The sequence below is a fragment of the Sceloporus occidentalis genome, unplaced genomic scaffold (genome assembly GCF_023333645.1).
Source record: "Sceloporus occidentalis isolate IW3139 unplaced genomic scaffold, rSceOcc1.0.p SCAF_7, whole genome shotgun sequence".
Classification (NCBI taxonomy): Eukaryota; Metazoa; Chordata; class Lepidosauria; order Squamata; family Phrynosomatidae; genus Sceloporus; species Sceloporus occidentalis.
The window spans coordinates 43,536,858-43,657,263 of NW_028316987.1; the positions used below are offsets into that span (position 1 = coordinate 43,536,858).

Here is a 120,406-nt window from a genome sequence, read left to right on the forward strand (position 1 = left end):
AAGAGGTAACAGAAGTAGTAATGTTTGTGTGTTTGTGCAGGGGAGTCACCTTAAGTTGTGTGAGAAAGACATGTCTCTGGTGAAAGAAAGGGAGGAGTATCTGGGGTCAATTCTTGGAAAAAAATCTTTTGCCTTAGAACAGCTTCTGTAGTTAAAATCTCTTCCTTTCCCAGTCCATGCCAGTCTCCAATCCAGGGCATGTGGCCTATGTAAATCTTCAACCCACTAGCTGTAGCCCTCTGCACCACAACAAAGAAAGATGGAGAGTTCTTCCTTGCCAGGGAGAAGCTTCTCCCTTTCCACCTGGTCACCTTGGGAGCAACAACCAAGTCCCTTACTGACCAGCAACCAAGTGGCTTCTCGGTAAGAGGTTTCTCGGCTGCTGCACACAGTTGCTGTTCCCAGGGTGACCAGGTACAAAATGACAGAGGCTGGTAATTTTAAATTTGCAGTAGAATAGTAGACCTAATATCAAGAAATATGCATTGGAGGGTGCTAGGGTTGGCACCCAAGTTGAAAGGGGGAGGTAGCCAGAAAAAGTGCTCTAATAGCTTCTGATGATACTATTGCCCTCTCAAGCTTCGGGAAGGCAGGCAGGGCATTAGAATGTAATGCAAATACAAGCATCATAACCAGATAGCTTTGCAAGCACACTCTGTTTTGTTGTTGGAAACAATTATAACACTAGCTGTCCTGAAACAGGTCTTCCATTTTTCATTTAAAAAAAAAAAAAAGACTCATTAACAATGCGCTGCAGCCTGAAATTATATTTGACTTTTTTCTTTACCTAACAACAATTATGTGCATTTTAGAGTATAATAATGAGCACACTGATAACAGATACCTCTTATTTATGCAAACTGCACATTAAATGTAAAGATGGCAACAGAGAGGGAGTGAGGAGAACATGGTATGAGGATACATGTGGAGATGTGGATGCCCCAGAGCACATATTAGGATTGACACTTCATAGAGCTGGACCAACCACTTTCTTGGTGTGGTATTTGCCACAGTAGGACAATTGGCTTGTGTTCACTGTCTTTATGTTCACTATAAAGTTGAGGTCATGACATGACATTTCAATTTCCTCTTTTAAACTCCCCCTCCCCGGCAGCATAGTCTCACGGACCTCATAAAAGCAAGTAAGTTCCTTAAACTCATTCAGAAAAACACATTAGAAGCCAGTGCTGTATTTTGCAAATTGTGTAAGAGTAAGGCCCAGGAAGCATCATGAACCAGACAGCTGGTAAGTATATGAGAACATATTTTGAACTGTTTTCTTCCTTTTGTGCTTTTATTGGATTCCCCCTAGCAGGTGCCATAAGTTGGAAACAACTTGAAGGAAGACCAATAACAAGGTGAAAAGACACAGAACTGCACTCTGCCAAAGGGTTCAGACAAATGAAATTCTGAGGGATCTATAATGTACTGTTTTCTGATGTTTAATATTGCTTCTTGTCAGTTACCCTTCCAAACAATGCTATATTTTCCACAACTTTTTTTTAAGTCTCAGTAGTGGGGTTCCTAATGTAACTCAGTTTGGTTCATTGGCTCTCTGGTGATGTGGTGACATGGAGTGGGAACTAAGCTATGAATGTACCTAATCCTCAGAAATGACTTGAAGGCACACAAGAACAACAACAACAACTGGCTGAACTTTCTATATCCAGTTGTCTCTCTACTTTGGAACCTTCACATTTGCCTTCTCTTCTTAAAGTTCATCTAGTATTTTATTTTTATACTCTCTATACTGTTGAAATGCTGAAATGATCTTGGTAGTCATTGTAATGATCATTCTGCTTCAGCTTGTCCCAATATCTATTCCCACTCATACGCCTTCATTTGACTTTGGCCTTATCTGCACTGCAGGAATAATGCAGTTTGCCACCCTTTTAACTGTCATGGCTCAATGCTATGGAATTCTGAGATTTGTGAGAGAGAACCAGTGTGGTGTAGTGATTTGAGGATTGGACAACAACTCTGGAAACCAGGGTGTGATTAGGCCAAGGAAACCCACTAGGTCACCTTAGGCAAGTCACACCCTCTCAGTCTCATAGGATGGAAATGGCAAAGCCTCCTGAAGAAACTTGCCAAGAAAACCCCGTGATAGTTTCACCAGAGGGTGGCCACAAGTCAGAAATGACTTGAAGGCACACAACAACAACAACAACTTCTGAGAGATATTTAGCCTGTTGTCAGAGAGCTCTGGCACCACAACAAGCTACCAATCCCAAGATTCCATAGTACAAAGCTATGGCACTTAAAGCAGTGTCAAACTGCATTATTTCTATAGTGCAGATGAAGTCTTTGTTACAACTCCAGGCTTTCGTTTCCCTCCCTCCCTTCCCCTCTCCAAACTAGATCATCTCCTGTGCCCTTTTGATGCATTGTATTGTTTTACTGTTTCAGCTTGATGAGCTAGCATTAATATATATGAGGGTTTTTAAAAACTAAAATTAAAAGCAATAGAAGGAATTCCAGAGTATCCGTTTTTCACAAGAGGTTGCTGATTGCTTTGTAGAAATAACTGTAAAGACTACCTGGGGCCCATGGACTGTGTCATTCCCACCTGTGATCTAGGGCTTTCAAATGGGATCAAAAATGAAAGGGCAGCCAGTTCAGTTCTTTTTAAAAATGACAAGACATGGTCCACATACATAGCATGCCATTCTGATAGCTGTGTTATCTATTAATTGAAATACCTGAACATTTTGAAAGGCAGATCTGTATGCCATGCTTTGTAATTGGTAAATGTAGATACAAATGATGTCCAGACACAACCCTCCACCAACTTGACCCCTAGTTTTGCTCCAATCCCAATCCTGGCTGCATCACACAGAATAAAAAAATCCCAAAAATATAAAAAAATTCTCACCAAAACCACAGACTAGGGTTTAAATTGCCTCCAGCATATTATTTCAACTTGGACTGGAAAGAGTGTAGTGTGTCATACCAGGATTGAGATCCAGATAAGGCTGCATTATTGTTGCTATGTATATTCAGCCCTGGTTTAGCAACTTAAGTTATGTCACAAAGTTAGAGGATAAGAATTTTCTCTCCCATTTGTATAGTGTATGTAGTTATACACTTCTAAGTGTGACTAGAGCTTGGCTTTAGAATTCTCAGACCATTATGCTGAATGAGTGGGAATCCACTTTCCTTTAACCTAAAAGCCAAAGACAAGTGCAAATTTTTATTTGTTCTCATTTCCAGAGAGTCCTCTGAAGACCACTGGAGTTAATTTCCTCATAGAAGAGAACACCCGTCTTCATCACACCAATGACTATGAGAATGGACACTTGATTGTGCGACGGGGGCAGGATTTTAAGATGAAGGTGACTTTTAACAGGGAGCTGAATAATAATGATGAAGTCACTCTGAAACTCAGGATTGGTAAGGAAACATATAATTATTTATTTTTTTTGTCAAAATATCTCTAAGGTTATATAAGTAGAGCCAGTGTGGACTGAGCATTGTACTACAGCTCTGGAGATCAGGGATGGATTCTCTGTTCAGCCATAGAAGCCCACTGGGTGACTCATGCCGTTGGGTGACTCATTGGATAAGTCACACACTCTCAGCCTTAGGGTCACCATAAGTCAGAAACAACTTGAGGCCCACAATAACATAAAAGTAGTACCAGTCTGTGTCTTTCAGAGCATCAGTACTCATAAAACGCATATATTGTCTTTCTTAAATTTATTGTGGAAGTTCAACAAAATTAATAGAGATTGTTGGACTTTCCTAATTGACTTTAATTTATAATTTACTGTAAATTTGCAGGAATGGGAATATTGTGTCGACACTAGGATTATAAAATCTGTAGAAAAAATGGGAACTAGGAAGGAGGAGAGAATGGAAATAAACGGGAACTAGGAAGGAGGAGAAAATGGAAATTGATGCACCAATTTGTGTTTTAAATTTCCATGTAATCTCCAGCTGAAACACTGATCAGGCTGAGGTTCACCTTCAATAATGTAACAATATTTTAATAGCACAGGTTTCTATATCAAGAAGCAGAAAGGCATATTACAATCATATATAGGGTAAACATATAGAATTAGTATTCTCAGAGCCTTGTTTGCATTACAAAAGAAAGACAAGAGGCAGTGAAATAGAAGCAGCTTTCTGCTTACCTTCCTGCATGCCCACAAAGCACTTCTGCCGGTCATAAAATTGTGCCTTTTGTCCTGCTGAAAAAAATCTGTTTGAAAAAAGCTATGCTTTTATGACTGGCTCCTTCTGAAAGGAGAACTGAAATACTACACCTACAGTGTCATGTGAGAAGGTAAGCAGAAAGCCGCTTCTATCTCACTGCCTCTCGTCTCTCTTTTGTAATGTGATAAGGCCCTCAATTCTAATAAATAGAACTATACAAATCAAATGCATAAAGTTTAACCTTTAAACCACAGCATACTACAAATATACTGATGTTGTTAACTGGACAATAGTAGTGGCGTCCTCAGCTCAGCAAATGGTGGTTACTAGTCTCTGGTCCTGAAGCAGTTATCAAGGTTTCTGTCTCTTTCTCTTAAAAAAGAGTTTGCTGTGTTTTCTGTGATTCCACCCACCCTGCATCCCCCATCTTTTTTGTCATAACAATCTTTTCTCTTTCTCTACACTGACCTCAGTGTATAACTGTCACAGTTGAAGGATTGATCTTTCCAGTTTGGATGAGCTCATGGTGCATGTGGCTATTTCTTCTGTGGCCATTTTAACATGATAGTTCATATGTCAAAATGTGAAGCGTAGGATGGAAAATCATACAAGAGGGTAATTTACTTTGCCTCCTCCCCAGTTAACATCACCCTTTTTTAAATTTGAATTTTTTCCAGGTGAAAAGGAAAAGGAAGATGAATCCAGTGGGACTTACTTATATTTAAACATAAGGCCACAGAGGAATGATGAACCATGGCATGCCAAGATCTGTGCAACGACTGGAAAGGAGGTATGTCCATTTCGAATGTGCTACATTAAAATGTTTAGTTAGAAAGAAAAGACACTATCACAGGAAATTGCAAGATCTGTGGTTAAGTGTGCTCCTAAGATCATGTCTTCCTTGTTTGAGAAAAGACACAATCCTACTCCAAAAAGCCTTCAGGGCATGTAGTTCTCCTTGCCACTAAGGCAGGTATGCACTTTGTTTTAGATATTTTTTGAGAAACCAGAATTGATCTTTTGGAAATGGCTGGTGTGGACCATAGTTTTCTTGCAGTGATTAAAAATGGCTCCCAGCCCTCCAAGATGATCTCCCCACATTTAAATTATGAGCCTCTCTGAGTCCCAATTTTTTTGGGGGGTGGGGGTGGGGGTGGGGGTGGGGGGAGGACTGGGATCAGGGACGTAGCCAAGGGGGGGTTCTTGGGGTCCGGACCCCCCCTTCCATTAGAAAAATGAATGGTGTGTGCTGCTGCGCCGCTGCACCCAAGCCCCAATATAATGGTGGCACTTAGTCTGGACCCCCCCCCCTTCCTAAAATCCTGGCTACATCCCTGCTGGGATGATGATAATGATGTAGCAGAAAGCGGAAATAGTTTCCTCCACTATCTGGCTTTGAACTTCTCTCCAACAGCAATCTCCAGTGGTGGGTGCTGGCTAAAATAGAGACACAAGAGAGAGGTACTAATGTGCTCATCATCGCATGGCTTCTTAAACTTTTAAACAGGATTATTTACCTGTTGGGGGCCAAATACCTAGTAGGGACTATAAGATATGTTACAACACTATGTCACAGGATCCAGGACATAAGACTATTCAGGTTTGAAAGAGCCAGCCAGTCAGAGCTCTTAGAATGCTATGAAGGATGTCAAAGGTATAAAAGGAGATGTGCGACTGCTTAATGGTCAGACAACGCTGGCTCTTTGCCTTAGAAATGGAAATGAGCACCAATAGTCAGTTACGACTAGACATTCACATCAAGGGACTTTTGGAAAAGATCTGTGAAAGTGACTAGAACTTCTTGCTCGCAACTAATTTAAAATCCCATTCATTTCAATGGATCTCTTCTAATTAGGACTAAAACTTTATTTATCCAGTTGATTGTAATTGCTTTATTCTATTTAACTGTAAGTTACTTTGAGGAAATTAATGTTTTGGAATATATATATATATATATATATATATATATATATATATATATTCTGGAATTATTATAAATAAATAAATAAAGCAGAAGCAAAAACTGTCTCATATATTGAAACAGAGGAAGAGACAGAATAATTTTTAGTAAATTCCTATATAGTCCAAGCATATGCAAAGTTGTTTTCATGATCTAAAGAAAATTAAGTGGGAAATGGAGGCAAAAGCAATGATAATGCAGGGAGTAAAGACAGATAATCATAGAGACTTAGTACATTGGTCTGAGAGAATAAAAACAATTTATAAAACAACTTATCTCTAGAAAGCAGATTTTTTTTTAAAGTGGAAAAATATCAAAGTGTAAAAAAAATACAGAATATTCCAAAGTGTGACAAGTAATATACACATTAACAGCCAGAAATGAGCTGAAAAACATAGATAATGTGTGAAAATTTGAATGATAGGCTGAGGGGGATAAATATGGCTTTCTCTGAACAGTAGGACTGGTGTGTGCGTGTGCGCACATGCACATGTGTGCACATTGTTTTTGTGTAGAAAAAAGTAGGAAAATATAAAAGATAGAGTAGGATGTAGTGGTTTAATGAAGGAGTAAGACTCCAAGAGACCAGGGTTCAAATCCCTATTCAGCCCTTAGGCTGACATTGGTCAATTCACACTCTCTCAGCTTTGGAAGATGGCAATGTCCAACCCACTCTGAGCAAATCTTGCTAGAAAGTCCTATAACAGGGTTGCTTATTGAAGGCACATAACCATAACAGATTCCAACATGTGCATGTAACAAACAGGACAGATGTGGAAAACAAAGAAAAATAGATTTATTATGGAAGAATAAATAAAGTGTTTTCAGCATGAAGTTTGTTGACATGGGCTTAACTCTTCTGGTTCTAGTGCCTCATCGTGGTGTCCAGTCCAGCAGATGCAATTATTGGAAAATACCTTCTGAATGTGATGACAGGGAATGATATTGATATACTCAGACAAAACATATTCTACATCTTGTTCAACCCATGGTGCAAAGGTAGTTATCATCATCATCATCACCATCATAACAGGTTTAATTTCTGACACTACTTTATAAGAAATATGCTTTTTAGCTACTTTCTCCTTAAAACACTGAGACTGATTATCCAGTAAGTTTCCATAAAAATATTTAACATGATATGCTTGGCCTTGAAAGTCTGTCACCTGTATTGACTATTTAGACTCATAACTGAAGTTTAAGCAACAATTACAGAAAGCCTTGACTGTAATGCAATTACTATATAATGAGACAAGAAGATATCGTCCAGTTAGTCTGACATCTATACCAGGAAAGATTCTAGAGCAGATCATTAAACAGAGAGTCTGTGAACATCTAGAAAGCAATGCCATAATCACAAAAAGTCAACATGGTTTTCAGAGAAAGAAGTCATGCCAGACAAACCTGATCTCTTTTTTTTTTTTGATAAAATTACCAGCTTGTTAGATGAAGGGAATGCTGTGGATATAGTATATCTTGATTTCAGTAAGGCCTTTGACAAAGTTCCCCATGACATTCTTGCAAACAAGCTAGTGAAATGTGGGCTAGATAAAGTAACAGTGACATGGATTTTTAATTGGTTGACTGGCCGAACCGAAAGGGTGCTCAACAATGGCTCCTTTTCATCCAGGAGAGAAGTGACCAGTGGGTTCCCAGAGGGCTCTGCCCAGTGCTATTCAACATCTTTATAAATGACTTGGAGGACAAAATTGGGAGCATACTTATCAAATTTGCAGATTACACCAAACTAAGAGGAGTAGCTAATACTCCAGAGGACAGGATCAAGATTCAAAATGACCTGAAAAGACTAGAAAACTGGGCCAAAGCTAACAAAATGAAATTCAGCACAGAGAAATGTAAGATATTGCACTTAGGGCGGAAATGCAGATATAGGATGGGTGACACCTGGCTGAATGAAACTACGTGTGAAAGGGATCTAGGAATCCAAGTAGACCACAAGTTGAACATGAGTCAACAGTGTGATGCGGCAGCTAAAAAGGCCAATGTGATTCTAGGCTGCATCAATAAAAGTATAGTGTCTAGATCAAGAGAAGTAATAGTGCCACTCTGTTCTGCTCTGGTCAGGACCCATCTGGAATATTGTGTCCAGTTCTGGGCACCAAATTCAAAATTAGAGATAGTAGAGGAACACCTTGTTAATCTAAATGAATTTAAGTCTCCGGGACCAGATGAACTCCATCCAAGGGTATTAAAAGAACTGGCAAAAGTAATATCGGAGCCATTGGCAATCATATTTGAAAACTCCTGGAGAACAGGAGAGATCCCAGCAGACTGGCGAAGGGCAAACGTTGTCCCCATCTTCAAAAAGGGGAAAAAAGAGGATCCCAACAATTATCGTCCAGTTAGTCTGACATCAGTTCTAGGAAAGATTCTGGAGCAGATCATTAAACAGAGAGTCTGTGAACATCTAGAAGGCAATGCCATAATCACAAAAAGTAAACATGGGTTTCAGAGAAACAAGTCACGCCAGACAAATCTAATCTCTTTCTTTGATAAAATTACCAACTTGGTAGATGAAGGGAATGCTGTGGATATAGTATATCTTGATTTCAGTAAGGCCTTTGACAAGGTTTCCCATGACATTCTTGCAAACAAGCTTGTAAAATGTGGGCTAGACAAAGGAACTGTTAAATGGATCTGTAATTGGTTGACCGGCCGAACCCAAAGGGTGCTCAACAATGGCTCCTTTTCATCCTGGAGAGAAGTGACCAGTGGGGTCCCACAGGGCTCTGTCCTGGGCCCAGTGCTATTCAACATCTTTATCAATGACCTGGATGACAGAATTGGGAGCATACTTATCAAATTTGCAGATGACACCAAATTAGGAGGAATAGCTAATACCCCAGAGGACAGGATCAAGATTCAAAATGACCTGAATAGACTAGAAAGCTGGGCCAAAGCTAACAAAATGAAATTCAACACAGAGAAATGTAAGGTATTGCACTTAGGGCGGAAAAATAAAATGCACAGATATAGGATGGGTGACACCTGGCTGAATGAAACTACGTGTGAAAGGGATCTAGGAGTCCAAGTAGACCACAAGTTGAACATGAGTGAACAGTGTGATGCGGCAGCTAAAAAGGCCAATGCTATTTTAGGCTGCATCAATAGAAGTATAGTGTCTAGATCAAGAGAAGTAATAGTGCCACTGTATTCTGCTTTGGTCAGGCCCCACCTAGAATATTGTGTCCAGTTCTGGGCGGCACAATTCAGAAAGGACATTGAGAAACTGGAGCGTGTCCAAAGGAGGGCGACAAAAATGGTGAAGGGTCTGGAAACCATGCTCTATTTTACAAGAGCAAATAAAAATTCCAAAGGTAACCTGGTGATCTATTCATGGAAACAACATTCAGAATCTATCACTTCTGTATTAGGATCACTAAAATGTCACAAATGTGGCCAGGTTTATGACATTGTAAAGATCTTAATAAAGATATGCTGAATTTAGTTTATGACAGTGGATTCATACCAGCTGTCTTACCTGTATTTCTTTTAAATCTCTTGATTTTGACTGACAAAAGTCCATTGTTTGCTCCACCCTAAAAACAATTGTAATGAGCCAGGCTTTCTGACAGATGACCTGAACAATCAAATAATGTACTTGTGTGTTTTCTCTAGCGGATTCTGTTTTCATGCCTGAGGAGGACAAAAAGGCTGAGTATGTGCTCAGTGACAATGGATATCTATATACCTTAGGAAATAAAAATGGAATTTACCAAAGACCTTGGCTTTATGGGCAGGTAAAAGATAATGTATTACCCTCTTTCTCTCTGTTGTTTGGACACAAGTAGACACTGCTCTTTTGGATACTTAAATGCAAGTGTAAATAGCATGATGGGTATGAAACTACTGAAGAGATACATTGAGCTACATGAAAGCTGACAAAATAGAAGGCAGCTCTGTTGAGCCACTCCTCTTTCAGCAGAGCTGGGAGCCAATTTCATTGCAGTGCATAATTCTTTCAGCTCACACTTGGGTTCAGGTTTCAGCAGTGCCATGGCTGGAAGGTGCGGGGTGTGTGCCCCGGACCAGGTGCGGCTGTGCCCCTCCTGTCTACACTGTGGCAGAAGAGACCTCATCACAAGGAGGTCTCTGCCACGGCGGCAAAGGAGAGGTCCAAGCACTCCTCTCCCGGCTTCCTCATGGCTGCAGAGGCCCCCTCATGAGGAGATCTCCACCACAGTGGAGAAAGAGAAAACTAAGCATGTCTTTCCCAGCTTTGCTGCTGTAGCTGAGGCCTTCTCACAAGACCTCCATGGCGGCAGTGAAGGAGAGGGCTGAACATGCCCTTTTAGCTGCCATTGCCCTGCTCTAGAAACTGGTTTTCAAATCCCCTCTAGGTTATGAAAACCCACTGGGTGGCCTTAGGAAAGACACTGTCTCTCAATATGGAGTTTCTCACATGCTATTTAAAGTGACGTACCCCATTCACATTTAATTTTGAAGCTGGATCTTATCACACAAGCTGGGGGGGGGGAGGGCAAGTTCAACCCAGTTGCAGCCCAGTTGCACTTATCCGGCATCTTTTCAAAAAACGGTAGACTCTCAGTTTTGAAAAGATGCCAGATAAGCATAGCTGGGACCCTGGCTGCAGCCAGGTTGCACTTCCCCAGCCCCCAGCCCATGTGATAAGATCTGGCTTCAAAATTAAAGCCGAATGGTGTAAGTTGCTTTAAACGGCATGCAATAAACTCCATTGTACTAGGGTTCTTTGACGTTGCTCAGAATAGTTTACAAGATTGTGTCACTATTTTATCTTTGAAAGCCTCAGCATACTTGAAAATCAAGTTATAATCAGCTTTATAATGCATTACATAAAGAAAAGGGTAGTTTTCAATAATGAAATAGCTTAAGAATGACTAAATCTGACTTTCCAACAGTATGAGAAAGACATTTTGGATTGCTGCATGTTCCTTCTGGATGAGAGCCAGCTCAAGCTGAATGACAGAAGAGATCCTGTGAAAATCTCAAGAGCTATGTCAGGTTTGGTATGTCCTTTAATAAAAATTTTCAGATACATCAGATTATTTTAGAATATAGAAAAGAAAACAGGCCCCCTGCTTTCTGATTATTGAAAAGTTGGTGTGAACTCTCCTGAAACTAAAGGACACTAAAATTGTGGAAACAACCAGCCAGACGAGATTTGTCAGCTTAAGACATGATCTGAGTTTAAATCATCAGTAAATCTAGTCTTTTCTGGATGGCCTATATAGATTATTTTTAAAATTATGGTTTTAAAAGTATTTTTGATGGATTTTAGTGTTATTAGTTCTATATTCTTGTGCTATGTTGCGTTATTTATTGTTGCTCCCCACCTCATGCCACATCAGGAAGAGGCATGGAAATGCAAGTAGATAAATAGGTAACACATTGGTGGAAAGGTAACAGCATTCGGTGCAGTCATGCTGGCCACATGATCATCAGAGCAGTCTTCGGACAACACTGACTCTTCGGCTTAGTAACTAAGATGAGCACCACCTCCTACAGTTAGTTACAACAAGACATTCAATGTCAAGGGACTAGCTTTACCTTTTTAAATAAAATATTTAAGAGAAGAGAAGCTCCTCTGTCATTTTATCTTATATGTTTTCCTAAATGTGGAGGAAACACAAAAAGGCCAAGCTCTTCTGATCATGTGTTCATACAATTGGAACGAATCTGTTCGGTGTCGGTTGTGTACAGAGAGCTGGACTTTCTGCTGTCCTCATGTATAGAGGACAGCTCCAATATAGAGGGAAAGCTCAGAATGGAGGGAATGGTAAGGCACAAGTTGTTGCCCGAAATTGTTACTTGTTAAGGTGGAGGAGAAGCAGGAGGGAAGGATGGATGTCAAGAGTTAATCTAGTAAGTCTCTAAATCATGATCCATGGTTTTGGAATCAGTCACCTAGTATGATCACATGTTTTTTATAAGTCCTCTAGCATTGGTGCTTAAGATTAAAAACTTTAACTCAGGGGTAGGCAACCTTTTTGAGCCGGGGGCCGGGTTGCTGTCCCTCAGACAACTGGGGGGCTGAAGCCAAAAAATAAATAATTAAATAATTTTAAAAGAATTTAAATAAATAAACTGGGACAAATGTAGGACAACATTTTCAAATGGTGGACACTTTTTTAAAAAAGCGGAGGACACGCAAAAATTTTTGCTGATTTAAAAAAAATGTTAATATAAATGCATGTTTCTGTGGCGTCTATAGACAATTGCCCCCCTTGCCCCTGCGCGCGAGAGGCCAAAGGCCCCGGCGGCAATCGGCGGCAGGACCGGGCTGGGGCCGGTCCCAAGGCCTCGCTGGGCTGCATCCGGCCCGTGGGCCGCAGGTTGCTTACCCCTGCTTTAACTCTTCATATCCAAAAATAATGACATCTTCTTCTCCAGAGGTTGAAAGATCAGTGATTTCTCCTTTGGTGGTAGTGTCCATCAGGCGAAATATCTAACATGATAAAGTTGCGGGGATCTTGAAAGAAAAGAAAGGAGTTCTCCTATAAGATTTTGCTTTCTTCATTGTTTGCTTAGATTAATATGGAGGAGGACAATGGAGTGCTCCACGGAAAATGGGGAACATCATATGAAGGTGGCACTCATCCTTTGGAATGGACAGGAAGTGTCTTAATGTTGCAGACATATTACAGAACAAAAAGAACTGTCTCATATGCCCAGAGCTGGGTTTTCTCTGGTGTCCTTACTACAGGTAGGACTATGACTATGCATGCCATCTAATGCATCCTACATGTCCACTGGTTGTTCATTTTGAAATATCAGGTGTTAGGAATACTCTAGCAGAGAAGAGGGTTCCTGTTCAGCTCCTGTTAGTAAGCTGCCATAGATATCTGCATGATCACTATTGAAAACCTTTTACAGTGGACCCTTGTTATACGCTGGGGTTTGGTTCCAAGATCCCCCGTGTATAACAAAATCCGTGTATGCTCAAGTCCCATTAAATATAATGACATAGCAAAATGGTGTCCCTTAGAAAAAATGGAAAATCAAGGTAAATTTATACTTTTTTGGAACATTTTCAAACCGTTTATGCTTGAATCCGTGTACTGTATAAAAAATCCGTGTATAAGAAGGGCCGGCTGTATTTGATCTAGCTGGCCTCTCTTTCTAAAGCTGAAATATAAGAGGATTGACAAAGTTTTATCTCATCTTCATTTGCACTAGAATCATATACTGAAGATAAAATATATCCCATCCCATTAGAAGAGTGGAAAGTGAACATCACTGAGTAACCAAACTGAAGCCTCACATGACCTAACATCTTTCTCTGTATTCCAGTTATGCGCTGTTTGGGGATTCCTACCAGAAGTGTGACCACCTATCATTGTGCACATGATACCCAGGATAACATAACCATTGATGTATACTACGATGAAAAGGGGGAAAGAATGAAACATTCAGACTTCATTTGGTAATTTCTGCAATGCATTAGTCCATTTGCATGATAACATTTGATGAACGGAGCTGGTCTCTAGAGTTTGACCTTCTCAGCATTTTCTTCCTGGTACAATACTAATATGGATTGGACCCAGAGACTAATCATAACTAGATATTTCTGCTTTCAGAAGATTTTTCTTTTTCTTCTTTGTACATAAACATTATAATCTCCTCTTTCTCCTCTTCCTCACTCTATGGTACTCACTGTGGAAGCATAAGAATAAAAGCAAAGATTGTAACACATTGAAAGCTAGCATTCCCAGAGCTATGGCACCACTAAATAAAATAGCTCTCTTATATGTTGATCTGATGGGTGACTTCATAAAAAGCCTTTTCTTCCTTCATGATGCCCATGAACACAGCATGTAACATTGTCTATGGCTTCCACTTAAGTCAATACACACATATAGCAGATTCTTCTCAGAAATTTCTTTAAAATCAGTACATGTATCTATACATACATACTGTATACTGGATTAAGTTGATTCTCCTTCATCATTATTAAACTCAGAAACTAAATGTCAAATGTTTAGAAAATTTCATGATATATGTGCAGGGTAATAATTAATAAGGACAGAATATAAGAAGGGTAAATGTAAATGTAAAGAAATAACCAACACTGAAGTGGAAGGAAGTCAAAAGTGATTTAATAATTTGTAGAAGATTACAACAAAAGTATGAAAGAGTTATGATTTAAATAGTATAACATTAACCTTGGTTGTATACTAGTAATACACATACATTTTAAAGTATTTTGAGAAAATATTTACACAGAGGGAGGGGGTGCTATTTTCTGCTTTCTTTTATATTTTAATTAAAAAAATTAAAAAGGAAATTTCTATAAAATCAGGTCCAAGAATTAAGATTAATTTTTGTTTTCAAATCTAAATCCTAACTGTCTTCAGGAACTTCCATCTTTGGAATGAAGTCTGGATGAAAAGACCAGATTTGCCAGAAGGCTATGATGGCTGGCAGGTGATTGATGGCACACCTCCGGAAAAGAGCAAAGGTAAAACTTAAGCAAAGGCATAAATGCAGAGATAAATTAAAAGATGGAAGTCTATTATATTAAAATGCGATTAAATCCTTCTTCAATGAGCTCACCTTGTATGTCCTGTAAAAACAAATTTAATATTCTGGATAATTTGTTCATGTTTTACTACTGTAATTTGTATTTCTTTGTGCTGTTAGGTCTAATTAGATAAAACCACATAACACATAGTAAGATAGGAACTAGGAAATGGGTGCGGGGGGTGGGATGTGTTATACAACATGTAAATGTCTTTGAAAGGATCTCTTCCCCCCCCCCCCCAACTGTTTAGATCAAGGGTGACTATTTTTAATAGGGATGTACACTGCAGAATTGCAATACCCAGCATAGTTCATAATTGGCTGTGCTGGATAGGACTGGAAGGAGCTGCGGTCTAAGAATGTCTAGAGAGCCATAGACCCTATCGACAATTTAGAAAATACTGTCTAAAATAAGCACTATTAATTTAGAGAGTTTTTTCCCCTCGCCCAAAAAAAAGTATTTGAATTTAACAGGAAATATGAAGCTGGATTCACAATATATTTATTGAGCACAGAATGCTACAACATTTTTAAAAGATGGAATGAATGCTTCCCATTTAGCTACTGATAAAATACAGTGTTATGGTCTCTTTCCCCAACCATTTGGTTATATCGGAGCTGAGTCAAAAATCTACTCATTGCTGTAGCTGTCCCCCAACCCATACACACTGAGTAGGATTTCTCAGTCACCTTCATCTGAGTGCAGTGTGTGTCTCTCTGTATGTATCAACATGGCTGAGAGAGTAAGCCTTTCCCATGATGGAACTGTGTAAGTACACATACTTCAATCTCCCCAAAGATATTTTTCGGTGAACAGACCCAAAGTTTCACTGTAGGACAGCTCCTGATATGTACCTGATGTACATCACAGAAAAAGAGACTGTCCTTGTGATAAATAAGAAAAATGAACAAAACCAGTGTGCTGTAAGGAAAATGAAAGGAAGCAATGTTGACAAATCTTAATGGTGAATCTGTTCTGAAGCTTCCCCAGTCTTATCTGCTCTCTGTATTAAATTTTAAGGCTGCAAAATATTCCACATGATAATGTGCCTTTGGTAGGGAGATGTGAAATACGACTGAATGTGTCTTGAGTAAACCCTTTCTAAAAGAGAAGCCTTCTGGTGCACTCCCACATGATTTTGGTAAACAGAGAAATGGTTGAGTGAAATGTTGGCAGAAATGTTGCATGAATTATAGTTTTTCAGTGGACTCTGTTGAAATATCAGAACATTATTTGTCTTCAGAAAGAATGTTATGGAGCTGACCTGAGTACATTTTGGTATAGAAAGGTATGATAGCATTAATTTTTCACTTTGATTTCATGACATTATAACACATAATTTATGAGATTATAATATAAAGTACTTTTGTTACTGGAGCCACCATGTAGTCATTGCTGTTATTGTCCTGTAGCTGCAATTTAGCTGCCCCTTAAGGAATAGAGGAATGGTGGGTCCACGGGTTCTTAGTGCAAACAGGGGGGAAAACTACTCTCTCTCTCTCTCTCTCTCTCTTTCTCTTTCTCTCTTTATAGGAATTGTTCAGTGTGGCCCTGCTTCAGTAAAAGCCATAAAACAGGGGAAAGTTGACCATCGCTACGACACCATGTTTGTCTTTTCTGAAGTGAATGCGGACCAGGTCTCTTGGCGTATGAATGAGGTAAATGGAGAGAAAAAATTCATAAAGTACAACACAGATACCAGGTCCATAGGAAGGAATATCAGCACCAAAGCTGTTGGAAAGGACACACGTGAGGACATCACTGATCAATACAAATTTCCAGAAGGTAATTGATACATTAAGGATTTTTATAGGAGCAAAACCACTATAGCATGTTTACTGGTAGCATGGAGTGCCCTTTAGAGTAGAAGTTTACATAGTCATATATGCTTATTCAGAAACAAGTTCCAGTGAATTCAGAAGGGCTTACTCTGAGCTAAATGTGCATAGAATTGGTTGCTGCTAGTTTGGGAAGCTATTTGTAACAAAGTACAGTGCGCCTGCATCATATGTGGGCACACCATATGCTGCTTTTAGCTTACACTGAAAGCCATGCGCTGGAAGAGGTAATGCACAAGCCCCATTGTTTTCAATGACGCTTGACCATATGCAGTATTTCCCTTACACGGGGGGGAGTGTGGATCCCCCATGTAAGGGAAGGGCCCATTGTATTTGGTTGGATCTCTGCTTGGTCAAACATATTGTTATTATTTGTGTATTTCTTCCTATTATTGGTTGCTGTTTAGCTATGGTTCTCAGAGTAGTGGGCAATTTAAAACCTAAAGAAAAGATGAGATAATAGTAAAATAAACGTAACAACTATCAAACTAAAGTATCTAACTATAATCATAGCTTTTCTTTAGGTTTAGCATTTACTTTTCACTAAATCTATTTAAGCAGGCATTTAAAACCAGCTAAAAAGTATGTATCAGTGAGTCCTACTGAATCAGCTTGGCTTTCTCTTCTTGCTAAGTGCCATGAAGTTGGTTTCAATTTTAAAAAGCTGGTTTGTGCATACAGTTGATAATTGGAATGGTTTCTAATGCCCTCTGAATTGATTCCTGCTTCTCTTTTCCTGATTTTCAGGTTCTCGAGAGGAAAGAGATGCTATGAAAACTGCTTTGTCTTATGTGAAGTCTCCTACTGATACAGAGGCATTTTATCCTAGTTCTTTCAAAGCAGACTTTGAGCTAGGAGTTCAAGAACAAAAACCTTTGTGGCCAGGGCAGCCCATTGATCTGAATATTGTTGTTCAAAGCAAATCTTCAGGTGCATGGACAGTCGACCTCTATGCTTCCTGCCATCTGGAGTCATACACTGGGAGATTAGAAACCAAGCTTGCAACTGTCCATCAGACTGTCCAAGCAGCAGGCAAGACGGGTGAGTGTACAAAAACCTGATACAAGCCTTCTTGTGGCTACTTCCAAACTGACAAATATGAGAAATAGTACTAGTGCTCTGATGCACAGCATTTAAATCAGCAAGGCAGTAACTGTGCCACCTTCTCACACACAGGGCCTAGTAGAGAAACAAAGTTAGTCTTCTTTATAAAACATATAAAAGTAGCTTTACATACAAGTTATTTGTGCACAATCAAATACATGCTCTAACGCAGTGGTTCCCCACAATTTGGTCCTCTATTTGTTTTGGACTTCAGCTCCCGGAAACCCGAGCCAGTTTGGCTAACATTACATCATGTTTTCACTGCTTTTCATAAAAAAGCACAAAAATTAAAAACTGAAAAAAAGTAATATTTTATGCAAAAAGAACCCCTATGCTTTGAGTGAAATAAATATTTTCAGCACATTTCAAAGTTTTTTACAAAAACTCTTGCAATTAGAAAAACCATTGAAAATGTGAGAAATACCATCTCACAGGAAGGGTAGAAAACTTTTTAAATGTCTCATAATTCTTTCTCTAACAAAATATGTAAAGATGGCCATTTTTAGTGGAGATAGGAAATCATGGGCCTCAACAGAGAGGCCAAAATAAAGCTGCTTCGGGTCACTTTGGAGGTATGTTGTTTAAAATACACACACATCCCTCTCCTTAGGACTGGAACATGGCTTTGGTGCGGCATCCAGCCTCTTGGGACGCATACATCATTTAAACAGCATACCTCCAAAGTGACCCGAAGCAGCTTTAATTTGGCCTGGCTGTTTGGGCTCCATAAAAGATTAAGAGACTGGTACCTCAATTCTATAACTGTGTAATTACATTTTATTATTGTACATTGTTTGTATTTTGTACCGGTTTTAATCTTATCATGCGATGCTTTCAGTCACAGTCCTGAAAGAAAAGTGGAATCTAAACAACTCCCATGCAGCTCCATTCTGCTGATGGCTGTCCATCTATAGTGAAGGAGTACCTCACTCTTTCTCCCAGTGACTTCACTCTGTTAGGAACCCAGTGACTAGGGTTATATGCCAGCTTTCCAATATACTTTTCACATCATGTAGGAGACATAGGGGGTGGTTCAAGAAGGGCTAGGAAGAATCCACAGTCTTCTTCTCCCCACCCCTTTCTGTTGCAAGCTGTTAAAAACCCAGCATAGTGTAGTGATTTGAGCATTGTACAATGACTCTGGATAGCAGGTTTCACATCTGTGTTTGGTCATGTAAACCCCACTAGGTGACCTTGGACAAGTCACATTCTGTCAGCCTTAGAAGATGGCAATGGCATACCCCCTCTGAAGAAATTTTCCAAGAAAACCCCACGATAGGTTTGCCTTAGAGTCACCATAAGTTGGAAACTGGTTAAAGGCAAACACCAATAACAATAAAAGCCATACATCCAGTCTTACTCCAGTGTTGCTATTATCCCTCTCTCAAGCTCAGTCTTCTTTGTATTGATGCAGCTGTTCTGATCCCCCTGAAAGTAGCTGCTGATGTTTACATGAACAAACTGACTTCTACAGAGGATGAGCTTCTGATAAAAGTCAATATTTTTGCTGATGTTAAAGAAACTAGTCAAAACCTTGCTAAACAGGTGGCCTTGATCTTCCAGACCCCACCTCTTGAACTGAAGGTAAGAAATTATAATAGGCTGGTGCTGAGCTGGGATTTTGAAAACTCAAGAGTTGAAATATTGGAAATGTTGAATAAAAGAAGTAAATGGAAAAGAACTCCAGAAGCAGAGAATGAGGTCTTCACTGGTTCTTTGAAGAGAGGAGGGGGGGAATACATGGATTTGGCAGATTGCAAGCAATCTTTGCCTATATTTCTGGGTTTCTGGGATAGTATTAGACACCCTGGAATCTCCTTGATAAGAACATGGCTGAGAAAGGATACTAGCTACTCCTTGAAGTCTCTAAGAATGGGGATGATATTCCTGAGGGCTTGTGATAATATTCACCGTGATGTTGTCTAGAGGACTGATAATCAGCTACTCAGAAAGCTGATTGATCTAATCTCAAGTATCATTGGCATATGGTCTAAGAATGGAGCCACTGTTGCCAAAACACCCAACTGTGATGGCACCAACGGGGTAGACAATTTTCCTGCATTGTGTGCTTTGGGCAGAAGGTAAAGATGGTTGATTGTGGCTCCTTAGATGTGTTCTTGTAGATTTGGTCCTTCAGACCGGTAGAGTGAGTTTTTAATCTGCTTGTATAGTTTTCAGCATTTTCCTTCATGATAAGATCATGTAAAATGTGGTGTGAGAGAGTAATCGTTCCTCTATGAAGTTTACTTGCATATGTACACAGTGTAAATGTATACATTTTAAAATATTCCTTGCATAGCTAAATCTGTTATTTGCTAACCTTCCTTCGTGATACAGATGCCAGAAACAGCAAAGATTCATGAAAATTTTACCTGTGAAGTGATTTTCAAGAATATCCTGTCAATTCCCCTGGAAAACTGCAAACTGTGTGTAGAAGGCCTTGGCATTTTTCCAGTGAGAACCTTTAACCACAGGTATGGTTACGCTAGTTATGAGGGCCTGCCATATCCACAGTGTGGATTCTGTTGTGTCATTCATAACTTGGAGCATTTGTATGATAGAAATTGATTCATTCTGTCCTACCTGAGATATGTGATTATATAAACCTGTCTTAATACACAAGGTGTTGTCCATCTAGCCCCAAGGTGCTTGCCCTAAGTGGCAGCAGCTATTGAGAGCAGACAGCACTTTCCCAATCCCAACCTTGCCACAAAAGAACTATAACGAAAGCTCACATGAAAGGACAAAAAACCAGGTGTGATTTAAATGGTAGCAGTAAGAAAGTGTGCATTAAATGGTGGGGTCTTTCTCCACAGTATATTAGATTTTGGCCCTCACCAACAATAGCACCTCTTAAATTAACATATTGCCGGCATGGAAAAAATAAACAAGGCACTCTGATATTCTCAGACAGAAATCATGGCTCTGTGATCATGCAGCTATATGTGTATTTATATGCAACTAAAACCTCTAGGAGTAATCCCTTGCATCTCCAGTTACAAATTTCATTGTTTATCTAGAGCAGGAGTAGGCAACTAGCTGCATGGGCCTCTCAAGGCTATTTTGGGGGCCCAATTCAGTGTCCACTTCAGTGTCCCTTGCTCTAAATAGACTTCTTTAGGAGCTGTGATTTTACATTAAAACAAGGAACAAAGGTCCCCTTGTATAGGTTTTTCTGTATAGGCTTGAATGGATTTTATGAAATCCAAGGTGGACTTCCGACCACATCTGCCTTTGATTTTTCCATTTTTCTTCATTCTGGGGCTGATGTGGGTCTTGAAGGGGAGAAACTGACCTCCAGCTGCCTGATTATTCCTTCTTTTCCCCATGATTTGAGATTATGATTTTCAGTCTGGGTATCAGAAGCCCCGAAATGAAATTCCACACAAATGCTGTAGCTATATCTAGGGAACCCACAGAAAACATGCAGGGATAGCTGTGTTGGCCATTTAACAAATATAAATGAAATTCCATCAGTGATACCTTTATTGGCCAAACAAAATGCACAATATGCTTGTTGCAAGTTTTTGAAGCTCCATGGGCTTCTTCATCAGGCAAGATGTTACAAACCAAACAAGATTTTGAAAAACAATTGGAGATGTTAGATGCCTGCATGTTGTTTCAGTCCTTAGTAAAGATGTTATGCTGGGGAGGATATCTTTTGCAGGCATGGTCCTCCTCCTTCTGGCCAAGCAACAATAGGGAGATTTTCAAAGTCCAGGAAATTTAAAGTTTCCTTCAAAACAGGGACCCCTCTTTTGCAATCCAATCTATCTCCATTGCAGTGAGGTCACAGGCCTCTATGTAGGAAGAGAACAATGGATTCCTCAAGAAGTGATTTGTATTAATGTATTTTTCATTATTCACTTTTTAGGCTTGTACCACCTGGTGGAATCATAACATCCAAAATACAATGTGCAGCAAGGAAGACTGGCGATAAAGCAGTCGTGGCCAAACTGAACTCCACCCAAGTCAAAGGAATAAATGAAGTGAAGTCTATTAAGATCACTGCATAGGGCCATTCCCAAATGGCATTAGGCAGTGTTAGAAGATCTGTGCATTTAAATACGCATTTTTTAAAACAAGCTTGCAGCTTTAATGATGGGGCAAAAAAGAGACACCTGATGAATGAAGTGGCTTAACGGTAGTGCTGATAGGAATTTAATGGGAATTGTTGAATTTTTCTCTTCAATGTGCTACTTATGATGAATATCTTCTGTGGAATTGGCTTTGCAGAAAAGAAACCCTTGGTTTGGAGAAAAGACAGCTCTGTTTTCTTCTTGTATGTTTCATCTTCTCTTTTTCTTTTGGCCTGATAGCAGGATTTACGTTCACTGTTAATTCTGCCATTTCCTCACTGTTAGTGATATGCAAACCTATGTGCAGTATCTTAGAGACATGTAACATATTACAGAGATATAGCATATAGTCTGTTTTCTTTCATACAGAAAAATATTTAGTAACTTTGCTGTATAGTTTTAACCAGGAGTCTGTGTGTCTTCAAATACAAACAAGCACAGAGTTTGAAATTACGCGCAATCTGGAGCATCTTCAACATGGAATTAAAAGAGGAAAGACAAGGCTAGGATCCATTCTTATATCCACTTGTTTGGCTTAGATCAGTGATACTCAAACTTTTTACTCTTGGGACCACCCTTTACATCTTTACATCTACAAGCTGATGTGGTGCCCCCCCCCCACAACACAGTATATGAATAAAAATGTTCTGTTTATTGAGTGTGTATTTTCATTCTCACATTAACATTTTATAAGGAAATAACATTGTTCAATTTAGAACAGTTTTATTTAAGTGAATTCAGTATTCAACTCATCCCATCTGTAAAAGTTTGGAAGAAGGAGTCTTGAACCCCCTTTGAGCAACTCTTGTGCCCCCCAGGGATCCAACTCCACTGTTTGAGAATCATTGACTTAGATGAATGTGTAGTGCATCCCAGAAGTCCTTCATTGCTTGCTATGGGAGACTGATCCAGCTCCATATGCAGAGATGCTGTTTCTTCTGGGTATTTGCACTTCCAGGAAGATGCATTGTATTCTAGAAATCTAGGACTTTTGTCTATATGCAAAAGAGTGAGCAACATGTGGTGACTTCTCAAAATCTAGAGACAAGGTTGAATAGATTTGGAATAATATGAGAAAAGCCTCTGATAGTATACACATTCCCACACTTCCCCATGTTTAGTTTTTTAAAAGGTGTATTTCTTTAATATTTACAAGTTATGGAATTCTGCCTTTGTTTTAAGGGAATTTTCTTAATTTTATAAATTGCAATATATACGGTACATATGGATCCATGTTTCCCCCAATAACTTCAAGTGTTCCTTCATGTTAATCTCCTTTCTTAGGAGTTGTCATTGAATGAAAACTGTGCAGCAAATATTTTTCTGTTACCTTTTTGCATGACAATAAAAATTGCCAACAACTATATGGTTTACTTTTGTTTCAGTTCTGAAATATAATTAGTGATTTTTTAAAATAAATTCTGAACAGTATTAACTAATTCATAGCCTGGATAAATATCATTGTGTCTGAACATGAGAATAGGAAAGCACAGAAAGGGAAGACTCTAAGAATTGTTGATGGTTATTAATTCTTTAATTCATAAAAAGACTACAAACTAAAGGTTAGTAATTCAGCCCTTTCACTCGAAGCTTGTTCAGTGAAAGGGCTGAATTAGTAAGATTTGTGGAACAGGAGATTTATTCAGACGGTTTAGTCTGATTGATTTCCAGATCCCTGTTGCTGCTTGGTCCACATTATTTATAACACAATGATATGAGTTATGAAAGAAAATATTAAGTTTATACATATTGAAATCTCACTGTAAATGAGAGTTATGTCATATAGTGATATAAAAGATAAATGGAATGGAACTAATTTTCTGTGGTTAGAGCATCTCTGAATTACTAGAATTTTGGAGGAAATAAGAGAAATTATCTGAGGAAAAAGCTTAAGAAAAATATTGGAAGTGCAAAACACATAACAAATTCTACCAGAGGACATCTAGTTTCTTCTACATTATGGTCTGAATCCATTGGTGATCTTGCCTTGGAGGAAAACACTTTTGCTCACATGAGGGGATGCAACTGATTATCAGTTTATTCCCCTACCAACTGCAGCTCCCCTTCCAATATTTCACTCTGTTCCCTCAGGCATCAAGTATATAATTTCTTTAATTTTAATTTTATTTTATTAAACAGTCAGACACATTACATAAATACAGACAATCTAACGCATTACATAAACATAGATACAATCCTTCAGGTCTACACATATAATGAATCCTAAAGCCACACATTAATACCTACTCAAGTGACTTCAGCCATTGGTCAATGACTCTTTCCTTTCCCGACTCGGACTAAGAAACCTGTCAACCAAGGGTCTAAACCTGATGAACTTGCAGAAATAAATTTGCTAATATTACAAAATAAGGTATTAGAAACATTTTGTGTGTGTGTGCTGGTGTATTAATGACGTTATTTGGTGCTGAAATCCTAAACCCACAAATTACTACTAAGGAGATGTGATAAATTTACATTATTTGGTTTAGAAATTGGTTTGTAATTTCCTGTGCAGTGTGCATTATTTGAATATTTGACAGTAACAAGTACTGCAGGGTAGCTGTAGATAGTTTACATTTTATCTCTTTTGCTTGCCTTAGTAAGCAAAATTTTAGATTGTACAAAATTAGGAATTTAGAAGAATTACATAGTCAGGTAGTTCTTATGAAGCAAAACGTGGTATTTGTTTTGCCCCTTTACTTATCATTTTTATCTCAACTGTGGTTTCTTGCGTGTGCTTCATTCATACTCATTGCTACAGATTAATTGTCCCATATGCCCACAAATCTCTCTCCAAACTTTGTCTCTGCCCCACGTGTGGTAAATCTCTATGCGATTATTATTGTGTAATGGAATAATTTACTTGGAAGCAAAGTGCAGTTGAATGGGTTGCTTTTCTTCCTTTTTTGTGTTCTTCACTTGCTCTGTCTTCACTTACCTTGAACTGAGTTAAGAAAACTGTCGTTAGCTGGTTTAAACTTGCTGAACCCTTAAGAGGTTTCAGAAGTATGATTTCTAAACCCTTTCCTGGTCATTGGGGTTTGTGCTTATGAAGTGAAGAAGTACTATAGTTTTTTATGGGTTTTTCGGCTATGTGGCCATGTTCTAGAAGAGTTTATTCCTGACGTTTTGCCAGCATCTGTGGCTGGCATCTTCTGAGAATGCATTCTCTGAAGATGCCAGCCACAGATGCTGGCGAAATGTCAGGAACAAACTCTTCTAGAACATGGCCACATAGCCTGAAAAACCCATAAAAAACTATGAATGCCAGCCATGAAAGCCTTCAACTTCACATTGAAGAAGTACTCTCCTTGGCAGCAGCCACACATAGACATGCATGTATACAGAAATAAAACACTTTTATTCTGTTTAAATTCAGAAACGTTACATGGTCTTTGAACAGCATGTCTCAGTTTTGCTGTCAGAAGGCGCACTCCTAGCCAGAGGAAGCTAAAAGAAAAAATAAATGAACTGTTTCAAAGGTGAAAAACTGCAGGGAAATGTCCAAATAATTTGTAAGCCACTCTGACAGGCTTTTGGCTGAAGAGCGGGGTATAAGTAATAAATTATTATCATCATCATCATCATCATCATCATCATTATCATTATTATTATTAGAACATTTAAGTCACATTTTCAATATAAACTTTTTCATTTTTTGATAAAGCTTACCTTTTTTCCAGGCTGTTTCAGCTGTCCAATACCTCTTGGTTTAATGTCACCCTGAAGAAAAGAAGTGTATTTCTATCTTGCTCAGAGCCCCATTTTGCTGTCAGACTCCAACTGTGTATCCCTAATAAATATAATAAATAAAACATTTATTTATATCCTGCTTTTTGTTACAACAATTTGATACAGCAATATATACACACACCCCTAGTGAGAAGCCAGAAAGAGAAAGGGGAAGGAGAAATAGCTGGACTCTTGTTTGTTCTCTTGTCCTATGTTTTCTAATAATAAATTCATCTGTATTTATTAACCAACCTGTTCATCCAGTCTTTTAAGCCACTAAATCAATTGTGTAGAAATATTTTTATTATCAATTTTGGGTCAGAAACATGGACAGCCAGATAAAAATCACATTAATTGTGGAACAGGGGTGCACCCTTGGTAGATATCCTTTATCATTTTGATACAATCAGAAAGTTCCCCAGAGTGATCAATATTGATTTTCCATGAGATGTGAGTATAAAGAGAAGGCATACAGTTCAAGAGATGATTTGTTGCAAGTTCACATGTTCTTCCAAGTTGAATACAAACCTGTAAGATCTATTAACGCAAAATATACAGTTTGAGTACACAGTAGTAGTAACTAATAATGTAAAAGTTACCTTGCTCTCAGGTTATTACAGCTTTAGGAGCTTATCGCTTGGTTTATTAATTTGGCTTATCTGTCCTGGTTTAAATTTCAGTTTGGGCTGTATCCTGATCTTATCAGAAGGTTTTACCACAGAATTTGCCAGCTCAGTACAGCCCGGGTGAATCCTCCCTTCCAGGAGCACTCTGGTGGCCATTTTCTTAAGCTGGAAAACTTCCAGATCTGAAAAGAGCCACATAATAATAAATAAAAATGTTATTTCTATACCGCCCTTCTATATAATCAGGGCGGTGTACAGCATTATAAAAACATCCATAACAAAATAACAGTGCACATACAATTAAAATTAAAATTACAACAAAAACAGTCTAACCAGCTTGCCACTGCTGGCATGGGGGGGGGGGGAGAACTAATTGGGGCGTTCCTGGAAGCGGGGATGCACCTGGGCTGTATTCAGGTGTCAAATTTGGAGTCAAAAACCTTTTGATAAGATCAGGATGCAGCCTGAATTGAAATTTAAACTGGGAGAGATAAGCTGAATTAATAAACCAAACAATAAGCTTCTTAGTTATTAGTTATTTTTCTGTTTGAATTGAAAATGTTTCTTCTCACGTTTAGCTAATGGCAATCAAGACTGACACTTTTTATTCAGTTGGAACTTTTTCTGAAACCTCAGAATAAAACCTATATGATGTTCACCAGACTTTTGAAAGCGTAAGAGTTGGCCACATTACTTTTTTTAAAAACCCTTAGTGACTTGCTTTTATTACAGCTGTCAGTTTGCAAGCAGACTCTAGCAATAAAGCGGATGACTCAATGGATTCAAGATCATGCTGCTCATAATTCTTGTAATATGACAGGTTCCTTGAGAATAACCTTCCCTAACAATCACCAGCTTCCAGGATTTTGAAGAATCCTGAATCTCAATGCTTGTATCAACTCCATCCGATTTTCTTTAATGAAAACTTACATTTTATCATTTTGCTCTGATGATAACATTAACATAGGTATTTTATGATGATAATAATAACGTAAGTACTTTACAGCCTTTTGACAGAGAGGACCCTGCTCTAGATTCTGTAACAGACTGGGCTATTCCAAAGTTTGAACTAATTAACCAATTAGTTAATTGGTTAGCCAATTTTAATGTCACCCTGTATTATCACTAAAAACATTTTACAGAAGTTAAGCAACCATTCCACAAAGTAATCTGGAAACAGTCATTGCTTAGAAGAAACAAAGGTTGTTGGGGTTTTTTCTTTTGTCATCAGGCTTTGGTGTGATGGAAATCTATTTGAAAATGTATTCCTATTGAATCAGGGAAGTGAGCTGCCTTAAAATGGCCATTTCTATGTGAAAAAACAAAGTTACAGTATAACTGTGTAGAAAATATTGCCATATGTGGCTGGAATTCTTTGTCATCTACTTAGCTACCTAAGCTACCTTAACTATCATAGTTACATAGTTGAATAGTGTCACCCACTTTGACCCAGCAACCTAGTACCCACTTACTGGGCAGCAGCCACTGTAAGCAGCAGGGGTCTGTTCCCCGTCCCATTTGAGAAGCATCTGAGTGACATTTGCACCCCCTGCCATGACTGATTTCTGGTGTGACAGCCAAAAGCAGGTTCCCTTGCTGGAGAATGGTGACAACATCAGCCAGCTGCTTCCTGATCAACAGGGGAATAGATCCCTGTTGCTCAGGATTTAAAGAGCTTTCACTGCATAGAGAAACATACTACACCATTCCCATTGAAAGCAAGGCTTCTTAGCACTGAGGAGGCAACCATTTCATCTGAGGCAATAAAAACGGGATTTAAAGATCTTTCACTGCACACACCCCACTGCCAAAGACAAGTCTTTTACTGATTAATCTCGGATAGCTAACAAGTAAATGGAACGGCAGTGCGATAAAATCTATAGCCAACCTGTTATCAATTTGCAATTGCATGGTAATATGATAAGAATCATTGCTGTTTCAGGTGTTTAAAAAACCCAACAGCATCAGGAGAGAAGCTTTGTGCAATAATCTCCTATGTTGGGTGTGGCATAAAGTGAAATTGCACCCACAACCATTAGAAAGCAAAATAACACTCGGGATTCTGTTTTGTCCCCCATGTTATTTAATATCTACATGAAAGAACTGGAAGAGGTCATCCGGAGTTTTGGGGTGCAATGTCACCAATGTGCTGATGGGACCCAACTCTGTCTCTCCTTTCCATCTGATTCCAAGGAAGCTGTCCCTGTGCTGAACCAGTGTCTGCTGTCAGTAATAGACTGGATGAAGGCAAACAAATTGAAACTTAATCCAGATAAGACAGAGGTGCTCCTGGCCAGTCATAAGGCAGATCAGAGAATAGGGACTTTGCCTGTGCTGGGTGGGGTTACACTTCCCCAGAAATCTCAAACTAGCAGGTCAGGTGTGCTCCTGGACTCAACTCTGAGCCTGTAAGAAGAATCCAAAGAATTTTCAACATAGTATGTTTCTAATGATTTTTTTATTTTTAACTTGTTATATTAATGTGATGTTTTTAATTGCGTTTTTAAAACTGTACTTTTTTAAAAACCTCTTTTGTGAGCCACCCTGGGTCTAATTTATGAGAAAAGGAGCATGTAAAATAAAAATAAAAAGAGTAAATAAATTTAAAAAAACCTTTTAAGTTTTACAAAATGGCACAATGCTGGGGGGGGGGGGAGGAGGTCTTGACCTATGGAAATTACCCATTCCTGATGCAATGCTACCATTTCTTTTTATTTCTGCTACTTTATTTTCTGCTTACTATCAAATAAAAAATAAAAACAACTTCAACATATTCTAGGGGGTATTTTTGAACTTCATGGTACTCCAAGATATATCATATTTTTGCATTAACAAACAGAAGATTTTACTATCTTACGCCCCATACAGACAGGCCAAAATAAAGCTGCTTCGGGTCACTTTGGAGGTATGCTGTTTAAATGATGCATGCGTCCTAGGAGTCCGGAAGCCACGCCAAAACCACATTCCTGGAGCGTGGTTTTGGTGCGGCCTCCGGACTCTTAGGACGCATGCATCATTTAAACAGCATACCACCAAAGTGACCCAAAGCAGCTTTATTTTGGCCTGTCTGTGTGGAGTGATAGGTCTAGCTTCTCCATTACTATGCTACATCTTTGTTTGAAAGGAATATGGAGTATGGTTTAGAAAGGTCCTAAATACCCCAAAGGCACCAGATCCTGTCTAATCTTAGAAGCTAAGCAAAGTCAGCCCTGTTAGTACTTGGATGGCAGACTGATAACAAATGCAAGCTGCTGTAGGCTATATTTCAGAGGAAGGAACTGGCAAAAATCACCTTTCATTATTGCTTGCTTTGAAAATTCTATGAAATTCATAGGGTCTTCTTGAAGGCATATACATACACATATCACTCAGAAACAACATTCCCCACTTGAGTTTGCATTAGTATAGATTCCTCTAAAAAATTAGTGTTTTGAAACTGGGCCTTTGAACAGGAGTGGGTTGAAGGGGCTAGAAAGATTACTTCAATTTGGTCAAACTGCTGGCCAAGATCTGCCCAGACATATCCCACAGATGATGTGTTTTTAGTAGGACCCAATTGTTAAACATTTTCTTCTAGATAGAGGTTTATTCTGGGAAGTTTTAAATGAGATAAACCAATCAAGAATGGAATGGAAAACATGTCTCTCTGACTTCTGATATGAATGATATAATCAAGGTATTTGTGTCTCACTGGCACTTGGTTGGGATGGACAAAGACACAATGATAGAGTAGAGCTTAGTTTCTATAAATATTGGATGCCTCTCTTTGCAGTTCCCACATCAGAGTAGTGGATACTGCTGTCTTTTGGACATTTTAAGCTGTGCCACCACCACCTACCGTGCTGAAATTCACACACATGTGAGTAATGTTTCTCCAGACTTAAGTTATTAAATATTATTAATTGATTAAACTAGGCACAGTGCTAAAATGCGACCCCAAAGCCAATGAGCTGTTCTTTGAAAGAAGTGTGAGTTCATTCAATACAGTTCCTCAGGTTTTACTGGTTGTTGTCTCCTCTTAGTCCAATCTTTCTTTGGGCTGTTTGTAGCAAAAAAAAAGTTTTTTGGGATTTGGGCCCTGCTAAAGGTTTTCTTTTAAAATCTTGGTGTGGTTTGCTAAGGAGGTCCTATGGCCTAAAAAGCAAACTTTCTCCTTTATTTTTAACTTTTTTTTCTGACTCAGAGTTATAGGATTATGTAAAAGTGTCATTTCACTGACACATAATACACTATAACTCTTTTTTAAAAGATGAAGAAAAAGATACTTTTATTCTGATATATCTTGGAATTTAAAAGAAACCCACTCCAGGGTGGAAAGAAAACGTTGCAACTGGCTCTGGGAATTGCCAGAAAAACATCTGGGACAACAAAAACGTCATTAGGATATATATATATATATATATATATATATATATATATATATAGAACTAGGGTAGCAAATATTGCAGCCTACTGACGTATTTGCCTCATTCAGAGATGCTCAAAACTTAGCCTTGGAGGAAGGAGAAAACATGTGTTTGAAATTTCAAATTTAACCAAAGCCTCATTTTCTGGGATTTTTTGGTAAAGTGCTTCCCACTTTCTTTCTTTCTTTCTTTCTTTCTTTCGTTTGTTCATTTGTTTGTTCTTTAGGGTTGGAGAATTACAAGCCTTAGGCTCAACCTTTTACAAAAGAATAGATGAGTTGCCTAAGGCTTTAGATTACAGGATTCAACATTTTTTCTAAGGAATAACTTGCCTCAGATGAACTGGCCTGAGGTTTTTTTTTTTTGAGGTTAGCAGTCTCAGTCACTTCTACAGAAAAAGAGGTCTGTCTTCCTCCCATCCCCATTAGAAGCTAACTATCCCAGAGTTCAAAGCTTTAGATAGAATTCATTTTCCAGGTCTTGGAATCTAAGTACAAAATGCCCACCACCACAGAGTAAAATCAAGGATCAGATTTTTTTTTAACCTTCATTCTGGAAAAGATTTTTAATTTTAATTGTTAAAACATCCCTTTTCTGGCATAAACATAATCAAATCAGATTACATTAACAATTGAATTACTGTGTTAACCCTTAACCCTTTAATAATTAGCATAGTAATTATTAAGTATTAATTAAATTTATTTGAAAATAAATTTCTTTTGCCATCAATGTAGAATTATTTTAAGGAAAGTTTATTAAAAATTAATTAAATTTAAAAACACATTTTAATTTATTTTAAGGAATTGTTTTAAAATAATTATTTCAAGGAAAGTTTACTAAAGTGTAATTTAATTTAAAAATACATTTTAATTTATTTTAAGGATTTAAAAAATTATTATTTTAAGGAAAGTTTATTAAAATTTAATTTAATTTAAAAATACATTTAATTATACGTTTAAATTTAATGGAACATTAAATTCAATAAAATTTATTAGCTTTATTTCCCTTTTCGGTGAAAACACAAAAATACGCATACAACGTCTTTTTGATTTCATATAGGCTACCTGTCAAAATTTTATTTGCTGTGATTCTAATCTTGCTTAATATAAGAATTGTTTTCCTTGCATCAATATAATTCTACATTCCTTGTAAAGTTAACTTGATTCTATTTTGTTTCAACTTCCTCTTCCAAAACAGGAAAAGGGTGTGCACCCTGTCACCTCAAAAAATCTGTTAAAAGCAGGGTTGTTCCTTCAGCCTACTCACAAAATTCAGCCACACAGAGCAGCTAACTTCACAAATCTTGGAGAAGCAAAGCCCAGGAAGCATCATGAGCAAGACAACTGGTATGTACATGAGAAAAAGGCTCATACTATTTTATTTGATTTCTTCCTCGCTGATTTTATTTGATACCTCAGAGTGAAAAAGAGAGACTGCCAACCAATACTAGGTACTGTGGGCTATATATCAGAGGAAGAAACTGGCAAGACCACATCTAAGTGTTTGTTGGCTTAAAAAACCTTATGAAATTAATGGGCTCTCTATGTGTCAAGAGGTAACTTGAACACACATTTGTGCATGCACACACCATACTAACAATCAGTATGAAGTCGAACACTTTCATGGCCGGCATCCATAGTTTTTTGTGGGTTTTTCGGGCCATGTGGCTATGTTCTAGAAGAGTTTCTTCCTGATGTTTCACCAGCATCTGTGGCTGGCATCTTCAGAGAATGCTGCCAGCCACAGATGCTGGTGAAACGTCAGGAAGAAGCTCTTTTAGAACATAGCCACATGGCCCGAAAAACCCACAAAAAACTAACAATCAGTACTTTGAACTAAGATTAGAAATGAATATGTAGTATATTTCAGGTCAGACAATACTTTCAAAGAATCACCCCAACTGATGAAATAGCCATAGCTGGCAAAGCACTCTGAACCACAGGTGCAACTTCAGTGTCTAGTGACAAAAGCAGAACCAGGAGAAAACCCAAGCTGTAAATTGGCTTTCTCAGGAGAAGTGCAATGCTCTCCAGAATACCAACAGTTTGGGCATCCACAACTCCTCCTTACTCTCAGGATTCAATGCAGTTCATATATCCTTGGTGTAGCTAGAGACATTGTGCATATTGTTTTAAAATGTACTTCTTTAAAATTCCTTTAAAATATTGCTAGTTGAAACTGCAATGGTCAAAAGGAAAATGGCACAGAAGAATGAAGAGTTAACTTGTTTTGAGAGGCTGGTCAGACAAAACAAAGAAGTTACAAAGTGCGAGAACAAGAATATTTATTCTAACTTATGCTATTGACACAAACATGAAGTTTTCAAAATTTAGCCAGAGCTTGTCTTTTAACTCTCAAAGCCATCCTTTCATTTACATAGAACAAATGAAAACTTGAACAGAAGGGTGAATAGATGTTTGCTGTCATTTCCAGGATGTCTTCTGAAGGCTGTTGGAGTTGATTTCCTCAGAAAGGAGAATACCCGTCTCCACCATACTGATAAGTTTAAGAATGATAGTCTGATTGTTCGACGTGGACAGAAGTTCAGTTTGAAGGTGACATTTAGCAGGGAGCTGAAAGCCAATGATGAAATCATCCTGAAGCTCAGCATCGGTAAGCAAATGTATCTTTATATGGTCCATTAAAATAAGTCTAAGAATATATGTTGTAGTACCTTTCAGAAATTACTTATTCTGGAATCAGAAAAGACAAAGGGTTTCAGTTAGAACATATCGTACAAGTTCAAGGCCCCATACAGACAGGTCAAAATAAAGCTGCTTCGGCTCACTTTGGAGGTATGCTGTTTAAATGATGCATGCATACTAAGAGTCTGGAAGCCGCATTAAAGCCACGACCCAGTGCTAAGGACTGGAGTGCTGCTTTGGTGCAGCTTCTGGACTCTTAGGACACATGCATCATTTAAATAGCATACCTCCAAAGTGACCCAAAGCAGCTTTATTTTGGCCTGTCTGTATGGGGCCCAAGAATATTCAGGGGAAATGTTCTTGTTTTCAGAATTTTAATTTCAAATTCAATGAAATTTAACTGGAAAATGGACATATTGACAGGAACAAGATGATGACCAATGGAGGGGAAATGGCTCACTAAGAAGTGAAGGAATGGACAATATGTGTTTTATACTGGTCTTTCCAGATAGCCTCTCATTCAAATACTCAGTTACCTTTAATAATGTAACAATATTGTTAAGAGCTCAGCATTCTATATCTTGGATGATATAGAATGGCAGATTGTAGTCATTCAAGATACAAACACTCACATGGACACATTTAGTTAACATTAGGAATCGTTTGTTTGTTCGTTTGTTTGTATCCCACCCTCTTCCCAGTTCAGGGCTCAAAGTTGTTTGCAACAGATTAAAAAAACATATATTTTTAAAAACCACAAAATACAAAAGTGAAAAGGAAATTAAACAATAAAAAATTAAAACCAGTCGAAACATCAACTATTTAAAACAGACACATCGGCACATACTTGAACAACAAATAGTAAAATGTAGCATGTTGTTTAAGTCGGATGGGCCTTAAACAATCAGTCATCAAATGCCTGTTAAAACAGAAAAGCCTTTGCTTGCAAAAAATAAAATAGATAAGGTTCCAGTCTAGTGTCTCTAGGAAGGGAGTTCTAGAAACTGGTGGCAGCCACTGAGAAGACCCTCAACTGCATTTCCACCAGATGTACCTATGAAAGTGTTGGGACAGATGGAAGCGCTTCCCCAGCAGATCTCAAAACACAGGGAGGTGCATAAGGAAGAATATGGCCCTTCAAATCATGTGGGTGTGACATATATGGGCTTTATGGTTGAAACCAGCACTGTGAATTGTACCTAGAAATAGACCAGCAGCCACTACAACTGTTGCCACAAGAGATTTGTGTGCTCCTTTTAGCCAGCTCGGGATAGCAATCTGGGTGCAGCTCTTTGGACCAGTCGAACTTTTCAAAGGCAGACCATCTTCAGGGCATTAAAGTAATTAAACTGGGCTGCAACTAAGGAATGTGTCACTGTGGCCAGATCTCACATCTCAAGAAATGGGCACAGTTTAAACTATGCAAGTGGCTCCTAGTCACCGCTGAATCTTGAGCTTCCAGGCTCAGGGTTGAAACTAGGGTACACCTAGTTTGCAAGATGTGGACCTGAGTCTTCAGGGAGAGTGTAAACCCATACAGCACAGGCTGAATCCTTATTTCTTGATCTGCCTTTTGATGAAAAAACATGATAAAATTACAAAGTCAGTGCCACTGTTAATGAGATAGTGGCAGTTGTGTCTGCAGTTCCACAGACATTTGCAACTGGATTCTCTTCCTGAGTCAATCCAACTGGTTAAAGCTCCTCTGTCTCTTCCTCTTTATCTTTCCCATACTGTGGATCAGTAGAGGCTGGTGGTTTCCTTGTTATTGGGGTGAGTCTGGACTTTAAGGAAGCTATCCAGCTTATTTGAGGGATATGGTTCAAGACAGCTTCCCAAATCCAGAGTGGATTCACTAATGCTCTGACTTGGAAGGAGCCAGCTGCCACTGCTCCAGACTTTCCTGGATTTCAGTATCCCTCCTGCACTCTGCTAGTGCTTCTTGTTTTTCTCCTCGGCTGCTCCACTCCTCCTCTTCTCCAACCACACATTTTTTCTCCTCATTCTTCCTCAACACCAACACTTGTTTAAAAAGCAAACAAAAACCACACAACTCTCACATTGGTCTCTTTCCCCTCTATTTGTTGTCCCCTCCATTTCACATTGCTCAGTGCCAAAGGCCCTGAGGAGAAGGAGTTGCACATCATGTTCTATCCAACCATTCTGCTCCTTCAAGAGGAAACAACACATACTGGACATTTTAAAAAATCTTTTCCTCACTGCAAGGGCTTTTGCCAATCTACTGAATTTTATCTTGTGCCTTTGTAATGCTTTCATAATTTATGTTTTAATTATATATATAGTTTAACCATATTTTAACAATAACATCTAGTATGTCTTTACTCAGGTGTTCATTTACTCATGTGCTTGTATTGGTTTTAATTTAAATTTCAGTGGGCGAAGGCAAGAGATAAGTGGACAAATTGTAGCCTTTTAATTGTAGCATTTTAACAACAGCAGCAAGTTTAAAATTCATTTATATTAAGTGAATCTGACTAGTATTCTCAAAGGAAATGTCTGAAAAGAAATGCTGTTATTTTATTTTCACTTAACATTTGTTAATATTGCACTTTATGAATTTATAACAGGTAAAACACCTTTGCAATCTGATGGGACACTTTTATCCTTGAACACGAAGTCCGAGAGGAATGACCAGGGATGGCATGCTAAGATCGGTCAAACAAATGGGAAGGAGGTACATACATTTGGGTTGTCCTACACTGAAGTGTCTGGAAAACCTGTTGATTTATATTTTATTGCTGTCATAAAAAAGGTGCTTTTTCTTGCTGGACATAATAGGTGTCCATTGTACTGAGTCTTTCCATGTTTTCTCTCTTGTGACACCTTAATTGTGCCAAGAACGGAATTTGTACCTGAGGGACCTGGGAGACAATGAAGAGTTGCTGTCAATTTTCTCCTCTTTCCCCAAAACATTCCAGGTTACCTAACATCCCGTGTCACAAAACATGTTTAAAAAGAACTAATTCTGAAACTAAAAATATCTTTAATAATCCCAACTGGAGTATACCTGCTAAAATTAAAAGGATTTATGCAAAAGATACCTAGTAGGTCCTATTCATTTCAATGGATCTACTCTTTTGGGATTAACATTAAATCTAGCTCAGTATGTCCAAGGGGTGTGTGTGTGTGTGTGTGTGTGTGTGTGTGTGTATAAACACATGCATAGTATAACTGGAAAACAATGTTTAAAAATAAGTGTATTACAGAACGGAAACATTTTCTCTATTTTTCCCCACTGAGGAATTTCAAGACTTCTGTTTGGGCAAAGCTACTGTTGAAGTACAACTCCCCAAATCCCCTACCAGCCTGATCATAGGCCACATTAACTGGGGGATACTGGGATTAATAGCCCTAAAAGGTAACTGTCGGAAAACACTGAATTTAATAAGCAGACGAATCAGCTGTGTACTAACATCAAACAAGCTGGGGGCTCAGATTTGCATTAGTGATAATGAAATAGCATCCCAAAGTAAGACACTGTTTCCTCTCTTGAACAACCTTTTTTCTGGACAAATGTAGAGGAAATGGTGCATCCCCTGGATAACTATATATTCACATATATACAGAGCAGTGATTAATTATGACACATCCTCTTCTGTTATAGCATGTATTTTCCCATGTTTTTCTTAGTGTCTCATTTCTGTGGTGAGCCCAGCAGATGCAATTATTGGGAAATACGTTCTGGAAGTAGTAACGGGACCTAATGTTTGTGACCTTGGAAAGAGGTTTTTCTATGTATTGTTCAATCCTTGGTGTGAAGGTAATTAACACAGTTTTATAAGGTTTAATTTCTACCAGTGATGTATAAGATATCTCTGCTTTAGCCATTTTTTCCTAAAAACGGCATGACTGTGCTAACCAGTAATTAACTATAAAAATGTTTAGCAACATCATTGGGTTGTGACTACTCACAGGGGTATCTTAACGTCACAAAGGCCGTTTAAACAAAAAGACAGACACGGCAAAAACAAAGTGTCTCAAATACAACTCTACTAGTAAGATTTGGGTTCTTCAGCTGCAGGAAGAAACTGGCCAAACCAGCCATGAGTATTCCTTGGCTTAAAAAAAACACTATAAAATTCATGGGGTTGCTATAAGTTGATGGGTGACTTGAAGGTACAGTGGACCCTTGTTATACGCTGGGGTTTGGTTCCAAGATCTCCCGTGTATAACAAAATCCGTGTATGCTCAAGTCCCATTACATATAATGACATAGCAAAATGGTGTCCCTTATAAAAAATGGAAAATCAAGGTAAATTTATACTTTTTTGATACATTTTCAAACCGTGTATGCTTAAATCTGTGTATAAAAAATCCGTATATAAGAAGGGCCGACTGTACATACACACATTCCCTAGTATATCTCATCATATTTAGCAATCTGGAGGAGCCCTCTGTTATTTTATTTGCATGCATTGGCTATGAAATCTCTTGGTTTCTGACAGCTGTGCTGCTTGCCCCTCTCTGAAAGTATTTTTTTCTAGGCTAACTTTCTGACAATTGACTAAGCAAAAAAAGTAATGTATTTCTGTGTTTGTTTTAAGCGGATTCTGTTTTCATGCCTGATGTGGCTCCAAAAGCTGAGTATGTCCTCAATGATACTGGATGTCTGTATTCAGAGACAGAAGAAGGTAACGTGGATCCAATAAATTGGAAATACGGGCAGGTAAGAAAAGAAACATATTTATTTCATTCTATTTGTCTTGTATATACAGTGGACCCTTATAATCCACTGTGGTATGGTTCCAGGACGCCCTGTCAATACTAAAATCTGTGGGTGCTCAAGTCCCATTATATACAATGGCATAGTACAATGGTGCCCCTTATATTAAAGGACAAAATTGAGGCTTCCTTTTTGGAATTTATATATTTTTTGAATATTTTCAAACCATTGATGGCTGAAGCTATTGGAGGGCTGACTGTAATAAGCAGGCACTGTCATTTCACTTGCTGAAGGGTGCATGTAAAATAACATGGTGAAAATAAAAGTGGGGAAGGATATGTGCATGACTGCATGAATGCTCACTGGAAAAACTGAATATAGATTTTTCCAGCTGCTCCTCTTCTGCTGAACTGGGAGCCCATGTGATTGACAGGCCCAATTCCATCAAGTCTAAATGTGAATTATGTACTCACATCACTCTCTTTTATCTTATTGTATTTTATTTTTATTTTATTTTATTGTATTCTCTGTATTTTTATTGCTGTATAAATTGCCAAATTCCTTGTGATTGGGCAGGCTATACATTATTATTATTATTATTATTATTATTATTATTATTATTATTATTATTGAGGTAAGCTTGGACCAGGGTTCAGAGTCAAATAATCATGGAATTGGCTTCGGACATCAGTCTCTCAGGTTGTACTCTTCTGCATGAAACATGAATTAAAGTGGCATGGTATAGCCCACATCAAGGACAACTACTGGGCAGGCCCTGCTATGCAGTACTATGAGGGGTATTAGATAAGTGCATGAAATGGTGTCTGAATAGTGCAGCTTTGGTAGAGGCAGCTCTATGTCTTGGACTGCCTCTGTCTTTCCTATGTATGTATATATCTTGATTACCATCATCTCCCTGCATAGCAAAATGTTTTGTAAATTCAGGTGGGTGGTACAGTTGTGTTTACAGCTGCATCTACACTGCATAAATAAACTGATTTGACACCATCTTAATTGCCATGGCTCAATGCTATGGGATTCTGGGGTTTGTAGCTTGGCGAGATATTTACCCTTCTCTGTCAGAGAACTCTGGTGCCACAGCAAACTACCCTTCCCAGAACTCCATAGCATGGACCCCTGGCAGTTCAAGTGGTGTCAAACCAGGTTATTTCTGTAGTGCAGGTGCAGCTTGAGAGGAAAAAATGGAAGGCAGACATTTCATTAAGTAGGTTTGTGGAATGTAATAGGTCTATACTTCCTCTAAGTTGCTCAAAGCAATTTACATGGAGAAGAATTACCAAAATACAGCCAGTGGGTAGGAACCCTCTCACCTCCTGTTTTGTCTTCCTGGGAGGATTTTCTAGTTAGGGGTTAAGCGTGATTGCCATGGGGAACTGTAAGTTATGGGGGATGTTTAACTTGACCACGGTGTGGTCAGGCATGGAGGGTGCCAAACTGCTTGGACCTCTTCCGAGAAAGCTTCAGAAGAAGTGTGCTTCTTCCAACCAGCATGCTAGTTTCACTCCCTTTCTTTTGTGCCTGTATTTTATATGCCTTTTTTGCTGGCTAGGTAGTCCATAGCACTTTCATGTTCACTGTCTCTTCAACAAGGCTGATCAACAATAATTCCTACTTCTGAGTTAGCCTTGGCCTGGCAGTCTTTGCTAGAAGTTTGACACCTTTGAAACCCTCTCTCATGCCATTCACCTGGATCACGTGTGTTTCAAATGAGGGGGGGACTCACCACAAAAATTGCTGCATATATATCTCATCAATAGTAACTTATTGTAAGAATGTATCGTGTGCTGTGCTATTCTGTTTCATTGATAGGTGAGGATTTAATAATTAATTTCACTTCCCCTATATAGGCAATCTGTAGAAGCAGCACACAAATAGTGATACAGGATGGTTCTAGAGAGAGGGTTGTCTATATATCATGCCTAAGTCTTTATAAAATACATTTTGCCACATACCCTCCAACCATCCTGATTTAACAGCAAACATTTCCAATTAATCCTCTGTCATCCCACTGATTCAGTTGTTTTTAAAGTATCCTGGCTTCTCTTTCCTTCTCTCACTTTTCACCTTTGCCCTCAGCATACTTCAGTTGCTGCAAACAGAGCTAAAAGGGCAAAAATAGTTTGCACTCAGCAGCAGGGAAAGAAAGAGGCTGAACGTCACCTTTTCTAGTAGGCTTACTCAAAAGGAAACTGCTGTAGGCTCTTCTGGTTTGTGTGTTCTTCCTTATTAAAAACTTTTTCCATCTTGACCCTTTGAAAAATTTGGAGGATATAAATCCATGTTACTTTATGAATGGAGAGATTACTAGTGATTTGTAGCAGATATATTTCTACAAAACCCCTTGTGTAGGTAGCTGCATTGGTCTCAGAGCAAGCAATGAACTCTACCAAAAAAAAGACCTCAGGGAAGGCAGACAGTTCTGTATTTACTATGAGTCTTAGGAAGCAGTTTAAACTCTAGTTCAACAGAGCTTTATGTTGTGTTTAGTAAATGAAAGCAAGGTTTTGAGGAGTGAATTGTTTCCGAGTGACCAAACTTTGCTCTCTGCCACAAATACAGTTTGAGGAAGACATCTTGGATTGCTGCATATATCTTTTGGATAAGAGCCAACTTGAGCCAAATGACAAGAGAGATCCTGTGAAGATCACCAGAGTCATGTCAGCACTGGTATGTCCATTAATAAATAGTTTATTCTTTTTGTTTATTCAGATTGTATTCTTTTTGTTCAGAGGAAGAAAATAACTGTTTGCCTCAACAAATCAGGACTCATGTAAATTTTCTCACTAGTCATGGTCATTAGAGAACACCTCTCCCTCTGCAAAAAATGCATACTACAGGAATTAACATCTGAGAACATATTCACACTGCATCTCTTGCACAGTCCTTAGCTCAGGGATGGAAGGACATGTTTACTGTGAAGATGGTGGGCAAACTACACCTATTAGCATACCTTTGAGGCAGGGGCTCAGCTTTATCATAAGAAGCCCTGAAGATATTTGCTAGGGAAGTAAGCATTTACCTTCTCACTGCACTGTGTTCCAATACTTTTATTCCCTTTCTAATTCTCCTAAATCTTCCATTTCAAAACCTATTATCATAAACAAATAAACTATAAATAAAATTCCATCCTTTAAAATTCTAACATATGTTTTCAGGCTACTTTTAGAAATGCCTTTTTCCAAAGTAAGAAGTTTATCGCATTGCTCAAAAACTCAGCCTACCTTTCCCATTTTGAATTCTAATTTGGGATGCAACCAGGTATTATCACATGCATTCTGCTGCTGATGCCACCGGCCGAGTGCAACCTGGGTAACCTCCAGCTAGAATCTGAGCTTAGCCAGCCTCTTTTTCAAAACTGGGAAGATCCCAGCTTTGCAAATTGGCCAACTGAGCTCGGATTCTAGCTGGAAGTTAGCTAGGCTGTGCTTGGCCCGCAGCATCGGTGGAAAAATGCAACTGATAATACCCAACTGCATCCTGAATTAGAATTCAAAATGGGAAAGGTAAGCTGGGTTTTTATAACAATGTTATAAACTCCTAAATTACCCTGGCTCTCAGATTGCCTTTGGCGACCCTTTTGAGTGCCCATGTGCAACTAGAATTATCCTGGTGAGAATGAGAGAAAGGGCCTTCTTGGTATTGGCTTTCTTTTTGGACATTTGTTTCAATGGGTGTTCATCAGGCCCCAACATTGTAAACTTTGGAGGGCATCCTAAAATTTTAGCTGTTCACCTTGAAGAATAATTCCATTGGGGCTTTGTTGTGTGCTGTTGTGTATATAGTGCTATTTGGGTTTAATTTGAACACCTGTTCAATGTTTTATTGCATTATGTCATTTTACATTTTGTGGCATGCCACCTTTGGAGGGTTTAGCCTAAAAGACAGTTTATATATCTTGTTTAAAAATATACAAATTAACATAAGTATTTAGTTTGCAGGTACTGTGTGAAAATTTCTTTTTTTTTTAAATTTTTTTTAATTTTATTAAATTTGATCAAAAACAAACAAACAAATAAACACATATCTATATATAATAATTCTTACTTCAAAGAAAAAAAAAGAAAGAAACAACAACAATAACAACAACAACAAAAATCCAAAAGAAAAGAAAAACAAAACAAAACAAAACATTTATCCCTCCACCCTTCCCATCACCATTCCAACATTCATTCTAAAAAGACTTCCTTCCTCTTTATACATTATAACATTCTACCAGTATCTCTTATATACACCTTATATTTTTCCTATATTATCTACCTTCCTTTACTAAATATAATTATCTTCTCCACTACGAATATCATCCTTATTCACCTAATATTATTGTTAAATCAGATGTGTTACACTTACAAATTAGATATCATAATCTTCGAATTGTTTCCTCATGTATTCCAATACCAAATCCCATTCCTTTTTCATTTTTCCTGTAATGTTCCTTATAGATTTATCTCTTATTATTTGTGTTAATTTATCCATTTCTATTATTTCCGTTAGTTTCAATAGCCATTCCTCTTTTTTTGGTATATCTTTATTTTTCCATTTTTGTGCCAACAACATTCTAGCTATTGTTACCATATAAAATAATTGTTTCCCATATTTCAAATTTATTTCCTTATCAAATATTCCCAATAAAAAATATTTCAGGTTTCATTTCTAATTTGATATGTAGTATTTCATTAATCAGCTCTCTGATTTGCTTCCAAAATTTCTTAACTTTTTTACAGTTCCACCAACAATGTAAGAACGATCCTGTTATTTCTTCACATTTCCAACATTTATTGTTTTTATTTTTATAAATTTTTGCTAATCTTTCCGGTGTCAAATACCAGCGGTAAAACATTTTATACCAATTTTCTTTTAAGTTTTGGGATGCTGTACATTTCAACCCCTTTTTCCAAATATATTCCCATTTTTCCAGTGGTATGTTATAACCAAAGTCTCTAGCCCATTTTATCATTGTCTCTTTAACTATTTCATCTTCCGTGTTTAATTGTAATAATTTTTTATAAGTTTTCCCAATCAATTTCTCCTGTTCACTGATTAGTAGTGTTTCCAAATCTGTTTTGTTTTCCTCTTCTCCAAACTCTTTTAAATCTTTCTTCATTCTCTCATAAATTCTCCTATATGCATACCAACCAGCATCAAATCCAATTTGTTCCAATTCTTCCTGGGTTTTTATTACAAATTTATTTGATTCAATTTTTAACAATTCTCTATAAGTAAACCACTTTTCCCTTCTGATCATTTCCTTCCTATAAATAGCCTCGTGTGGCGATAACCATAATGGTAATGAATGAATAATATTTCTTTTGTATTTGTTCCAAATCCTCATTATATTCTTTCTTACACAGTGATTATTAATAAGTTGGTTACTTTTTTCCTTATCATAAGCTAGGTAAGCATGGAATCCAAAACTTAATCCCTCACCTTCTAATTCAAGCATTCTTTTTTCTTCCAATTTCATCCAATCCTTTATCCACATTAAACTACTGGCCTCATAATATAATTGTAAATTTGGTAAGGACATACCTCCTCTCTCCTGAGCATCCTGTAACAACTTTAATCTAATCCTAGGTCTTTTATTTTGCCAAATAAAACGTGATATGTCTCTTTCCCAAATTTTTATTGGTTTATTTGAGTTAATAATAGGGATCATTTGAAATAGAAAAAGAATTTTCGGCAATATCGCCATTTTTATCGTCGCTATTCTTCCTAATAATGATAAATTAAATTTACTCCAATTTGTTAGGTCTTTTTTTATCTCTGCCCATAACTTTTTATAATTATTCTCAAATAATTCATTCGTCTTTTTTGTTATCCATACACCCAAATATTTAACTTTTTTACTTACTTCTATTCCAGTTTTTCTCTTTATCTCATCTTCCTCTTCTTTCTTCATATTTTTAGTTATGATTGCCGATTTATTCCTGTTAATTTTACATCCCGTATACCTCCCAAATTCGTCAATTATATTCATCAGTATCTCAACATTGTTTTGTGGGTCTTCCAAATTTATTACTACATCATCGGCAAAGGCCCGTATTTTATACTCATATTGTTTTATTTTCACCCCTTGTATCCTTTTGTCACTCTTTATTCTACTCATCAGAACTTCCATAATTAATAGAAAGAGCAGTGGAGATAGAGGGCAACCCTGCCTTGTCCCTTTTTCAATAGTAACCAATTTTGATAGATCTCCATTAATATTAATTTTTGTCTTTTGTTCCCTATAAATCTGAGAAATCCATTTTCTAAAATTTGGTCCGACATTTATATCTTCTATAATTTCTAATAACGCTTCCCAATCCACCGAATCGAATGCTTTTTCCATATCAACAAACATCATGCTTAATTTTTTATCATTATGTCTTTCGTAATACTCCAGAATATTTAATATATATCTCATATTATTTTTCATATATCTTTTTGGCAAAAATCCGCATTGATCCTCATCTACCCTATCTTCTATACATTGTTTAAGTCTTTGGGCCATAATTGTTGCAAAAATTTTATAATCAATATTGAGTAATGAAATTGGTCTATAATTTGCTACATCTAATATATCCTTACCTTCTTTTTGTAACAGTACTATCTCTGATTCTTTCCACGTTTCTGGTATCTTCCCTTTTAAGATGTTATTCATAACTGTTCGTAATGGTTCTTTTATTTCATCCTTAAAGATCTTATAAAATTCTATAGGGAATCCATCTGGTCCAGGCGATTTGCCATTTTTATTTTTCTCTATCGCTTTTTCTACTTCTTCTTGTGTAATTTCTGCTTCTAATTTTCCCTTTTGGATCTCATTTATCTTAAATAGTTCTCCTTCTTTCATAAAATCTTTTAATCTTATCTCCTCCTTTTGCTGTCTCGTATATAATTTGGTGTAAAAATCTCTAAAGTGTTCTATAATGTCCTTTTGTTCAGTAATTATTTTATTATCTTTCCTTATTCTTGTTATCAGTTTTTTCTCCCTTTTTTTCTTTAACTTGTATGCTAGCCATTTTCCGGGTTTGTTGGCATTTTCGAAATATTGTTGATTCGCCTTTTTCATTTCCCTTCCTACTTCTTCTGTCAGTTCCAGTGATATTTTATCTCTTAATAATTTACATTCCTTAATTAGTTTTTCATCCTTAGGTTTTTTGTTTAATAAGTTTTCTTTGTCCTTAAGTTTTTTATTTAATTGATCTAATTCTTGATTTTTCTTTTTTCTTACTATCGCATTTTGTTGTATTAAAAAAACCCTAATTACCACTTTTGCCGCGTCCCAAACAATCTCGATTCCAATTCCCTTATCTGCATTTTCTTTAAAATAATTTTGTATTACCGTTTTTATTTTTTTGATTGTTTCCTCACTTCTTAAAAGATCAATATTAAGTCTCCATCTATAAAAGGATTTCTCACTTTTAGTGTCTTCCAATTTTACTATTTGGGGGTTATGATCTGATATTGATCTTGGTAAGATTACCATTTCTTTCAATATTTTTGATAGGGTTTGAGTAACTAATATTAAATCAATTCTAGCCATCGATTTATGTCTTTCTGACCTATGTGTATATTCTTTCGATTTCCCATATAGGTATCTCCACGTATCCACCAAACACACATTTTCCATTAGTCTAAAGAAGGATTTTGGCAGTTTGCCCTGTTTATCTTTTATAGGTTTTTTAGAGTTCCTATCCCATTCAGGATTAATTACCCCATTATAATCTCCTAGCACAATTATATCTTCATATTTTTGTTCTAGTATAATATTTTGTAATTCTTCAAAGAACTTAGCTTTTTTTTCCTGTGGTGTATAAATTCCTATTAGGAGAATCTTTTTGTTATTTATTTTGATTTCAATTCCTAGTACATAGCCTTTTTTATCATTGTAAATTTCCTTTGATTCTATTTGTTCCTTTACGTATATTACAATTCCTTTTTTCCTTTTCTTATTTGTTGATATATAATTTTTCCCTAATTTCCCGTTCTCAATAAATTTTTCTTCCCCTTGTTTAATGTGCGATTCTTGTAAGCAGATTATTTCACACTTTTGTTTTTGTAAAAAATGGAATATTGTCTTTCTCTTATGTGGTGAGTTCATTCCGTTCACATTCCAGCTTAATATTTTCATTGTTTAGGTTCAATTATTATATCACTCTCTCTATATGTATTTATGTAAATATTTTTTATCACAAAACAAACTTTATTTGGTTAGATTTTCAAACACATGAGGAATCAATTCTCTTAATAATAATAATAATTTGTTTTATTTATATACCGCTATTCCAAAGATCATAGCGGTGAACAGCAAGTAAGCTAATTAGCAAGTAAGCTAATTTGCCCCCAACAGTCTGGGTACTCATTTTAGCGACCTCGGAAGGATGCAAGCCTGAGTCGAGCTTGGGCCCTTTTGCTGGTCTTGAACTCGCAACCTTGTGGTTTTGAGTAAATGGCTGCAGTACAGGCATTTAACCACTGCGCATACCACCCAAAACCAAAAAAATATATATTCAGAATACAAAGGACAATAAAACAATAAAAAAATAAAAAAAGAGAAAGAAAAAAAGAAAAATCACAAATATACAAATATATCTATGTCTACAACCCAATTACATTAATCTCACAACTTCACTAGCTCTTCCCTTCCTCTTCTTCTCCTTCTGACCTATCCCTTTCTTCTGATCTTTTTCCTTCTTCCTTTTTGCTTTGTTCTGTTTCTCTCGCTATCATTTGTCTCGTCTTCACACCTTCTTTGGATCCCGTTTGATCTTGCTCTTTTGATCTTTCAATATCTTTTCTGTTTCTTTTCCAAAAGTCCGCTGCTTTCTCTACTGTGTCGATTCTGTATTTTTTTTGTTTCCAGGTTAAAGATAACCCTTCAACTTCATCCCATCTAAATGGAATCCCATGTACTTTTAATTGGTCTGAAAGAAAATTATAATCTTTTCTCGATTTTAATACAATTTTGGGAATGTCCTTAAAAATTTGAATTGTACGTCCATCAATGATTAATTCTTTTTTATAACTTTGTTGTATTATCAAATCTCTCGTTTGCTTTCGTACACAATTCACCACAATATCCCTGGGTACCTTCTTTTGTCTTGCGACTTTAGAGCTTATGCGGTATAAGGTGTCAATCTCCCAGGGGAATTGCTCTGCTGGTTCCTCCACAAAATCAGCCAAAATAGGAATCAAAAATTTATAAAGATTTTCTTGATCTTGTTCTGGTACACCACGTAGCTTAATACAGTTTTGTCTCAGTTTCGTCTCAAGCCTTATTATTTTACGTCTATCCTCATTCTTCTCCTCTTCAATTTTAGTAACTTTTATTTCCGTTTGTGTGACACTATTCTCCAGTAGCGTTAAATTACTTTCAAGATTTTCCACTTTGCTGGTTATTTTCTCCAAATCTTTGTTTATTTTTTCCAAGGAGCCTTTTATTTCTCCCATTTCTTTTTGTATCTCAGTCCTAATTTCCAGTTTCAAATCTGATCTCAATTTTGCGTTGTCCTCTTTCAGCTCCTCCTTCATCCTTCTTATTTCATCCAGCATTGACAACTCATTATATTCTGTAGGTTTGAGCACTGTCTCTAGGGATGGTCTTTTTGGTGGTTGGGATGTAAATTGAGCTGTTGTTTTCCTGTTTGCAGACATTCCTTCTATATAATTCAACCAGTCAAATAGTATTTCTATTGGTACACAACCAAACATACAACTACTCACAATCTTAGCTCCAATCCCTTATTATCCCAATTGTCAAGCCCAGTCTTTTGATCTCTTCTGCTTTCAAAAAGTCCTTTTCTTTTATATGTATCTAAGAGCCCACAAATATGTTTGAAAGCACCTGTTTAATTGCCAATACCAATTATTACAATTCACCAATTTTTCAGCTTTCCTTTTGTTTTACTTTCCCTCACCCTTATCTCTGATAACACAGGTGTTACCCTTCTCTAGTTACACGTCTTGCAAACCAGCCTCTTTAATAATTATCAAGACTTCTTGTGGTCTCTCTCTCTCTCTCTCTCTTTTTTTTTTCCCCCTTAGGGAGTCAAACTTTATACTGAGCAATCCCTTATTTTGCAGGTGCTTTCAAGGTCAGTTGCAAGGCTCTAGCCAAACAATGAGATAATCAACTAGCAAAGACTAAAAATTCTCACAATAATTTACAACAGTGTCACAGTGAGAGAAAGTATATATATATATATATATACTATCCCTCTTCAATATACTATTTCCTCTGAACTGCTTTTACAAATTAATACTGTTATACTATTGCTGTTGTTATATAAATCAGACTCAAGTGCCTATTGTTTCAGTATGTTGCAATGGATACAGTGGATACAATGAATACAGTAAATACAATGAATATAAACTCTCTTAGACAGTTAAGTTTTACCAAATGTTCCAATAATTCCTTCCACAAGTTTCAATTGCTGTTTCCTTGCAGTACTCCTAACAGTTTCCAATATTCAAAGTTCAATATTCAATATTCAATGTTCAATGTTCAAAAGTTGGTTTATCTCCTTGATTGTGTTTTTATAATTCCAGTCTTCACTTATAAACTCCAAGGGGAATTTATTAATTTATTAACCCACCTTCTAAATATATTTTCCCAAATATTATTTCCAAAACAATAATTTTTGCTACTGGTGTCCCAAAACAAAATGATTTCAATGTCAAAACTCCAGTGCTCTGATTTGTAATTCCAAATTAAAGAGCAGGAAACAGGAAGAAGAGAAACAGAGTCCAGTTGAGCTATAAAGTTTGTTTGTTTCTTTTTAAATTGGAATGTTTAGAAAGGGGTGTCTTTCCCGATCTTGTTACTCTTTTAAATAGCTACTTCACTCACTCCTAGATATCTTTTCCGGAGCTACCATGCACAAAAACAACAATGTCCTTTCCTCTTTCGTTGTGCTTGTTTGTCCCAGCTTTATTGCACACTCTTGATTAACTGCAAATATACAAGCCGCAATGGAGATTAGCACAGAGATTTTAATCCAAGAGGAGTGTGCTTTCTCTCCCTTTTTTTTTATTCTTGCTGCTTGAAAGTTTGAATGGCAGGCTCGCTCTTGCCGCCGAAGCTGATAGCTGGCTCCGAGCGCCCGCGCTTTCCCCGGGCTTCTCTGCGTCCCGAAGTCCCTTCTTACCCTCCTCCTTCTTGCTTGCTTCTTTTGGTTTCTGGGCTCGGTGCAGAGTGCTCTCGGGGATGCCAAAGTGGGCGCCTCTGGTCCCCCTTATCGAGGGGGTACTTCAACCCTGCCTTTGATGTCACTAACAGGGTCTAAGGGCCAGCGACTGCCGTTCCGAGGGAGAGCCTCTCTCAACAACGGCCACCGCGATCGGCCATGCCACCGGAAGCCAAAAATTTCTCATTAAGAAACCATGAGGGTGGGTTCCAAAGCAGAAATTACGGCATAGCAGTAGGTGACTGGAACCATGGAAAGTGTTTGCATGGTGAAAATGGTTTTTTGGTCATTAATGTATTTTGTGGTATTCAGTTTTATTATACATTGCTTTGGGAACATTTACTCTAAACAATAGTTCATAAATAATATAAACACATGAATTGGCAATCTGGCTGCCTCACGTTATTCTGGATTGAATCCAAGCAATGTCCAAGCAAGGGGGTGGGAGGGGGGGTCATATACAGGAATTTCATCAAGGTAGCACTTCAGTAGCATCAGGTTCAGGTGAGCAAGTATCAAATGTTTACAGTGGTGGCATCCTTTCTGTGCCTCTCCATTCCAATTAAAGAACTACTGTTACCCCCCCCCCCCCGACCCCAAATGTTAAGGGATTTAGATGTCTCTCTGCTGTTTTAAGTTTTCCCTACATATGTGTTCCCTACAGCTACCAGTGTGGTGTAGTGGTTTGAGCAATGGACTACAACTCTAGAGATCATAGTTCAAATTCCAGCTTGGCCATGGAAACCCACTGGGTGTCCTTGCTCATTTTGCTCAGCCGGAAGTCTTCCAACCCAAACATTTAATGCGCCTCAGCACTGAATAGGGATGGCTTGGCACTGGGGGAACTGAACGGGGCCATTTTGAGGATGCTTTGCTGTGTGGTAAAATCTGTTTTTTCTCAGTTGCATGCGGCCCCAAGTGGCCCCTTCCAGTGCCCATAAGGGGGAGAAAAATGTGTGCGATAAGCTCCTTAGTAAAAAGCTTCAGTACAATAGTTTGGGACATTTAAAATTGTAACTCCCTACATTTCAATTATATGGGTAGAAGAAGTTTCATAAGGTCAAAAATCTCTCAGTGCTACAACCATGAAGCAACTTTGTTAAAATGTAATGGGGAAAAAGAGGGATTCAATTATATGTTTTGTTTACTTCATTTATTGCTTAGGTTAACATGGAGGATGAGAAGGGTGTGCTCTTTGGAAAATGGGGATTGAAGATGGAAAACAATTTATGTGAAGGCTTCCCATGTCCTTGGCATTGGAAAGACAGTGTCCGAATTTTGAAGCAGTTTTACAGAACCAAAAAACCTGTCTTGTATGGCCAGTGCTGGGTTTTCTCTGGTGTGCTTAACACAGGTAGGATACACACCATGGCGATGGTCTCTATGTACTAAAAATGCAGGTCAACAGAATCTCCTTATGCAGAAGTTGTGTTTCTTGAAATATCACATACTTGGAAAGGCTATTGTCACACGCGGCTTTTAAACTGTGATTCCCACAGAACGGAAGTGGCATCAGTAATGCTAGTCAAACAGTGCCACTTCCCTCCTGTAGTTGCCCCAACTCTGATCCGTCCCTTTTCATTCAGAGGGGAAGCCTGTGAATGAAATGCCAATCGTGTAATGCCCTGGATGCAAAATGCCATTTCTGGGACATTTGCACCATTGGCTCTCATGTGGTATCACTGCCTCCTCCTTCCCCCCCCCCTTTCCCTCTTCCCCCTCACTTTCTTTTTAAAAATCCCATTTTTTCATGCAATTTCAGAGCTCTGAAACCTCAAAATTGTAAAAATAAATGTTTCAAAGCTTAAATCAGGGCTGCAGAGCTCCATCATTGTGTGGAAAAGTTTAATTTTTTCCACAAAAAAAAAAGAGAAAAACCTAAAGGCATTCTGGGAAAGGCATAAGGGAGGGAGGGTAGAGTTAAAGGCAAGGACAGGAAGAGGATGTGATGGGGCAGGCAGGCCCAATCTTGTGAATGCAAAAGTGTGGCAGTACCTGCTTCAAAATCAGTATACAGTGGTGCCCCGGGTTACGAAATTAATTCGTTCCGCTGTCAATTTCGTAACCCGAAAGGCTTTCGCAAGCCGAATTCCCATAGGCGCTAATGGGGAAAAGCCGCGATTCCGTGTGAAATCGCGCCGAAAAGCACCAAAAGTTTTTTCGTAACCCGAAAAAACTTTCGTAACCCGGAACAATGTTTTCCAATGGGATTTTTTCGTATCCCGAAAATTTCGTAACCTGGGTATTTCGTATCCCGAGGTACCACTGTATTGCCATTTTATTTTGCCTTGAAGGACTGAATGCAAAAGAGACTGTTGTGATAATGTCCTTAATCTGTTACTAGGCCAGCCAGTGTCAAAAAAAGGATGCTATGTGAAGCTTTTTTCTAGAGCTGTGGTCCAGGAGGGCTATTAAAGCCGCTCCATTACATCATCTTCCCTGAGATACTCCAAACAGACAAAACTCAGATTTTCCGAGTTACAATAGAGTCTAGTCCCTTTTGCATGACATTCTATCCTTCCAGAAAGCACCAGTGGGACTTACTAAAGAGGGATGAACAAACCAACAACTTCCTAATGATATCTTTCTCTGTATTCTAGTCATGCGATGCCTGGGGATTCCAGCCAGAAGTGTGACCACATTCAATGCTGGTCGCGACAATGACAAAAATATAAAAATAGATTTACCTGAGGATTTTCCTTGGTAAGTAATATGAATTGAAGGAACCTTGACAGGTGTGTGGGGGGGATAATAATAATAATAATAATAATAATAATAATAATAATAATATGTTTTATTTATATACCGCTATTCCAAAGATCATAGCGGTGAACAGCAAGTAAGCTAATTAGCAAGTAAGCTAATTTGCCCCCAACAGTCTGGGTACTCATTTTAGCGACCTTGGAAGGATGCAAGCCTGAGTCGAGCTTAGGCCCTTTTGCTGGTCTTGAACTCGCAACCTTGTGATTTTGAGTGAATGGCTGCAGTACAGGCATTTAACCACTGCGCCACCAGGGCTCCTACCATAGGGTGGAAAATGCAACTTGAGACAACGCATTGGCGTACATAATATCCAAAATTCGGGAAAGTTACTTTGGGTTTGGACTATAACTCCCAGAATCTACAACCTACACTGGACAGGGGGTCCAGGGGATATAGTAAAAAAAAAGCAAAAAGAGAAAGAACTTTTCTCAGGCTGCAGGAATCAACATCAGAGATGCATTCAAGAAGAGCCAGTCCCTGCCACAGGTTATGCCTATGTTTCTGCCTTTTTTAAAATGCTTTTAATGTTTTTAATGTTTTTTATACTATTGTTGTTTAATTCTGTTTTAGTACCAGGAATGGGGGGGGGCAGGGGGCGGTAGGTCTAGGGTTTGATTTTTTTAACTCTATTGTAATTGATGTATTTTATTGTTGTAACCTCCCAGATTCTTCATGATTGGGCGGGCTATAAATAAATCATCATCATTATTATTATTATTATTATTATTATGAATTTTATGGATTTTGAAAACCTGGCAACTCTAAAGTAGACTGTAGTTGTTCAGTACAGGAATGCAACTGAGGGACACTCAAGCCATACCCGTAGTACACCCCAAAAATATTACTGATCACCCAAAAGGAACATAAATTCGGAGATTGCTAGTACAAGGGGTGGATCAGACCCTCAGCCATCTGTGCCCTAAATGAGAGGGGAACAGACCCCTGTTGATTGCAGCAGCTGCTGCCCAGTAAGTTCAGAATGGGAGACTTTCAGGGTCCCTATGTAGCCCCTAAAATAGTACATACATATCAGTCACAAGTGCATAACTTCAGGTTATGCATTCCCAACTGCCAAACAAAATTTCAGAATCTGGGTTTAGAATCCCATAATTGACCACAAAGGTAGCAAGACAGAGAAAGACCTCCTGAGCACCTGGATAACCTGCCACTGGCAAGAGTAGACAGCACTAGAAAAGATAGGTCAGTGATGTGATAAAACAACTTCTTCACATGAACATTATACAGCATCTTGCATTATTCTTAGTAGTCTGCTATTCAATACACACGGATTGTTCTGGGCACAGAAATTTCAGTATTGTCAAATACACGTTAAATTGGTCTAGTGCTTTAAGCCACAGCTAAATCAAACACACATTAGATTGGTCTAGTGTTATAGATTATATATTATTTTAAAACCAGAATTTTAATGAGAAATTTAGCAGGGAGACCAGGAGTTCGGTTGGAAAGGAAACATGTTTATTTTTGCTGCAGCATTCCCAGCAGGAATTTCATCCAAATTACTGGGAACCCCGATTCTAAAGTGAAACAAGTTTTTAAAGCACTTTGAACAAAGAAAACTACAAATCACATTTTCATTAGTTACAGTGAATTAAACATGTACATTCACTGGATGTTCAAATCATACATCTCTCTTCCTCGTGGGATACCCATCAATTAAATTGTTATCTGTACAGTATAATTTAATTTCAGTGTCGCCAAACTGTCTATGCAGTATTTCCTTTTATTTGGGTTAGAATCTTAAGTTAGCAGCCATTTCCAAATTGTATACATTCCAAAACAGAGAATTTGCTCTCAATACATTTCAGCACTATATTTTTAACTTCTGAGCATAGTGAAATCCTCAATTTTAACCAATCTGCCTCACTAGCACATGAAAATACAGATGAGAATAATTTTTGTTTTCAATTTTGATTCCTAACTTCCTATAGGAACTTCCATGTGTGGAATGATGTCTGGATGAAAAGACCAGACTTACCAAAAGGCTATGATGGCTGGCAGGCAGTTGATGGCACGCCTCAAGTAGAAAGTGAAGGTAACACTTGATTATGTGGGGGGGAAATTAAATCTTTGGGAAATTAAAAGATTAAATGCTTGTTAGAGTAGCTATTCATTAAATTAAAAATATTTTTACTATAGGAAAGGAATTTCAAAAATGGGTGAATGCTATATATAGAAAACAGACAGCCAAAATAATAATTAATGGAAATAGAACTAAATAGATATTTAAAAAGGGACAAGGCAAGGGTGTCCTCTTTTTCCAGTCTTGTTTGTGATTTCCCTGGACATATTCTTAAGGAAAATAAATGACACAGCTGAGCTAAGGGGAGTTCAAATTAAGGGAGACCAATATAAAATACGTGCCTTTGCTGATGACATTGCAATATCATTAGAAGACCCTATTTCCAGTATTACATGTCTGAGAGAAAATATAGAAGAATTTGAAAAGGTATCGGGGTTAAAAATAAATTTAAATAAAACAAAAGTTATTACAAAGAACATGAGGAGAGAAGAGGAAGTGCAAATTCAAGATATGACAGGATTCAACATTACAAGAAAAGTGAAATATTTAGGTATAACAATAACAAATAAAAATGCAGATTTGATTTGGAATAATTATACTAAAAAGTGGGATGAGATAAAGAGAGAGATGAAAGATTGGAGAAACTTAAAGTTATCATTAATGGGAAGGATCTCAGCGGTGAAAATGAATTTAATCCCTAAATTACTGTTTCTGTTTCGCACCATCCCAGTGATAAAAAACAATAAATACCTGGTAGAATGGCAAAAACAGATCTCAGAATTCATCTGGGACGGGGAAAAACCAAGGATAAAACAAATTTACATGCAAGACTCGATCCATAGAGGAGGGCTTGCAGTTCCTAACATCAGATTATATTACGAAGCTAGCTCCTTAGAATGGTTGAGTGATTGGATTAAACTCGAAAATAAGAAATTATTGAAATTGGAGGGACACGACTTGAAGTTCGGCTTTCACGCTTATATGTTCTATGGGAAAATCAAGGCGAATGCTGCTTTTAAGAATCATTTTATTAGAGCGTCTCTTTATAGGGTCTGGGAAAAACATAAAAGATGGATCAGCCCCCACATTCCTTTATGGCTATCACCACACAAATGGGTTATTAATGCAAGAGGAAGGAAAATATAACATTCTTCATATTTCTCTGTAGGAATTTATTGTTGTGGCCCTGCATCACTAAAGGCAATTAAAAATGGTGAAGTCAACCATGACTACGACACCATGTTCCTGTTTTCAGCAGTGAATGCAGAAACTGGCTCCTGGAAAATAAAGAAAGACAATGGAAAAGACAAATGTAAATGGGAGGAAAACAAATCCTTTAAAATAGGAACAAAAATAATCACAAAAGCTATTGGCAATGAGAAACCTGAAGATATCATGGATGAATACAAATTTCCAGAAGGTAACCAATATACTGAAGGGTTATGTTTCTCTCACAGAGTTGAACAAAAAGATTAAAGTTCAGGTCATAAGATGTTTCCTCAGCAGAAAGGCTAACCACTTGTCATATTTGAGAATCACAGATTTACAGTGCTTCTTCAGTGCTGCATTAGGTAGATGCAGCACCAGAGGAGTGCCATGATGCCACACGCTGTGTGATGCAGCGCACAGCGCCATGGGGGTGGAGTCAGGGCATGTCTCATGAGGATACCATGCCCCGACTCTGCCCCCGGGACGGCCTTTATGACCGGTGTGCACAGCCAGTATATGTGCAGTTTTTGTTGGTATGTGAAATGGCCCTTACTCAAGAAATGTACATGATTATCCAGTCTTTCAGGCACAATAAGTTGGATCCAGATTTAGTCATACTTAAAGTAAACCCACTAAATTAAACTTTAGTTGCTTGAATAATTAAATCTGCACGCAACCCAACAGCTTTTTGTGAGATTTAGCTGGCATTCTCGGTTCCTGAATAAAAATACCCTACCTTCCCTCCTTTGTTTGAGCAAACTCATAACTGTGACTTCTTTATTCATCCCCAGTAATTATTGGTTGCTCTTCAGTCATGGAGTATTATTAACAATGTAAAGCACAAGAAGAGTAATGAGAACAAAGAGATCATAGTAAAACATTTTGTTTATTAAATTACATGTCAACTTTCCATGAATTGTCAATCAAACAAGCAATTTAAGCTAGCAAAAATGTAAAGCAAGCCTAACAGTACATGGCAAATATACACTTCTGTTCAGATGTAAGTCCCACTGAATTCAGTTGGGCTTAATCCTGGAAAAGCATGCTTGGGAGATGGGAATCATATCCCAAAAGAATAAAACTGAAAGCCGCAGGCAAATATACGAGTTTTGTTAAGGCAGTAAATAAGGATGGGACCAGGAGGTTAACGCCAAAGAGAGTTCCAAATAGGAGATGCCACAGTGGAAAGCCCCTATCACCAAATGCTATCTACCTTATGTCCAGTGCCAAAGGGAGCTGAAGCAAGGCACCTGTACCAGACAGATTCAAATCGGTAACATGGATCTTTAGGGCAACCTTACCTCAAGTTGTCTATAATTGTTAAAGCTATCTCGTTTAATTGTATCTGGAAATGAACTAGAAGCCCATGTAACTATTTCAGAACTGTTGTAGTGTTCTTCCTATGTTTGGTCTTGGTTAATCTATGTGCTCTAGTATTTTGCTCTGTTTGAAGGCTGTGACTAGTTTTTAAAATCTTTTGCAAGTCAAGTTAATAGTCTAAATGCAATCTTATCAGTACGTAGTGACCAGGTTTTCTTCACATAGCACATAAGACTAATCTGCTGAAACTGCAATTGAATTTACCCAGCATATAGACCTCTAAGAAACAATACCAGATTTGATAGCATCCACCAACTGTGAATCCTGTCTTTCAGAAAGAATGGATCTTCCAACTCTGACAAATCACCCACATCACAGCACCTCTGTCTTACCCAAATTGAATTTGGGTTTAGCTGCCATCCTTCAATCCCTTACTGATTATAGACAATCATAGCTCGTTGAAAGACTCATTTGAAATTGATAAAAAAATAAGACATAGATCCAAGCTCATGGCATACTGATGGCAATAAAGTCCATACATCCTTGGCTATTTTACACAGATTTTAAATAGCACTGATGACAATAATAGAATCATAGTAATGGAACCTCTTGCCACACAGAAATACACAATCAAAGCACTCGCGACAGATGACCACAAGAGAGAACTTGTGGAACAGCCCTGCATAATTTCAAGGGAATGGGCCAATAGTTCCTCCAGAAGCATCTTCTGGCATCAAATATCAAGGTTTGGGGGTGAGCGAGGAGCCAGTCTCGGCCCATCCCACACAATTCGTCCACAAACATAGTATGACCAATCCTATGTAATAGTCTCAAGAAGTCTGGGAGAAACAACTAGATGACATTCCTTGTAGGATAAGTCTTCCAAAGCTGAAACCAGACTAAAATGGCTTCAGATAATTGTATGCTCCAAGAGTTTCTGCTATTTGCCAGAAAGCTGTTTTGCCCATGCAACTGATAAGAACATTAACAGTTTAGAGTTAAAACGATTCTATTTTTCTGTTTTCAGACTCTGAAGAGGAAAAAAGAGCCATGGAAACTGCTTTGTCACATGTAAAGTCTCAAACTCATGCAGAAGCAGAAGCCCTGCAGTGTTTAAAAGCAAGCATCAAACTTGCCTTGGAAACGGGGAAAAAGCTTGTACCAGGACAACCCATTGATCTGAATATTGTTGTTAGCAACCAGAAAGCAGGTGCACTGAAAGTCAACCTTCATGTCATTTTTCATCTGGAGTCATATGCTGGAAAAGTACATGAGAGATTTTTGCCCATCCAGGAGATTGTCCGTGTAGAAGGCAAGCAAGGTTTGTATTCAAAGCACCATGAAGCCATATTCCATGCCCTCTTATTTGATGGTGGCTGTTCACTTCTGTAGAGAAGAAGGACATTTGCCTTTCTCTAAGTAAGCTTCCTGTAGCAAGAGATGCTATGTTTGGAACAACAGATCTGAACAGAACATGGAAATGCCTCTTTGTAGTGGCCTTTCCTGCTCTTTTCTCTGAAGTTCGTACAAAGTCTTCAACTGGAAGACATTAGACAAGAGAAGTAAATGTAGTTCATAAGAACATATTATTTTCCTATTTGGAGGGCTCCTCCAAGCTTGTCAAACCCCAGTGATCCATATTTGAAACAAGAATGTGACCTTTGGCATGGAAGTTTTATGTTGACTTTTGATTCCTCATTACATTGCTGGTTACCATTGCTTCTTTTCTTTTGTTTAGAGTTCTAGTTCTAGGTAGTGCTAGGATTGTAAAAAAAATAAATACTTTTTTTAGTGCAAAACAAGGAAAGTAGATAATTGGGAGGTGCTGGGAGGGTGCTGAGTTCATTAGTCATTAGTCAATAAATCACTTTATTTATGCCCGCCTTTCCTCCTAAACTGGGACGTGGTGAGTCCATGGTGGAAACTGTGGAGATGGGGAGAAACCATGTACACACCACAGTGTAATGGCTACACAAGTGCCCCAGCGGTTTTCTGCTGACCTTGGTTCCCTCATTACATTTTGGACTGAATGCTTCCCACCGATTCCTTTCTTTTACAGCTGTAGCACTAAAATAGTATAGGACTTTAGCACTATGACTATGTGGGTTTTTTTAAGTGAGAGACAGGGAACATGGAGCATGGGAGTACTGGATCCATGCAAGGATGGCTGGGGAATGGGAGGAATCCATACCTTAAACCCGTGGTGGCAAACCTATGATATGCATGCCCTCTCTGGCATGCGAAGCCATCTCTGAGGGCATGCAGAGAGACGAGAGAGGGCGAGGAAAGGAGGAACAGGTGCACATTCCTCCCATGTTCCTCCCATGCCTTTAACTGTCTCCAGGGAAGTCCCACCCTCAGAATCCCGTCCCTGGAATTTCCAACTCTGGAAGTCTCCCCTGCCCAGCACCGGGTCACACCCGGTGCGGAAACACCTTTCAGTTTGGGCATTTAGTGTCTAAAAGGTTCACCATCACTACCTTAACCATACCTCAAGTAGGAGAGAAGAGCAGTAGAAAAGAAACATGCAGACTAAGAGTAGTACTAAACTTTGTTACAACCAGTAGCAAAACAGGGTAAAAAAACTTGGTATATTTAGGCCTCGACTGGAAGCAGGAGGAGAAACAACCCCTACAAGCTGTGAAATTCTGAAACAGAAGACCCTGACATTTACTAGAAATATTTGGCAGTCTGGAAGAGCTCTGAGATTTTAGATTCAAGAACAATATGTTCAGGAAGGGCCAGTCCTCTCCCCAGTTGATATTACCATCTTGCAAGCAGATTGCATCATCCTAAAACACATCCATATGCATCAAGTTTCCCTCTTTTTTGCTCTGTGTAACACCCACAGACCAACTCTGATTTGAGTTTGCTGTGGCAGTTCGGAGGTATGAGGCTGGCGAAATAACCACTCAGTCCTGATCTTAAGAAAGGTCATTTTATTTAAGGAAGTGAGATAGGAAAGAGTAAAGGATAGGTCCATAAATTACACTCCGGTTTTGAGCAAGCAACCAAAGACAAGTTAAAAAAAATAGAAAGGCAAATCAAGCAAACACACTCTAGCTTCCAACAAGTTAACATGTCAAAAGGAAAGAAACCAGACACACACCGATTCCACCTGGCTGCACATTACTGCGAAGCGTGCGCACACACAGAGACCAGGCAGGGCTTGTCTGCAAGGAAAAGATCGTTTGTGTGCTAATGCCTTATATATTGTTGTTCTCTTCAACCAGCTTCTAGAAAATACCATGTCATTGTCCAGTCTATGGAGATTGGGCGAAGGCATTCCCATCCCATGCCAACTACTACGTTATTTTCCAGTTACCAGATGTCTTATCTCTTGGCAGTGGGATGCCATTCCTCCACCTCTGTACCAGCTAACAGCAAGGAAGAACTTTCTTTGACCCATTCTCCATAGGATAAACAAGGCCTATCATGCTGCTGAAGCTGAACCACAGTTTTACACAAGCCATAGGCTCCAGGCCTAACACTGTGTTATGTATATGCTCTTCTCCCTGAATCTCTCTCTTCTTTGTGTTAACACAGATTATAAAAAATCCAAGAAAATATCAGTTAAGGATTACATGAAGACACTGAGTCTGATAAAAGATGAACTGCTACTCAAAATCACTATTTCTGGCCATGTTCAAGAAACCAATGAAAAATACACAGAAACTGTGAAACTGGCTTTTCAATACCCACAGCTTGAACTGCTGGTAAGAATTTATCTGTTAACAGATTTATGCTGACAAGGTGTTGTTGTTGATATTTTGCTGCCTGAAGCAGGTAAGCAAAAGGGGTCCCATTCCCATAGATCAAGATACATTATTACATAAAAGAGCAAAGTTCTTTTGGTACATGAGTATGAAAATTCCATAAACTCTTTTTTATCTATGCCAGAAAAACATATTTAAAAACAACAACCAGTGAATAATTAACTTTTATTACCCCTTTATGACACCCATTGTCTCCTGTCTGAGGCTGCCATTTCACTATACCTAATGGTAGGGCTGGCCCTGCTAAAACCAGAAGTATTGAAATTATAAATAAATCCTCTGAAAGCAAACAAGAATCGTTCCATGCTTAGGCAGCCAAAATCTGGCAATTTTATGCTGTTTTAAACATGTGTTTTAGGTATACAGGTACATCTTTAAGAGTACATCTAAAGATTTAGAGCATGTGTGCACTATAAAGGGGTTGAGTCTGGATTTATAGTAGGTTCATGCAATTGAAATGGTAAAAGCAAATTTCTTCAACTCTTCTTCTCCATGACAGCCCTTCTACTCCCTGAAAATGGGAGTGAAGATTTGATGACATGGGAAAAAAATATAGTTCCCCCTAATAAAATGAATGCAGCTTCCATCAGTGGAAGAATTAATCAAGGAAGGCAAACCCCTATAGCCACTTTGTGCTGGCTTGACTGAAGGGTGAAGAAGGACTGAGCGTTTACATGGTCAAAGCCCTTCTTTCTCCCCTGGGGCATAATCTTGGTGTGCACCTGTTTACATGGGGTGTGCCACAATGATGTCCCTCATGTGCAGCGCCCAAACAGTGCTGCGCACAAGGGGCATCATAACACCACACCGCGGCAGTTATGGCACCCCTTCTACGGTGCAAAAAGAAGCCTCTTTTCGGGGCTTATTTTTGCTCTGTGCGCAGGCTGCACTGTGTGGTTGCCACGGCCTGCTTCCAGAGCTCAGAGAGGCGGTGTTAAGCCACCCATCTGTCGAGCCCCTTAGTAAAGGTAAAGATAGTCCCTTTACATAAATGTCTAATCGTAGCTGATTGTAGGGGGCAGTGCTCAATTCCATTCCTAAGCTGAAGAGCTAGCATTGTCCAAGGACTGCTCTGGTGTCATGTGGCCAGCATGAGTGCACCAAAAGCTGTTACCTTCAGACTAAGAAGTGGTACCTATCAGCCTACTTGCATTTGCATACTTTTGAGCTGCTAGGTTGACATAAACTGGGACTAGTAACAGGAGCTCACCCCATTGTGCAATAACCGGGCCTCAAACTGCCAGCCTTCTGATCTCTCAATTATCAGAACTGGCATCTTAGCCACTAAGCCACTGCCCCTAATCCTCCTTTATCTTTCATTTTGTACTACACATCTTCTGCTTTCTAAGTGAGGTGCATTAACAGTGAGAATTACATCAGGACATCGCACCCCTTGAAACGTGTCACCTTCAGACATCTCTCATCCTATTTCTGTGACAATGTGATTGTGTTAATTTGAAAGAGAAAGGGAAATAACAGGCATTGGCCACCCCAGTTTGCTTAATTAGAGTTGTTTTTGATTCATAATCATGATTATGAATCATGATTATTCATAGTCATGATTTTGACACAATTGCAATGATGGTAACTTAGCCCCAACCAACTTTATCAGGCATAATCTGCATGGAAAGGAGATGCATTCTGCTCAATATCAGAGCTTGCAGAATGATGTTTCTTTCAGGTTTGGAGGGGTCAGGACTGGAGATGTTATTTAGCTAAGTATGTAGTTGAGTATAAGCTGACACAAGATTCAGGCTTAGATCTGTATTGTGTATCATTACAATATACATAAAATATACTTTGAATCCTTTTTAAAAAATCTTGGGCATTTCTTTATTTTACAGATGCAAGAAACAGCAAAGGTGAATGAAATTTTTTACTGTGAAGTAATTTTCAAGAATACCTTCGCTGTTCCCTTAGAAAACTGCAAACTGCTTGTAGAAGACTTAGACATTTCTCCAGTAAAGGCATATGACCATGGGTAAGATGAATATAGCTATAAAGATTCTGTCCTAGCTCCGGGTGGGCAAGTCCCTCCCAATAACAAGGTCAAGCAAGCCTAAGTCAGCTCTGTAAAGCCTCACAGAGCTTGCAGACAAGTCAAGCAGGGAGAATCTAAACACAGGGCCAAGAACACAGAGCCAAAGTCACATCAGAGCCTGATCAGAGAGTATTGAAAGCTGAGTGAAGGGTTTCCAAAACCAAAATCCAATACAAGTCCAAGGTCCACTTCCAGCAAAGAAAAAATATGTCAGGAATACAGGACATTCAAGAATATGTAGATTCCTCCAATATATACCAGTAGCAGCTCTGCAAGGGAGAAGGAGTTTTGTGTGGAAGGAGGAAAATCGCTTTCCAATGGCTTTAACTTCTGTATCTTCTACTATGGAGAAGCTGAGGCATTGGAACCAATATGCGAGTTTTACTTGGACTTTTAATCATGACAGTGAATAGTACTATCTTTTTATTTTTTGCAAAAAAAAATATTAAATTTTAAAAATTCCAACAGCCAATAAGAACCTGGTATGGGAAACTTTTCTCTCTGCAGTTTCTGCAGACCCCGATTGACACTTTTATTCAGAAGCTGATACTACCACACTTAAATCCAGGTAGAGTCTATCGAGACTTCTGACAGAAGCCATCCTTACAATAGGTTTTTACCTTGAAGAAGTCCTCAGTTTCAGTAAGTTCTTCCTTGCTTTTGAGGAACCAATGTTCTCTGGGCCTTGCAAGCAAGGATGCCTCTATTTCTGCAACAAAGCTCTTCATGCCTTGCATAGATGGGTCCATCAGCCATCCTTCCTAAGAGCCCAGGTTATTCTTATCCCAGACCTCAAGCTTGCCAGTCCCTGAAGGACTGTTTAATGGTGCTTTGTCTCAAAATGACTATTCCAGTAGAAGTGCAACATACCTGCCATATCCTAAATCATAACTGGTGGAAATGTACTCAGGTTATCCAGACTGATAGATTGTATTGTATAGAGTCCAAAGATGGTCCTATCTAGCCAGGGGTTATTTGACCTCAACAACTGTTTAGGGCACAGACCTCTTTCCCAATCTTGGCACAGAATGGCAGCCAGAAGCCTCCATGATATCTTGCTCATCTCCTTGAGCAAAGTTTGCTAGGGATTGAAATCTAAGATCTCCTGTATGCAATTTCTGCAGATGTTTTTTATAGCGAAATTACATGTGGCATCCTTTGCACGGACAGAACCTGATAAAGGGGCAAGTATGCACACATAGACCTGTTTCTGCTCTGTAAGCTGATCTTTTAACTGGGTCAGATACAATAACTTTCCCCTTTCATTTTGATTCAAGGAGAGATCTATGTGTAGAGAATTCCCCACAGAACCAGTAAAAGTGGAAAGAACCTTTGCAAGATGGCCACAGGAAATTCCAAATGCATATTGATGGTGACGAACAAGGACTATTTATAATGATTTGTATTATTAATGTGTTTTCATTTATTCATTTCCTAGGGTTGTCCCACCTGGTGGAGAAAGAAAAACCAAACTAAAATGTGCAGCAAAAAAGCCTGGAGATCAAATGATAGTGGCCAAATTGAACTCCACCCAAGTGAAAGGAATCACTGCAGTAAAATTTATTGACGTCACTGAATAGCAGCATTCCCAAGCATTTTTGCACTACTTGCAGCCTTAATTATGGGGCAAAAATGTTTAAGAGAGAGTCATAAATGTCTGAATCCGAGTGCGTTAACAGTAATAGTGTTTGATTTTAGCAGATAAAAATTTGATTGAATCATCTTTTCTTAATTTTTAAATATGCTATGCATGGAGTATATGTAGACCCGATTTTCTTTTATAATTGAAAGTATTTCTACCATGTAACCTTCAAAAGTAAATTTCTTGTGAACCATTGTGATAAAATTGCATGGCAAACCTTTTTCCCTTTATACTTTGCTTTATAATAAAGATTATTACAATCAACGTCATGCATTACCTTTTCTTTTTCCCATATGTGACAAGTAAATTTTACATAAAATTATATGTGGACTCTATTAACTGACAACTGAATGTGACAGATATTTTCATGTCGGGTTCTCGGTGAAGGACCAGCGTAGGTTAGGTGGGCGGGGGGGGTGTGTGGCCTTGGTACATAGGAACACCGTGTCCCTCACCAGGAACCACCTCCGACAGACCACCTATATCGAGTGTATTTACCTGACCCTAAAGGCTAGGGACAGTCTAGGGATTCTGTTAGTGTATCGGCCACCCCGTGCATTAGCGGACTCCCTTAACGAGCTGACACAGCTGGTTGCTGAGCTGATGTTGGAGACGCCCAGGCTTCTTGTCCTGGGTGACTTCAACATCTCCCTCACGGCCAGCTCTGTTCCATCTGGTGCGGCTCGGGAATTCATGGAGACCATGGCGGCCATGGGCCTGTCTCAGCTGATACAGGGTCCCACGCATTGTGCGGGTAATACTCTCGATTTGGTCTTCTGTTCGGAGGCGGAAAATCCGTGGGTGGAAATAGCTGATATTTCCCCCTTGTCATGGACGGATCATTTCCTGGTAGAGGTGATAATCAAGGCTTCTACCCAGATCCCCCCTGGGGGTGGTGGACCGATTAGGATGGTCCACCCTCGAAGGCTGATGGAACCTGAGAGGTTCCAAGAAGCCTTAGAGGGGTTCACGGCTGGAAATGACGACGACTCTGTTGATGCCCTTACTGGCATCTGGAATGCCGGTCTTTCTGGGGCTATACACAGAATCGCTCCCAAGCGCCCTCTCAGACCCGCTTCCAAACGCAAGCCCTGGTACACAGAAGATCTCCGGGCAAGGAAGCGGGCTCTGCGACGGCTAGAGTACCGTTGGCGGAAACACCTTCGCTTAAGCGACAAGACTCTCCTAGACCGACTGTTAGAGGACTATGGAGAGGCAATACGAGCAACAAAGAATTCGTTCTATGGTGCTCGCATTGCGTCCGCGGAGTCACGTCCAGCAGAGTTGTTCAGGGTGGTCAGGGAGCTAACTCAACTCCCTCCTGCCCTGAACCAGATCCTTGAACCTTCTAAGGCCTGCTGTGACTTGTTCAATGACTTTTTCGTGGATAAAACTTCTCGTATAAGCGAAGGTCTGAACGCCGACATTATGGCAGAACCTAGGGTAGAAGTGTCCGGAGCCTCCGTAGACTGCATTATTCTGGATCAGTTTGAGTCGGTGAGTACCGAGGATGTGGACAAGATCCTCGGAAGTGTTCGGAAAACAACCTGCTCTCTTGATCCCTGTCCCTCATGGTTAGCGGCCCAGGGGGGACCGGCGGTGACATTCTTGTTACGCCGGATAATAAATACATCTTTCAGGGATGGGCGATTTCCATCGGATCTTAAATTGGCCATAGTAAGACCGATCCTAAAAAAGCCCTCCCTTGACCCCCTGGTTCATAATAATTATCGGCCGGTGTCGCTGCTACCATTCTTGGGGAAGGTGATTGAGAGGGCGGTTGCGATTCAGCTTCAGGCGGTCTTGGATGAAACGGATTATCTGGACCCATTTCAAACTGGCTTCCGGGCGGGTCATGGGGTTGAGACGGCCATGGTCGCCTTGGTCGATGATCTCCGTCTGGGCATTGACAGGGGAAGCGTGTCCCTGTTGGTGCTCTTGGACATCTCAGCGGCTTTCGATACCATAGACCATGGTATCCTTCTGGGGCGCCTGGCTGAGGTGGGAATCGGGGGCACTGCGCTCCAGTGGTTCCGTTCCTACCTCTCTGGGAGGTCCCAGATGGTGCAGCTGGGGGACGTGTGCTCCAGTGAGCGGGCCCTCAAAACTGGGGTCCCTCAAGGAGCCATTCTGTCCCCCATGCTATTTAACATTTACATGAAACCGCTGGGAGAGATCATCCGGAGACATGGGGCGCGGGGTTATCAGTACGCTGATGACACCCAAATTATTTTCTCTATGTCTCCGACTGATGCAGTGACCGGGGATGGCGTCTCCTCCCTCGTGGCCTGTCTGGAGTCAGTAATGGGCTGGATGAGGGAAAACCGACTCAAACTTAATCCAGAGAAGACGGAGGTACTAGTGATAGGTTCCCCTGGTCCAGGAATGACGGTGGTTCCACCTGTCCTGAATGGGGTCACGCTCCCCGTGAAGGACTCCGTGCGCAGTCTGGGGGTGCTTCTTGACTCTTCCCTTCACCTGACTGCTCAGGTGAATGCGACAGTCAAGAGCACCTGTTATCAGCTTCGGCTGATTCGCCAGCTGCGCCCATACCTGGCCCAGAGGGACCTTGAAACTGTTGTACACGCTCTGGTAACTTCGAGACTGGATTTCTGTAATGTACTCTACATGGGGCAACCCTTATAACTAACTCGGAAGCTGCAATTGGTGCAGAACATGGCAGCACGGCTGGTCACTGGTGCTCCCAGGACCAGCCATATAACACCCGTGCTTAAAGATCTCCATTGGCTGCCCATTCGCTTCCGAGCACAATATAAGGCGTTGGTTATTACCTATAAAGCCCTAAATGGCTTGGGTCCAGGATTCCTGAAGGACCGCCTCTCCCCGTACATTCCGCCTCGCACCCTCAGAACATCCGGGCAGCAACTCCTGAAGGTGCCTGGGGCTAGGTTGGCTGCTACGGCCAGAAGATCTTTCTCCACAGCTGCCCCAGCCCTCTGGAACACGCTGCCCACGGAGCTCCGCTCATCCACCACCCTGGCCCAATTTAGGAAGGGCCTAAAAACCTTCCTATTTAATCAGGCATTCCCCGACTAAAACATCCTGTGGGCCTCCCTCCTCTCTCGTGGCCGTGAGGATGGGCTAAGGGGGTTTTTATTGATTAATATTATTGTGTTTGTTTTTAATTTTGTATTTTGTCTGCGCTTCGGTGCATTTTGTTAGCCGCCCTGATCATTCGGAAGGGCGGGGTATAAATAAAAATTTTATTATTATTTATTATACATAGAAATCATAAAATAAAGGAACAGAAAGTAAAGAGCTCCATATAAAACAGTTATATTAGGAAAGTTTGTAGGAGGGATTAATTGGTTAATTCTCAGATTCACTGACTGATTCCTGATAACAATATTTCTGTCTCAATCTACAATGATATACTATATTATCATACTTGTTCCATAGCTCATGAGAATTATGGATATTGAGCTTTTACAAAACATTTTAAAAATAATGTTATATGTTGCTCTAAAAGTTAAAAGAAAATGTTAGATCCTTTTTGCTTTTAGATTTCAGCAGTAAAGTTGAGCATTGGAAATGTGCTCAAAAAGAAAAAAAGGGGTTTAAAACAAGGAGTTGTGGCTGGAGTGATACTTCCCAAAGCAAGGAAATTCAGACTGCAGATTAATCCTTACATCCCAAGTTACATTTCAAAAGTAATAAAATGTGTATGATAAGAATTATTTTACTTGCACAATGGATAACATTTTTAGTTACCTTCAAAAGCAATTGTTAAAATGCATTTTTACTTGAGAGGACTTTTTCAGGTTTTATGAAATTCTCTTATCAGTCTTGACCTTTTTTTTTCCATAGGAAGTTACAAAAACGGGATAAGCCATGTAGCAAGTAATGTAATGAATTAATTGCTACTCATAATGCTATGTATATCAACAAGTTGCTTTCTACACACAACCTGAGACATGTGATTGTATGTAGTAACAGGACCTTGCACTGAGCCAAAGGGTTGTTCCATCCAGCCCTAAACAGCTTCTGCAGACAGATTTTCCCCCTAACTCTGGCACACACACAAAAAACTAATGGAATCACACATAAAAAAATGTGTTAGAAAAGTCCCAAATGGATCGAAAGTGGTGCCAATATGATTTAAATAGCAGAGTCAAGGGGGAAGGAAAGTTTCTGTTAGAAGTGGAAGCTTTCTCCAAATGTAAAGCTCAAAAATGATGGTTGATGAGATGGGTCTTTCCCTGATCTAGAATAAAGTGGGAGAAATAAAAAAAAAAATACCTCTCATATTCTAAGATAAAGCAAAAATCATGGCTCAGTAGTAACTGCACGCAGATTACAGAGAGAGAGATTGAGAACTGGAAACTCTTACATCTTCCATGAAGAATCATTGCGGCTGGTTTTAAAGCCCAAATAAAGCTAATACTCTAATAAAAAATGAAATAATGGGGGGAGTGCCAGACTTGGAGGCTCTGATTCCTCCTCTCCTCCTCCTTCCCCCAAAGTTAAATTTTGAATTCATTTAAACAAAACTGTTATTTCTAATACAGTGTTAAAATATGAATGTACATGAATGCACAAAGGAAAATACAATATGGATATACAAATGAAAATATAATATGAATGTACATGAACGCACAAATGAAAATAGGCATAATATGAATGTACATGTATGTGTAAATGAAAGTATATGGATATACATGAATGCGCAAATGAAAATACAATATGAATGTACATGATTGTGCAAATGTGCATGAATGTGCAAATGAAAATACACAATAAAATATTTTTATTCATATACTAAGTCAAGGTAAAGGGAGATCCCTGGGGAAAAAGTCTTAAGTACCAATAATAAAAAATCCCCCCTCCATCTTCTCTCACTTAAAAGAAAAAATTATGATCCAAACATAAAACTAAACATGCTAAACAAAATAACTACATATATCAAAGACTGACTTCCTGCCCTCCCATCCCAGGAAATCTAAAGCAAAATATAGGGATATTCTCTAATCTCCTTTTCTGCTACAAACACACCTCTCTTCTAGTATTCCATCATTACTTAGAATTTAGTGGTACCAAAATTGGGCCTTTAAGAGATTATGGACTTCAACTCCCAGAAGCCTCAGCCATATTGGCCGATAGCCTGGGCTTCTGGGAGATGAAGTCCAAAACCCTTTAAAGAGCACAGTTTGAGGGCAGCTGAATTAGTATAGCGCTGGTTGATGCATGAGGGGAAATGGCCACAGGGGGCGCTAGTCGACAGTCTACTTTAACGGCAGCGAACTGACCAATCACGAGCGCGCGCGAGGAGACAGGTGAAAAGGGGCGGAGCGCGAGCTTGCCGTACCCGGAACTGCGGGAAGCTGCTTGGTGTTGAAGCGAGCAGAGGCGCTATGCAGGGCGGCTGGGGGTCTGCCTGCGCTGCGGCGGCCGGCCTCTTGGGGGCGCTGGCTGCCTGCTCCGCTAAGCTAGCCCTGGGCGCGCAGTATCTGCAGGAGGGCTGCGCTGCACTAGTCGGGGGAAAGGAGGAGGAGCAGCTTGCTCTTGGCGCATGCGCGTGGGTAAGATTGGCAGTAGATGGGTTTCCTGTAGGCAGTGACAAAATGGAGGACATTCAAGGAAAATGGAGGAGGACATGAGCAAAAAACCCCCACAGAGCTGTACATTTATACTTTTTTAGCCATGCTCAGAATGGAGGGCGTTGAAGAAAAATGGAGGACAGGACTAAATGCAACCTAGAAACCTAGGGATGTAAATAATAATAATAATAATAACAATAATAATAATAATAAAATGTATTTATGCCCCACCTCTACAATTAGATAGAGAAGGCTGGTACCACAATACAGTGGTTTGCAAACTGCAGGGCGGGACCCTGGTGTCTGTGCAAGAGTTGATCAAGGAAGGCTCAAAACATGGAGGCCCTGATTCTTCCTCCTCCTCTTCCCAAACCTTTCTGTCCTGTAGAAGAAGAGAGCCAGCATGGTGCGGTGGTCTGAGCATTGGACTAGGACTCTGGAGGCCATGGTTCAAATCCCAGCTTGGCTATGTAAACTCACTGGTTGACCTTGGGCAAGTCACACTCTCTCAGCCTCAGAGGATGGTAGTGACATCATGGAAAGCCCTATCCATGGGCTTTCCATTATGGGACACACACACACACACCCCTCTGAAGAAACATGCCAAAAAAACTTGTGTGAAAGTTGGAGTCGCCATAAGTTACAAACAACTTGAAGGCACACAACAACCAACAACAAGGAGAAGAGAGAGGATGCTGGATGTCTACAACCCTGTTTATTGCCATGCTTCCATCCTGTGGAATCCTAACATTTGTAGCGGAGCTGGGGGCATTTCTTAGACTACTCTGCCAAACTACCAATATGAAGACTCCACAGGATTTAGCCATGGCAGATAAAGCACTATACATGTATGATGTGAATGGGCCCCAGATTGCTGCTATGGCCCCTGTATCTTTGTTCTTTTTTGTGAAACTAAGCAGCCCAATTGCCCAGTTTTTGCTGGAAGACTGCTGCCTTAAACGCTCACATCTGGTATCCCTCTCCAAGTGTCTCTTTCCACTATTTTGATTAGGAAATAACCCAATAGGAAAGGATTGAGCACCACTGAATCTGTTAAACAGGTGGACCTCTGTGGCTTCTTTTCATTAAAACGAAGATGAACTGTCAAGAGCTCTAACCACTGATCTCACTTCAACATACGGTTTTGTTTCTTAGAACTTTGTTGAGGATGGGTTCCTCCTTGGCTTATGCTTGTGATGGATTATTTCCCCATGTATTTCTGCACCGAAACACAAAGGCCTCCTGGAGTCTGATCCCTGAGCAGCTGAAGGCAGATGAAGGTGTGGTGGAGGCCAGTTAATCCTCATGGAGAACCAACACCTTTCTGCTCTGTTTATTCAAAAGCCCATTCTATTTGTGTCCATTTCATGACTGATTCTCCCACCCTTACTCTTTTCTTTCCCTTCCAGTATTTTGTTGAGCCCGCCTTATGTAAGCTGCCAGCAGGTTGGGCACACCCTTAAAGGAATAGTTTCATTAAAAACCAACGTGACCTTATGTATTCACGGGGGATTTTCAAGGTCATTTGTACCGGCAGTTTCATCCCTTCCCTTCCCTTCCCTGCCACCACCACCCCAACACCGGCCCAAATCTGAAGGAGGAAAAGGGGCATGTTTTTACTAGGCTAGGTGGGGAACGTAGGCTGCAAACCCAATACTCATCAGGGGGGAAATGAATTGACTATGCAGTTTTATTTCTCTGTATCACTGTATTTACTTGGAGCATACAGTTTTTGCAGGCTTTGCCAGGGGCAGTCAGGAGCTATGTTAGAACAGATTAGTAGCTTTCTGTTGTTTGAGCTGATGTTGCCACCTGTCAGAAAAAGAACATGTATTCTGAAAGGCAGCAAGAGGTATGTATGACAAAATCTGTCTCAAGAACTGCAAGTCCCAGAGCCCCTTAATTCCTCCTCCTCATTATTATTATTATTATTAATGTTTATTTATAGCAATAGCAAGTATATTTCTATACCGCTTATCAGTGCAAGGAGGAGAAGGAAATGGCAGTGGGGAAGGGAACTAAATCCAGCGTTTCTTCTCCTGGCTCCTTCCTTCTGCCTTTTCCAGTCCATGGGCAGGAGACAAGAAGGTGTGACAATAGATTGCAAGGAGGAGGGAAGCACCAAGCATGACTATCAAGATCAGCGGTTCTTAACCTGTGGGTTGCAATGCCTTTTGGGGGGGGGGGGTCAAACAACCCTTTCACAGGAGTCGCCTAAGGCCATCGGAAAACACTTATTTCCGATGATCTTAGGAACCGAGACACCACTCCTCTATGGTTGGGGGTCACTACAAAATGAGGAACTATATTAAAGGGTCGCAGCATTAGGAAGGTTGAGAACCACTGATCAAGATACTAAGAGTCAGTGCTGCTGATGGGCTTTCCAGGCCTTTCACAGATGTGGACACATGGGTTGGGCTATAGTACATAGAAGGACAAATGCTAAATTTTAAGGGTGAGGAATATACTCTTGCAGAATTAATATAGATTTTTGGCATACAGGCATAGATGGTTATAAATACAAATCTCCCAGCCAAAAATACCCAGTGTTAAGAAGTTAAAGAATCCCAGTCAGCCAACTGTTTTATAAAACAAGCAAGACATTGGGGGACATGGCACTAGTTGCAAGTTTGTATCTGGCTCAGAGAAATTATACTTGGGCAGTTCATGTGCTAGAATTATAAGTGTCAGTGAACTGTATTATAGCTAGAAGTGTGCACTAACTGCTTGCTGTCTTTTCGGGTGTTTTAGGGGGTCATACTAGATACTGCTACTACTACTACTAGTAATAATAATAATAAATTTTTGTTTATATTTCCCGCCTCTCCCTGCGAATTGAGGCAGGATTACAACAAAAATAAAACCAGCAATTTAAGATACAGTTATATAAAAATTGTTGGTTGTTGTGTTTCAAGCTACAAACTTTATTGACAGGGTAGCCAACTGCTTTTGCCCCCAAATGCCTTTGTATCCCTTGTGGGCTTGACTGGTAATTTCACAACTCTTGTGGCCCTCTTTGTCTTTGTCTTTCATGTGACTTTCCAGTGTAGAACTAGTGTTCTCTCCCATGCTAAGAAAATAATTCACAAAATCATGTTCCTGGTTTTTTTGTGAGTTACAGATCAAATGTTTCATCCTGTATGTTTATGAATTTTTTTTTTAGAAAATACAGTGCTGTTCACTATCTGTCCCCAATTGTTCTACAGTTACCCATGATGCTTCGAATAGGATGTGGTGGTCTGATGCTTGCATGCAATGCCATAATGTGGACTCTCTTTGCCAAAGCGCTAAGATACTCCTCTTCCTCTGCTACAGCAACTGTTACCTCAACAGCTTCCAACTTCATCTCTTCTGTGAGTATAAGCAGACACCCACATTTGTGTGCTATTTTGCAGAGTTGTCTAGATATATCCATGTTTACTTGTATGAGATGAGAAACTCCCAGGGAAATTACTGTACTCCTGTTGGCCCTATACCCTTCACCTACTGTAATGTAAATCTGGCTAGATGTTTTTTTCCAGTGAAGGAAGTGAGTGTACAGTGTACAGGTACCACGAAACTGAAAATATGAATAGTAATATAACTAATTTCTGAGGAGGGAACAAGCTTGTTTTCTTCTGCTCCAGAGAACAGAACCCAGAACAATGGATGCAAGCTACATGAAAAGAGATTCCACCTCAACATTAGGAGGAACTTCCTGACAGTAAAGGCTGTTCAACAGTGGAATGTACTCCCTTGGAGTGTAGTGGAGTCTCCTTCCTTGGAGGTCTTTAAGCAGAGGCTGGATGGACATCTGTCAGGGATGCTTTGATTTGGATTTCCTGCATGGCAGGGGGGTTGGACTGGATGGCCCTAGTGGTCTCTTCCAACTCTACGATTCTATGATTCTATGATTCTATAATAATATTAGAAAAAAATTAAAATAGGATGTAGTGCCATCAATATGCGGTCAACACCAAACTCTATTATTCCTTTCCACCTCGATCCAAGGAGGCTACCCTGGTCTTAAATCAGTGTCTGTCATCAGTAATGAACTAGATGTGGGCAAACAAACTGAAACTTAATCCAGACAAGACAGAGAGAATCCAGGTCAGTTGGAAGGCAGATCAGGGAATAGGGATTCAGCTTGTGTTAGATGGGGTTACACACCTCTTGAAGATATAGGTTCACAGTTTGGGTGTACTCTTGGACTCAGCCTTGAACTTGGAAACCCAGATTTCTGTGGTTGCCAGGTGTGCTTTCACACATTTAAAGGCTATGTGCCAGCTGCACATGTTCCTTGAGATGCCAGATATGGCTACGGTGGTACCTGCCTTAGTTTGTTTGGACATCTCATAACACAATCTAATTGGAACTGCCTTTGAAAAGTATTGGAAACTTCAGTTGGTCTAAAGAGCAGCAGCCAGACTGTCAACTGGCTGCCAGTTTGTTTTGGGGCACAATTAAAAGTATTGGTTATGACCTATAAAGCCCTATATGGCTCAGTTCCAAGCTGTTTGGCAAACTGTACCTCCCTGCATGAGCCAGCCTTGGTTCTGAGATCATTAGGAGATGCCCATGAGGGAAGGCCTTCTCAGTGGCTGCCCCTAGACCAAAATGACCCCCTGCTTATTGTCTTTCCATCAGCAGGCTAAAACTGTTTTATTCAGACAGGCTTTTAAAACGAAAAGTTTTTAAAGAACAGGCTAGGAGGTGCTATATTATTTTAACCAAATTTTTAAAGACCCTTTATATCTTTTAAATTACATTTTTGTACTGAATGTGAATTGTTTTAATAGCATAAATAGGTTAATTCTGTTTTAATGCTTTCTTTTTTCATACTTTTAATTGTATTATTCTTTTAAATTGTGAGCCATTTGACTCCCAATTTTGGGGAGAAAGCTGGATATAAATAAGATGAGGAGGAGGAGGGCTTGAGGGAAGTACACTGTGTGAGCTGCATGTGGCTCCCAAAACAGCCAGACTCCTCAAAATGTTTTAATGTTTCCAAACATGATGGTTTCTTCTTTAACACATCCCAGCCCCCAGAATACACACAAAAAGGTTGAAATTTATCATAAAAATCCAGAAGTAAAAAATAATAATGATGGAAGTCTACTGCAGAAGTGTCAGCTGGAAACACAGCCAAACAGACTTCCACAGGGTCAAAAATTTATCTTTCCCCCTCCATATTTTCCAGTGCATGTATTAAGACAACATAGTCACAAAATAATGAGCTATTACTGTGGGAAGAAGAAACATGGTAGACCTGACCACTTTTTAAAAAAAATATCTCCGAGCCCCTCTTTGTTATAATTCTGCAATAGAAGAGCATAGTTTCTGAAGTACAGGTATGCCTCAATTTAACAAAGTAGGTGGATTCCTGGATATTATTTATTTAACAGATTTGGCACCAGAGGCAGAAATAACAAGGAAAGAATGGGGATAAGATTCTGTGCCACACACACAAAAAGAGCTGTTTAACATGTTTCAATATACATTTTAACAAAGCAAACACTGCACATGTGAAATGAAACAACCAAATCAGGTAAGCCTTGCATACGGAAACAAAAACATTTTAACTGTCTGAAAATCCCTTGAAAGCGTCTTTCAAAAGGCATCCATGGACACCTTATAATTTCCATTTTGGTGACCAAATTTATAAGTCTATGCTTCTTTAAACACTCTGCGGATAGCGGCTCTCTGTTCTGCTGTTCATATATGATCATAAGGGATTCTGGTGGCAGCTGCTGTTTACCTTATATGGTTTAGGCAGGCACACACAGCTTATAGGATGGGCTAGAGCAAAAATCCAATTTGTTCAACTACAGAGAGTGAGTAGGAAAGTGAGCCTGGGCTGGTGTAAAAAAAAAACTGTTGCTTTTTGTTTTTCAAAGTTTACTGTCAGAGACTTTGCTTGTATTTTAAAAATATTTTATCGACAACTGGATAGAGATGTTCTGAAAGGTCACAAAAAAGTGAACATGAGAAATGGACAGTGCCGTTGCTCACCCCACTGACCACATCCCAAACAATAAGCATCTGAATGCAAGTAGATAAATAGGTACCACTTTGGTGAGAAGGTAATAGCGTTTGGTGCAGTCATGTTGGCCACATGACCACCAGAATAATCTTCGGACAATGCTGGCTGTTTGGCTTAGTAATGGAGATGAGCACTGCCAGTCAGTTACAACTAGACATTCATGTCAAGGGACTACCTTTACCTTTTCATCTCTTAAAACTTAGAGAAGTCCAATTTGTCAAATATCTAGAGATACTGAAGTTTTCAGGTTTTCAAAGATTTTTAACTGGGCACAGTGCATGTGTTTATTTGCGTTGAGAATTGGGTCTGGAAACCCAATTATGTTTGCATAATATTAAGTTATGCCTGCATAATTTTGAGGACATTGCAGGAGGATATGTTTATTACTTCTTTACATGACCCTCTTCTGTGCACATGGAAGCCAGTTTCCCACCACTACAGTGTTCCCCCACAACTGTTTAAGAGAGATCATAGGGCACTCAGCCAACATCCCACTGTAATTTCACATCTGGGAGAAAACAAATCAAGATTGTATGGGCACATTTTGGCATTGGATAGCTGCCTTGTGCATGGGACAGAGTGGGTAACCCATTCACTCTGCCATTATGATACAGGATCTCAAACTATGCTAAAATTGTTATTTTTTGTTATGGGGTTTCCTCCTTTTTTTCTTCTAGGCTTTTCTTGGCAAGTTGATGTTTGGGGAGACACATGCCCTGTTGTGGTGGATAGGGATATCTATTACTCTCCTTGGACTTCTGCTTCTCCACACTGGACCACATCTGCCAGAAGAACAAAGGCACCCAAAGGAAAAGATGAAATAGAAACCTGAGGGATTTTTCATTCATGATGCATACCAGAAATCACATCAAACAAACAAACAAAAAAATTCAAGCATTTTGGCTATCTTCAGTGAGGCATGAGCTATTTTCTCTCTTTTCGTTTACATGGATGGATTTACAACAGATACCGTATTGCTGGTTACTGCAAAGACTGTGCTGACAGATATGGTGTAGTGAATACTGACACTCCAAACCACAAAGGAGTGCCTTTGAGGAGACGCAGCGTGTCATATCTATGACTTCTGAAGGTCACACATGACAGAATTTGGTAAATAAAAATAGTTGCTACATAACTTACCAAGACTAATTGGAGTAAATGGCCTTTCACAGTGTTAAAAGAAAGATATGATACTATATACTGTGGGCTTTCTAGGTTAAATCGCCCGCTCGATTGTGAAGTAAGAAAAGCACAACTACCATATATACTTGACTATAAGTCAACCACATGTATAAGTCATGGGCAGGTTTCTGGGCCAAAATTATGGATTTAGATATGACTCGTGGATAAATTAAGAGTAAAACATAGGGATATGTAGCAAAGGATGAAGCAAAGGAAAATAGTACCAGAAAACCTACAAAATTCCAGCAGGCATAACTGTTTGTGTTCATACTAAAGGCTTCATGAATGGGAGAATATAAAGGGGGTGTGAGTGATTCCAGAACAGATGACACTCTTGCCTTTCATCAGGGAATAGTTCCTTTTTAAAATAAGAATTAAAGTATGGTACAGTACTTACATTGACCTGTGGATAAGTCAATTCAGTTTTTGGAGTCAACTTTTTGACTAAGATTTCTAGACTTATGTATGACTATATACAGTAATTCATCATTTCCTTGCCCTTCCACTTGACAGTATGTATGTTTATAATATACTGAATGTATACATGAGTTCCATAAATTATAGAGTTTTTAAAATAGTTGTATGGATTGATGCTTCTTGGGAAATAGCTTAATATAATCATGTATTAGCTGTTAATTCACCTGTTCCTAGTCTCATTCATCTGCATGTTCAAATAAAACATGCAGTAGTTTGCAACGGGTCTTTCAGACAGAGCCTAGAAAGCCTGGGTTCAGGTCCCCACTTAGTCACTGAGAAAATCATGGACCTGACTATTAGGACACAACACTAGTGTAAAGATAGTTGCACAGGCAGTTCCTTTTTCTCATAGGTTGCATAAATATGGTCTCTTTTGCAACCAATTGCTCGGGAAGAAAACACACACAACCCTCTCTCTCACCTTTGGTGGTTGGGGAATGTTCAGTTGTTGTGAACTCAAGCTTTAACAGCTATTGTGGATTTAGTTGCACAAGTGTGGCTGCCAATATAACTACATGGACGTATTTGTTCTACTTCAAAAGTGAACAAGATCTTTTAGCCCAAGTTGCAAGATGGAAGTCATGAACAATAGGCTGGGTCTACATAGAACAAAGAAAGTTCTGTGTTACTGCAACCCTACACCTGATGAGGTATACAACTTTCAATCCCTTCCATTCCATTCCAGAGAAATTGCACCTGTCATTAGAGCAATTAATATAAAAGGAAAATTGAGAGATTACAGTAGTTTTCTAGAGGAAGAACTATGTGACCATTATGCTATCACTGTAGATGACCAAATGGTGGTGTAAACATTTCCAGCCCAGTTAGAAAAGGACAATAGGGTTCTCTCTGAATCAAGTCTGGCATCTCAGTTTGAATACAATTAGCAACTCTCAGAATACCCTTTCCCACTAAGCTACTGAGAAGCAGCTTCCCTGATTCTCAGTTCTGCTCACTGCCTGCTTCTTATTTCCTTGCCTCTTCTACAACCCTGACTACAAGATATATCAGAAAATAAACTCAGGTAAAACATAGGCCTGTTACAGACAGTCAAAATAAAGCTGCTTCGAGTCACAGTGGAGGTATGGTATTTGAATGATGCATGCGTCCTAAGAGTCCAGAAGTCGCACCAAAACCACGCTCCAGCCCTAAGGACTGGAACGTGGCTTTGGTGTGGCTTCTGGACTCTTAGGATGCATGCATCATTGAAACACCATACCTCCACTGTGACTCGAAGCAGCTTTATTTTGGCTGTCTGTAACAGGCCATAGTGACTCTTTCTTCTAAATGCATGCCTAGAAACAAAGATATGTCTAACAGTGGGCTGTAAAACTCAACATGCTTCAATGCGCTTGATACTTCACGAACCTTTGGGAATAGACTCCACTGTTTTGCTGCCACCTGAATCGAGCAATTTATACCATTGCTCTGAGGAATTGCTAATTCTATGCCTGCAGAGAAGGCTTCCACATAACTACATACAAGGGGTAAGTTCCCCATACCTATCTCTTTGCTATTAATGGAATTGCCCTCTTTGATGAAGCATATATACAAAGGATCCCCGTTGCATTCAGGCACATACAGGCCAGACTCCTGTTGGAGTTCTGTGTGTGTAACCTTGGGTACGTGCAGATATTATTATTTTATTTGTTTATTTTCTGCCTTTCCCCCACTTATAAGAATCAAGGTAGATTGCAATGTATTAAAACTAATACAGTATGATTCCTTATAATTTCAGTTCACTCCCTATAAATTCATTGTGAAAGATGCCATCCAATGGCTCCTTGAGCAATGCTTTCCTTCACTCCGTAAATTCATTCCATGCGCAAGTGGATCCCTGTGAAGCTGGAAGGTGGACAAGCCTAGGTAGAGGCAGCCAGCCACAGTCCATGGCTTATAAGGAAGGGCCTATGGAAGAAAAGGATACAATGGCTTGTGTGTTAAATGTTTAGTTAGGACCAGTTAGGAAAAGGGGAATAGAGAAGGTCTGAATCAGGGACGTAGCCAGGATTTTAGGAAGGGGGGTCCAGACTAAGTGCCACCATTATAATGGGGCTTGGGTGTGGTGGCGCAGCAGCACGCACCATTTTTCTAATGGAAGGGGAGGTCCGGACCCCATGAACCCACCTCCCTTGGCTACGTCCCTGTCTGAATAGGCTTTGGGTAGAGGTGGAGAGATTTCAGGGAGAAGTGTTCTTTGTTTGAAAGTAATGAGTTACAATGTACTGTGAGTGAAACTACTATAACAAAGTGTTTATCTCTTACAATAAATCTTCACTGTTTTTGTTTTCTAAATCACAGTCTGAATGTTTTAATTTAATAATTTATAAGGAGGACCAACACATCCACTTGTCCAGCATAGTGGTCACTTTGAGGCCCAAGAACCATGTCCAGGGAGGGGTCCTGAAGGTAAAAGGACAAGGGCCATTTCCCCTCTCCAACCCCTCCCCTGGTGCCCCCCCCCCCCCCCATACACACACACATACATACCTCTGTTTTGTATGACATTTGGTCTGTAAAACCAAGATTGATTTTGGAGACTGTTTTAACTGGGCACTTTTTTAAAAATGGGTTGGTTTTGTTTTTAAACCATTTTAAAAATCTGTCTTTACGGTGCATGACTTTCACGGTGCTGGTGGGCTGAGAGGCAAACTGAACACTTAATGCTATAATGAGATAAAAGATCAAAGAAAGAAATAGATTCAAAAACAGATACTCAAACAGAAGCAAAAGTTGCTTTATAACAAACAACTCTTCTCTCTATATTTTATGGCAAAATTAATAGTCAATAACTATGTGTTAACAGATATTACAAAAATGCAGATAAGAGCAACATATCTAAACATACATTAAACACAATTCGGTATCAGCAAATTCCACAAAAGGCACATACACAGCAGACTGAGTATATCTAGAAATAAGTGATAGCAACAGTGCAAGAGCTGGAAATACGTACTAGCAAAAATGGGCCAGCTTATGAGGAAAAGTAACAAACAGTCATCAAGGTTTTGTATTTGTTTTGCATCATTCTCAGTGTAATAGCAAGTAACAGTTGTTGGAGAGAATAATCTGTTTTTTTTACTCAGACATTTCAAATATCTTGCCAAGAGACATATCAGACAAAAAAAAAAAAAAACCAGGCCCAGGCAACTGTAGAAGGTAAGTCATACGTGGCAACTTTTGTTTCAGTGATGTCAAGTCTTTTGGTTTAAATCAGCAGGCAAGATATCTAAGGGAAATAGAACTGTAGCGATGTTTCAATGAATGAGCATTTGTCCGGAATCCTCTTGGTACATTTATGTTAATGCAACAATACATGACAATACCATAGTGTACTCCTTTCATCCTTGTACATCACTATGCATGGATGCGAGAGCTGGACAGTAAAGAAAGCAGAAAATTGACTCATTTGAGATGTGATGCTTGAGAAGAGTTCTTAGGACAGCCAGGGAAAGCCAAAAAGACAAACAAATGGGTCCTGGAACAGATCAAGCCTTGGGAGCCAAGATGTCCAAATCCAGGCCACGTGTTATGTTATGGCCATTCAGAGGCCAGGAGAATATCTATATCTCCCTGCAGCTGCCTGGCTATTCTCTGACCTCCACTGGCCATTGAATGGCCAAGAAAGAGGAGGATACCTAGACTGCAGTCAGGAGTGGCTTATAGCAGATGAAGTTGCTGAATTCCCCTATCTGTTGTGATCCAAAAAGAACGTATGCAGGTGTAAATTTCAGTTGCTCTGGCATTTGTCATGAATAAGATACCAATCACTAACTTCCCACTATGCTATACCTTAGAAACTGTGAAACAGTAACCCATTATGATGTGTGAGGTTGGCTGCATTCTTCTACATTTATATTATTACAGTCCACCCTCCTTATCCACGGATTTTTTTATCCACAGATTCAAGCATCCACAGTTTGAAAATATTTTTTTAAAGTATAAATTCCAAATGCAAAACTTGATCTTGCCATTTTGTATAAGGGACCCCATTTTACTGTGCCACTGTATTTGATGTGACTTGAGCACCCATGGATTTTGTTATCCAAGGGGGATCCTGTAGATAAGAAGGACCCACTGTAATAGATCAATGCTCACATCTAGAACCCTTTAGCTTGTCACTCACTGAGAGGGGAATGGCAGGTGTTGAAGGCCTCTCTCAACATATGTCTTTGGGAGTCTTAGGTGTTGCTGTGACCAGTAAATAATGAAGAAGAACCAGTGTGTTAGCAACTTCAGTGTCATTTTGTATTGACAAAACATTAATCCTCAGGCTGCCGCAGGCATCCAACACCTTTTTTTTTACTTACCGTCACGCCGTGGTTGGAAAGGCTGCCATCTTTTCTTCCCCACCCAATCTGCCACTCTTGTATTCAGTTCTGGCAGTGCATTTTAATGTGATAAACAAACAAGAAAGTCCAATATGTGATACATTCTGCCAGACAGGAGTTTACTGAAAGACACTCTGGACATGATATCTAAAGGAGCTCAAGTATGGATTGACTGTAAGTCTAAACAAAGTCATGGTTGACAGTGCTTGAAAGAGTAACTTCTAGTATAGCAGTGTTCTCCTTACTGCTGCTGCTCAATGAATTTTCTATTGTTTCAAGGCTGTGCATAATATAATATATTGGCCTTCATTTTTCTTGTTACTCTCTATGACTAAAGTAGACCCATTAAATCAATTGGATTTTTTATATATTGACTTATCATTCAAGAACCAATTCCAAATGTCTATTTTAGTTGGGAATAACAGAATTTTAACCATTATATGGTTGCTTTTGTGCCATACTTTGAATCGTGGGAGATTTTGGTACTACACAGGATCTGTATGTTTTCAAACATTTCAGTCATGAGGACAAGAACCTTGTCTTTAAAAATGGCTTCAGTGCTCAGGAGACACATCTGAACTTCTCAAATTCTGTGCAACAATCATGGGTGAAACCAGCCTTCCAGATATTTCTGTACTGCAGTTCCTGGCATCCCTTACCATTGACTATGCTGTTAAGAAAACTGCAGTCTGATGGGAATTGCAGTCCAATAACTCCTGAAGGGGCTCACTCTGCCCTACCCTCCTATACAATGAAAACCAAAAATGAGGATATTAAACACATAAAATACATGACTGATTACAAAATATAAGCTGTTGCACAATGCAAATTCCTTTTCTCACTAGCAGAATTGACCGAGTTGAGCAAGGTGGGAATTAACGTGAAGTTAGATAACTGGGCCCTATCATGCTATATCTAAAATAAACACAAGCTTACTGCCTGTTTGCAAGCAATTTCCTAGCCAAATCAAATATGCCTTCAGGTGAACCTTAAAATTACATTTGCACAACAAAACAAAATATAAAACCTCAGAATCTCCTCAGCCATCAATGACAAAAAGCCATCCAACCACTCATTCGAACCAGCAATACTCATCCGACACTTTTAATATCCCCTTCCTTACTGGGAGCTCTATCAGTTTCAATAAGATCTGCTGCCTAATCTTTGGTACCATTGCTGAGGAACATGTACTCCTGAGTTCTCCTGGACCAATTGCTACATAGGGAAGTAGAAGGAGTGCAATCTGTTAGAATAGCTAGATGTTATTAAATTTGGGAGTGTGTGTGGACTTCACTCTGACCTCAAACTGACCCCCTAGTGGAATCGCCATTTCTCCGAGGCGAGGAGGTCAGGTAGACAGCTTGCAAAGGAGGGGGCAAGAACCCTAGAGATAATACACTTGGAAATTCCCCACAGGAAGCTTGGGAGTTGCTAAATGGGAAAGCCATCACCTCCAAAACCAACACAATGTTGACTGTTTGTTTTCAGCCTCACACTTAATGGGCCGGTGATCAAATCAGCGACCAGCCCATCTATCTGTTTGCCTTCCACGACTGTGTCAAGACCCAACTGTATTGACCAGGCTATTCTTCACCTTGGCTTAATAAAGCCCAGGCAATTAAACACCTTTATCTCGGCTTTGGCCAAACCATTAAGCTCATCGCTAGAAGAACCCTATAAGAATCCTTAGATTTGTTCACTTGGGTGTACTATTTTCAGAACACAGCCTGGCTTCATGTCAGACTGGACTCTGATTTTAGCTCCCTCAGCCATTTCCCTCCACGTTCCATCGGCCATGTCTCTTCCATCATCCATATCTGCATTGGACTCTTGGAGAAGCCTTTGGAAGTAAGTATCGCCTGTAGTAATGTCTCTCTCAATCTTTCCCACATTTCCTTCCTTTGCTTTTATTGAGCATTCTGTGTGTGTGTGTGTGTGCCCTTTGCTGTGTATTTGTTTCCCTTTTAATAAAGATTTGGACTTTAATTGGAGCATTCTCCACATCATCTCTTAAGGGATTATTTGACCCTCTGGTAGACACTAAGGGACACTGCTTTGCAAGGGCCTTGTTACCCCTCCGTCTCAGCAGTTTCAGCTAAATTAAGAAATTCCCCTAATTAGAGACTTCCTAACAAATCCTCTTACAGGGACAACCAGAGTAGGCCCAGACAGAAGGTTGGAAAGTACAGGCAGGTGCTTTAATGCAGCAAGAGCAACCTTGTGGCAAAACATGCATCTAGTGATTTGCATGGCTGGGACCCAGTAGCGGTGGAGCTTCCCTAGTTGAGCAACGGTAGCCTGTGTGTGTGTATCATTGTATTTAAGCCCTTGAATGAGTAGCGTTGGTGCCCAAGCACATTCTGGCTGCCCTTGTGCACTTGGAGAAAACAGAACAGCCTTGCACTAGGGACAAAAGCTTTACCTTCTTTCACAGGTTTTCAGAGACAGCCAAAGCACAGCTGGACACATCCTTGCATCTGAGCAGAAGCCATGGCATGTAACAGTAACTGGGAAAAACCTGTCCTCCCTACCCCGGCTGCTTCTACATTGATAAAATATTGGATGGTGCCATTTATGTTGGAAACATTCAAATACAGTGGTTCCTCTCTAGTTAACCTCACTGTGATCCTTGAGACACTTGAGTTATGAAAAACTGTACAGTGTGCCCTTGGTATCCACTAGGGTTTGGTTCCAGGACTCCCCATGGATATCAAAATCCACAGAAGTTTTAAGTCCCATTAAATACAATGGATTGTAAAATGTTATCCCTTACACAAAATGACAAAATCAAGGTTTGTTTGTTTTGTGTGTGTGTGTGTGTGTGTGTGTGTGTGTGTGTATATGCTTGAATACGTGGATAAAGAATCCATGGATATGAAAGGCCGACTGTACAGCAATTCAACACTTGTATCTAATTCTCATAGTAAAGTATGTGAAATTATAGGGGAAAGGGGCATCCTATATTTCTCAATCTGTTCATGTTTATAGCCCCAAAAGATACCTGTACATGCCATGTGCCCTCATACCACCAAATACATCTGTAACTATACACTATTTGCTCTGTAATCCGCCTTGATTCCCTCAGGAAAAGGCAGAATATAAATAAATAAATAAATAAATAAATAAATAAATAAACATTATCATTATCATTATTAGTGGCCTGTATGCAGTTGGGGACCTGTTCCACAATGGGACGACTATCACAATGGAGCAACTAATCTGTGCTCTGGGCCCTGGTCATCAGAACTGGTATCAAATAATACAGATAACAATTATTCTTAAAGAAACTGCTTCAGATACAGGAATATCCTCGCCCACTTAACGTTTTTTGAAAACATGTGCGTCTCTCCGGCTATATATTCTAAAGGCCAAATAGCATGCATATATAATTGTCTGCTAGAAGAAACATTTGGGAACTCAACGCTTCATAAGGCAGGATGAAAAGCAGAACTTTCCCTTTCAATTGATAGTAAGACCTGGGAAAATATATGGACTCATTTAACGTTTTAAACTAGGTCCATTGCCATTAAAGAGAATACTATCAAGTTGGTCCATCAATGGTACCTCACCCCAGTCAAAATGGCTCGTATGTCTACCAATGCTAATCCAAAATGCTGGAGGGGTTGTGAAGGTAGGGGAACCTTTGTACATATGTGGCTGGATTGTCCCTTAGTGCATGAGTATTGGATAGAAATTTTACAACTGATCTCCAAGATCACTAAAGAAAGTATACAATTATCCTGCTCCTGTTCTCCATTTTTATGAATGAAAATAAAGCTCTGCAGCATAAAGAACTTATTAGTTTGCTTCTGGACATTGCCAGGCTTGAGATAGCCAGGAAATAGCTATGAACAGGTTTGTGTTATACCTCAGTATCAACTGAAAGCACTGATTTCAGTCAACTGAGCCATGTATTACTCTAAAATAATCATTGTCCACATTCATAAATTACATGATGCTTATATTTCTGTCTTTATGAAGGCCCCACATATCCCACATACAGAATTGATCTGGTATAAAAGGAAAACCTTTCCAAACCTCAAATGGGGACATACCTTCTAATAAAGAACACTGCCCGGTGCCAGCCCCATAAGAGACATGCTTTCTGGCCCTCAAATAAGGGACACTCCTTATAGTAAGGCAACCATACTACGCACATACAGCAAGATCCCAAAACGGGCTGTAGAAATCCTAGTCCTGAGGGCTCACAAACCAGCCGCCTCATGTGAAAGATTTTTTGTCAATAAGGTTTTTTTCCTTGTTCTGCACAATTACAGTCTATAAATTGTTTGCTTGCAATCAATATTTGTGCTACTCATTAACTTTACAGCAATTACCATTTTATAATTGCTGGAACGTTATTATTTGCTGTAGGTGTAGCCTGTTTCAAATGCAGAAGGTGTTGTCTATTGCTGCTGGCAATCTTTACTGTACAAAGAAATCTGTAAACAATCTTGTAGAACAGTGGTTAGAAACACTCTAGAATAATACAGTTTCCGAATGATAATTTAAAAAGCCTTTCAAGAATAGCCCTTTGAAGGTTGACTAAAATTAGTACTCAACAATTTGTATGCTCTTTTTTTTTAAAGCAATAACCCCTATTTCCATTTTTAAAATATAAAATTGCAAATACCAACTAAACCAAGAAAAGGGGAATCCAGAACAGAGAAAGATAGCATTTTAAGATGAGGATCATACCCAGTTATTCATACTTTCATAGTCAGAATTCAAATGATGCACATCAACTTCTGACTGATCATTTAGTCATGTCATGAACAATACAAGTTTCATTCTGGAATATATCAGTAAAATTAAAGTATGGTGGATTAAATTGCTATTCGCAATGAATTTTCAAATCTTACATGAATTCCTTTCCGTCATAGGTGTGCCATTTCACGGGTCATTTTGCTGATGACAGAAGTGAGGTGTGCCTTTGTTCCTCTACTACACCTCAGATCCACTCACTCTCTTTTTCAAACATTCCTTTCTCAGTTTGATGAACAGTTGATGAGTTATTACATCTACTAATTCTTCACATCAGTTTCTGCAAATAAAAATCCAGACCAATATATAGCACAAAGTACAGATCACTTGTTTGTTTGTTTGTTTGTTTGTTTGTTTGTTTGTTTTTTCTGGCCATAATGTAATGGCATTAAACACATGCACACACTATATGTCTTTGTGCATGTATTATAGATGGTTCTAAAATGTGTAAAGATGGATTTTCTCCCCTGCCATGGTGTCATGATGCCAAAGTAGCATGGTAGCATTCCGCCCTCCATCCCAAGATTAAACCAGCTAAAATTGTTTTAAATGATTTAAAGCCACATACATAGGAGGGTTTGTGTCAAACCAATTAGGTCCCAAAAGGTCTCAAAAGCTTTAATAGACAACTAAGGACCAAAATAAAGCGGCTTCAGGCAACTCTGGAAGTGTGCTGTTTAAATGACGAATGCGTCCTAAGAGGGCACAAGCTGCGTCAAAGTCGTGCTCCAGTCCCAAGGATTGGCTTGCAGCTTTGGCACAGCTTCTAGGCTCTTAAGATGCATTTGTCATTTAAACAGCACACTTCCAGTGGCTTGAAGCAGCTTTATTGTGGCCTGTCTGTTTGGGCCCTATGTTGGCACTGGAATGACAACAATGTTGTCTTCAGTCAAGTATTTCATAACTGGGGTGCTACACCAGAGGAGACTGTCTCCCATGTCCTTCTCACAGCCTAGCAGACTTAAACCGTGAGCAAGTATATATATAAAGAGGTGCTCTTTCAAGTACTGAGGTCCCAAACCATTTAGGGCATCATTACCAGCAACTCAAATTCAGATTAGAAGTGCATCGGTAGCCAGTACAAAACTGTGGAGGAGATCCAGTAGTAGACAGCCAAAGCAAGAACAATATGACAGTAAGTTGTCTAGTGAACGTGCGGATGATGTCTGCCAGAAGCAAAGCAAAGCAATAGTGGCAAAGATCTTTGTTTAGTTGCAGGTCACAGTTCCCATCCTATCCTTTGACAGGATGTTCAGAATGGGAAACAGGTCTGTGTGACAGATTTTTCTTGGTGGTGGTGGTAAGGCTGATACATGGAAGTGTTATTGCTCTCTTATTTGTAACTGTATGTACATGGCCCTGCTGTATGGAAGGAGAGAGAGCATAACTCAGTAGAAGAGCACAGAGATCTTGGGCAATGTTGGCTGGTAGCTTCCACCTCAGAGAAGCAGTGAGTCCAATCTGGGTTTGAAGTTATCCAAGTTGCTAATCCCTATCCCTCAAACAGCAGTGGCTAGACGCAACACCGCACTGACATGGGAGCAAGTTATCTTAGGTAGTAAGGCTAGGAAAAGTTATCTCTTAAATCTTGAAGAGTCCTGTCCCACAGATCTGAGCTTGATGGATGGGTGACTTGAGTTCAAATATGCAACATGCCATTAAGTCAGCATGGATGACTCAGGTCTTCCTGGTCTCTGCCATGCTGGGTGTCTTAGGTCTAAAGCTAATGAACTTCCCATAACACACACTTTCAGGGATATCCTGCATGCTTCGTCAAAGTACAGTACAGTTCCGGATCTCTCCGCATAAGGGAAACCTCATGTGTGCTGGAGCCCCATTGGAAGTAATAGGGTTCGTGCCCACTGTGTGCAGCATGTGCCCCATTACTTCTTCCGGGTTGCGCGATGGGTTCTTACGGCGCAGCTTTCAGCATACGCGCACTGTACACAGTCCTGAAACTACGTGCTCTAAGGCTACACTCCATATGTCTGACGGAGTTGATTGGGGGAGTATAAAAGTGTGTTCTGCAATTATTATCTTAATCTTAAAGATGCCTCAGGACTCTGTTATTGTGCTGTGCAGCACTAACATGGGTGTGTATGTGTATGTTCCTTCAAGTCATGATGACCCCATGAATTTTATAGAGTTTTCTTAGGCAAAGAATACTCCTAGATGTTTTTGCCAGTTCCTTCCCCTGAAATACAGCCTACGGCACTTGGCGGTTTCCCATCTTCAAAGATCAGACAGATCTGGAGCCTTTGGGGTATTCCTGCCCTCTAATATTAGATTGAAGTCCTCTCAGTGGTCTTCCACAGCTCATTTAATGAGACTGAATCCATTCCACTCCACTCCTAGCACCCATTTACACTGCACAATTATAATGCTGATTGACCTTTAACTGCCATGGCAACATCCTATGGAATCCTAGGATTTACACTTTAAGGAACGGCATTTAGTATTCCCAGTCAGAGAGCATTAGTACCTCATCAAACTACAAAGCCCAGGATTCCACAGGATGCTGCTTAGCCTCCTAATCATAGAATCATACAGTTGGAAGAGACCACAAAGGCCATCCAGTCCAACCCCCTGCCATGCAAGAAATCCAAATCAAAGCATCCCTGACAGATGGCCACCCAGCCTCTGTTTAAAGACCTCCAATCATCTTGTGTGAAAGAGCTCCAAACCAGTAGCAGCTGGCGACTTCCATCTCAGAGATGTGGAGAATCCTCTTCAGCTTTTCCTCCAGATTTTAAGTGTTCTTTAAGGTGCTGATCCTACTTTAAGGGTAGCATTCAACACATGGATAATTCTTTTCCATTTCAGATTAAAACATGGATTGGATTCACTACTCCATTGACACGGAAGCCACCAGCCATCACTGCTGATTATTTCAAATGCTATTTACCCTTGTGGGTGAAAAAACATGTTCACGGGTTTCTTTTCATTTCAGATAAGCCACCTGTCAGAGCTATGTTTGATGGATTTCTTATGGCTCCTTTTTAGGTTCCGTGTGAAGTTGAAATCATTATTTTGTGTCTCAGCAACTCCCTCTTTCCAAACACCACCCACTGGCCACATACTTTCTGACACCTCCAAAGATCTGATAAAAAGGGGGACGGTTCCTTCATTCCTTCCAGAAAACGTGGAACGCAACACCAGTGTCTTTCCAAATCTTTCAGGAGCAAAGCCCAGAAAGCATCATGAGCCAGGCGGCTGGTAAGAACTTGAGGAAATGTTTGTTTTATTTGAGTCACTTTCTTTCTGTTTGCTTGACTTAATACATGTAGGTCGAAAGAATCCAGAACTGAAACTACTATGTTAAATAGTCTTATGAGTCTACCAATGGCTTTTAGGTTCTGAGAAACGAATCCCATCTCTTGGATTTCAGATAAATGTATAGTCTGCCATATTCTAGTATGTGCATTATTAATGTATAGATTGCTGTACAGTAGAATAGTGGAGTGTTTCAAGAATGCTGCATAGGTTGTTGTCATGTATACGAAAAAAACTAATACAGCCCTTGGAAAGATTATGAAAGTAAGATGTGGTACAGTGTCCTCTCCTTTATTTCTTCCACTTGATGTCCACATTGTCCCTGCTACTGCTTTGTTGCAAAGAAGATAAAGTAATGTGTGGGCATATATAGGAGGTCAGTTTGGAAAACACCACAATGCAACTATTTACAATGAAGTCCCTATTGGATTCCCTATTTCTTAAAAAAGGGATATGAACAAAAGATGGCAATTTTGAAGAAAACAACTAGGATGGAAATAATCTATCTCTCTTTCATACTACCACTGTAGTCACAATACAGTTCTATATACATCTTTTCAGAGTTAACTCCCACTGTGCTCAATGGCGCTCTCCACTTACCTTGGACTCCACTTACCTTGGACTTAGTCCAAGGTAAGTAAAGCGCAGCCAGAGCAGCACATGTGAAATCTTAGAAGGCTGTGGGCTACACTTTTGTTGACCAAGAGTGCAATTGACGTAGGGTACTTTGTCAGGCAGTGACAACGTACATGACTTTTGATGAGGAAAGTATGCATGATTACTCACTATAGAAAAGAAATTCCTTTCCTATGTATTTTTCCCACTGCCAGATTAATAGCCTGTGTTTCCTTTTCCTTTTGTTAATTTAACAGAGAGAAAAGATGTGAGTTCCTGTAATTTTTTTTAGAAAGGAACCACACCACTTTTGTGAGCAAATAATGTCTTAGAAACGGCTCTAAAATAGGGTGGAGGGAAACAAACCAGGTGCATATTTAAGACTGATTGGTCTATTTTAGATAAAATGAAATAGATAAAATTAGATAAAATATATTTAATAAGGGGCACCTTTAATAACCAAGATAGTTAGTCTTACAGGTGGTCTGTGGTCCCCCCCCCCCCTTTTTATGCTGTGACAAACTAACACTGCTATTTCTTTGAAAGCAAGGATGTTACTCTAACAAGTTATTGTTTCTAGTTACTTTTGCAATGAATTTTGAAAGCTGTTTTGATAAGAATTATCTGAGGTCTGTGCCATTTCTCTTAACAACCCAAATGTTTTCTTTCCACAAAAAATAACAGAAATTAATAAAAAAGTAATAAGCTGTGCTACAAGTAACGTTATTCACAAGTTACTGTCTCCACATCACAACAAAGTTGCAGCAGACAACTTTTCAAACACAAGCAGTAGGACTGAATTACTTTTTAAAACATCTTCACAAACTCTGTTTCCTGGCTGAAAGTAGAAACTGTATAAAATGCTTCCTTTGCTGCCATGGTTTAAATTCTCCTGCCTGTATGGCACAATCCCAATAAAAACCATATATGATTAAGATTTAATATATTTTTAAACTATCATGGCTCCAAACAATGGATTTAATTAGCCTATGAGGTATAACCTAAACCGCTTCTTTCTGTTGTCAACGTAAAGAGGATAACAAAGGGAGGCACCGTACAGCAAGTTACTTTGTTAAACTCGGGGCCCTTTCACACTACTGAGTTACAGCACTATGGTTTCATTGCTTCATCCTATGGGATCCCGGGATTTGTAGGTTGGAGAGGTACTACAGCTCCTTGGCAAAGAATTCTACAACTACAAATGAAAACTACAAATCCCAGAATTCCATAGGATTCAACTGTGACAGTTAAAGTGGAATCATAGTGCTGTTATTGTGTAGTATGAAAGAGTCCTGCAACTCAGTAGCAATGCTGAGAGTCTGGTAATTGTCATCCTCTGGAAACTGGAGGTGGTCCCTTTTCTAGAAGAGGTCAAGCAATAGAGACCTTCAGAATTCTGAATCTTTTCTTTTCTCTTTTATCACACTATGCTATTTCTATTGATGCTGTGAATGATAGGAGGACGATCAATCAAAATAAATTATTGTGGAGAAAAATTTCAAGAGAGAAAGATCCTTGCACATAGAAATTAAGATAGGACTGGGTAGGTCTGCTAATCACAGCCAAGTACAAAATAGAACAACCAATTTTTGCATCCCCATGAATTATATATAATATGATGAACTCCGCAGCTGAGCAATTATAGATCAGAGGTCCTAGGATAAAATGATAACTAGGGCTGTGGATAAAAATCTGTTTGAAGAGAACCAATTAATGTTGATATTTTGCTATGTGCTTCTTCTTTCTCCTCTTCCTCCTCCTCCTCCTCCTCTTCCTGTTTGCGCTGCTGCTGCGTCTGATGATAATAATAATAATAATAATAATAATAATAATAATAATAATTCCACCTTTTCCCCAGCCCTGGGACTCAAGCTTACAAATGTTAAAACAGATATAAATAAAATTACACATCATACAAAAGTCAAAATACAATTAAATTACAGATAGAATTAAAAGTATGTCTATTAAAAAATCACAACAAATATATAGCACATTATTAAAGGCTCTTGCATGTGGAAACAAAAAAAGGACATGCTGAAACAAAAAAGACTTCACCTATCTATGGAAGGGTAGCAAAGACGGTGTCAGTCCTTGTCTCTCTTGAAAGGGAATTGCAGGACCTAGGAGCAGACACCAAAAAGGCCCATGCCTCTTTTCCCACCAGATGTACCTGTGAGTGTGGTGGGACAGAAAGAAGGGCCTCCCCAAAGTATCTTAAAATAGAAGCAGGCTTATAAGTTGAGATAAGTCTAACAGATAGCCTAGAATTAGATCATATAGGTCTGACACAAAGCCAATCGTGGCAAAAAATGGTTGCTAATGTTGTAGCACTGGAAGCCAGAAATCTTTGTTAATGTGCCGCAAATCATCATATGATTCTATTAATATATCTAATTTCTGCCAACCTCTGGTTTAAGATGACAGGGAAATGAGGTAAAGTAACTTGCTTATTTGCTGGGTTGGGTGGCCACCCATTCTTCTAGACCAGCCAAGAAAATTACAGTGGGAAAAGCTTTACTTGCTAGTTTCAATTTCTTAAGGAACTATTTTAAAAAAGAAAAAGCAATCAGCTTCTGTCCTTGAAATGAAAAGACAGTCATTAATTTTCCATCAGTAATAATAAATAAACAAATAGTAGTAAAAGGGAAAGAAAGTCTTCCGCTGAGTGACAGATATAAACCACACAGTCTACTATTGATTCAGTACATTTAATTAGAGCCTAGGATTTTGCACTTAAAAACTATTGTGAGTCAAAACAAAAGAAGCACATCCTTGCAAACAGTATGGTGGATTTAAGGTCCAACTCACTGGCATTCCTATTTGCTGCCAGCTATTTATTTTACTTAATCATGGCTGTCAATTGCTCATCAAGTGCATTTGCTCTCAGTGCTTGGAACAAGTATCTACCAGTTTAGATTCTCTTGTGCATTTCCATCACGTCAGTGTTCAAGTCATTACATCTTTACATAATATCTTTAGTCTCACACAGGAGGTCCAATGTGTTTTAAAATATTCTTGGACATTCCAAGAACATCAGAAATACCTGCACAATGGGAATGCCAGTTTAATCAGTTTATCTGGGTACACATTCCCACCTCTGTCTTGGATCTACAAAAGTGATTGAGAAGTGTATGACATAGTTATTTAGTTTGGCCCTTTCTGACTTGGCACAGCAGCAGGTTTCAAGGGGCAACTGAGGACAGATCCAGGCATTAGAAATACTTCTTTAACTGGAGCATAGTTCCCAGAATCTCCCAAGTAGCACACCATTCATCATATTGGTTGATGGGTGATTCTGGGACATGTAGTCTCTCCAGAGGTGATCCCCCTGCACCCAAGCTCTGAATCCAACACATCCATGGCTCTGACAGTGGGCTATATGTTCCATCTGTCCAGTAAAATGTCCAGCATCAATATATTTATGTAGAAAAGTTTTGTATTAGTTCTGATCAATCTGATACCATTGGAGCTTCAGCCCAGAATCAACACAGAAATAAAAGTAACAGATAGAAGCTCATATAAAAAACTCAATTGCTTCCATTAATAAAAAGAAAATTTTATTAAGGTACCTATGTTGCTGCCCTGGGAGCAAGTCTGGAGAGGGAATTTTAGAACTGTGGAAAAAATAGCATTAGAACAATAGGCATCAACAGATAATTAATTCCAAGCATACTGATATGGAAATACCTAAGTCTCAGACCAGATCCTAAGCTTTCTAGGGCACTGAAAGGAAATATATTTATTTTTTATTTAAGTTAATATAAGCGCTTTGAATTAGAATCCAAAACAAGCAGTCAGCCAGTGAATTCTTTTGGAAATAGCAAGATACAATCCATATCACAAACAAGAACACCACTAGATCTTGGCCATTGTGTGTGTGCATGTTTCCTCAAAATACTGATGGACAAAACCACAACTAGCCAAAATAAAAATGTCAGAGATGGAGAGGGGAGAGAAAAGGTTAAACTGACACTTGAGAGCAGGGGTGCTAGTCATGCAACTCTTCAATGTTCTTAGAGTGCAGTTCCCAGAATTCCTTGCTAGCATAGCCAGTGGTGAGAAATGCTGGGAGTTGCAGTCTAGCAATAATGAAGAGCCACATAATTCCCTTTGCTGCCCATGAGCCTGGTCAAAAAACACAAGTAAATTATTGAATGACCAGACAAGAACCCTCCTTCCAGTTTGTACTATTCATACAGATACATATATATTCCCCCAACGAAACAACCATGATACCAGCTTTGTCCATAAAGTGTGTAAGGCCCCATACAGACAGGCTAAAATAAAGCTGCTTCAGGTCACTTTGGAGGTATGCTGTTTAAATGATGCATGCGTACTAAGAATCTGGAAGCTGCGCTCTAGTCCTTAGGACAGGATCGTGGCTTTGGCGCGGCTTACGTATGTATGCATACGTCTTTTAAATAGCATACCTCCAAAGTGACCTGAAGCAGTTTTATTTTGGCCTGTCTGTATGGAGCCTAAATCAAAATGTAGGATAACTGAAAATACAATTTGCCTTACATAAGAAGAGTGGAAAAGGAGAGAGAGAGAGAGAAAGGGAAAGGAAAATACATCATTGTTATTTATGTCTTCCAGGGGGTCCTCTGAAGGCTGTTGGAATTGATTTCCTCAGAAAAAAGAATGTCTGTCTCCATCATACCTATGACTATGAGAACAGTAACCTGATTGTGCGACGGGGGAAGGAGTTTACCGTGAAGTTGACTTTTAACAGGGAGCTGCACGATAAAGACAAAGTTATCCTGCAGCTCAGCATTGGTAAGTAAGCATATCACCATTTGGGCCCTTAAAATAAGTCTAAGAAAGTATGTGGCATGTATAAAACACCTCTGCTTCAGAGATTCTTTATCTGCAGTGAGAAAGTGCAAAAGGTGCCAGTCAGACTTCAAGCAGATTCATAAAGATTTGCTCCATTTTTCTGACTTATAATTTCAGATTTACAGCAAGTTTATTGGGATGTGAATATTTTGTCAGAACTACAGTGCCTAAGAAGGGGAAGTCTTATGGGGTGCCAAGAAGGAGGACCCACATAATTCTACTCTTCATTGACAGCTCATCTTCTTCAGGTGGTCATCTTGTGAGCTTTCATGCTACACAGTTGTAGCACTATGATTCCCTTTAAACTGCAGGGTTGCATCCTATGGAATCCTGGTGTTTGTAGCTGGAGAGGTACTATGGCTCTTGGGCTGAGAATTCTCCCTAAACTGCAGATCCCAGGATTCCATAAGACGGAACCATGGCAGTTCGAGTGGATTCATAGTACTATAGCTGTGTAGTGTGAAATGACCTCATATGCCAATAGTATGTGTATTGCAGAAGTTATGCAAGATGGAGACTGGAACCAAAGATTGCTGCCTCTACCGTTCCTTGTTCGTGGCCTTTATTCATTTGTTAATATTACTTTTTGTGAATTTGTATTTTTCAAGGTGAAAAACCAATGAAGTCCAATGGAACTTTCCTACGTCTGAACGTAAGGTGTGGGCAAAACGATCAACCATGGCATGCAAACATCTGTGAAAGAGATGGGAACGAGGTACATATCCTGTGTTGGAATTGGTGCTGCTGCTAATTTCCCCCCTTTTACTTAGAAGTATTACAGTAACATAGGAGCTGAAAAACCATGTGGTGAAATAGGGGGGAAGCTATTTTCAAAAGCTGGGTCTCAAATATCTTTCATTGTAAAAAGTTAGATCTCTGTTCATTCCTGACAGAAAGTTAAAAGCTGCTGCTTTTAACCAAATGCTTTTTATATACTGATTTAAATGTTTGGTATTATTAACTATGAGGTGACTTGAGATAAAGTGTGTTTTGAAAGACAGCATATGAATGATTAAAAATAAATAAATAAAATAGCAATGATTTAATATTTATTATTAAATTATAATATTTTATTACATTTAACATAATTAAATGTAATATTTACTATTACATTTAATATTTAGTATGTTCAGTACAATTTAATATAAGTAATGTAGGCCCGTTCTAGATGGGCCTTTGCTCCGCCCCCAGTACGTACTAGGTGTTGGCCGAGGATGCAGCGTCCAATCAGGCCTCACCCCTAGTATGTACTGGGGGCATAAAAATGGCAGCGCCCTATACACATGGGTGCCGCCATTTTGACGTGACAGATGCTTAGCGTCCACACGTCGCTGCGTGGTTGTGACGTCGCAAGTGTGCCATTGGTGCCTTGAGGTGTCACAAATGCACCACAAGAAGAACCCGCTTTTTGCGGGTTCATTTTGCTGCGCGGGGGAGTCGCGTGGTTTGTCCGCTGCGGCTCCCTCGTGCAGCAAGCATGGGCATTGGCAGCGCGCCCTTTTTAGGTGTTCTGTAAAGTGCCATGGTTACAGATATTTAATTATAATGGCCCAAATACTGTATGGGAGCTGTGTCTTTGTACATGGATTTTCCGATGTGGGAAATGGCCAGTTTCATAACCTCCATATCCAGTAAAGGGCTGTTGTTATGTCATTATGTAGCAGAGTATCCAATGTGCATTCTGCAAGTTGCATAAAATACTGCATAGAATTCCTGTCCAGGTGACACAGGATTCCAGTGAAAATTTAGTAAAGAAATAAATAACATTATAATAACAGTGTAGAAGTTTTACAGATTATAGTGAAGGAAAGCAAGGAGAAGTATTGCTGTATGTATCTTTTTTTTAAAAGGTGAGTAAGACCCTCTACAGACTGGCGTTATATGCCAGCATGGGGGTGTGGTATATGCATGCTGGCTGCCTCCATGCTGGCATCATGCTGTGTACTCATCTGCATCATAGCACTCCAGTGGTGCAGTGTTTAAATGCGCTGCACCAAAGGAGCATCGAAAAGCCACTGGCAGCTATGGCACTCTTTCCTCAATGCGAAAAGGTTCCATTTTTTGTGGCTCCTTTTTGTATCACAGAAAGGTCAGATCTGGGCCACTGCATTTGGTTGCTGCGGCCTTGATCCAGCGAGCAAAGGGGCAGCACGAAGCCACCCCTTAGGGGCCATCTGTTGTTTCTAAGGTTTCTGAATAATCAAAAGTAGGAAATGAGATCAAAATTTAGCTGTAACACTAAGCATTAATAGCAAAATAATATAAAGGCAGTGGCCAAGGCAGGGGGAAATATATGAAGGGAGAAGAGATGTTTCTGAAAATAAATCTCTGTCCCAAGTTAAAGCACATGGTCACCAAGAAAGATGCATTAATAAACTGAAAGTAGTGGAATGTAGTGGAAACCTGTTTCAACCCAAAGGCCACTTTGTCTTGTGTCTAACTGTCCAAATGTGTGTGATGGGGGGGGGGGGGGCATAATATGACAGTAGTGGATTGTGCTGAAGTTAAATTTCATTTTCTTACAAGTGCATGAATATACACATGTATCCACATAAACACTCCCATTCGTTCTCCCTCTCACTCATACACACTCACCATTCATTAATACATGCTCATTTTCACACACACTCTAATCAAAGTTTCTGTGGCATTTGATAGACTGTGTTCACATTTACACTGAGGAATGGCTATTTTAAAAGCTAATTAATGATATGCAATTTTGTAGTACAGTACTATCATGTTCTTGTGTTTTTATTAGTGCCTGATAGCTGTTACCAGTCCAGCAGATGCCATTATTGGAAAATACCTTGTGAAGGTGGACACGGGGCATAATGTTTATAATCCTGATAAGTTTTTCTACCTGTTATTCAACCCTTGGTGTGAAGGTAAGTAATATGACCTAAAGGGACTTAATTTCTATTACTGCTGCATACGTTTGATTCAGATGTGTCCTTTAGTTGCTTTCTTCATGAAAATTGTGAAATCGGATTCTATGATGATTTCAAAAGAAAGATATCTAGTCATTGTGGGAGGAGACTGAGTTTTGTTGTTGCTGCTGCTCATGATATGATTGCTGTACACATGGGAAGCTCAAGCATAAGCAGGAGCAGAATATTAAACACAACATTGCTCACTGACAACAGGACCAGTGAAATCCTGCCAACAAATTCTGAACTTGTTTCATGGAGGTTTGTTTGGAAAATGGCTACTAGTTATAATAACTATGAAAGCCAGCATGATGTAGTGGTTTGAGTGTTGAATTATGACCCTGAAAGACAAGGGCTCAACTCCCTGCTTTGTCATGGAAACCCATTGGGTGACCTTGTGCAAGTCACACCCTTTCAGTCTCAGAGGAGCTACTAGAAGCATGGTGGACATGATCTCCTTGGGGGCTTGTGATAATCATCTGATTGGCCAACATGGGAAGCAAAATGCTGGCTTTTGATCTGCTCTCAGGGGCCTCTTAATTTTTATGACTTCTTTTGGGGTTGGTAGAACACAAGTGCTCTGCTCCATGTACCACTGTATTTGTGATATGAAGCACTACTGAACAGCAGTGCCATGCACAAGTAAATAACTTCGTTGCTATTGGAGATCCCAGATATTAGACTGATGGTTTCCAAGATAGCCAGATGGACCTCAGGCAAACAACTCCAACATAGTCTTGTTTTCAGCAGGTAAAGCATCAAAAATCCTCTGAACCACAACTAGCACTTTGTTCTTTGTGCTGATGTGCACATCTGCCCCCACACTCCATCAGACTAAAGAGTGGCTAGCCTCTATAAGCCCTTTCCTAAGAGCAGTAACCTGTTGTTGTTGTTGTTGTTGTTGTTGTTGTGTAATTTTAAATCATTTCTGACATGCTGACCCTGTGAAGCTATCACAGGGGTTTCTTGGCAAGATTGGTTCAGAAGGGTTTTGCCTTTGCCTTCCTCTGAAGCTGAGAGAGTGTGACCAAGGGGATTTCTGCACTGAAGTGAGGATTTGGAGTCTGTTCTCCAGAGTCATAGTACAACGCTCAAACCCCTACTCCGCACTGGCTCTACTTCTACTCAAATAATATTGTAAAGCAATAAATTACAGGAGAGCACTGTTAATCTGAGGATGGTTTCCTCTGGAGGAAGAGATCACTAGAAACTTAAACTATTTCCATCATAGTTGAATTTACTAAAAAAAAATGCAAGTCAAGATTAGATATAACCACAGCTTGTGTTCCAACAAAGCAGTTCCTATGAAATCTTCAGAGAGAAAGGCACTCTGCATCCCCAGATGATTTTCACTTGTCAAAGTTCAAAACTCAGCTTGCCCCTCTCTGAAAACCAGAATAGACAACAAGGGAAATGTGTATTCCTGAAAATTAATCTGTTTTTAGTTTCCACAATCAAAATTCCTTAGAGGAACATGCATCAGCAATCAGATTTTAAAATTAAGCTTGTGGTTACCTCCCAACGACCAGTCATGAAACAATGAACATTCAGAAAAGTTCAAGGTCTCCCAGTTATGTCCTAGTTACTCAGATAGCAACTAATGGAAGATGTGACAGATCATGGCTGGCAAATGTGAGACCAATTCAAAACAAACCTTAAAGCAGTTCTCCGGGTCCTTTAAGCTTCTGAACTTCAGATCCCTTTTGTAGCCATCACATAGCTAGCAAAAAGCAAAATATAACAAGATCTACTTATCATTTGCTCTTGCAACACCTAGACTAACTATCCCAATGTCATATAGTACATCTGTTCCAGGACTGTATTACTATAGATGAGCAGGGACACTCCCTTATATATGCTGGAAGCCTTCTTCATCAAACCTCATTGTATGTGTAATGCTAGCAGTTAGAGAAGAAGGGGCTACCTTACATGCTGATCTTCTTTTCAGCTTTCTTGCCATAGCCAAAATCAGTACACCATTTTGACCTAAGACAGTCATGCCAAGTATTCTTCTTGAGGATCCACTGGATCGGACTGGATCGGACTAAATATGCTGAATTTTTTTATTGATTTAACATATGTACTGTTAGCCTTCCTTGGATCAATGTTTGCTGCCACCATTACCCTCTTTGGGAAGACAAAAAGATTGGTTATTCTCCCTGTGAGTCATACATACAGGTGTTCCACACAGACAAGTTTTATATTTGGATTAAGGGATTCATCCAGAAAAATGATTACTGTAATCAGCAAAAGAAGAAATCTTATTTCCATTTTGTAATGGCAGGCTGCCTCTGGATAAATGTACTAGATTGGAGAAACTAGGCCATAAACTGACAATGTATAAGAGTCCCTTCAGAGTCTATCCATCTATCTATCATTTTATATGAATGTCCATATAAAAGCATACATTCAGTTTGTAATCCCTGTTAGAATTGGTCCATTGGATCAATTGCTTGATGATGAGTTCCATTGTACAGTGGGTCTTTTGTAGTTTTCAATTGGATTAGGTGAAACAGGCTGACAGCCACACTTACATTATCATGCACTTCTGTGTTTGTTTTAGCGGATACTGTTTTCATGCCTGATGATGATGAAAGAACTGAATATGTGATGAATGATACAGGCTACATCTATGTTGGATCAACAAAAAACATACGTGGAAGGCCTTGGAATTTTGGACAGGTAAAATGTCACGTGTTTCTCTTTTTGCTTAGATGTAAGCACACGTAGCTAGTCTGTTTACTTAAATAAATAAGAACGTAAAATGGCATGGTGGAGTGAATGGCCATAATAAAATCTACTTGTGAAACAGAATACAGTCTCATGACTTCTTCAGCAGAACTGAGAACCCATTTGTTATTGAGAGAAGACTGAGCTTTGACCAGGGTTCAGATTGTGGTGCCATCCCAGGCCCTGAGATTTCAGTGTCAAAACCTGAGACCTAAGGATGAGTCCTTGTGATATCACAGGGAGTAGACTTTGCTGATGTGTGTGTGTATGTGCCTTCAAGTCGTCTGTCAATTTATGGTGACCTTATGAATTTTATAGGGTTTTCTTAGACAAGGAATATTCAGAGGTGGTTTTGCTAGTTCCTTCCTCTGAAATATAGCCTACAGAACCTGGTGTTCATTGGTGGTCTCCCATCCAAATACTAACCAGGGCTGACTCTGCTTAGTTTCCAAGATCAGACGGGATCTGGCGCCTTTAGGTATTTAGGCCTTCTGGTGATGTTATAAGAATGATATTACAAAGGATAGCCCCTGGCAATGTTATTAAATATAATTCTTGAAATATGAACCACAGTTGCACATGGTATTCCACTCAAAAAAATGCCAGACAAATAAGGAAAATATGTATATACATGCATTCTTCTAAGTATTGCTCTAGGCCTGAAGTTCTTTCTCCTTTCCTTGAAGACTGGGAAAGACAAACCAGGCCCTGAGATCTGGGGACTCTAGTTCAGCTTCAGCTTTGCCACAAAGCACACATACATTCATGTCAACCAGTATGGGATCAGGTTGCCCTCCAGATGTTGCTGAACTGCAAGTCCAGTTCAGACGTCCTAGCCAGGGGTGGGGAATGCTGGGATTTCCAGTCCAACAACACTGTCTGAAGAGCTGCTGAAATCCTACCCTGATATAAATGTATGTGTATGAATATTAAGGCACTATGGAGTGGCACCAGCTCTATCGGACACTGTGGCTGCCTATACATTGTAGGACAAGTCAGTGTTCTTAAAATAATTTTAACCAGAACAACACTTTATTATTATTATTATTATTATTATTATTATTAATATAGCGCTGTGGATTTACTGCTTTGAAATAGTGTAATGCAAGCTAGTGCAGTACAAGCAAATAGCTGACTGAAAATGCAGATCCTGCTGCAGCCCTTTAGCTATGTTTACCTAAAATGCCAAAAGGGAAAAAAAAGTAAACTCCAAATAGCTGTAAATCCACTTGTGATTTTGAAAAAATAGCACTTGGGTGATGTGAAATCATGAGGAGTAACGTCATAATCTGTATAAAAGGTGAATTAACTATCCAAGGGGTATCCAGAAGAGGGAATTTGTACATTAGGTATCCTTTCCTTTGGATACCTAAACTATGTTTTTAACTGCTAGTTTTAACTTTCTAGAAATACTAGAAATTTGTAGACTAAAGGAAAATTTAATTGGGGGTACAACAGGAATTGGAGTAAGAAAATATGAGACAGTTGCAAATTGGAGACAACTGAAGCAAGGCAGCAGCCTTGTTTGGAAGCACCCTCTGCTGTATTTCTTGAGTAACACATGCAAGAGACAAATTTATGTGGGTGCGTGTGCTTTCAAGTTGTCTGTTGACCTATGGTAGGGTTTCCTCAGGCAAGGAATACTTAAGAGTTGGTTTTTCCAGTTCCTTCCTTTGAAATATAGCCTACAGCACCTGGTATTGGTGGTGGTCCAAGAGCTAACCACAGTTGACTCTGCTTAGCTCCCAAGATCAGAACGGATCTAGTGCCTTTAGGGTATTTAGGACATCTCCAAAAAACATTATGACATGACAGCATGCATCAAAATATGGTTCATTGCTACCAGTAATGATCCTGCTTGGTTTTTATTGGGATTGCACCCAATACCAACCAGGGGGGGGTGTTTAAACTGTGACAGCAGTGGAATGAGCCAGGACAGAGCCTGGGAAGTTACTTTAAAAAGTAATTCATGTTGTTTGTGTTTGAGAAGTTGCCTACTTCTGCTACTCATTGTGAAGTTAAGACAATAACTTGTGGCATTGCTTGTTGCACTGCTCATTACTTTTCTGTTACTTTCTGTTATGAATCATTTATGCATTCAGAAATGAGGATCATGCTAGAAAATCCTTTCTGTAGTTATTGGAAATGATTGTCAACGTTTCTAGGTACCCAGATTTAAAATTGTTCTGAATTGTTTCAGTCATTCCTTTTTTTAAAATTGGACTATCACAAAAGTACTGTTAAATCACAGCAGCAGCTTGAGGCTGTATTAATAAGAAGAGAGGGAATTATTCAGCAATAAGCAACTGAAAGTGACCAAACTTTTCTTCTTACCACAGTTTGAGAAAGACATCCTGGACTGCTGCATGTACCTTCTGGACAAGAGCCAACTTAAACCAAATGCTAGAAAAGATCCTGTAATCATCTCCAGGGCCATGTCAGCTTTGGTAAGTTTTTAAATAACTCCTTTAAGAATTTATAAATTCTTATTAATCTATAAATCAAGTTTGATATCACATTAACTGCCATGTCTCCATGTTACAAAATCCTGGGATAATGTGGTGAGGCATCAGCGTTCTCTAATAGAGAATTCTAAATACTTCACAAAACTATACATCACACAATTCCATAGGATGGAGCCATGATATCAGACTGCTATACTTACTCAGATTTGTTTACTTTTGATCGGGAAGAGGGAAAGTTTAAAGCTATTTCTTTTTTCAGGCTATGCCTTTAATACCCAGAGACAATTAAGATATTCCTTCTTGGCCATGATTGTTACATAAATATGTAACAAACAATCCATATGGAAAACCATAGAAATTGAAAAAGTAATTTTACTCATCTACAGCTCCCATAAATTCTGCAGTCAGAGTGGCACTGGCCATGGTCACTGGAGAGTCTTAGAGGGGTTTTAGTCCAAAAAGTAACTTTTCCAAGCCCTGGTAAGGAATAGTAATTTAACTCTTGAATGGTCTAAAACACACTGCAGAAATAACCCAGTTTGAGACCGCTTTAACTGTCCTGGCTCAGTTCTAGGGAATCCTGGGAATTGTACCTTATTGTGGTACCAGAGGTCTCTGACAGAGAAGGCTAAATGTCTCACAAAATTACAGTTCCCGTAACTCCCTAGCATTGAGCCAGGGTAGTTAAAGTGGTCTCAAACTGGATTGTTTCTGCAGTGTGTTTTGGACCTTTGTCTACCATTCATGAACACATTTGGTTTCCCAGAGATGGGTATAGAGTTTATTGCACTGCCCCTTTTCCATCCTTCCCTCCTGAGCTAAGCGTGAGATAAAAACTTTTAAGCATAGATTTTATCACATGTACCCATTCCAGACTTCTCCCACACTTTGCAAAGAATGGGTTTTTTCCCTTCTTTGCAAAGAATGGGAGAGGTCCAGATCAGGTACGGGATGCCTCCTGCCTGGGCACGGAAGGTGCAATAATCCTGCACCTAGCTCAGGATGGAAGGATGGAAAAGAGCAATGTGATAAACTCCTATGTTTGTTCAAATCTGTTAATCTGTTATTTTCAACTGTTTCATAGGTTAACTCTGCGGACGATCGTGGAGTGCTCTACGCAAGCTGGTCAGGAAACTATAAAAGTGGTACTTCTCCCCTGGCCTGGACAGGAAGTGTCCCAATTTTGCAGAATTATTACAGAACCAAACAAAGTGTCTTGTATGGTCAGTGCTGGGTTTTCTCTGGAGTGCTTACCACAGGTAAGACGTGCATCTTAATGGCAGTCTGTCTTTTCTGTAACTTTTCCCAGATTGATTGATTTTTTAACAAAAATAATAAACAAAACTTCCTGGAAGAGAAGCATTGTACCTTGTAATATCAGGTGATGGGAAATATGACTGGGGGAAACAGCTCATTTCATAGTTTTTTGTGGGTTTTTTGGATTATGTGGCCATGTTCAAAAAGTTTTGTTCCTGATGTTTTGCCAGCATCTGTGGCGTCTGAAGATGCCAGCCACGGATGCTGGTGAAACATCAGGAACTAACTCTTCTAGAACATGGCCACATAACCCCCCAAAAAACCATAAAAAACTATGGATGCCAGCCATTAAAACCTTTGACTTCACAGCTCATTTTCATGTTTGTAATCTTCCCAAACAAATATGAATTTGGAAACAAGATGTTGGACTAGAATGGCTTCTGTTCTGATCTATTAGAGCTTTCCTTTTTCCTGATGATTTTCTACAATGTTCATCAGAGCTTTTGCAACATTTAACCACCTGTGACCACTACAACCAGACTCATATATGCATCAGGGCATGGAATTCTTTGCACATACCTTGGAAAGTTGCCTGATGGAATCATTCATGAGCTATAATGGGAAATGGCTGTTGCTGAAGAGAGAGGCAAACTGAACAACTTAGAGCTGTATTTAATCTGTACTTTATCCGTATTTCAGTCATGCGCTGTTTGGGGATTCCAGCCAGAAGTGTGACCAATTTTGCATCAGCTCACGATACAGAAGAAAATCTGAAAGTTGATGTTTTCTTGAATGAAAATGGAGAAAAGCTGGACCACCTAACCACAGATTCTGTTTGGTAATCAGATTACTAACTCATGGATCATTTTGAGCCAATTGATTTTCTAAAATTCTCATTCATAGAAATATTTCAACCAAATATTTCTGGCATTTTTCTCCTCCTTCTTCCTATACCAATAAGGGACTCAGATTATAACAGAAATGTTGTAACAAGACATTTCCTATATTGTAATATTTGTTTAAGGGTGACTCCAAGTTTTAATTCTTGAACAGAAATTACCAGAAACCAAAGCAAACCAAAAAGTAAAAAAGGTGGCATGCAGTTCTAAATTACTGCATTTTAGTTCATCCCTCTACTAACTTTCTAATATCCCTGTGGCTTTTCAGACACTTCCCTTCTTACTTTGCTGCTTGTGCTTCACCAAAGCCATTCCTTTGAAGGTCAGGAGGCCCTCTGCTGTTCTTTTGGAAACAGTGCAAAAAAGTGGAGTTGGGAAAGAAACTGTCTTTCACATTGTACAGTTTTAGCATTTTGATACCCCTTTGACTACCATGGCTGCATCCTATGGAAGCCTGGGGTTTGTTGTTTGGTGGGGCACTAAAGAGCTCTGTCAGAAAATTCTAAATATCTCACAAAACTACAAATCCCAAGATTCTATAGGATGCCACCATGGCAGTTAAAGTGGTATCAAAGTGGTTCCTGCCAAAGGGGTGAACAAGGGCACAGTCACTTCTCTTCACAGGCACTCAAATTCACATGCATTTTCTTCTCCAAACCTGGTGAACCCAGACTCAGCAGATACACCTCATGTACCTGCACCTATTATTCCTTGTGTTTATCTTGAGTGCAGCCCTCAGATTGAGACATGGTTGAGCATTCAGGACTCCATACAGCTTCCTTGTCATGGCTCCCAGAACGCTCTATTTCTCTCCATTAACCTTCCCTGCCTTCCATCATCATTCCATTGCTAGTGGCGAATGGAAAGAATAGGAGACAAATCTGGTTATGTTCCTATAGCCAGAGGCAGACCATGGGCGTCATCCCTGAAAATCTGCTGGAGTTGAATCCTGGGTGGGGTTTGAATTTTACAGAAGGTTGAAGAAAATACCAACCTCCATAACAACACGTCATATGCAAGTGGGAGATGGACTTTCACCTTCATATATTACTAAGAGGACGCCAGGCTCAGTCTGGTTAAAACTTGCCCCTCCTATTATTCCTCTGCTCTATAGAACCTCTGCTACAGCAACCGCTGAAGGTTCAGAAGAAAGCCAGTTATCTTTCTACTTAGAAATCTACTTAGAGAAGTACAGGCTTGCCCTGTACGAGGTCCCAAGTTCAATCTGAGACATCTCCAGGGGCGAAGAATTTAGGTAGCAGGACAAGAAAATATCTCTGTCCAAGACTTTGGAGAGACAAATTGCCGCCATTCTTTCCCCTACCTGAAGGATACCTGAATGAACAAGGATGGCCTAGATCCAGCAACAGCCCGATTTAATTTCTTCATATGTCTATTGATTAACCATTTGACATTTTCATAAAGATTTAATTTAAACCAACAGGCCAATTCTTTTTCCCCCTTCTTGTATCACAGTGTTGGAAAAAGAGTGACTCTCCAGACACTGTAGTGCTGCAACTCCCATCCACCCTAGCCAGCATCGCCAGTGGTGATGGATTGTGGGAGTAACAGTTGTCCAACAATATCTGGAGGGCCATAGTTGCCAACCCCTGCTTACATTTTAACATATACTAGATTGCTTGAACACATGAAGCTACAGTTGCCATTAGTTTTTCATTTTCAGTACTGAATCTTAACTGTCCATAGGAACTTCCATGTATGGAATGATGTCTGGATGAAAAGACCAGATTTGCCAAAAGGCTTTGATGGTTGGCAAGCAATTGATGCCACACCACAGGAAAAGAGCCAAGGTAAGACTTGATTACAAGCAAGTTAAAAATGTGGTTTAAAATTGGTTAAATTTGGCAACATAAACTTTGATTATATCCACTATTTTAAACAAAGGATAAGGTAGAGGCAATAGTGTTTCAGTCCCAGACATGAAAAAATGTTCTCTATTGTACTCCATGCCCCTCCCTGCATCTGCTTCATGTCCATGGAGTCCAACATTTGGTGCTAACAAGAACTAACAACTCTTTAGCAAGTTCTTGGGTGAGTGAAGACTTGATGTTAAGACATCTCCATTTGCAGCAAATTGCTGGGAATCTTTTCCTCAGATAATGTTACGCCCTATATCTGACCCTGTTTCAGTAGAGATTGAACAAGATTCCTGATAGTATTACCAGGATGGGAATTGCAACCATGGCTACTAGACATGAAAATGCAAAATAAGTTAGGAGTATTTATTAACTCTCACCTGACAGAGTAAGAGGGGACAGAGACATCTTTGAAACAAAAATGTCAGGAGAACAAAGAAACAGAAAGAGTGAGAAATGGGGGAGGAAGTATCATTAGTAGCCCCTGGGAAGCAATTCATATGCTGATTTTATACAGAGGGATATTTAGTGTCAACATAATTTGTAGCAGCAAATATCAAAGGACACACCACATATTTCCATATCTGGCAATGTAAAGGATGTGGCTTGGTTTTCTTGATCATCTCTATTAATGAAAACATGGTATGTGATTTTTTTTGTACAACCCATTCTGATGTCCACCTTCTCCACTATACGCAAGTCTCGATTATGTCTGATGCTTCCTAGCAGCAGAAGGTTCATAAACATTAAATGTATTTGTATGAACATGAAAAACTAATGGTAGCAAACACTTGCAAATATAGAAATGGGAAGCAATGGGAAACAGCAGACTGGAAACTGTAACAAACTACTGCTATTATTTTTCTGACAGTGAATTTTGAATAGTCATGGAGTTACTATACGATAGACCCATGAGCTCTCAAAACAAATGGAGGCAGGAATCAATTAATATTCATTCTTCTCTATAGGGATTTTCCAGTGTGGCCCCACTCCAATAAGTGCAATCAAAAAAGGAGAAGTCTATCTTCCCTATGATTCTAAATTTGTGTTTGCTGAAGTGAATGCAGACAAGGTCTTCTGGCTTGTAAAGAAGAAGGATGGCAAAGAAAAATACATCAGGCTTCGTGAAGAAACCAAAGTGATAGGGAAGAGCATCAGCACCAAAGCTGTTGGAAAGAACGTCCGGGAAGACATCACTGATCAATACAAATATCCAGAAGGTGACCAACACAGCGACTCCTTTCTGTCAGAGGGATATAATTCTTTTACACATATACTAGTAACTTAGGGATTTCATGTGGAAACTTCATGGTTGACTTTTATTGTATATTGCTTTTTTAAAAAAATGTATACCCTTAAATCTTTTCAAGTGGGATGGGCAAAATTAATAGTAACCAAATGTATATTAGGCCTAAACATGATGTGTGAAATCAACCTAACAGATGCTTAGAAATTTAACTTATAAATGTAATCAAAAAGCTGGAGTTGAAAGCAGTCTCCTTTCATGTGCAGTGTGGCAACCTGGGTCTAAATCAAATGCTAGTCTCAGTTAGAGTACACCCATTGAATCAACAAGATTTACATAAACCTTGACTAACAATTTGGCAATATATTCAGTAGGGCTACTCTATCTGGGATCAGCAAGTAGATTTAGGGAATGCTATAATCCTTAGGGAGATGTTTTGCATACTTATGAAATTTTTTGCATAAATGTGTGGATAGTTTTTCATAATCTTGGGAGAAAGAACAAGTAAGTGGCAAATGAAATGGTATCCAGTGACTCCATGTTTGGTTCTTTGCTCCATTTCCTGTTCTTTCAGAGTCTCCTGAGGAAAGGAAAGCAGTGAAAACTGCTTGCTACTATCTGCAGTCTTGCAATTTGGGCACCTTGGCAGACCAATCTTCTCGGGAATCCCTAAAGGCTGACCTGAAATTTGGGATAGAAGGAGATGAAACAGTGTGCCCAGGGCAGCCCATTGATCTCAAAATTTTTATAAAGAATGAGTCTCTGGGTGCATGGACAATCGATTTTATTGCCTCTTGTCAACTGGAATCATACACTGGGAATGTAGAGGCCAACCTTGCATCCATGAAGCAGACAATCCAAACAGAAGGCAAGCCAGGTGTGTATACAATCCTGCCACAAGGAGATGACTTCCACTTACCTTTTCTTACAATGAATGTTGCCTATTTCACTAGAGCAGAGGAGTTTGAACTCGTATTGAGTGAACCTCCTTGTTTTAGGAGATTATCACACATGGCTTTTAAACTGCAATTACAGTAATGAAATACTGCCTTTGGCGATACTTGTCACACAATGTCGACGCTGACCCATAGCTGCTGTGTATGCCAAGTGTGCTTAGGGCATCCCTTTTCATTGATGGGGAAACCCGTCAATAGCTACCATTGCAAGAAAAGTAAGCAATCCCAGTACTTGTCATGTGCAATGGCAGTTGCAATATTGGCAGTCTTGTGGTGTTACAGTCTCCTCTTACTTCCCTGCCCCCTTTCCTATCACTATTCCCAAGCAGCCTGGTTCCCTTTAGGGGGGTATTTATTTTCTTTTTTTAATACTTAAATCACATTACCAGAACTTCAGAATTGCATTAAAAAAAAGTATATAAAAAAATTTTAAAATCCCAAAAGGCATGCTTGGTAGGGTAGAAACAGAAAAGTGGAGTTAAGGGGGTGTCGGGAAGAACACAGTAGCAGCAGCAGCCCCAGTCGCATGGCTGTGAAGATATGTGAGAATGGCTGTTTTCAGGCTGATATGTTTATGTTTTCAGTAATCAGTGCAATTGTGGTGAGAATGGATCTCCTGTGATAATGTCCTTAACTACAAGACCATTCTGTGCCTTCTGTTTGCAAGGTCCTCTTCATTTTTCTCATATACACACCTTTCATTTGTATTTTTTTAACTTGGGAGTGGGAAATATCTAAGAAGTGAATAGTGCTGTGCTTCCTTTCTTCTTTGTAATCTTTTCCCACTTCCCTGATACCTCTGCATCACAAACAAAAGGCAATATGCTAAAATAAGAGGCATCTATAAGAAAGGTACCTGCTTGTGTTGTATTATGTTTCACTCTCTAGCTGTATCTTCTTTGTGTTGGTGCAGCTATTGAGATCCCCCTGAAAATATCAGCTGATGCTTACATAAAAACATTGATGGACGTAGAAGATGAACTTCTGGTCAAAATCAATATCATTGCTGAGGTTCAAGAAACAAATGAGAAGTTCATGGAAGAGGTGATGCTCAACTTTCAGTATCCACCACTCAAAGTGGAGGTAAGAAGTAAACAAAAAGCATCATGATGCTGAGAGAATATGAAATATACAGGCTACGGTGGCAACCAGCTCTAATCTCAAAATGTCCATGGGGGGTGGTGACACTGGTTCAAACCATCCAGGTCCCTGAACTAACTATTGGAAAATAGCAATTGTTGTATCCCATGTCAGTGGGGCACTGGAGCCACTCCAGATTTTCGAGCAGCTCTCCATGTGCTGAATCTGTTTGGGAAAGGGGTTGAGCACTGTGGAACACTCCTTTAAAGTTAGTCAAAACCTGTCATGGATTCATAGCCCCAATGACATGGCAGCCATTAGACACCACTGCCACTGGGAGAATCCTGCTAGAATGTTGGGAAGCAAGTGGCATAACTCATTTTTGTGGCAAGCCTGCTACCTTCAGGAAATCACATATTTGCCTCCCTCATCCAAGAGATGGAGGGAGAGATTAAGGTGGTTGTTTTCCCCTGTGCTAAAGAAAGACTCTGTAAAAGTTTTTTGTGGGTTTTTCGGACAATGTGGCCATGTTCTAGAAGAGTTTCTTCCTGACGTTTTGCCAGCCACATTTAAACAAAACAATGGATAGTACAAAAGGTTTTTTTATTTTAAAAATACAGCAACAATTAACCAATCATATTAAAAACATTAATTTGGAACAGTTTCTAAAAGGCAGCTGAAATATAGTAACCATGATGAAAAATACATATACAACAAACCCTGATTAAAATATTTTCTGAAACAGGCAGTTAACACTGAAAGGCTTGCTGGCAGAAAGAGGACAGAGTGGGAGCCAGGCAGAGTGGGAACCAACCTAGCTCTCCATTAGAGGAAATTCCAGTTTGGGTGCAACCACCAAGAAGGCTGCACCCAGTATGCTTATGGTGAAAGTGGGACTGAGAGAAAGCCATCCACCAAGGATCTTAAAATTTGGACAGGCTCATCTTGGGGGATACAATAATGTGGAAACATTATTCTGTGCATACAGTTTGTATTAACACATTTGATACCCATTTCTTTTATTTAATTTGTTCTTCTGTATCCCATCTTTGTTTTACAGATGGCAGATACGGCAAAGGTTAATGAAGACTTTACCTGTGCATTCATTTTCAAGAACACACTGTCCATTCCCTTGGAAAAATGCAAACTCCATGTAGAAGGCCTAGGTCTTTTTACGATGGAAACATTTGATCAAGGGTAAGGTGGATGTGTGGCTCAAAGCTGCTGTTATTTAGTTGTGCCAGCACTGTTGTTTGAACTTCACTCGCTCTCTGGCCTTGCAAATCATCTCTATGCATTATGACAGAGTTGAACCATGATTCTTCTCCTGTCTTAGACCATATTGCAGTTGCACAGTTTCAGAATCTGGATTGAAAGGCCTTGTAAGGTCTCCTTGAGATGGTAGAGGTTATTATTATTTGAGGGTAGTTAACAACAACAACAAAAAAATAGAATTCATGCTAAAAGTGGTAAAACTGAAAAGCCTTGGTCCAACATGAATCGCATCAGGCAAGTCTCAGTGGAGGGAGGAGTTCTCCAGCTAAGGCATTATAGCCAAGGGGGTACTCTTTCCTATTACAAATGCCTCACTTCAAATGGCAAGAGCAGCCAGTGAAGGTGACTGCGATGCAAAAACCCCATGAGATACCTGTTCCAAAAGTACCTCTCTCTAGAGAAGCCCATATTCTCCAAGTGCCATAGCAATAGCAGCTTCATTTATGTACCGTCTAAGTGGTTTACAACAACCATGGCACAACCAAGTGCCATGGATCTGTGAGGATGGCCATGCTCAATCCTTGATATTTCCAGTTTCTCGGTGGTTGTGAAAATGTCCTGCTTCCACACCACACTACGTTGCTTGCTTTTGTTTTTGTTTTGTGTGGCCGTTCCCTGTAGGGAAGGCAAAGCTGCTGGGAAACAAGTAGGCTGGGAAAGTGAAACAGCACTAGTAATAAAACAGCAGCTTTTGGGTCAGGTATTTCATAAACTTTACAGAGGGCCGACTAGATTTCATTTTTATTATCCACTTTTCTTCCCCAAATAGGACTCATTTGTGCCAGATTTTGGAGGTTGGTCATCTAAATGCATCCACACTATATGGTGGGTGCCTTATCATGTGTTCACCACACATCTAGCGTTGTAGCCATGGCATGAAATGTCAGCCTAAAGAAGCCATGCGTTGAGTTTATGTACAGGCCAGTTTCAATCCAACTGTTGCCCGCAGATCCAATGATCTCTTGTGGGATCAGCAACTGTATTCTACCTGGAACCACCAGAAACCATCTGCATCAACTTCTCATTTTCCTTTTTAATCAAGGATAGCTCCATGTGCACCATACTTTATGCAGGCAAGCAGAGAAGCCTCCTCAATTGTAGTAGAAAGGAAAACCTACTTGTGCAGATGCTATTTAATATAGCTGTTGATTGAAGGGTCTACACATAACTTAGTGCATTAGGTGTTGTTGTTGTTGTGTGCCTTCAACTCTTTTCCGATTTATGGCAGTTGTAAGGTGAACCTATCATGGGGTTTTCTTGACATGTTTCTTCAGAGGGGGTTTGTCATACTTTAATAATATTGTACTCTTTTATATTTTTGTCATTCTTAGGAACATAGCACCTGGAGGAATATTTAAATGCAAAATAGTGTGTGCACCAAGGAAGACTGGGCTGAAGAAGATAGTGGCCAAACTGACATCCACCCAGATAAAAGGGATAACAGAAGAAAAGGTTATCTGTATTACTAAGTAGAGCATTCCCGAATACTGTCAAATGCGGTACTTCTTTGAATGTAGTACTTTGACACTGCTTTGCATCCTTGACAACACAGACATAATGTTAAACTGTGAGAGCTTGAGTGACTTAAGGCTATAGGTGTTTTGATTCCAAGTAATATAATAATTATTTAAGTCTTTTCTTGCATATATCGAGACCTGAAAGCTAGTGATGACTAAAAATGTGATTTGTAAAATCGTGGGTGATATGTCAACAGTTCTGGGAACAATTTGGCCCTTTTGATAGTGTTCAGCTTTGTAAATTGCAAAAGTAGAAACTGTGTACTGCTCCAGAAGTTGTCAGACAGCAACTCCTCAGCAGCTCTAGTGAGCATAGCCAAGAAATGCTGGGAATTGCAATCCAGCAAAAATCTAGAAGGCCACAAAATTACTAAACCTGATCTAATGCCAACAATCCTTTCACCCTTCTTGCTCTCTTAGGTAGGTTTGCCAGCTGCTAATTTTGATGTTTTTCAATTGCTTATTATTTGTAGGCTTATCTACAGTATATTACAAAGCTGCATACAGCCCCAAATCTCTCTCTCTCTCTCTGTTTCTCAACATAGCAAGTTAGGTTATATTTTACATATTGCACTGAAATTGTTCAATTTTAACCAGATCTAAAATTCCTCACTAAGCAATATAGTTTTGGTTTTATATTAGGATGTTAACCTCAAATAGTACATTAATCTCAAAATGTACAACTGCCAGCTTGTGAGTGAGCTTAGGTACTTAACTTTCCTTGTTACATTGGGAATAAAGATGATTACTGGCACCTGTATTCTCATTTGTCTATTCAGCTGGTGGTCTGTCTATTCCACTAGAAAATTTAAAGAGGAACACAAGGATGCAAGTAGAGGTTCACAGTCTTAGGCATCCTGGTGGTGGATACACTGATCTGTTTTTGTTTGCAATTGTGATCTGAGATGATGGGAAGACTGCATCAGAAATATTACAAATGAATAATTGCAACCCATGTAATGCTCAACATAAGTTCTTTGACTGGTCATTTGTCCAATTATTATATAATACATTTCTTTCTGTGTTGGGCTCCAGTAGCAGTGTATAGCATTAAGATTCTATTAAAGCTGTACTAACTAGTTTAGACTAGCAGTGGTGTCTTCCTTTGGCAGATACAGTAATATGTTAAACAAATAGGAATATTCTACTTAAATTGACGTGTTTTTTGTCTTTTCAAAGTTATTTCTTTCATCTGCTCTGGCGAAAGAAAATATTTCAGCTTTAATTGCACATAATAAATGGAAAGCTTTTCTTCTGTGTTGCTCTCTCAGACCATCAATAAGCATGCCAACAAAAAGAACATTAAGCAGATAACACATCTGCAGGTCTAGACTCACCCTGACCTCATTTTACAGTGTTGTGAATTGATATGTTATAGGAATACACAGTGAATTAATTGTTGACACAGGACATTTCCACTCCCAGAAGCTTTAGTAGTTTAGATATTACAAAGATGAGATATGCTTTTATGTGTTTCTAGTGTCTATGGATGTAATTCTACACTAATTTTCTTCTCAAAGAAAGCAACCGTTAATTTTTGCAGTATTCTTCCTGCTGTGAGAAAATCTTCAAAATCCACCATTTTCAAAGCCTATTGGTAATGTGATACTTATTCTGCACAAAATTCACAATGGGTTGTTTTGCATAGAATGCAGCATTTTCTGCATGGGAAATGGAATTTTCTATGCAGAAACAATATTTCTATACAGAATTTCTATGTATAAATATTATCTGTGCAGAAAAATCATTTAATGATAAATCTACCAAGGAGTTTTATTCCCTCTGACTGAGCAATTTTATCTCTATCTATTGATATTGTTGAACTGCTATTATTCCTGTTAATAATTTATACAATTGTTGGCACACAAGTAGTTTGCTGGAGTAGCTGTCATCTTTCATAATCAATATTGTTCTTTCTGTTGTTATTCAAATATCAATAGAGGTTCTATATCAATAGAACCTATTAATAGAAGTTACAACCCTTGGTAACTGCTGGGGTTTGGTTCCAGGGATCCTCATGGATACCAACATTTGTGGATGCTCAAGTCACATTATATACAGTGCTGTAGTAAAATGGTGTCCCTATAAAATGGCAAAATTAAGGTTTGCTTTTTGGTGTGTGTGTGTGTGTGTGTGTGTGTGAAGAAACGGGTGATTGAATCTGTGAATAATCTTGTGTATATGGAGGGCCAAATGTATATCTGTATGCCTCTGAGCACCTGTGCCCATTATGCATGCGCCTGTGGGATATCTGAGATATTCTCTTTACAACAGCTGTTTATACCCCAAACCTGTGGTACTCTCTCAGTGCTGCTGATTCTTCCCTGTTACACACTATCCCTGGTTAGCACTATCATACAGTGAATTCAGAAATCAGATAACACTCAGTGTATAAACCATTTGCAGAGCTGATAATGTCAATTTCTATATAAAATACCTAGAACGTTTCAAGACGTTGCATAATTGATAAAAATGGAACCAGGCTCTGTTCTCAAACTTATCCTCTGAGAGGAATAATACACAAAGGAAAAGTTATGGAGAAGGTAAACAAGTCCTGTTACCAGAACCTTTTTAGAACTACCAGTGTAGCCAATGAAAATTGTAACCACAAGAGCACATGGGAATGGCCCAAGGTATTTCTCCCCTTCCTCAGCTACAGATAGCTGAAATGTCTGGTGACTGCTAGCAGTTCCAGGAAAGGGACAATACGCAGCAAAACATATTAGACCTGATTCTTCAGTGCAACAGCCACAGGCCAAACCTGCCTACTGATATCATAAGAGCTCACAAGTGAGGCCTGTGTCTATTAACAGTCTGTACAGCTACCCAAGGAGAGTAATGTGGTTGGCACTCTTTTGTCATTCAGTTTCCACAGTCAAATGGGTGACATTATTTCAGAAGCCAGGAGAGGCAAAAGTGACACCAATTCCTACCCCAGCTGGATTGACTCTTTCATGCATAAGAGCCCTGTAGAAAGGAATATGATGCCAAAGGGACACTCTCAGAATGTGCACCCAGGCCAATTGCTGGAAAATTCACACAGATGGTTGGCAGTGGCAGAGGGTCAGATTAAATGGTCCTTGCATCCTTTCCAATTCTGTGATGCTAGGATTTACCACCTACTCTAAAAGGGCCGGTTGTTTTGTGTGTATGGTAGTTGTTGTATAAATCCTGTGAGTCTGAAAAAGTTTTAAACTGCCATACAGATGTTAAAGATTAGGAGCCTCTTGGAAAAACAACAGCAGCCTGGCAACTCTAATTCTGCACTAACATGCCTGAATACTAAGATCAAATTCAGACTTAATAAGAGTTAATGACATGGAGAAGCCTGCCTATTTCAATTTCTCCTAAACTCACTGTTTATTTTTAATTCTTAAATGCTTTCCATTACAAATATGAACAAATTTAATTTGTGGTAACCTACAATAAAAAAATGAATTGAAACAAAATTCTCACTCATGGCTTATTTCATTAGTGGGATTGTTCTACTGAGGATGAGTAATGGGTAGCCTTTATAGAAACAAGAATTAAAACCTAATGGGTTTTCACTTCTTTGAACCCTACAGATTTCTATAGGGTAGCAAATATGTATGAGAACTGGTGGAGATGGAGGATCCAGAGAATGTCACTTCCATAGCATCACAACTGACTGAAAGAGAGGACAACAGGTGTGAGATGAAAATAGTGGTTTCTTTTTAATAAGTCCCATGGTTCAATGGAAGTCAGAAAATGAGATACAAAGAGCAAAATACAATAATACAGTGAATTTTATAAATGCGTACACTTTAATTGCATAGAACAGGCCAATGAGCAGCCTGACACTGGTCATGAAAATACAGCATTTCCCCACAGGCTAGGTTCCAGTTCATTATTTATTAAAGCCTTTGAACTAAGGCACCTTTCTGCCTACAGAACCACTGCATTTCTTATTTAAGACATACCATCAGTCTAAAACATAAAAACAGGCTAATTGGTTGCACATGATAAACTTAACAGCACAAGTGCATTTTCTTTTTCCAAATCAACCTCTGAGGTCCCACCTGTGCAAATACAATACATAGATAACATGAAGCTTTTCAAGGCAGGCTGTTCAGTTGGCTTCAATGGAACTACTCACAGTAGGCAGCAAGAGACCTAGTAATGTAAACACTGGTTTCCGGATAAAGAAGCTGTTTAATCTGAAGTTTCCTTTTAGGCTCTACCCCTAGAAAGCTCTTTAATAAAAGCACAACAATGTCAAAACCTGTTTGGTGAAGACGTTAGACACTTTGGTTAATAGCACATGATTCTTGGTGTTCTGTAAAACAATTTAATCTCAGTCTGCTACATAAAGCTTTACAACATGGTCTGAGAATGAATAAGGCACTTTTATTTAACACAAGTGGGAATGTTTCTTTAAAAACAGTCCACAGGGATCTTTAATTCATGATTTATCTTTAATCTATTCCTCCATTTCCCTGCCTTTCAATGCAGTATCAAAACAAGCGGGCAAAGGGGAACACAGTTGAAATCCACAGGAAGATTGATCACTAAAGAGGATACCATGGATTTGATCTTAACTTCTATTCTGAAAAAGGAATTAAGTTCCTTTCACAGAACAATGTTCTCTAGTGTCTCCTTTCAGTTCTTTCCCTAACTTTCACATATGGAGGCAGAAGCAAGGAGAAATTCCCCAAAATTGGGCACTCCCTCTAGTTTGAGAGAAAAACTTCCACATACACACCACCATTTTGGGATCTGAGCGGATTGGAAAGAACCAGAACCAGAACCTTCCCCCTCCTTTCCTATATGGGCAATGTCATATCCTATCTCTGTCCATTGACGGCCAATTGCCCTTTGGTTTTAAAGGCCCATTTGCTCCTTGCCAACGTATCAATACATTGTAATAGATACTGTTATATAATCCTTTTACAATACTTTTGAATGAATAAGGTGCATAGCTGTCCTGATTTAACAACAACAACAAATTTACAACCACATATATTCCTAAGCAAGCACACAACACACATGTAGGTCAATTTCCAAAGGCAGTTTTCAACGTAAGAAAACCAGTAACAATTTCCCTTATGTATGAAAAAGTAAAGAGCGTAAGAGTAATTTACTCTCATGTTGCATTTTCTGAAGCTTTATGAGCAGTATTTCCTAATAAAGCATCACATAGCTGCTTGATTTATTCCCTCCTTTCAGGGCTATTTAGGCCAATGAAATTAAAGCTCTAATAGATACCAGTGTCAGCAGGCGCTCTACTGAAGTCTGTGGGGAACCTCTTAGTAGAAATAAATTATTGAGCTGAGGGTAAATTTTCCCTTTAGACAATCAGCCTATAGGAGCCAAGATCACATTTAGTTGCAGCTTATACTTACATCCCCAATCCATTTGACTCTTTAGTTGTCAAACACAGGCATGAACACATTTCCTGTGAACTAATCTCAAAGTTGCTTCTTTTATACAAATCCAAAAAGCTACATTCATAACCTCCCTATGTAAAGCCAGAAGTAGAGTTGACCATTCTGCCCTCTGAGCAGGGATATTGCAAGAATAATTTCAGTAAATACATCAGATCTATTCAGCTGATGTTTTTGCATTAACAAAATCCTCTCTGAACTCAGTTCCATACAATAAATAGCACAGGATGGTCATTGTCTTCGACATTTTCAGTAATACACCTTCAGCTTCTTGAATTAGGCACTTACATAATATATTTTGTGGAAGCTCAAGTGCTTGGATAGTTACAATTTAAATGATTACGTTTCATTGATTTCCATTTATTGAACTACCTTTTCTCCCTTCACCTAGTTTTTCCCAGTATTCCTTCTTGATTTAGAATCAATTAAGTGTTTAATCTTAAAGTTAGCAGGCTGCAACTTGGAGAACATCCATTTACCTTTCTGCTACCTGAAACAAGCAAATATATGAAAAGTATTCTCCTCTGGTTACCAATCCCTTCTACAGTTGGGGGATGAGTGCCAGCTCAAATAGAACAGCACACACTTTTTATGCCAAAGAGTCCTAGCTCCCATCTCTATTAACTCCAGTTTTAAAAAGATCAGGCAACAGGTGATGAGAAAGACCACTGCCAGAGATTTCAGAAAGCTGCTACTAGTCAGTAGACAATACTGGGCTAAGCAAGCCAATGGATTCAGTCAAAATAAAACAGCTTATGAGAAATAAGAATCCTGATCATTACTAGAGGCAGGAGAAGGAGGGCAAGATACAAAAATAAATATAAAATAAGAGATGAATGGGCAATAACAATCCCCTGGTCCATGCTCTGAACAGGGGGCTTAGAAGAAAACACATGAACCCCAATCTACTATGGAACAACCCTGATTTCACTTCAAGCCAGCAACGTTCCCCCAACCACCATAAAAGTATAAATGCTACAAAGGCCTCCTAGCCCCTCAAAGTGAAAACATTGGGAAGTTTTTCAGCTCCCAATCTGAGATACAGAAACCAGTGTCCAGGCTTCAAAGTAAATATATCTCAATTTCATAAGTAAAGCTTTAAGTGACAACAGTAACTTAGGATACAGAGAACTACTTTAGAGGGATTTCATAAAGCAAATCCATCTTCTCAGTAACAATTCCTACTGTTTCAGAAGTGCTTTGCCATGTAAATCTATTGGGGCATGAGGAAAGTCGTATATGGATCATAGCCATACTGAGCTCACCCATCCAACATAGAGAGTCCTCCACCCCTATATTTTCTGTATTTTCACAAGAGGTGGCAGTTGAGGTGCTTAAGGCGTTTGTTGATGCTATCCCTACTGATGAGCACCAGAAGGGACGATTATGTCCCCTCAATAGAATATAAAAAAGCACCCATGATTAAGGCGGGAGGAGAACCCATTCTTCCCTTTCATATATGTTCCTAACTGTATATATTTAAAACATGCAGTCATGCTCTTAGATAAGATCCTCAGTGGTCTGCGTTCTCCATTGTTGATCAAGTTCATGCCTGCTCAGCCAACTTTCCATTGTTCACTGACCACTCATGAGGACCTGAAATATTCCCAACATTTTCCACCCATGACAGTTTTATTAAACATACAAAACATGTGAACTGGTCTCTTGGATAACCTTTTAGTCCTTACCTAATAGCCATGGCTGCACGCAAACATGCACATTTTGAAAACATGGTGTAGTCTAGGCCTTACATTTCAGGTGATGGCCACTGATTACACCCACATTGTCCCATAGCCAAGCCATTCAAGATTACACCAAAAGGACATTGATCTTTACTTATTTGTAAAATTCACTGAAATAAATTGAGATGATAGGCAAATGGTCTACTGGATGATTCAAAAACATTCCTAGATCCAGTCAAATGTAGCTTTTGTCTACCGCTATCAGAACTATATATTTTAACTGTCCTGTATTTACAAG

The 120,406-nt window shown here is 39.2% G+C and overlaps 4 protein-coding genes across 4 annotated transcripts; all 4 read left to right on the top strand.

Moving 5' to 3' along the window:
- Positions 1-1,230: 1,230 nt before the first annotated feature.
- LOC149309630 (protein-glutamine gamma-glutamyltransferase 4-like) lies at positions 1,231-21,742 on the top strand. Its single transcript, XM_089531290.1, has 14 exons — positions 1,231-1,246; positions 3,214-3,393; positions 4,836-4,948; positions 6,988-7,117; positions 9,758-9,879; positions 11,020-11,127; positions 12,650-12,824; positions 13,412-13,544; positions 14,476-14,579; positions 16,176-16,427; positions 17,228-17,521; positions 18,999-19,168; positions 19,922-20,058; positions 21,459-21,742. The coding sequence occupies exons 1-14, from the start codon at positions 1,231-1,233 to the stop codon at positions 21,598-21,600; spliced, it is 2,076 nt and encodes a 691-aa protein (XP_089387416.1). The 3' UTR covers positions 21,601-21,742.
- A 10,015-nt stretch (positions 21,743-31,757) lies between these two features.
- On the top strand, positions 31,758-63,811 carry LOC149309631 (protein-glutamine gamma-glutamyltransferase 4-like). The gene is made up of 14 exons (XM_089532466.1): positions 31,758-31,773; positions 32,861-33,040; positions 35,661-35,767; positions 36,724-36,853; positions 37,638-37,759; positions 40,337-40,444; positions 50,107-50,296; positions 51,543-51,645; positions 53,655-53,758; positions 54,915-55,166; positions 57,303-57,596; positions 59,822-59,991; positions 61,896-62,032; positions 63,531-63,811. The coding sequence occupies exons 1-14, from the start codon at positions 31,758-31,760 to the stop codon at positions 63,670-63,672; spliced, it is 2,055 nt and encodes a 684-aa protein (XP_089388592.1). The 3' UTR covers positions 63,673-63,811.
- A 5,280-nt stretch (positions 63,812-69,091) lies between these two features.
- TMEM42 (transmembrane protein 42) lies at positions 69,092-79,199 on the top strand. Its single transcript, XM_089532764.1, has 4 exons — positions 69,092-69,274; positions 72,499-72,645; positions 75,992-78,008; positions 78,245-79,199. The coding sequence occupies exons 1-3, from the start codon at positions 69,107-69,109 to the stop codon at positions 76,136-76,138; spliced, it is 462 nt and encodes a 153-aa protein (XP_089388890.1). The 5' UTR covers positions 69,092-69,106; the 3' UTR covers positions 76,139-78,008; positions 78,245-79,199.
- Positions 79,200-89,218: 10,019 nt separating this feature from the next.
- LOC149309633 (protein-glutamine gamma-glutamyltransferase 4-like) lies at positions 89,219-114,586 on the top strand. Its single transcript, XM_089531291.1, has 14 exons — positions 89,219-89,284; positions 94,553-94,732; positions 95,401-95,507; positions 97,551-97,677; positions 100,283-100,401; positions 102,789-102,896; positions 103,999-104,173; positions 104,871-105,009; positions 106,778-106,881; positions 107,916-108,167; positions 108,768-109,070; positions 110,063-110,232; positions 111,290-111,426; positions 112,836-114,586. The coding sequence occupies exons 1-14, from the start codon at positions 89,269-89,271 to the stop codon at positions 112,975-112,977; spliced, it is 2,079 nt and encodes a 692-aa protein (XP_089387417.1). The 5' UTR covers positions 89,219-89,268; the 3' UTR covers positions 112,978-114,586.
- Positions 114,587-120,406: the final 5,820 nt, after the last annotated feature.

Coding starts and splice junctions, on each gene's coding strand:
- LOC149309630 (XM_089531290.1), top strand. Junction 13,545..14,475: donor AAACATTCAGACTTCATTTG/GTAATTTCTGCA, acceptor AACTGTCTTCAG/GAACTTCCATCTTTGGAATG. Junction 20,059..21,458: donor GTGAGAACCTTTAACCACAG/GTATGGTTACGC, acceptor TTCACTTTTTAG/GCTTGTACCACCTGGTGGAA.
- TMEM42 (XM_089532764.1), top strand. CDS start 69,107: ATGCAGGGCGGCTGGGGGTCTGCCTGCGCTGCGGCGGCCGGCCTCTTG. Junction 69,275..72,498: donor CTCTTGGCGCATGCGCGTGG/GTAAGATTGGCA, acceptor ATTGTTCTACAG/TTACCCATGATGCTTCGAAT. Junction 72,646..75,991: donor CTTCCAACTTCATCTCTTCT/GTGAGTATAAGC, acceptor TTTTTCTTCTAG/GCTTTTCTTGGCAAGTTGAT.
- LOC149309631 (XM_089532466.1), top strand. Junction 50,297..51,542: donor CTCTGGTGTGCTTAACACAG/GTAGGATACACA, acceptor TCTGTATTCTAG/TCATGCGATGCCTGGGGATT. Junction 62,033..63,530: donor GTAAAGGCATATGACCATGG/GTAAGATGAATA, acceptor TTCATTTCCTAG/GGTTGTCCCACCTGGTGGAG.
- LOC149309633 (XM_089531291.1), top strand. Junction 100,402..102,788: donor GGCCTTGGAATTTTGGACAG/GTAAAATGTCAC, acceptor TTCTTACCACAG/TTTGAGAAAGACATCCTGGA. Junction 105,010..106,777: donor CTAACCACAGATTCTGTTTG/GTAATCAGATTA, acceptor AACTGTCCATAG/GAACTTCCATGTATGGAATG.